The sequence below is a fragment of the Cyprinodon tularosa genome, unplaced genomic scaffold (genome assembly GCF_016077235.1).
Source record: "Cyprinodon tularosa strain WSP-4 unplaced genomic scaffold, ASM1607723v1 ctg105, whole genome shotgun sequence".
NCBI lineage: Eukaryota > Metazoa > Chordata > Actinopteri > Cyprinodontiformes > Cyprinodontidae > Cyprinodon > Cyprinodon tularosa.
In genome coordinates, this window is record NW_024037838.1 from 638,228 (window position 1) to 782,406 (window position 144,179).

General features: G+C 37.5%; 5 protein-coding genes and 1 non-coding gene across 6 annotated transcripts; 1 reads left to right on the forward strand and 5 right to left on the reverse strand.

The window, feature by feature from the left end:
• Window positions 1-12,276: 12,276 nt before the first annotated feature.
• Window positions 12,277-41,853, reverse strand: mrc2 (mannose receptor, C type 2). The gene is made up of 29 exons (XM_038284410.1): window positions 41,567-41,853; window positions 34,361-34,759; window positions 30,888-31,061; window positions 30,612-30,776; window positions 29,751-29,864; window positions 29,428-29,571; window positions 29,145-29,336; window positions 28,832-28,986; window positions 28,625-28,729; window positions 26,237-26,352; window positions 25,995-26,143; window positions 23,823-24,040; window positions 23,587-23,729; window positions 22,955-23,051; window positions 22,734-22,863; window positions 22,070-22,102; window positions 21,803-21,969; window positions 21,203-21,371; window positions 20,968-21,110; window positions 20,780-20,885; window positions 20,539-20,705; window positions 20,351-20,459; window positions 20,036-20,274; window positions 19,786-19,948; window positions 18,458-18,607; window positions 18,241-18,354; window positions 17,669-17,848; window positions 14,424-14,447; window positions 12,277-14,341 (listed from the first exon to the last, which is right to left on the reverse strand). The coding sequence occupies exons 1-29, from the start codon at window positions 41,694-41,696 to the stop codon at window positions 14,121-14,123; spliced, it is 4,416 nt and encodes a 1,471-aa protein (XP_038140338.1). The 5' UTR covers window positions 41,697-41,853; the 3' UTR covers window positions 12,277-14,120.
• A 5,193-nt stretch (window positions 41,854-47,046) lies between these two features.
• On the reverse strand, window positions 47,047-63,018 carry tlk2 (tousled-like kinase 2). Its single transcript, XM_038284434.1, has 20 exons — window positions 62,938-63,018; window positions 61,517-61,594; window positions 61,357-61,426; window positions 61,245-61,288; window positions 61,032-61,130; window positions 60,615-60,716; window positions 59,082-59,174; window positions 58,796-58,906; window positions 58,556-58,692; window positions 55,481-55,633; window positions 55,313-55,379; window positions 55,087-55,184; window positions 53,831-53,912; window positions 53,309-53,400; window positions 52,083-52,172; window positions 51,814-51,983; window positions 50,498-50,636; window positions 48,029-48,140; window positions 47,712-47,819; window positions 47,047-47,557 (listed from the first exon to the last, which is right to left on the reverse strand). Exons 1-20 carry the CDS (start codon window positions 63,016-63,018, stop codon window positions 47,384-47,386), a joined length of 2,100 nt encoding a protein of 699 aa, XP_038140362.1. The 3' UTR covers window positions 47,047-47,383.
• Window positions 63,019-64,809: 1,791 nt separating this feature from the next.
• Window positions 64,810-73,395, reverse strand: mettl2a (methyltransferase like 2A). The gene is made up of 9 exons (XM_038284422.1): window positions 73,206-73,395; window positions 71,726-71,814; window positions 71,256-71,524; window positions 68,948-68,997; window positions 68,789-68,849; window positions 68,562-68,701; window positions 68,348-68,454; window positions 65,354-65,419; window positions 64,810-65,261 (listed from the first exon to the last, which is right to left on the reverse strand). Exons 1-9 carry the CDS (start codon window positions 73,355-73,357, stop codon window positions 65,122-65,124), a joined length of 1,074 nt encoding a protein of 357 aa, XP_038140350.1. The 5' UTR covers window positions 73,358-73,395; the 3' UTR covers window positions 64,810-65,121.
• A 4,930-nt stretch (window positions 73,396-78,325) lies between these two features.
• Window positions 78,326-94,798, reverse strand: LOC119783107 (integrin beta-3-like). Its single transcript, XM_038284446.1, has 15 exons — window positions 94,637-94,798; window positions 93,891-93,976; window positions 91,977-92,178; window positions 91,612-91,864; window positions 91,320-91,482; window positions 91,066-91,227; window positions 90,888-90,983; window positions 90,721-90,810; window positions 88,829-88,963; window positions 88,317-88,746; window positions 81,288-81,510; window positions 80,495-80,619; window positions 79,884-80,003; window positions 79,427-79,593; window positions 78,326-79,329 (listed from the first exon to the last, which is right to left on the reverse strand). The coding sequence occupies exons 1-15, from the start codon at window positions 94,692-94,694 to the stop codon at window positions 79,264-79,266; spliced, it is 2,376 nt and encodes a 791-aa protein (XP_038140374.1). The 5' UTR covers window positions 94,695-94,798; the 3' UTR covers window positions 78,326-79,263.
• Window positions 94,799-105,064: 10,266 nt separating this feature from the next.
• On the forward strand, window positions 105,065-106,514 carry rprml (reprimo-like). Its single transcript, XM_038284458.1, has one exon. It carries the CDS (start codon window positions 105,505-105,507, stop codon window positions 105,838-105,840), a length of 336 nt encoding a protein of 111 aa, XP_038140386.1. The 5' UTR covers window positions 105,065-105,504; the 3' UTR covers window positions 105,841-106,514.
• A 35,131-nt stretch (window positions 106,515-141,645) lies between these two features.
• On the reverse strand, window positions 141,646-141,717 carry trnac-gca. The gene has a single exon. It is a non-coding gene; the product is annotated as a tRNA-Cys (tRNA).
• Window positions 141,718-144,179: the final 2,462 nt, after the last annotated feature.

Consider the following 144,179-nt stretch of genomic DNA (forward strand, 5'->3'; position numbering starts at 1 on the left):
TTGTCTGGTGCATCAGGATGACAGAATTTTGTCAGAGCTATTGTTTCTGATGGCTCAGTTTGGACAGCTTAGACAATAGCTAACACCAACCGTTTTATCCCAAAATTATAGCAACATTTTTAATTATAATCAGTAAAAAGAGATTCTTTCTCTGTCACTTAACATCTAAAAATACAGTGCTCTCAAAACTGAGCCGAGATAATTATACACAGTGACTGTTCTCACATCAGTGGTGCCCCAAAGCAAACCCCTGCACCAGCCAACCCATGACCAATTCTCAGCAGCAAGCCCAGTCAACACATCCATTCACCACTGACCCTGAGAAACACTGAGAAAAAAAGAGAAAACAAAAACAGATGCACCTAGCAGATAAATTCTGTTGTTTTCACTTCAAATGCTTCATCAACTGTCTATATAGACACTGTTTGTATACTTAAAAAGCATCCACCCATCGCTAATACATACTCATCCCTGAAGTGGTGTTGCGGTTACTGGCTCCTACGTCCAGTAGTCATTGGGTGAGAGGTAGCGTACATGCTGGACATTCTATCAGGGGCAACACAGAGACAAATAGGATGCAAAAAAAAAAAAAAACATGCACCGCACAATCATGCCTAAGGGTGATTCAGAGAGTTCACTTAACCTCACCAGCAAATCTTTAGTCTGCAGGAAGAAGCAAGTATGAATGAATAAAACCCATACATGCATCGGGAGAAGATGCAAATGGGATGCAAAAATCTCCAGGCCAGGTTTCATAGCCAGGACCATCCTGCTAAGAGGCAACAGTATTAAAAATTGCAGCACCATGCAGCTCAGAAAACAAGGAACAAATCAGACAATAATAGCATCATAAACATAAACTGAAAAGAAAGGAGTCCCAAGCGGAGCATTTTGTTCCTCTGCACTTCACCCATCCCTTAGGGAACATTAGCTGACAAATAACTGTTTTATTCAGACTGAATTTCATAACTCAGACTAACTGATTGTTACATGAAAAATTAAACAGCAGTCATGCTCAAGGAAACTTAGATTCATCTTAAATGAATACATAACTTTTCCGTTGTTTAGACAAATGCACATTGATTTTCACATTTACTAAAAATAATGGGAATTATCTCATCTAATAATGAGTGAGAGTACAGAGATAAAGAAGGAAATATATTGTTAGAATTTATTAAAATTATTTTCAGAGCAAATTCTGGGGTCTCTGAATGCTTTACTACAAAAGTTGCAATATAAGCAAATTTTTTTTGTTAAAATAAGCTTATTTTTCCTTGTTTTCAGGAGCTAAATAAGACAATTTTGCAAATGAAATCATATTAGTTACCTTTCAAATATTATAAAACAATTACATGGCCTAATTATAAGTTCATAAAATCTAATTCTCTTAAAGGACAAAATATTCAAATAACAGATCGTCTTATTTACCTTTTCAAAACTGGCATGCCAGAAACCACTTTTGGCTCTCACTGTCACTTACTGGTAATACACTTATATTAAAAAATGTTAACTTATTTTTAGATCTGTTTTTGCTGTGTCCTCTCTAGGCTGTGATAATAGGATGAAATAGTTACTGAAGAGGTACAAACCTTTAAGATAAGTGGAAACATTTTAAAATGGCATCCTTCAGTGCTTTATTGAAGAAATGGTGACCATGTTATGATCATTGTCAGGGTTGGTGGATGTTGTTGTGGATCCAAATGCAGAGTGGAGGAGGCAGAGATAGTTCTTGCAGTTTTAATCGTGAAGTAGATGGTCCAAGAACATGAATCCAGAAATAACAGACTGGGAACTCAGGAACCAAAACCTGCAGAAGCTCAAGAGAAACATACAAAAAGAAATGAAGAGAATCCAGCACTGAGGAAGGGCAGAGGAGGAGTATATATGGGAGACAGAACAAAGAGTGGAGTGATCAGTTAATTGGGAGCAGGTGTGGACAGAAACAGCTAGAAAGGAGCTAAGGGGGCAACGAAGAGTAACAAGGGAAAGCAGGGTTTAATTGTAACTAGGAAATAACTTAAATAAGGATAAAAGGGAATAAAACTAATGACTACAAAATAAGGTATAACCAGAATGGAAAACTATAGATTAAGAGACGAGACTGGAGATAACTGAAGCCATGGAAAACTTAACCTGAGGATAAGAGAATGAATAACTAACTAAAACAAGACCAAAGAATAAATAATAGCAAAAATGCTGAAAAGTAATAACAAGGAAGAAACTAGAAACTAGGAATTCAAAAATGATATAAATCTTGATAATACAGAATAACATAAAATAAAGCAAAACTGAGAACCCAAGATGGGAATTTACACAAAACCAAAAGGTTCACAATGGCAGATCATGACAGAGCATTCAGTCTTTTATTTAGCTTTATTCCAGGACTTGTAAACCTTTGTTTTTGTATATTAATTTATATTTATATATTTTATAGCTTAGTCTTTTTTTTCCAATCCATCCATCCATTTTCTTTCATGCTTAATCCCAGTTGGAGTCATGAGGGGTGCTGGTGCCATCTCCAGCTGTCTATGGAGGAGAGGCGGGGTCCACCTTGGACAGGTCACCAGTCCATGCAGGGAAACAAACAGGACTAACAACCATTCACACCTTATGAGAATTTAGAGAAGCCAGTCAACCTAACAGTCATGTTTTGGGACTTTGGGAGGAAGCCAAAGTACCCAGAGAGAACCCAGGCATGCTCAGGGAGAACATGCAAACCCCATGCAGAAAAACCCTGTGCCAGAAAACGAACCCGGAACCTCCTTGCTGCAAGGCAGCTATTCTACCCACTAGTCCACTGAGCAGCCCTTTTTTTTTCCACTTAAATTTTTCATGTGTTTCTATTTTTGATCAGGGTTACAGCATTTAGTTACATTTATAGATCCTTCCCGTTTCTTTGTTGGAGGGGTTTCACAATTTTGTGTTTCTGTGTATTCCGGGTTTGTATTTCTTGCAGTGTTTACTTCAGGTAGTATCTGTTTTTTCTAAACTACCGCGTAGCTCCATCATCGGATCAGCTCTGCTCTTCCAAGCTGTCTTTCATCTTTTTGTTATCTCTCCCTTTTTAAATAAAATTATGTCTTTTTACCTTCCGCCTTCTGCTTCCCTTTTTCCTTTGGGTCCATCTCTTCACCATCATGACAGTTCAACTTGATTCATATTTTCCTCTTAGCAAAATAAAAGAAAAAAAAAACATGATAAAAAATTTCCTTTATTAAAAAAAACAAAGAAAATATTTTGCACTAACAATTTTCAAACGAGAGTCTGCTCCCTCTTAACCTATTTCTTCTAAAAACTATTTGTCTTTCTGGATTTTATTTTGATTTGCCAGAAAAAAACCTGAATACTAAAGTCTTGCACCGTTTTCAAATTTGTGTTTCTAAAATTGTTTGGAAAGCCATTTATAATTTTCTTTCATTGTACCATGGTGTGTTATTTATGCTGCTTTATCGATCCTTAAAATACATGAAAGTTTGTAGGTTGTATTATTAATAAATTAGAAAAAGTTGTTTCAAAAATTCCAAAACTTACTACCAATACTACTACAAATTCACTGTAAGAATGAAGAAGAGAAGAGAAGAGAAGAGGAGAGTAATATCTTCGATCACTCCCTCCCTCCCTCCGTCCATCCGTCCATCCATCTGTGTTCTTTGGGTGAGAGGTTGTGTAAATCTGGACTTAACTCCAGGGCAACATAAAGAAAAACAACCATGCACATACAGGACATTTGCAAAGTCCATCTAACATGAATGTTCATAGACTGTGGGGAAAATGACAAAACCAAGAGAAAACCCACAGTATTGGAAAAAAACATGTGAAACCACATACAAAAAGACCCCAGTCATCTTTGGATTCAGCAGTTTTCTGCATCCAGCCAACTGTGCTAAAAACCTGGAAAATTTAGCTTTTGACTGACATCTCAAAATAATATTCTTTTAATTAAGATGAATTATTGTTGACAAATGATCTCATAAATACTTAAGATATTGGATGCAACATATCTGCTTTCATAGTTGACACATGAAAACACTAAACAGATTTAAAAGTGCTTAGTTTCAAACTAATGCTTTTCTAACTTCCTACAGAAATCGGCTGTGTTACAATGTTGATTTTAGTGTCTCAGTAACCAGAATTTTTTTTAAATTATTTCTAATTGTTGCAGAAGTATGTTTTGTGCCCCTTTTCTGCTAATTTTATTCATTAATTTATTTTAGATGGAAAAACACCATATTTCTTGTTAAAATCAAAGCTCTTTACATCTTCTGTCAGCATGCAATTATATACTATAATATACTGTAGTATAGTTTGATAGACCTATAGATAGACTGTATAGTTTGATTCATTTTACCTAAGTCTGAATGCTAATTTGAAGTGAGCAAGGGGGTATATCTTACAAGTTAGTAAAACTGAGAAAGTCTGTGCTTTTGAATTACAGGGTGAAAAATGCAGATAATTTGTGAGCACTGTGAGACTGTTGTTAGCCCCTAGTGACTAATAAAGTTGGCATCTGCTGCAGAGCCTCTTGTCGGTACAAAACTAAAGGGTTGTTTTATCCGTTTTAATACATCAAGGCCACATTTGATCATCTCTAAATGGGTCATTCTTTGACTGATCAAACATCTGCTGATTAGAGAACATGCACTTGTTGGAGTTACCTTTTAGTTCTACAGTATTGCCTAAATGGAAGAAATTGGCATTATGAGTCCTGAAAGACTAAATTCTGTTTATACTTGTCATGTCAATCTAAAATTGGTCAGTTTCTGTCACATGGTAAGTGATCTTTACATTCCTAAAATACTGGCAATAAATAATCGCCTCTAAATCTCAGGTCACTTACAATTTTATCATGAGTATATAAGAGGAGGTTGCTGCTAAAATCTGAGAAAACAATGTGAGACCTAATTAGGGCAATTTAGGACGCTAATTATGTACCTGAAAAATGGCCAACTTACAAAACAACCCTTATTTCCTATCCCCGAGGACATAAACCACAAACAATGTTCCCATAATCCTTTTTAGCAAATGGCTACTGTCCTTGTCCTGAGAAGGAGAAGCATCCCAAAGGCGAAAACATGTTCTCATCTGGACAGAGGAGATAACTGCACCACACAGCCCTGAGCCCCCAGCCCCTCCTTTACCCATTTTCTGTGCAGCACCATCTTTCCTCAAGGCCATGCAAGTTTTCAAAAACAACCGTCCATCAAAACGGAGCCCAAATGCAAAGCTAAATTGCAGCACAAGGCCACAAACTCCTGTATAAAAAAAGAGAGGATGGAGGTAAAGAGGCTTAAAACCAGTTTGGACAGCATAGTGAGAGCAAAGCTTTGTTTTTTTCTTTTGCTTGTTCCTCTGTTGGCACTTACCATGAGTCTCAGCTCATCTAGAAATGGTGAAGTGTGCATCCTTGGATTTGACAAACATCAGGGAATGTAATTCCCTCTAATTGGGGATGACACATAGGGCTTTTATTTGTGGACATAAAAACAAGTTTCATCTAAAATTAGTGCCTGATTGCTCCGTGAAGGGTTTCTAGTGCGAGTGACGGGTTACAGAGATTATTATGTTGACTCTGACATTGCGAACAAGTGGAAGAAGAGAAGCCATGCTGCATGATGACATAACACATGCAATTATACCTAAGAGCACTTAAAGTATAGATACCTGCAACATAAAGCAGGTGCAGCTCAAGTACTTTTTGACAGCCTCCCTCTAAAAATGGTCAAATTAAATCCATCAAGCTGAACAGTATCTGGTCTAAACATTTAAACATACATTTGTTGTGTATAAACTTTAAAATACTATTATATTTTACCTACCACTATAGGGACTTGAACTTCTGTCCTGTTTCTGTGTGCGATATGCAAATTTACCACAGCCTTCCTCCATCTGTTATACAAGTGGTATTTTCACATAACAACTAACATAGAATAAGGGATATTAGATGAATTAGATGAAGATGCAAATCTTGGAAACATTATTTTGCAGCTTAAACTAGTAGCATACATTGTATTCTACATTAAAGGCTAACTAAAAGTTGCATAATTATGAAGCAGAAGAATAGCTACACTTTTTAGATGGATCTAAATGTATTTCCCTTTAATATAAAACAGAGGTGTCAAGTAACAAAGTAAAAATACTTTGTCACCTTGCTTAAGTAGAAATTTTGACTATCTATACTTTACTGGAGTAATTATTTTTTTACGATGTTTTACTTCTACTCCTTACTTTTTTTTGCAGTTATCTCTATTTTCTACTCCTTATATTTTAAAAATAGACTTGTTATTTAATTTAAGCTTATTCTCGTTAAGGCCTGTTGGTTTAAAAAAACCCCAACAAAATAATGATAATTTGTTTCATCCATACAATTAATTTTCTTTGTGGTTGGACTTGGTACTATGCCAACTTTTTGTGCGCGGCAAACCAAAATAAATAGTTTCTCAAGGTGATACAAACTTTAATTTGGCACTGTTACCATTAGTTATAAATCTAAGAAAAGTAATTATAAGGAAGGTATCAACCAGAATTGTAGAAAAATGTTCCTTTAATTAGGTGGTGTAGTAACCAGTATGAGGTTTAAATCATCTGTCCTCAACATATTTTCCTGCAATACTTTTACTTTTATACTTTAAGTAATTTTAAAAATTTTACTTTTATAGTTTTACTGGAGTAAAAAGCTAAAGTTGATCCTCTAACTTCTATAAACGTGTTTTTAAACAGTTGGAATTATACTTTTTGGGTAATAAACATTTATACTTTTAACACCTCTGAAGTAAAATAGAATAAGCTCCTATGGTGGGAATTAAAATGACTTACAGCAATGCTTTCTTTGTAAAGATTTTGTCAAACTCTTTTTCATTTATTGGGTTTATTCAGAGATGGGAAGTAACGAAGTACAAATACTTTGTTACTGTACTCAACTAGATTTTTCTGTTATTTATTTACTTTACTACTTATTTTTATGGCAACTTTTTACTTCTACTCCTTACATTTTTACACAAATATCTGTACTTTCTACTCCTTACATTTTTAAAAATTGGCTCGTTACTTTAGTTTTGAATCATTTCAATGGAGTTACCGTTATTATTTTTCACGTCATCAATACCAAATTCAATCTAATTGGATGGGAATCTACGTTGCATTTGACGCACCACTACAAGATGAATCGACAGATTCGGCGGTATTCATTCGCGGCAAATCATTGCAGCTTGGTGGCGGTGGCGTTAGCATAGTAGCATGGACGACGAGATGATTGAAAATGAACACAATGGAGATCTAGTCCTATTGGCAGACATCCATTTAAAATGTAGGCAACGGCATGAAAAAAGTGGTTTCTACTTTTACTTTTATACTTTAAGTAAATTTACAAGCCTGTACTTTGTTACTTTTACTTGAGTAAAGAAGTTTAATCAGTACTTCCACTTTTACCAGAGTATTTTTTAACACAAGTATCTGTACTTTTACTCAAGTACGGAAAGTGAGTACTTTTGCCATATCTGGGTTTATTTAAGATGCTTGTCATGTGGCTTTAAGCGGGAGGATTCATTCAACATCAAGTCCTGCCCCAATTTTGAAATATTAGCAGTTTGGTATTCAAAGTGTTCCTCTTTGATAGAATAGGTATGATACTTTGCTTCTAACATCCACAACATTGGTTTTTATTTCTGTTTTATGACTAAGGATCATCTAAACATCTGCGATATGTAATTTTAATACCTATTAGAAGTAACTAATTACAAAGTGGTAGTATAGGTAAGTATAACTTTTAATTTTAAGCATGCAGGAGGGAATGAAACCTTAGGAGTAAAGACAGCATAGTATAGCATTAGTTCAAGTAATACTAATTGTGTAAAATGCATGTGCACTAAACCTGCAAGCTGTGGTTTTTCAGCAGTGTAATTTGCTGGTTTATCTGGAGATCAAATTGTGCATGTTAGAATGAAATGCCTGTCACAAAGCCTTATTTTTGGATGGCCATCGACAGGCAGATAAACAAAGATGTTACTGGGCTGTTCAATAGAAATCGGTTTTTGAATACATTAAATCAAAAACCAACACTTCCATCTGACTTACCTTGAGGGTGTTTCTCTTTTGCATTTTTTTCTCTGTGGATTTAACTGTGCATCATCAGGACATATAATTAATCAGAAATAATTACATGCAAAAGTGTTTTCTCTGCTATCACAAGATATGGAGAGGCAGCGCAGATTCATACAAGCAATAATTTCAAAACTTTTTGAATACCCATAATAAGCCCAAATTATCTGCCTGACTGGATACGTCTCCGGCAGCAAATTAGTTCTGTTGGTGAAACTAACCTCCTGAAAAGAAACGACATTGAACTCACTTTTCTTTCGTTTTGTTTTGACAAAATGCTTTTGAGTTACATCGTCAACATCTCAAGGCCTTCTTCCAATCATTTTCTCAAAAATGTGAGTGGAACTCGAGTGCTTCAGGTGATCCTAAATGTGGTGGAAAAAAAGGAGAGAAAATGCAGTGTGGAAAGAGTTACCAAAATCAATGGTGGAAAAAAAATAGTTTCTGTTTGGATTGGTCATTATCTTGACCGGTAAAATCAGATAATATATAGGCTTCCATACCTTAAACTAAAGAATTGATTTTAAGAGCTAAAAGCAGCTTTGAGAGAAGAAGAACACATCTTTTATCAGGTACCTTCTTTTGATGTAAGCCTTATCTCCTGCTGCTTTTCACACTGAGGGGAGCACAATTCTGGTTATTTCTGCTTCCCTCTTTTCATTTTCTCAGTATGCGTGTGTCTTTTCCACTGCCAGACCAACAGCTGCTTCTCCTTTGGCTGCATGGCCTCCGAAATGCGGATGACTAAGGAGAGTGAATGGGATTTTAATTTCACTTGTTAACGCTCCTTTTTCTGCAGTGCCAACAATACAAGCAGAAAAGTTTGGGAGGGAGGCAGAGGACGGGGGATAAACAGCAGCTTGTGAGGGACATAAGAGTACAATCTGAACATCAAGCTTGCAAATTAAGAGGATATTGATTAAGCCTGAGTGAAGAGTTTCACTCTCCTTCCTTGTCTCGGTTGTTGGTTAATTAAACATGAAGTGGCTCAGAGGGGGTGAGAAAAATGAAGCTGTAAGATTTTCCCAGACCTCTAGCACCATGAGATATATTTAAGCCAAAATACAACAACTATTTTCAGTGTAAAGATTTAAGTTGGAAAAACGCCAGAGAATGTGCTTAGAAAGTACATTAAAGCTACGTCAAATGTCTGAGGAGGGGCAGTTAGATCTTTGTTATGATGAATGACGACAACTTTAAGTCTCATTCAGCTGTTGCCAGGGAAACATGTCATCTAATTCTGTTTCTCAGATGATCTGCACATGTAATCTATGAAACACCTGGCAAGCAAAGATCAACAAAGTGCCCACTCATTGATGCGCAAGGCCGTCGAAAAAAGTAAAAAAAATAGAAGATCCTACTTGATTAAATGCCTGTTAAGGATGCAGCTTATCCTCAGCCAGAAATTCAGGGAGAAAATCAAACAAGCTCAAACTGTAAGAATACGTCTGAAATGTTCAAGATGATGAGTGTCAAGCTTGTGAAATGTGATAATCTCAGCAAAACCACAAAATCCTGCATTCCTGTGGTACACTCTGGCAGGAGGGGGGCGAATTGTGACATCCATCCTAAGTGAGATGGATTACACAGAGCCAAGTGGATTTGAATAACAAGCAATTTACTGGCTCAGATGTGATGCTGCAGAGGTGCAAGTCTCCTGCAAGAGGAGGTACTGAGCGCCAGTTTCACCAGGTGCTTCATTGAAACCATTCTCCTGCCTCCCGGTGAGCTGACCCGTTCCAACATGCTGCTGGATGACACAGAATGACACGTCGAAGCTCTGCTTTAATAGATGCTTTAAATATCAGTTTCAGCCTCAGGTAGTTATGAACAGAACAGGACAAAGAAAGTTTTAACAGGAGTATTTAACTAATAGATCAGCCAAATAGGTTCTTTATTTTCTTGATATATATATAAAATATAGTTTCATAGGAATCATAAAACAATCAATGACTATCCGCTGTGATTTTCCCCACACAGTCTTGGCATCTATGCAGCAACCAATAGGAGCAAGCGGCAGATGGCCTCTCTGGAGAATCCATTAACCTCAAAGGTTACCAGACTGTGACCTTGCAGGGTCATATCTAGCTCCAGAGAGTCAGTAATAGTTGTTGAGTCAACATGCAGGGCTTTAATCTAAAATGGCCTTTGCTTCTTGATAAACTGTATAGAAATGATGGATGCGGTTATCAGATGATGGAAGGAGGATTTAGGACTATTCTATTCTCCTGGGTTCCAATTATATATCTAAGTAAAAGGTTTCCAACTATGAACTCACATCGGCAGGTATGAGAATCATATGCTTGGTGCTTAAATGAAAAGGAGCCCTCAGAGATCCATGTTTTTGACCAGTCAAGCTATATGAATAAAATAACGCAAAGGAAAGAAAAGCAGGTGTAATGAATCATAAAATGATACAGACAGCTAATTAAAGGGACTCAATCCAGTTATCATTTATTTCCATAATAGTTTTTTATCTCAGTATAATGCTTTATCATGCAATAAAACGCTACCACTTGAAAAACAGTAGATAAATAATGGATGAGGTTATCAGATGATAAAATTATGATTAAGGACTATTCTAATCCTATAAAACAAGGGAAAATTATCTTATAAAATATTTAAGATAATTATTTTTACCTTAAATGGCTTGTTTCTTCTTGTTACTTTTATTTATAGAGTATCTAAAACAATAAATCAATAAGGGCACTATTTAAAACAGTACTAATTTATTTTTTTCTTAATAAAAATAATTAATATATGCATTTTTTACCATTTCAGTGTTTTGTTTTCCCATTTTCTTTCAAAAGTTTACATTGGAAAATGGAAATTGACGTTAGATAAGAGAACCATAACTGCAGCCTCTGCTCTAAATCTTGCCAAAGGTTCTATATAATGCTGACGTCAGGACTCAGTGCAGACCAGCCAAGCTTCACCACGTCAAATTTTTTACACATGAAGTTTTGGAAGTGAATAGAACATCCAAAATCAAAATCTGACCCAATTATTTTGGCAATATAGAGTAATTTCTCTATAAATATTGTAAATATCTGTTAATATCACAAAACACTTGTCTTTTTTAGAATATTATGAAATTAACATGATTATGAATAAGTTCTCAGCTAACCAACAGTTTTTCAAATATTGAGCCAAACATGGAAACTCTGTGCAGCGAGCTGTCCTTAAAAGTTTTTGGAAACATCCCTCTTTGGTGCAGGGTACTGTTGGCCTTCTTGCTTTAGATGTTTTCCTGTGGTACATCTGATCTCACTTACTGAATGACCTCAGCATGTCATTAAGTTATGTAAAGGCTTGTGAATGGGTAAATCGGAGATAATAAAAAATGCCAATATAACAGAAACTGGTGTCTGAACAATACATTTAGTGTTAAAAAACAAAAGCAAATATTCTTTTTTGAAACCTCCCCCACAGATATACATTATGTACCTGTCCAGATGTTTGGTATTGTCATTCAAGACATGTTCTTCAGGATTTTGCACCCAATGGCCCAACTGTAAAAGTAATGTAATTACCAACAAATTCCTCTACTCATCTATCAATCTATATAGATTGATGGTTCAAGCACTGAAAATTTAAATTTAACACTATAGTTATACTTGAGAAGTACATAATAGACTAGTTTAAAATCTTGGAAGTAGATTAATACACTGGGTGAGGTGTGCCCTCTTGTGGCAACTAACTGATTCTACAATGCATAGTACTTCATCTGTTCACTTTAAAATAGGATTATCTGAACACTTTTCATATGATAATTAGATCTGTGACTAACAATCATTTTGCTAATCAATTAATCAGTCAATGAATTAATAAATCAAAAATCTAATAGCAAATGCTTCCTTTAACAATTTCTTTTTACAGAATTATACCAAAGGAAACTAAAAGTTTTCGACTTAAGAAGTTCTAGATAGGGAATATTGACAGACTAAGAATTTTTTTTTTTTTTATGAAATTTTGGTATAATTACTGCTCTAAGCTGGTTGCTCTGTCAGAGAAAGGTGTGTCAAAGGCAAAAGAGGAGACTTAAGGCTCAAATAGTCTCTATTCTTCAGTTAAGAATTAATCGATTGCTAAAATAGTTGATGATTATTTCAATAATCGATTAATCATTATTAAGTGTTTCAGCCCTAATGATAATAAATAACAACCAATACATACTCAGAATCTGAGGAAATTAACTTTATTAATTTCATATAAAAATGTCACAAAAAATCCTTAGAAATTCCAACAGGTCCTTTAGGTTTATCCACAGGGAGACCAGACCTGTTTCACAGATGGAAGAAAGCGAACACTATTGAATCACTTAATCGCCCAAGTTTGATCGGCTGCTGTGACTTTTTCATGAATCCACCAGCAGAGGACATGCTGCCTCTGTTCAAATCCAACTTTCCTCTACCTACCTACATCTCTGACTCCTCCTTGCTCTCCCCCTTTTACTTCCTTTTCTCCCCCGTCCTCCTTTTCCCTTTTCTTTTATTCCCCCCCATTCTGACCCTTCGTGTCCCTAAGCTCTACTTCTCTGATTGGTTCCAGACGTGCCACTGAGCTCTTCTTGCCGACTCAACATTCCGCAGCTGGAGGATGCGTACGCACATCACACACACACCTCTCCTCCTCCTCCCTTCCCCCTCAGTTTTTTTTTTTTTTTTTTCACAGCAGCTTAGTAAAACACCAAAAGCCTCAGACTGAAATGGCTCCAAAGCATTCCTGCAAGCAGAGAGAGAGGAAGAGAAATGTACTCAGAGGCAGGAGCTGAAGGACGAAGGTTAAACGTTTGAAATCTTAAAGAGATATTAAGCACCCTGCACAGATGGTGGGTTGGACAGTCTTTGGCAATAAAATATGTAAAAACAACATTAAAGATGTTTTCCTTCACGGCGGTTCAAGTGATGATGCAGAAACAGAGCTGGTCCATACAAGAAAAATTACATCTTCAGGACAAAAAACCGAGCTGATGCAACATACAGTAACAAGAACCTCAGGTCATACAAACAAGATGCATCAGACAGTTTTTAAGAGAGCGTTCAAACAAAATGACTGCACTCAAAAAACTGCTGAATCAGCTCCAGATGGTGGTACAAAGAGCCAAGGCAAACAAAGTCAAGAATCGTAGATCAGAGACCGCACGCTAGTGATGAAGGCTAAGAGCAAAACCACCACAATATGGATTTCAGGCTTTGGTGACTCCAAAATCTGATGTAACAAAACAACCCCCCAGGTTGTGCTGCACTAAAAAAGACTGTAGTCCATTTAAGTCCAGCTTTTACTGCAAGGTCCTACTTATGTGCACAATTATAGTGTTCAACCTTACAGAAAGTTTGAGGTCAGCGAGCCCTTTCACACTTTTAACACGTTCACATCTGGACTTCTTTCTGCCCTCTCTGCCGCCAGCCTGACAGCCTTTGCTGACGTGTCAGGTCGCAGAGGAGGGAGAGAGGCAAGCTCATAAAAACCACAAACACACTTCACCGCTTAGGCTTCTCTACAGTTACACAGATAACCATAAAGTGAAAGAAACAAACGCAAAACAAAAAATGCATTCAAGTTTGGGTTAATACTGACAAGACAAAACAAATCTTACAAAGGAATGCAAGAAGAAAATCTGTCAACTTGGACAACGAAGAAGTGGATTTAAGTCAGAATAGGAAGAAGACTAGAGGACTCTGTGTGCTAAAACTGAAATTGGAAAAAGACGAGGAGATCTATTTCATAAGACGGTTTTTTGGGCTGAATATTTCTGAGCAGCAATAAAACTTTTCACAGTAGATCAATTGCATGCTGCCTACGCATTTTGGAAAAAGCAGATGGGTGTATCTGATTTGTTCAATTTCTTCCTTTTCTTTTCCAAAATGGAGATTCAATTAGAAAAAAAAAATAGCTGTGTTCTACACAGCTTTTCAGAATAATAAAAAAACAAACAAAAAAAATTAGTTAAAAAGGGTTAAAAAAAGCTGTTTCAGAATAAGAGTATCCATCTGGTCAGGTCAAGTCCACAGGTCAGTCCGGAGCTACTCCGGCTGCTCGTTCAGCTCCATGTCGGACACCAAGATGTTCTTTTCGGCCTCCTCGCCGTGGCCTGAGTTGGTGCGGCTATAGCGAGCGCCTTCATATGAACCGCGTGACCCCGCAGTTCGCCGCCGGTACAGGTAGATTACTGTGGCCATCGCCAGAACCAGAATCAAAGCCGTCACAATGACAACTATCAGAATGGGCACATGGTCCAATTTCACTGGGAAAAATTATAGAATAGTTAGTGCTATACAAAGTATGCACAAAAGATAAAATGAATGAATTGATAAGAAAATACATACATGTTACATCTGATGTTTCAGCACCTGGAGTGGAAAAAGGAAACAGTTAATAACATAATTATCTAATTATTCTTCAAAGATTTTCTTTAAAATAAAAGGTTTCCAAACTTAGGTGTCAAAAGTGGTTATGTTTATTACTCAAGTAGAAGTACTGTATAAATCCTACTGTTTAGAAACACTTTTGTGTGTCAAGTAAAAGTGTAAAAGTACAATTTTTTCAAACTACTTAAAGTAAAAAAGTAAAATAATGCATGAAAAAATGTTAAGAACAGATGCTTTAAACCTCATACTGGTTACTGCACTGCCTTATTAGAGGAACATTTCTCTACAATTCCGGATAATAACTTCCTTATACATAATTTTGTTAGTTTTAAAACTAATGACAACACTGTCAAATTTAACTTTTCATCATCTTGAAAAAAAAATTTATTTTGGTATGTGATGAACAGCAAATTCAAGACAAAACAAATTGTTTGGATAAAACAAATGATTTTGATGTTTTTTTTTGTTTTGTTTTTAAATACCAAAAGGCCATAAGGTGAATGAGCTTAAATGAAACAAGTCTATTTTTCAAAATGTAAGGAGAAGAAAGTAGAGATAAATGCAAAATATGAAAGGAGTAGAAGTAAGAAGTTGTCTAAAAACTTATAAAAAGTAAGAAGTAAAACCTATAGACAGCCAAAATTCCTACTTAAGTAACATAGTATAGTATTTTTACTTTGTTACTTGACATCTCTCTTTCTAACCCACTGGTAAGTTTAAAATCACAAACATCCAGGTATTTTATCACAGTGTTTAAGTGCTTCACCAATACACAGTGGAGCATAACAAGAAAGAAGTCAAACGATGATCTCATGTTAGCTCCTATTGAACTAACATGAGATGTTAGCTCTGTAGGAGCTGCAGGTATCCACAGCTCAGGTGTAAAACAACTGTTGACATGGAAACTGTTTGTTATGCACACCGCCAATCTGGCTTTAATGGAAGAGTGGAAAGAGGCAACTTATTGTTGAAAAAAACTAATAAGTGAACCTTTTGTTGTTTGTCTCAAGTCATCTAGACGACACAACAACTGCTGAATAAAGTACCCCGATTAGAGGAGTTTAGAAACTGAGCTTTCTGGCGTACAGTATGTCTGCGTGAGGCAGAAAACTGACACTACACATTACCCCCGAATGCATGATTCACAGAGAAAAACATGTTAAGGGCAGCATCAGTCAGCAGGTCAAGGTTAGTAGGAGAGCAAAATCTCTTAGAGATTGCATACGCTTCTGGATTTTGGTGGAGGTTTATAGTTCAGCTACGCAACAACTCTAAAAATACAATTAAAGCAAAAATGGGATTGATTTTTAGATCAAATCATAAGCATATGTTAGAATTTCTAGTCAACGCCAGTAGATCCAGTTGAGGCAAATGTAGAAGATCAGCTGTTCAGAGATACTGTCCATACAGTTTGGCTAAGGTTAAAAAAAATTATTAATGGTTAGAAGATATAAATGTACATCTTTTGATGTGAAAACTAAAAGGACTCTACGTAAAAGGTGCACTTTTAAAGCACTAGAGGGCTGAATACAAATGCATGCTAGACTTTCAAGATATTCACTGTTCTCAAAAGATACACAACATGTTTTCCTTTTAATTTACATCACTTTATTGTTAAATCAAATTTAACTTTAAAGGGGTCATAGAATTCAAAACCAAGTTTACATTGTCATAGGTGAATAACGATAGTTCAGTGGGTGAAATGGACGTAAAGACAAGTTCAAACCCCATTGATACCTCCTTTCTCTCCAAATCTTACAATTCTAAACTACCACCATAAAACAGGCAAATTCAGTCTGGTATTAAGTGTCAACTGCTGGGCCACTGGCTGGACTAGACCTCATCGGGAGCCATAAGCCGTCTGTCCTCAGCCGGAGAAGGGGGGCTAGGGGCCGGTAACAGACATCCCAAGTCTCCTGGGAGTTGTGGGGAGTCTCCTTGATATAGATAGTTGTTCACGGATGCCCGCGAGTCGGATAAATTATCCCAGACAGTAGATTAGAGTGCGCAGGCAATACAATAATTTCTGCACCATGTGCAGATTAGAACTACTTCGACTGCGTAGACAACAAGAGAGAGCGGGGTGTGGGGAGAAGAAACCAGTGCTGCGTATCTGTCCAAAACGATGAGCATAAGAGTGCGCACTGATTGGATTAGTCAGAAAAATAAACCAATAAGTTTCGGTTTACTCTCTTACAGTCACATAGTTACCACTCCAAGCTGTGCAGTCTGTGAACAGGGTTTATACAGCAATGAATAACTCTAACTTAATGCTTTTTAATGCTCTTTTAATGCTCTTAGGAATAATTTTAATGCCAACAACAGGTACCAGTCGACAGGCTGCAGGCCTCGTTTTCCAGCCACTTTTGTTGAAATTGGCATTTTTCCCCCATTCTCTAGCTTTTTCTGAACATACAGCTTTGCGATCAACCGGAAGCAGTTCCACACAAATATAACGTGATATAATGTTTGACAAAATTGTTTTAATAAACAATTTTTTTTTTAAAGAAAGCATTTAAAATGCCACAATAAACACATTTAATCAATTTTAATGCCAATTAAGGCCTTAATTTAAAAAATAATAATTTAAAGACATTTAATGATTTTTAATGACCCGCGGAAACCCTGGTGAAATAGCTTGAATCCTCCAGTAAAAAAAACGAAAATATAAGACACATTTTTTTGCTGCGCATGGCAGTTGCATTGCAGTCGACAATTTTGACATTCCCCCCAAAAAATTTTTCTGGTATGAAAAGTCGGACATGTCCGGGTAAAAGAGGATGTCTGGTCACCCTACCATATCAATTATTTGATGTTTCAGTGAGTGAGTGATTGCTTGTTGCTATGATGCGTCTTTGTTCTGCAGTTTCGCTCGTTGGAAACCAACCAATCAGCGCACAGCTCATGTAAGTATTCATGAGCATACCATAAGAGGAAGAATACCTGTCGTTTCATTCTAGGCTTGCATTAGTGCTCATAGTACAGCAACTATGCCATTTTCAGCTCGACCAATGTTACACACCCCATTCAAAGACCTTAAGGACTAGCACAGAATACCCTATATAATCATTCAATGACCCCCTTTAAGAAAATAAAAGGAAGCTTGTGTTTGTAATGCCAGGAATGTGAGAACCTTAGAGGGTCATAAATACTTTAGCAATGCACTGTATAAACCGTTTGACTTGTGTTTTTCATGTACGTACTGCGAGGCTTTTTGCAGATCACCCCGTGTGTGAGGTTTCTGCAGGAGCCAGGCTTCCACCGGCCGCTGTTGCTCTGGATCCAGAAGCAGGAATTGGCCGAAAGCACTGAGAAAGCGACGTTGCGGGATTCCCAGTTGGTAAATGACAGGTCTGTATCCTCGTTCCACACAAGGCGTCTCTCTGTGACACAAACATGAAGTATGATGAGAGGCTTGAAAAAACAAAACATATAAACTACCAAACCTGTCATACTTCTGCCTGAACTGTGCAGTTTCAATGGATTTAATCTCCTCATTATCCAAGCCAAGCACATTTCACAGCATTTAACCTGATTTGTTCTGATTGATAAAACAGGCAAAGAAATAAAGTTTTACAGGTTTTATAATAACAAAAAACAACCCTGCTAATCAGCATTCCTTAGTGAAATATTTTTAAATCAACTTAAAAAGCACAAAAATACATAATAAAGAAAATGATTTGGAAATATTTTGTTAAGTGAATTAACTATGTCTCTATTTGAAAATGTAAAAGTTAACTTCTGTGCAGAAGGAAGTAGGAATTTTCTGTCGGACCTTTAATGCTGATGCCCAGCCAAGCTCCATGCGCCTGTTCTGCATAACTCTGGATGTGCTCCCATATAAAGTTGTTCTCTACCTCATCCAGGACGGAGAGAAGTTCTGCTCCCACTAATGGAAACAAAAAGACAAAGATAGAATAAAACCAAAGTCCTGTGAAGAAGCATTCTGATCGTCGTGTTATATATTTTTTCTGTACAGCAGACTTTCTCACTTTTTTTGCAGGATGTGAGCGCGTCCTGTTGCAGTTTAAGTAGCTGCAGGTTAAAGGCATAGCAGTGGTTCCTGAAGGGGACCCAGGCCCACTCTCCAACAGAGTCGGGGCACAGTCCTGGGTAGATCCACTGATGAAACACAGGATCATCTGTAAGGATAACAACAGCTGCAGTGAAAAAGCAGCTCAGTCTGCAAATGCTTTAAACCCTCCTTATTTAAGTCTCCTTTGTTCATGTGTGCTTTGGCACGTAATCCTTAAAAGTGCCCCTGATCAATGGTTCTTCGGCTTATCTGAGGGTCTTTTGAAGGATTTCATGAGACGATAGCTGCTTTTTCAACACATCTCTCTTCAACCCTGGTAACAAACAAGGACATTATTTTGTGCAGCACTGGCACCTCAAGCAGTCCCCATCATAAAAATGTTGAATTTCTTTATTTTTACTCAAATTTTAAACACTATGTTGATCAGAGGTGTTTTAAACTTTTGATTATTACTCAGTTATTATGATGAAACACAGAGTTCTTTTTTTCTTCAAAATAGGACGAATAAAAGAACTCGTTACTCAGAAGGGGGTGTGTGCAAATTAACTTACCTCAGTCAACAGCTACAAGTAAGCCAGTTATATGACATTGTAACATAGTCAGAAGAAGTTTAAGCCAAGTGTGAATATCTGTAGATGACTAGACTTAGGCTAACTTTATTGTCATTTTGTATACACAGAGTGTATATAAAACAAGTTTTCAATGCATTAAGCTTTTCAACAGTGAATGAGCAGCTTAGCAGTGAAATGAACCTTCCCATTTAGAAAGTGCAGCAGTGATCAACATGTAAAAAGTGTAGGAGAGAAATGGTTCAAAGGCATTGATATGGAAGACTCAGAGCAGTGCAAAAATAAATAAATAAATATGGTGTGAAATGCAGTAGAAAACTGAGTTGAGTTCTATTTAAAGGAATTTGAAAATTCGCAATGTAGTGCAAATATGATGTTTACAGTGTGATTCAGAGTCTCGATTTGTGACTTGATTAGAGTTTCAACTGTTCAACAGTCTTATGGCAGTGGCGAAAAAGCTGTTGCAGAACCTGCTGGTCCTGCATCGAATGCAGACTAAGGATGTAGAGCTTATAGTTAGCGCCAGTGTTTAATACAGAAAGACAATAGGAGAAATTGAACAAAAAAGCAGCCAAAATCCAAACAAAGATCCTTAGAATGCTGCAGAAATATATCAAGACCACATTAGTCTGATTCTTTGAGGCTGGATATTAAAAGATTTCAGATTGAGTGAAAACACATTAACTTTACTCATTTTTTTTTATAAAATACATACCACTAATTTCACATATAGCTGCCTCCAATTTATAATCACAGGGAGTCGTAGTCCACTCTCCTGTAGTGGTCATGTGACCGCATCCAGCCATCAGTTTGGGCTCTCCATCCTTCCAGTTGGAGTATTTGACCTCTTCATTACCTAACCATGTAAAGATTCGTCCCTGTGCATTAATGATAAAGCAAATGCATTTGTTAGGTGACCTCAGAGACTGACTCATTAAAACGTAACGAGACGGTCGGTTACTTACTCCATAGTTATAGAGAGAAATCCAGGCTGACTGGTGCAGGCTGTTGATCAGCAGCGTCAGATAGGCCTGTTGGTATGGATCATTTACAGCTGCAAGTGTCCCGTTCAAAGATTCACAGATGTGGAGAGCACCAGTCCAGTCAAGGCGCTTCTTCACAATCCGATATGTCCTTCCGCCTAGCTCCACAGGCTTTAACAAGGAGTCAGGAATAAGGGCCGGAGCCGGAGGAAGAGCTTGATCTAAAGTCAGACATGACGAATATGTTTGCTAAGTTATCTACACAGTTTTTCTTCTGGTTTTTGATGATCATCATACCTGGCTGCTTTTGACAGATGTAGCCGAGGTTCTCCATCTCGCAGGCCCGGGAGGCCCACATCCCAGTTCTCCTATCGGGGTTCCCATAAATCATTGCTACACAGTTGCCCTGAGGCAGCATTGAAACAGTCAGAACAGCAACAAACTGAAGACAGAGGCAAAACATGAACAGATAGCACTGGGAATACCCGCGTCTTGTTGTGATGTGGGCCGCTGTTGTCAATGGGCTCTCCGGGGGCCCAATTGGTGTAGCTGAGAAGGCCGGTTCGGGCCCAGCGGAAGTGGCCCTCGGAGTCTGAGGTCAGACCCACCCAGAGGTCAGTGCTGACGTTCTTCAACAAGGGGTTGAGGAAAGCTGTGAGGCAGAGAAGCAGCTGTATCATGTCTGCTGATTAGACATTTATACCAACTGAAGCATCTATTAATTACCTTGATCTAAATGATTGGACACCAGAGCCAGCATGCCTCGCTTGCTTTCACATGTCAGCTTGGCTGCAGCCCATGTGACCACAGGCAACTCAAATACTTTGAAACACTTTAGACAGCAAATAACAGCACAGTTAAAGCTAAGGCGTCAAGGTTTTTTTAATCCATAAGTCAAATAGAAATCCGGGCACCTTATGCTGATAGAGTGACCATCCACTAGGACAGCCTGAAGGGGGATGAGGGGCTGATGGCGTCGGAGGAAAGGTCCCTGTAACGTTCACCCTCTTACAGATGTAGGGCAGATCAGAGTGGCATTTCTGATCCCTCCACTCTCCTATTTACATGCAGCACAAACAAGATCTCACCTGGTAAACGTCCATTTGTGTTTGGATTAGTCTGGCAGGATTCATTTCTGGACGATTTTACCTTTGCTCACTGACATGCTGATACAGCGGCGATCACGGCTCACCGTTAGTGGCCTGCCGAGCTCCCATGAAACATAATTGAGCACAGAGTTGTCAGACCAGCGGAAACGACCGTCATTTTCATAGGTGCGGAGCCCCAACCACCAACTATCCATATCAGACTTCAGTATCTATAGAGCAGATAAAAGAAAAAAAATGCAAAAACACTGGATATTAATATCATAAAACAAATAGGGCTGAAACAATTAATCAGATTAATTGTGATGAATCGATTATTGAAATAATCAACTAATTTTGAAATCGATTAATCGATTAATTGATTAATCGATCGTTAACTGGAGTATACAAACTTTAAAACATGCCTTTAGCTGACAGATCAACCCAATTAAAACAGTAATTATTTCATAATTGCCAAAAATATATATAAATATTTTGCATTTAAGATAAAGAAAACTATCCAGAACTCCTCAAGTTTTAGTGTAACCTGGTTTAGATTAATCGATTTGCAAAATAATCGTTAGTTGCAGCCCTAAAAACAAAAACACTATCATAAATTCAAACCTGTTCACATGTAAGACTTATTTCAAAAAAACTGCAGCACCTTGTTTAAACTGTTGGTCAGGAAAACCTTTTCCTCAGCTGAGTGGACGGAGGCCAGAGAGGAATGAAACCAGGAGCAGATCCTCTGGGCCTGGTCCCAAGTGGTGCGATGGTCGAAAAATTTATACTCAGCCTCATGGAAGGGAATCCACTCTGGAGAACTGGTGCCTTATTAATCAAAGGCAGGAGAAGGCAGACGTGATGCATTTAGGGATCTAATTTCAATGTACAAAAGAAAGATGGAAACTAAATGGAAAATGGAACAGACCTTCTGCTTCTTCTGGTACAATCTCAGAACTTCCTAAAAGCACAAATGAAAGAAAAACATACATTATTATATTTTATATGTTACACAGAAAATAAATTATAACCAAAAAAAAAATAAATTAAGAACATTTCTTGTAAAAAAATATATTTTCCTCATTGATGCAACACACATTCTCTGAAAAACAAATCATAAACAAATGAATCTAAGACTGGCATATATTACCTAAATAGTCGTGAGAGGATTGCTCTGCTAAATTGGCCCAAAAAACATCTAAAGAACACTAATGCCAAAGTAAAAAGTGATGGTAGCATCATTCTCTACAGTTACTTTCCTTCAGATGGAACAAGACTTTTCGGGACAGACAGAATTGATAGCAGGTCCACATTCAAGTCAGAAATAAAAAACGTTCAAGTGACCTGAGGAAAGTCTATAATAAGACCAAATGAATTTTAGGAATACAGAATGTCCAAGTGCACATGCTAATTCAAAAATAGAAAAGCTTCACCAAAATGAACATTACAGATAAATATTTTTTTTTAAATCAGTAAACCTTGAAAATACTTTTAATTAAAACAATGTTGCTGCAAGTGACTTCAGTATTTCTCCTACAGAAAAGCTCAATGTGAAATGAAGACTTTGTGTGATGATGCTTAAAACTGAAAACCTTTGGGAATCTTGCAGATCCAGTCTAACTGAGCATCACAGTGCATGGGCTGCCAGGTCACAGTGCCCAGGTCAGCTGCAGCGCACTGTCGGGTGCTGTAGTGGTAGCGGCCAAAGTTCTGGTATGTCAACTGAAATACAAGTAAAGCAAAAACAGGATGTGTTTATGTCACTTGCATCGGCTTCTTTTGGAGGTTATAGCTGGATACTCTTTGCACTCACAGGCAGTCCATCGCTCCACTTCCAGCTGCCGTTGTCTGTTGGATTCCTGCGGTTCAGACCGATCCAAAACCACCAATGCTCATGCTCCTCTAACTCTCTGTAGGCATTAATATCATGTTATTATTTTGAAGGTAGACGAGTAGATCATAGTAGACACTGTTTCCTCCACAGAGTTTAGCAACCCAGGTAAAAATCTGTTCAAAGTTATAAAATTAATCCATATTTTTCTGCAGCAGCATAAGTTGTGTCTATAGGATTTAGGACTGGGGACTAAAATGTTTATGGAAGAACGTTGAGTTAATGTCTGGTACATCTTTATGTTGATTCGGTCAGGTATTCTGGTTCAATATGTGCTGAAAGACCTGATTGAGATTCGTTATTATGGGCAGAAGCCTCCGGGTTTTTATTTTAAACATTCATATAGCTTGTAGAGTTCATGTCCAAAACAAATGGGCCCACAGCATCACAACCAACACTCTCCCACCATCATTAGGCGCTTGGTTAGTTTTTATAAAAGCTGCAACAACCATGTTGTAAACTGGAAGTGTGCACCTCCGTAACAAATATCTTGTAAACTTTCTGACCCTGACTGAGTATTTAGTGTTCTTGATAAACTCACAGTCAATACGCACCCAAAGATCCTTTGAAGGACCTCAAGGACAAACTGCTCCTCCTCAGGGCTGCCAATGCTCAGCAGATTCCCTCCGTGTTTCTGGCAGAACAGGTGAGCATCTCCCCATTTAAACTTCATCTCCTTGTTATCGTTGTGAAAGACCTGCACAAAGGCCTGGTGTCAGTCCTGCTTTAATGCTACAACAGCTGTTTCTCCAACTTACTGTGGAAGTTGTAAAAAGTGTGCAGGAGGAACCTTGTAACAGTAGCGTAGTTTGCTGTTGCTCTTCCAGCCATAAGGACAGGTGCCACTGAGGCTGGGAGTGGGGTGCGGAGCAGGGGGTTCGGGGTTCTGAGATGCATCCTGATTCTGACGGCAGATGAACTTCGCCTTTGCCGAGGCACACTCCTTCACCTCCCACAGCCCCGTGGCAGAGCCTGTTGCCATCACAACACAGCCCCCGCTGATGTTCTCTAAATCAGATGGAGAGCAGGGGGTTTACAAGTGGAAAATCTGGTTTCTCATTTCCTATGAGTGGAAAAGTGTTTGATCTCAAAATGCACAAAGAACAAGTAGCAAAGTCTGATCATGCTATATTGCTCTGCTTTAACATAAAAGAAAAAAAAGTGACATGCTCATTCATAGTTAGCAGCCTATGCATAATCAACCTGCTCTCTTATAAATATCAGACACCTACTGAGGAAAATGTGTACAAAGATCTGCCAGAGTCAGACCATATCATTTCACAGGTTTCTCTGAAAGCTTTAAAATGTGAAATAGTTAATGCCTCAATCTAAAGAAACAATAGCACCTGTTATATGAACACATCTTCGGATTTTGTTTTGAAATTATGCCCACTGTGAATTAAACTTCCATTACAGCACTGGGCAGACTAAAGAGTATCATGCCTCTATGGGTGCAATTACATTTTTTACTAAATAAATCAAAGTTGGGTCAGAGTGAGAAATTAGCCTTGAGTTTAAGCGAACTAAAACTCCCAGGAAGTTGATAGTAGATTAAACTCTAATTACCCTTTGAGAAAGAAAACAAATCAAATTGTGGTCACAGCTCTCAGGGGGGGAGAATGCATTGATCAAATTAGAGATTTTCATTGCAATAAAAGCCATTCTTTGTGATTGTGATATTGTGCACAGCAAAATCAGGATCACTTTTAGTTTAAAATACATTTTGCTGCACTAATCTATATGGTTACACTGATCGTTTAACCCCGATGTCTTTAGCTTTGTATAATGTGAACCTGATTTTTTCCATTGATTTGATCAAATACATCTATCAACACCATCAGAAAATCCGTTACTGTTCATACATTTATTTGTTTAAATTTTAGGTCTTTATTTTTGACAGGTTTTGTTTAATTTTTTAAATAAAATAAGATTGGATTAGATAAATTTGGAGAGTTGGACAAAGCAGAATAATGTTTTCAAATCTCTGCTATTTTTTTGAGTCTCTGATGCGACGCTTATGGCCCTGTGGAGGAATGCATCAGACCTCTTAAAAGCTTTCACCCCATTCCAGAAGACAATAACATCAGCAGTGTTTAAACCAATCTACTCTTCTGTTCACGTCACCTTCAGAAATGCATCGAAATGTGAATTTATACTTTGCACTGGTGAGTTTTTTTATCTTCCAAAAAGAGGACGTGCTTTTACCCAGAGACTGTTTGGCTTCTGCATGAAAAACGGACACATGGGCGCTCAATCAATTACCCAACATTTCACTTAGTCTTGTGTTGTTGATCCGTACATGTTTTTACAAAACGGCTAAAAGGTCACTATTGTAAAAATAAATGTATCAATAAGACTATCTATAGAAATAAAGGATTACCTTAAATGAACCTTTACATTAACTACTGGACACAAACACAGAGAACAAATTAGATATTAAAAGGCTTTTTTTTTAGCTTAGCTTACATTTATATCCCTGTTTTTCTGTTTCTGTGTCTGATCCTCTTCTTTTCAGGCAGGGGTGTGTTCGCTGTGTGCAGTAGATCAGCCACTTATGCTAAATTCTCATCCAAAGAGAGTTTGTCTCTGCCTGCATGGATTATCAACAGAGTTAACTAGGAGCGGCTGAATGGGGGAATTTCTCAAAGCAAGCTCCGACCTTTTCTGTTCTTTCAAATAAGACAATTGGTAAATATGCAAACATGTTTCATGGGGTTGTTGTTAAATAAAGGAAGTGACATCTACCATTGAAATTTTGATTTTATTTTATTTTTTAGTTAGAGCAGTTGGAACTATGCAATTTGTGTGAGAATAACTATTATGGAGGTGAAACTTATAATTTTGGAGATCAGAGCTTTCTTACATGTGCTGAGCTATATACCACACAAAGTTCAGAATGGATGATGTGACCTCTTCAGCAAATCACATAAAGATGTTATTAAGGATGACTTTTGTGATTTACCAGGCTGGTCTCGGTTCCAGTGGGTGTAGGAAACTTCATCTCCACTTAGCCAGCGGAATAAACCGTGAGTCACCTGGTCATTCAGCCCGATCCAAAACGAATCTCCAGAGCGGCCAAACACCAGGCTAGTGGTGAAAGCCTGCTCGAACCTTTACAATAACAAAATATATTCCCCATCAAGCATTATAATTAGCACAAAGAAACGTTCCTGTTTATTTGGTCTATGTGAGTTCTGGATGTACCTGTTTGTGATAGTAACAAGAGAGGCTCCCTGTTCTTCACATGATTTTCTGGCCTCATCAAAAGTGGACAAATCTTCTCCAACCCAATAACAAGCTGGACTGTGCCACTTCCAACCCTTAGAAGAGAGATATAAATGATACTACTCTTCAAAACAGTTAGGTGAAATAGCACTGCTGAATAAAATGTTCAAGTACAGACATGCAACATAACATTTTTCTGCCCTACATTTTTCCTGCTAGGTCATGCATGAAAGCTAAGGACCTTTCCAGACACAGAGCTCTGCCAGCAGGCAAAATGAGGTGAGATCTGCATAAAAATGACAACTTTCAACCTCCGAAACTTCCAATCTCCACGAAAAACTCAGCTAACATCTGTTTGAGAGAACAGATCCACTGAAACAAAACCTCTTCTTTGTTGTCTTGATTAAAAGATGTAAGCCTCATTTATCATCTCAAGTAACCAAAAACTTTAATATATTTTCATGTGCTTGATCAACACAGTAGTGGACAGCAAGGAAACTATTTACAAATGAGAATCATGTGTAACCTATCTGACCGTTAATTATCCAAAATTAAGTTTTGCTTTTATAAATACTTGTTCTTCCAAAGTCTAATAACATCCTGTTTAAATAAATTCTCATAGATATGAATTAAGAGTTCATAAATACGTATGTCTAGGTCCACACAATGGAGGGCGCCATATTGGGTCGTGTCTATTTGACTACAGTTACTGAAATAGGAAGAAGCATTTTTTTCTGATGCTCCACCGACCTGGAGGCTAAAAGGAGATTAAAAACATGTTTGTTTAGAGGGGTCCTTCTACTCTAACATTTAGACACTATTAGTTTATTTCTAGTCCAACTTTCTTGTTAACTTGCCTTGCTTTGCCTGACAGATTCACCAGCCTGAGCTGTTGATCTATTCAGCTCCTCTAGAGTTAAAATGGGATTTTTGGAAGCTCTTGAACTCGCCTTGCAGGTTATGTAGTATCTCTGGAAGTTTGCAGTTGCAGTGTAGTTTTTTTTTTTTTTTGATAGATTAACAGTGTTCCAGGAGATATTTAAAGCTAGGCATATTTTCTATAAGCTAATTCAGAATTAGACTCAATAAAAATGTATGCAACAAATTTCCGTTAACTCATTTGCCTTTCATGCCACTATTATGCACCACTTTGGTTTGGTCTATCACATAAAATCTTAATAAGATACTTTAAAAATAGTGTTTATAAAATGATATATCGAAATGTGTATATAAAGCTCTGAAAAACAATGTTATGGGATTTGTAAGTATAATGTAGATCAAAATCAGACCATAAAGTCCTTGACTGACCAAACAAACAATTTTGACAAAAACACAAAGCATTACATGGATTATTTTACTTCTATATCTTTCTTTCATCTAGTGATCAGGGGCAGATTTAGGAAATTTGGGGCCCTAGGCAAAGACAGGCATGGGAACATGTGAATTTAAAAGACAACACATAAAATAGACCCATTATCCAGATACAGAACATTTAACAGAACAGACGCACATTATTTGTTCTAGATTATGTCCCTCTCTACTTATCCCTTTGTTTGTTGTTTTCCTCTGTTTTCTTTTGTCCCCTTTTGTTCTTATATGGGCAATATTGGCACTCAGCTGACTTTTCATGCTGTCTTAGATTTTTCCAATCACTAAGCTCATTCTCACTTAGTTAATTGCTCCTTCCTGTGTTTCCAAAAAGGCGAAAACCTTCGTGCATGCACAGCAAATGAACTGATCCCATGTGGTGGACACTGAACGGGGGCCCCAGAAACACACTTAATATTATAAGCATTGTGATGGCATTTTAGTAAATGGTTTTCTATCAAAAACATAATTAATGTGCACAAATAAGTAATAGCTGTATTAAACATACATGCAAAATGAGTTTTATGGGGCCCCAACTGTCTAGTTTTGCCTAATGGGAATTCCGCCTCTGCTAGAGATCCAAAACCATGTACCTTGGACTACAATATTTTTTTCTACTTCTCCTTTATCTATTTACTCATGAAGCATATAAGTTATACTGTTAGAATAAAACAATTATCCCCAAAAGCAGCAGAAATTGACCACTTAGAACCAGAACAAAGGGAGACAGTAAGAATATTATAGTTAATCTATAAGCACTTTAAAGCTAAACATGATTAAGGGAAGCTACTAATCAGGTTTACAGATAACCTGAAGATAAAGATAATGGTTTATTTTACCCACAAGGTCCCTGTTTCATTTTAGTTTTTCAGAGATTTTAAAACTAAATGTAAAAATAACTGGTCCTCTTCACAGGAACAGGGAAAAAAAAAACTAAATAAACAGGATTCAAGACCAATAAATATTAGATCCAAGACCAAAGAAGGAAAAGTGTAACACCTGTTTGCACTCTTGGTTTTGTGGCTTCCCTTCACTCTTTGTTCCTGGTTTCTTGCAGATGAACGGCAGAGTCAGATTACAGGGACTGTCGTCCCAACGGCCTTCCTGCACAGAACAGTTGGTTCATGTATGCAAATGGACCACACTCACACCCAGCACGGATCATTCAGTGTCAGCAGATCATCTGAAGATGCAGAGGTTACTCACAGGGCCCCACATGGAAACACAATCTTCTTGGGTGTTGCGAAAGTTGTTGGGTTCAAACGGGTGCCAGGGGGTTAAGGTAACGGGTGTGTGGTCGGTCCACTGGAAGTCCATTTGCATGTCCAAGTCATGGAGCCCGATCCATAACTGCTCGAGGTCTGAAGACATAGAAAAATAAATATTAGGTCAAAATACAGTTAAAGAGTAAATGAATCCTGAATGGAAACAATATTACGTGTTAAAGGAACAAACCTTTTTTTAAATTTTGCACCAAATGCTAAAATAATTTTCCTGAGATTACATTAAAATAAATCACCTTTCTTCAGGTTGCGAATGATGAACTCCAGCTCAGGTAGAGTATGGATGCTAACCAGACTGGCGTCTGTCTTCTGGCATGTTTTCAGAGCTTCATTCCAACTCCTATTCTCTGAGAAAAGTTTGTAGCATCCAGCCTGGAAGGACTGCCAGCCCACATCACACTCATATTTGTAGTCATTCACCCATGAATCTATAGAAGAAAAAACATTAAAAAAATCACCAGTTACATTAATACCCAATTATAGCACATTTGCTTTCCTTCAGAAAGTTAAATAATGGACCTGTAGTGAAGGGATCCAGTGTGGCATTGGGCCTCTTCTTACAGGCGTAGGGTAAAGCATCGGAGCAATCTCGGTTCTGCCAACGACCCGATGACTCAGATCTGACCATGACGCAGTTCTCCTCCTCGACATGACTCGGCTGGTCTGTAGTTCGGTAAAACCAACAACAATATTTTTTTTAAATCACCAATTCACTGTGGGTGCTCAATAAAACTCACAAATAGATGTTAGTCAGCAAAATCTAAAACCAGACTGCATGTAGCCCCTAGTGGGAAACATAGTATGTTTGTAGAAAACCAAAAAGATTGCTTTTCTAGTCTGACCTGGATCCCAGTTTAGATATTTGACTGGTGAGGAGTCGGACCACTGCCAGCCTCCACTGAGCTCCAAGTCATTGAGTCCGATCCATAAAGCAGAGCTGTGAGAGTTTAGAATACCTACAAACAAAGGAAACTTTATTCTTTGCTGCAAATTCAAAATAAAACATTTCCTCAAACAATGGTAGAGAAAATGATGCTGGATCCTGAATAGGGAATGGAGGGGTCACAAGTTGATTAAACAGGAAACACGATTTGCTCTGGTGCCAAATAATACCAAATAACCCCATAATAACGATTTATAGAAAACAAACTGAATAATTTAGAAGAATTGTGCAAAACCACTCATAAGAGTTGCATCGGGGGTTAAACAGGTGAAAGTTCCTGCTGCAAAGTGCTAACAAACCTGACGAATGGGTGACATCCAGACATAAATACAACCATCAGCCCTACATGTTTGTGCTGTTATCATCCTATGGTCTCCATCAATATATCATTAAAAATAGTTACAGGCAGCGATGATACCTACATTTGCTTTAGAATAAATGAGATATTTGTGAATTTTATTTGAACTCAATCCATTTATCATCAAAAGTTTAGACAGTCCACTACTTTTTAATCAAACTTTAATGGATACTTTTAAAGCTTATTGTATTTATCCACACTAATACAAAAGAGGTTGAACTTTACTTTATTAAGATGGATCTGTTCCCTTTGTTGTTTAAGTAAATTAAATAATCAAACACTGTTCATATAAAGAGCAATGAGATTTATCTTTTCTTATTCTTTGTAGACATATATAAGGGTTGTTGTGAAGATAAGCATTTCAGGGTTAAAATACATGTTTTTAATGCAGAATCCATTCACCATTGATGTAGGTCTGCTCGTGTAGCTTGCCGATGCTTAACAGGTCTGCCCCCTGCTGTTGGCAGCTGATCCGAGCCTCGCTCCAAGACAAAGTAGCCTGGAAGTTAAACTGATAACAGCTGTCTGTCACAGGGTCAGTATACCAGAAGGCCTCACAGCTGCTGCCTGACGGCGACAAAAAGGGTTGAGATTTCAGTCAAAGAGCTCAAATTCTGAATATTTATTTTGGTTAGGAACTGAGGAACCTTGTTTTGAACGTATCAAGGGATGACTTACCCTTCATAGGACAGAATCCCCAGCTTTGGTCTGTATCGTAGTTATAGGTGGTGGCACACCAAAGGTAGCCATCTTCACGCCCGCTGGTTGTGCAGGTGTGAAACCACTGGCCGTGGTACATGAAGGGCAGGTGGCAGGGTCGGCCGTAGGAATTCCCCTGGATCGTGTAGATCTCTGGACAGAAAGCAGATGTGAGAAGTTTAACACTTCTGCTGACCTGAAATAATTCACTTGTTTTTTCAGGAGGCAAAAACAGACAATGATCTTACAATGAAAACAGGGAGTGAAACAGTGGTTTAGCAACTCCGGGTTTTTTTGGGGAACCAACTGTTCTGTGCAGGAAATCAACGTAGAAAAAGATTTTAGTCATCAATTGAGCAGCACTATGATTTACGGCTTTATTGTTTGGATTCTAATATAGAAAGCAGTAAAATGTGAGTAAAAAGGTAAAGGATGAGAATAAAAAGGAAGAAGAGTCTTTCTTTCAAGAACAGATCAGGCCAATGGAGGGAGAGCAACAAACCAAGGAGAGAAAACTTTCTCTCCCTGTCTTCCCTCCCCTGCTGGCTCTATTGGACATGACTCAACCTAGAGGCATTTTTCTTTCCTGCAGCAGAGAGACCATTTCACATGGAAACTTTACATGAAAAACTCCAATCAGACAATTACCCGGCCAAATGAAATCAAAAAGAGAGGAGAGATGATGAAATAAGTGAAGTTAGACTTTCTGGTTTTATGGATATTCAAGCTGAACCTGTTCACCACAGACTAGATTTCACTGAGGCCTGCAATAGTTTCTGAAGATTGTTTAATATGTGCAGGAATGGTGCAGAGAGCAAGAAAAAGGGCTTAGCTACAACCCACGATGGTTAACTTAAGTCTGAAATGAAAAAATCATACAAACATATCCTTAAAGCCAAGGAAAACGTTTTGTGTTTGATGGATTTTACAAACAGCGGTGAGGTTTTCAGTGGTGGGCCACATCTCCTCCCCTCAAAGCAACCTTCTCCTTTATCCGTGTGATCAAATACAGCTGTTTGGTTCACAAACAGTAAGTCCAGCTGCCACACAGAGGCGGAAATGCGCAGGAGGGAGCAGCTCACCGGGTGAGCGTGTGTTTGGGGAAATGTGGGAGATGCACAAGCGTCTGTTATCCTGGATTTACAAAAACACTTTTTAAAGAACAAAAGGAAAAAAATACAGACTGCCTTGTGGAATGGTCCAGTCATGAAGCCCACACCCAAAGCCAGACAAAACCCTCCTCATCATTGTGCATGTCTGATCCTCAGCTACTGCCTCAGCGGCTGCTCTACATTAAGCTATTATTGTCATGATGGATCCTTGCAAATATGCTTTGCACCCATAACCATTCATGTACATATGTGTATAGCAGGGATAGGAGAGCTAAAGCCCCCCTCCAGACGAATGTGGCATGTTGCTGCAGTTTTCCTTCTCTTCAGGAGCCCCACACCTCCAGAACCCAGAGGCAAACAGGTGAGATTAAACTTGACCCCTCCCATTCTCGACACAAACTGCTTCAAACTCTCCCCTCTGGCAGGAGGCTGCGGTCCATCAGGACCAAAACCTCCCACCTCAAAATGTTCTTTTTCCCCATCTGCTTCTTGCATCATTAAGAAGGTCAGGGTTCCCTATGGACACTTTCCCAATGGAGGGAAAAATTAAATAAAAAAATAAACATCTCAGCACATTTGTCTATTCATAGTTTTTATTCTAACTTCACTCTGCTGTTGTGGTTTATTCCTAATATCTGCCATAGTACCCTTCCTACACAATCTGCATGTTTATTCCAAATTCTATATACCTGCATTTATCAAGAGTAGCTCTAGCTCTGTTTTTATGTGTGTAGCACCTTATAACCTAAACATATTCCTTGTATATTTAAATCAGTATTTGTCAGTAAAGTTTTTTTGTTTGTTTTTTGGTGATTCTAAATGCACAGATCCTTTAGATCCAAACTGCTCGCCTCTCAGATGTGTTTTACTTTAGAGGCAAACTATTATAAATCATAGGACCCTATGTTTTCTACATAGCTTGTAGTAAAGTTTGATAATAAAAACATAAATTTCCTCTAAATAGCCTTAATCAATCTTGTTTTTTTGTAACTTTTCCAAGGGTTGTTTTTAACACGGCTAACAGTTTTTTAATGTAGACATATTCTCTCACTTAAGCTATGGTTGTCCGCAGCTCCTCCAGAGCAACCAAGGGCCTCTTGGCTGTTTTTCTAAATATCCCTATCCTTGTCTAAACGTCCTTTATAAGTGAACTACCAAGTTTTGGTATGTTTACAGTTGTGGAATGATTAAAATGTACTCCATGACACATCAAAATGGTATGATAATGTTTTCTAACCAAACCCTGACCGGCCTGCTTTGTTTCTTGGTCTTCATGGTGTTTGTTTACTGAGGTTCAAACAAACTCCCTATGCCTTAAAATGACAGATATATTTATACTGATACAATACTTTAATAGTAGCTAGGTAAGGAGTTTTGCAACATAGAGATGCACGCCACACATTTCAAATTTCTTTTGACCAATCGCTGACTTTCATTGATCAACTTCTACAAAAATCTCCACAATGTTTGATTGAGAGCTTTTTTATCTTGTAAACAACCATGCAAACAGACAATAGAATAAATAAAGCCGCTAATAAGAATTGGCCTCAACATGAAGATTGTATTAAACATGAGAACATACGTCAGAGAACATTCCTCCTCTGTATGAATGTCATACCAGGGTTGGGCTTTTATAGCTTGATAGGCACTTTTATTTATTCTGGAAGGGATCATTTTACAAGATACAGCTTCAACCTTTTCAAAAATTAACAAAACTGAAACATGCTGCACAAGACCTTTGGTATTTTCTCTGTTTGAAGATTAGAGGTCGCTGATGCTTGAGCTGTACATTTAAAATTCTGACCCAGAGAGTTGCTTCAAAAGGGCCATTATACAAAAACACACCTCAAAACTGGTTTCCAAAGATTAAAGTTAGATCTAAGCCAGAAAACCAACCAGCTCAGAAAACTGATCAAAGAATCATCAACCACTGAGCCAAAAATATTCAGCTGAAGCTTCCTGATGTCTAAAAAGCGATGAAGCAGATGCACAACTTTGGTAAGCGATATTTATCCAAATACTATAATAGCTATAATTATGAGGCTGTTTGTATTACAGTAAAAACAGAGGAAAGGAAAACAGAAATTAACATTTTTTTTTTGTGTCTGTAACTATTTATCACGAAACCTTAAAGGACATAAAACAATTTACAGCTGTTACACCAAACACGCTTTTTCTTACTAATTTTAGCAATAGCTTTGCGAAACAGTTTTATTATGGTTGTTTATAGTTGTTAGTAAAACTACAAATAATTCTAGATATCTATAACAAACAAAACTTGTATCATTCCTGCATCTGACAAACTCCAGGTGTGTAAAATTAAAGATTTGTCCCGCCTACCTTGATATGTTTTGGAGCACAGCTTCTGCTCTTTTCCATACAACGTCCATTTGGCTGCAGATGAGATGGTTGACCCGTTCCAGAACGTTTGGGAGTGAATGAGAACATTGAGCTTATCCAGCACCTCATTGCAGTTCCAGGTCCACTCCACTCTGGGGGGCGCTCGATCACACGTATACATGGCCATGGGAGGATCATTTGGATTATATGTGACGTTTCCTGTGTTTAAACCCAGACACAACGAGGTACCCAGGTTGAACAGGCGCCCCCGAGAAACCCACTTCCATCTCTGGTTGGGTTCCTCACACGACCTGCTCAGGCTCAGGGACTTCTCCAGAACTCCAAGGCACTTATTAGTGCCTTCAAGGAGGAAAGCAAAATCATCCGACTCCACTGGTGCTGTGTATAGAGAGAGAGAAAAAGTAGTCAATTCATCTGATGAAATGCAATTTTGTGTTAAGAGCTGAGAGGGAAAAGATCAATATTAAAGATTTTGGATGCTCAGCTGGGTTTGAACTAGTTTCAGTCAGAGGATTCAAAGTGTAGTGTTAGGGTTGTTAAGTTTCCCCAACTTTAACCTATAAAGAATGAAACAAAAACAGTGTAAGATTTTTCCTGACCGTGCTTTGCAAAGAGAAGAGCAGTATCTTTCTCTGCATCTATGTTTTGCTCCACACTTGCAAGCTTATTTATTGAGCAGTCAACACATTACAACAGCAGGCGTTAGTTTCGATTACGCAATCTCTTACACATAGCATGAACTTTTAAGATAGGGATCATGTCTGATTTCAGTATACGCTTTTAAAAAAGGTATCGGGGGTCTAACTTCTGTGTTTCTCAAATGAAAAACAGGAAAGCATTCTCGCAAAACATTTGACCTTCTTATGACCTGCATACATTATTTCCACTGATTACAATAACATAGAAAAACAAATGATTAAAAGCAATATAAAAGATATAAATGAATAAAATGATAAAAACAACAGAAAACATAATAACTCCAACATGTAGGTTTAATGTAGGCAGTCCTAAAGCTCTTTTATTGTAATTGCTGATGAAAAGAAAACACTGCTGGTTTTTTGGATTAATGTATTTTATTCACCATTATGACCAAAAACAATAACATGAAAACTGTGCAGGTCGTCGCTTCTACTGTCCTTCCCCAACTTATCTTATTTAATCATTATTTATAATATGTGTGCTTATATTCATACTGTTTCTCTTCTGTCTTATGTTTTGTTTTCATTTACAGGCTTGCAACATAATTTAGCTCAAGTGAAGACTGGAAATGTGCAGCTGGCTGAAAGTAAAGTCTGTTGATGTTTAAGTCTGAAAAAGATATATTTTTGCATACAGTATGGCTTAAAAAAGCACTGAGAAGAAAACTTATTGGGCTTCTAGAGGGAGGAGACACCAGCAACAAAGGCTTTTGAGAAAAAAAAATGAAAGATGTTTTTCCTTCAGCTTCTTGTGGTGTCATTTAGAGTTTCATTTATAGAGACTAGTAATCAACAAACCGAGACTGCTATGCAGATATGAGAGTAAGGCAAGGAGAGAGAGACACGGAAAGAGCTAAGCGTCTGAATTAAAGCTGTTTAAAAGAAAATTGCCAAAATAAACAGAACGCTTCCCTCACAATTGTTGATGTTGAGACGAAATAAAGAAGGACCCTCAGCATTCCTTCTCTGCAGGCCCAGGATGTGAGTTTGTGAATCATCTCTAAGCTTTTGGAGAAAACAACATCACTGACCGGTATCTCAGTCACAGCCCAAATACTTGGTTCCCTACCAACCAGACAAGAACAAATAACAACATCTTGTTATGTTCTTATGTACACAGAGAGACCGGATCATCAGGCTTTGTCCCTTGTTGTACATTTGATGGTAAAATGTGTGAAACTCTGAATTGTAAGTGATAAGTTTATAATATCATAAAATCCCTGCATTCTAACTTTGCTTTACAGTTGTCTCCCAACAAAGCATGTTAGAACAGGATTTAATAACAAAGCTTGATTGTTGAGACAAAGAGATGAGGAGCTTGTTTACTTTTATTTCCCTTTGATCATCCAACAAGACTATAATTAAATCAAATATGTTGCCTTTAAGGGGCAAAATATCATCCGAAATTTACAATGGGTGTCTGAAAATAAAAAGTATAAGCTGATTTTGATGTTTGAAATAAAATGCCCTGCTTTAGATAAAGTAACACAAACCACAAATGAGTCAAAGGGAGCAAAGAGAAGAGCATGTATTCACATGGATTACTTAAATAAAAGTTTAAAGGATTTTCTTGGAATTTTTCCTTGGTAAGATAAAAGCTATTCACAAAAAAAACCTTAAGCCTCCAGAGAGCTCCTAAACAGAAAAGTGTCGGGAATAATGAGGATGAGTATTAGCAAGCCTACAAGAGTCCTAAGAAGAGATAACAGAAGCAGAAACAAGTAGAGCTGTCTGAATAGGGAAATTAATGAGGAAGAACTTCTTTAACAATCATTTAATTAAATAGTATAGAGATAAGTTAAACTTAATCATCCCATAGGGGATAAGTACGAGTTGTTTTCTTAAAGACTTGAATCTGTCTCTCAATGGCCTAAAATAACATATATTCTCTTAATGTAGCAGCATTTGTTCATTTGAAGCAAAGAAAGTGGCTAAACTGCAAAATAAAAATAAAGTAAAATTGTAACATCGGAGGAGCGTGCCCTTTCTTTATTATTCCTTTTAAGGACTTAATGTTAAAGTTGCAACTATAGGTTAAAATGTTTCTATTCAGGATAAATAATAGAAAACTTATTGAATAATCATGAATAATATGTCAAAAATATATAAAACAGTGGAATTTGAATAATATTGATGACCATAAATGACTCCTGATGATAAGCATTTTTTAAAGAATTGGGAGAAGTTGCAAATACAAACACATATAAATACACACAAGCTAAAATATGGTAATATATATATTTTAGTCTACATAGAAGAAGAGGATAAAGTTGTAGTTTTTACAAAATTATGTCCGCGGCTATAACTTAAACGGTTATCTGGAAATACTTCTGCGAAAGGCCCTCTCCTCCCTCTCTGACTTTTTATTGCTGCAGGTAGAGCTTCTCAATTTTCAGAATAGTGTTGAAAGCAGAGAAACAGACACATCTGATTGGATACACACCTCAAAGTCTGCCTCTTTGTAAGATTCTGGGACCTATTTACCTTTAAACACTGATTTTTTTTCCATTACCGAAGATTTTCCACTTTTCAGTTGGGCTTCTCATACTTTTTTTCCTCCTTTTTTATTGGTTGTTTTGCCAAAAACAGCCAGGAAATAAGAGCAAAATGTTGACAAGTGACATTCATTCATGCATTCCAACACCATGCCTTCAGAACATGTAAGGTGCATGCACTGCAACTCCCTCCATTGTTAATTGTTTTTCCTGACTTTCTTTCTGTTCAAATTGAAACTTGTGTTACATTTGTTATTATTGTGTTGTTTTCAATCAGTAAATAGAGAAGGAGAAATCAATACTAGCCTTAAGAATCAGCCCCAAAAGTTGTCAGAAGATTTTCGGCAATCAAAAAGATTAATGTCAAAATAATCGGACTTTAAAAAAAATCTGCATTAGTCGATCACAAAAGGCGAGTAAATAAGCAGATCGAAATAATGATGAATATATAGATAAGGTGCATTCAATACGATATTTAACTTTTCTAGATTTTGACCTCACAAAACAAAATTCTTGATACATGACTAATTCTATTATTGGTGAATTTCTCTATTGATTACAGGGATGCATTTTTAGGTTGTTGTTTTTTGTTTTTTTGTTCAGTTATTGAATAAAAAATTCCCAGCTCTTAGAAGACAGTGTCCCAACTACTGTAGCTATTGGCTCTTCCTATATAGCTACAGTAGTTGGGACACTATCTACTAGGGGTGGAACGGTTCACAAAATCCACAGTTCGGTTCGGTTCACAGTTTCGTGGTCACGGTTTTCGGTTCGGTATATGTTGATTGTTAGCCTGACATGTTGGTCGTGTTGCTGTTGGGTTAAACAAAACGTGTTGCACAAGGCTTGCACACTGTTGCACTTTTATCCACAACTTTCTTTCCAACGTCATCGTAGGTCACTCTAAATGCAAAGTGGTCCCATACAGCAGACCTATAAAGTGCTGCAGGCGCGTCTTCCAACTCCTGTTCTTTCCCACTCGCCATACCCACACAATTCTCCACAACAACTGATTTTTTTTCTGCTATGCTGCTTCGCTTCTTCTTCTTCTTGTTTACTACTGGTGTTTGGCTTTGGTTGCAGTACCGCCCCCTTCTGCTCTGGAGTGTACACACTTCGCCTATGAGAAAAAGGAGCCGCGAATGAACCGAACGCAGCACACGCGAATCGAACCGAGACAGTTGAACCAAACGGTTCGGACGGTTTTCATAAACCGTTCCATCCCTACTATCTACCTCCTCTGGATGACAACCAGTCAGCGCTTCTAAAGATAGCCTAGGAGTACGGAATAAGACATTTGATGAAAGACTCATTTCCCGTGATGACATCATAAGGGGTTGGATTTTTCAACATTTGAGCATTTTGAGCACAAATTAGCAAAGAGGTGGAGAAAGAAAATGATAGAGGTGAATGTTTTTTTTTTTTTACCTCAAGCACAGGATTCAGGACACATGTGACAGTTACAAAATATTTATAAAGTGAATTTTGAATAATATAGGACCTCTAAAGCACTCAATAAAAGAAAAAACATGTTTAGGAATGAAAGGCAAAAATACTTTTAGCTTAGGCCATTGACGTTTCAGGATGTCACCATATATTCCCTCATTTTCGGTCTTTTCAACCACATTATAATAAAAAAAACTATTGTCTGGCTTTGCTTTTATTCACTATCTTTGCTCTGTAAAAACAAAGGTGATTATTGACTTATCAACTAAAGTTTATCTTGTATAATCTCCCTTAACGCATTAGTTATGAACTGAAAGAGAAAACATCAATAAACATTCCTATGTCTCCTGTAAGCATATACAGAGAGGTCAGCTTTCAAAACAGACAGCGGCATAAAGCCAAGGTTTAAGAAATCGAGACAAAATTCAAACTGAAACTTCAGTTTATCGTTTGATGTGAGGCAGCTCTTTAAGAATTAACTTCAAACCACCAAGGTCTGTGGAAGTGAAGCCACAACAGCTCCCCTGCTGTTCTTTCTCTCTCTTCTTTCTACATTCATTAACAGCAAGCAAAGTTTTTGCAAAAGCAGCAGATATACCCCCAAATCCCAGCCCCATTAGTCACTGAAGACATTATGGAAACCTGCTGGGTGACTAAGCAGTTTAATAAAAGTTCATATAAAGTCTTAACAATGCTCCCTTTAATAGCTGAACATGACCTAAGGCTATTCATCTTCTTTCCCCACTTTTATCATCTATTTTTTATTTCTTAAAATTATCATTCTCTAACATTATTTTTAGAAATGGATGATATAAAAGTAAAACCAGATCATTACTACAAAATGGGACCAAATGATTGGTCCCAGAAGTTGTACCTCATGAGAGAAAAAGTAAGAGTGAAAGGATTTTGTAAGAAGTGCAATACAGTAGAACATCAGCATAAGGGTTTTAGATTTAGAAACCAGAGCTCATAAATTTTCCCTCATGTATTCACAGAAATCTATCACAGCCTAAGTTTACATATTGGATTAAAGAGAACAGTTATTCCACTGATAAATTTCCTTGGGTTGATCAAATATGCTTTGTATATGTCAACATACAAAAAATCCCACCTTAAATCTTCCTGCATGTCACTATTGTGATGTAACTTTTCTCAGAAAATGAATTTTTTGTGAGATGGACAGACAGCAAAGCCCGAAAAATATCAAAGCTGATCTGTGTATCAATCCAGAAGCAGAGCAGAACCTAAAACCAATGAACTGGACAAAAACTCTCCTGTCAGATTATAAGTCAGTGAGGCTGAAATCAGTATATGCAATAAAACACATACTCATATTTAGATCATATAATATTTAAAACATCAATAAATCAACTGTTTACTTTTTTGGTTCACAAGAATTCTTAAATAAACGTTAAAATGTTTTGCTCAAAAGATGGGCTACAGGAGAGGATTGGGGCCACTGAAATAATGTTTAAAAATGTTACTGATTTTTACATTTATCTCATAATAATATGAGAAAAAAAAGTCAGAATTCTGACTTTATTCTCAGAATTCTGACTTTAATCTCAGAATTCTGACTTAACAAGCTACAAACATGTTAGCATCAGGTTGTAGCCATGTCTGTTTTAAAGACTAAACTAGCTGTCTTGCTTTAATTACCTTCTGCTCTTCCATAAATGAAATAGCATTACCGGGGACCCCTTTGAGCATGTAAAAAGTCACCAAATTCTGTCATTTTCCGCCAATGTGTAACTCACCCTCTCAAACAACTCACACCTTTGTAGGTGAAGCTGAGTGCTTCCACATTTCTTCCTTCATGATGACCATCTACTGTACATTAAGATCCAATATTCTCAGATTAAAGTCAGAATTCTAAGAAAAAAAGTCAGAATTCTGAGATTAAAGTCAGAATTCTGAGGAAAAAAGTATAAATTCTGAGATTAAAGTCAGAATTCTGACTTTTTCTCTCATATTATACTGAAAATGTATTCAAAAATTAGTTCACTTTTTATATTTTTTTTCAGTGCCCCTAATCCTCTTCCATAATGAGCAGATACAATTACAAATAAATAAGAACCCTGTTATGTTCTGGGTTGGCCTGATTGGATGGGACCATGTTAACTGCAGCCTGGATCAGGACCTAAAGGTCACATCTGGCCGCAGGGAGTTCAATGAAGCGTCAATTTATAGTCTGTGGCTTCAGCAATGCAACCTAAATACCCATCGGGGGGGGGGGAGCAGAATAAAAAAAATAAAACAATCGGATTTTCTCTTTAAATGAAACAGTAAAATATAGAAACCAGCCCCTTTCCTGCTCCCCTCATTTCTCTCCACATCTGGATCCACTCACTGCTCGGACTTTAAGTTCGCACCATTTCACAACACAAAAATCCAAAACCATTATCTTTTTTAAAAGCCGTTTTAAAATAAAAAGTGAAGTAAAAGCGCACATTTAGACTAAATGTCTTCAAAAATTAGCGAGTTTTTGTTTGCAAAATGAAATCATGCACGTAAGAGTTGCAAGTTTTTTTTTTTTTTTTCCTCACCCGTGTCGCTCCTCCTCAGCTCCAAACTAAAGATGAATAAATAAAATAAAGTGCATTTGTAAAATATAAGCGGCCTGTTCGTCCATGTCGGTGCGGGAATCTTGTTTCGGTGTCGCTCGTTGCTTTGCATGCTCACAGCCGCAGGATCACAGACCCAACAACAACAAGACAAACGGAGAGAGGAGAGAGGAGGGGGAGCAGAGAGGAGCAGAGGGAGGCTGCCTCCGCTTCTCCTTCAAAGCAATGAATGGAGCAGTCAGCTGCGTGGGGCTCCCAACATCAGCTCCGGGGTCCTTCAGTTAACTCAAGTGAAAAAAGTAAAGCTTGCAAACCAGCTTGTTTAGTTCATTTTATACAACCTGTTAGGTTTCAACTTGTTTTCTATATGAACTCAGGGGCGGGGCTAGATGGCAGCAGTAATACTCTGAAGTGGAATATTCAAAACATTTTTCATATATTAACAATTACTTTACAACAAAAACACTGGTTAATTATGAACATCAATATACTAACATTAAAGATTATAAATATAGAATGCATGCTCTTCAGAAATACATTTTGTTTTATGGGGTAAAGAGAAAATGTCTCTGCAAGTCACTTAGTCTTCAGTGAAATCATAGATATATAACTGTTTTAATAAAAAATTATTAAATAATCAATTTATGTAGATATTAGTACTTGTAAATATAATTTTTATTTAGAATGATTACTGATAAAAGATAAGTAATGACAATGGAAAAGATGTTCACTCAAAACTCAAACCTGAAAGGATTTTATCCACTATACCTTTTATTTAGAAAGCACGAATGTTTGAATATATGCGTCTATTTGTTAGCAAAGGTTGTGGGAAAGTATAGTTTTTCTTTATGTAGAAAATATGGATGTTTTGCTCGTTATTTTCTTGTTGGAACAGTTTAGATTGACTGTGAGACTTTGGTGCCTATCCACTTTCGGCCACCCCTCAGGGTACAATGGTTATTGCCTGGCCACCCTTATAAAAAAATTCTGGCTACGTCTCTGTATGAACTCACCACTGTTTGCTCTTGTTTGTGTTTGATTATTAAACCAATAAAGAGTATAGATCCAGAGGCATAGCCAGAAAATGTTTATAAAGGTGGCCAGGCAATAACCAATGTACACTAAGGGGTGGACAAAAGCAGATGGGCATCAGAACCTCACAGTCAGTCTACACTGTTCCAACATTAACGAGCAAAAAATCCATATTTTCTAAATAAAGACTAACTATACTTTCCTACAGCCTTTGCTAACAAATAGACGCAAAGGTATAGTGGATAAAACTCAGTTTTGAGTTCTGAGGAGTAAATCAATCATCATTGTCATTACTTACCTACTTGTATCAATAAACATTCTGAATAAAATGGATATTTACAAGCACTAATATCTGCACAAATTGATTATTTGATAATTTATTATTTATCTTTAATTTCACTGAAGACTCCTAGATGACTAGAAGAGACACATATTTTTCTCTTTACCCCATAAAAAACAAAATCTAGCTCTGAAAAGAGAATTAATTTTGTACTTATCATCTTTGATGTTAGTATAATGATGTGTATAATTAACCACAAAAAATAAAATGTTTTGAATATTCCACTTGAGAGAATTACTGTTGCCACCATCTGTATTAGAAGGAAATAATGGTAGCGGTGGCCACAAGGGTGGCTAATGGTGGCCATGGCCACCCCTGGTTGTAGGACCTGGGCAGCCAACCCATAGAATCAGTGACTATTCTCACTAAATTTACCAGGAGGGCCAGAATGGGGCCACAGAACAAAACCACGAAACAAAAAATATAATTTTTTTGATGCATTACATAAACCAGAGCTGATTGTAGCTCTGGAGACCCCAGATATAGCAGGATAGAAAATGGTGTTGTACCAATTTATTGGCCCTGATTTCCTGAATTTAAGGATATTAGCCTATCATACCCTAAATGCACCAGGGGGCATTATCACAGATCCTTCCTCCCAGCAGCTGCAAGACTTTATAACCACCACTGTTCCCAACAACGTAAATTGATGATTACATAATGTTGATTCTTGAGTTTCTACTTTAGTTAAATAACACGTTGCATGCTGTCATTTTGCACATCTCTGATGTTGCTGCTATTTTTAAATATCCATTACTGTAAAAACATAGATAGCTGTATATTGGTCATTTTATTTTCCAGGTGCAAAGTTGTTATATTGTTAAAACACTTTAAAGTATTATGTATTATCATGATAAAAGCATTTTATCATTTATCTTTTAACTATTCACTATTTTTCTTATACAGTTTTGTAAGGTCCACATTTGTGTGACAATTTTTTTTCTATGATCTTTCTGCTGCTGTAAACACCAGAATTTCCCCACCGATCTCAACCACCAACTCTATCTACTTCTGCAAAGGTCTAATATTTAGCCACTATCAACACAACATTTCATTTATATTTGAGAGCATTATTTTGTCCAATTAAAACAAGTTTCATTTCACAGATATTTAAAAAAAAAAAGATTGAAACATCAAAGGTGTATTATAATCCTATAACAGCTGCTAAAGAATATATCGGCTTGCCAACCTTTTTTGGGAGCTGTTATTGGTCAGAAATTTATTAACCTTTTACTTCTCCTTACTTTTTTTTTAACAACCATCTCAATTTTCTACTCCTTACATTAAAAAATGAACTTGTTAGGTTTGTTTCATTTTAGGTCCTTTTCAATATATCCTGTTGGCATTTAAATAAAAAAAAATCTGAATAATTTGTCATATCCAGAAAGTTTTTTGGAATTTATTGTTGGAGCATACTAAAACAGTTTTTCCAAGATGACGCAAAGTTAAATTTGACAGTGTTGTCATTTGTTACAAAACTGAGAAAATTAAGTATGAGGAAGTTATAATCCAGAATTGTAGAAAAATGTTCCTTTAATAGTAGTAACCAGTATGAGGTTTAAAGCATGTAAACTTTTTTTTCATGCTTTACTTTTAGTTTATGAAGCTTTAAAATGTTTCCTTTTGAGTGAAAAGATTAACACCATCTTCTACAAAAGTGTTTTTAAACAGTAGGATTTACAGGTCTACTTGAGTAATAGACATGAATACTTTTGACAACTCTGCAGGTGTGACTGATTCTTAACAGTTCTGCAGGAGAGCGCTACAGCAACAATCTTAATCTCAGATTAGAAGTTATCATAAAGACATGATGGTAGTTGTTGAGGCTGTGGGTACAACAGCCAGTTATTAGAATTTACCATATAGTTGGGATAGTAGGAATAGTCTTATTTCATCTTAAATTTATTAAGAATTTGAAAAACAATGTTTACTCCAGTTATCCTTCTCTGATTACAACGTGGTGATTTGAAATATTTGAATGGATCAGGACAAAATTCAAAAAAATCTAAATACTAAAGGGGGGAAATAGAGAAAACTGAATGTTAAAGTATTTTCGAAACTGCAATAAACCTTTACCTTAAAGACACCAAATTTGTGAACTATTGACTCTAATAACCATCTCTAAAGCATGGCAGGATTTTGTTATAGAATAAATCTGAGAGACACCAGATCCCCACCTACTGGACATGCATATAAACAGAAACAGATTTTAAAGTGTAACAGGAGTGAAATTATCCTTTATATTCCCTGGGTCACCCAACAGTTTTTAGATCCAAATTTTATTGCTTTGATATTTCAGCCATTTTGGGTGGCTGTGGTCCATCATGCTGGAAAACATAGAAATCTTTACCTAGTTGTGCCTAAACTGTTAGAAGCTGCTCAAAACATCTGTAAAGCTTCATAACATCAAGACTAAGCTTTAAGAATCTTTCGCTCAGTAGAAAAGCCAAAGGGATGCATTCACATGCTTGTTCTGAACATTCTCTGCATGAGTGGAATACAAGTCCCTGAGGAATACACAGGTCTGGAGGTTACAGTTATGGGTGTTAGGCCCTTTTCACAGCAATTTAACCTCTCCATGTTTTAAGGAAAGCTTCTCTTTAAGATGAAATAGTCTTCAGTGCTATCTCAATGCATATAAGGATGGAAAGTCAGGCCAGCTGCACTTTTTCCCCCCTGACATCGAGGGTTCAAACGCGAATGAAACATTGAACTTTTTCCTTAACCACAAAAACAATGAGAGTTCCTTCTGCCAACAAGCTTTTTTTTAACTAACATTTTAACAAACTGTAAACTGTTTCTAGAAAAACTGAAGCAACGACATTAGGATGTTCCCACCCTAAAAACTTTGAATAAAGAAACTAAACTCTTGTTCAGGACCTTCTCTATTGTCACCAAGCTTTGTATTTTTTTTTTAACTATGCATAGTGACCTTAAGTGAAGAGATAGGCATCTATACATAAAATCTATTATTCTATTAGGGAGTTACACCACAATTTTCTTTAATATTACACAGTATGAACATTACCGGAAACAAGAAATAGTATTTTTTCTATAAAAAGCTATATAAAAACAAATTGTATTGAAATTACAGCTCTAATTTGTGACCTCAGTTGTAAAGTAGTTCTAGTAATAATGCCTAGATAAAAGACAGATGAGAGTTAAGTGAATGTTAGCTTGTAATGATAGATTAATTAATGACATTATGTCAGAAGTGTAATTAAGGCTGACAATGGCGATTTATAAACCAGCTTTGGTCCAAAAGGATTAATTTATCAGACTAATGAATGAAGAAGAACAGAACAAGAAACAGTTTAACCAACAGTATTTAATGATTTATGCAACTGTTTGCTAAGGCCCAATCTCCCCCCAACAGTACTAGTAGGTAAACCAGTCCCTTGCATTTTATTGGCCAAAAAAAAAAAAAAATTCAAACATACCTAAATAAATATTTGTTTATGGAGGGAAAGAGGGAGCAGAGGCTGGGTGGGGGTGGGATACCCGCCAAAAATTGTAACAATTCAATAAAGGCAACAGGAAAACTGCAGTTTTCTTAATGAACTAAATAAAAAATTTTTTTCCCCATTTGTATAAAAAAAAAAAAAAAATGCTTCGGTGGGTCATGGGGGGGCAAACCTCAGGAGCTTCTGCTCTGTCAAGTAGCACAACTCTAAAACCATTCATTATAAAAACAGGTGAACACTGCCACCAACTGGAAGATAAAGGCTTTGGTCACAGGAGTTAGACTACCGTAGATATGAAGGAGAGGCTCGATGAGATCGACGGTTCTTTTATCCATCATCTCAAACTAAATGGGTCTGAACTCTTAAAATGGCAAAGTTTAAAAAGATTAAGATGACGACGCTGCGGGCTTTAAGGGATCCAGACAGTTGGAGCCCAGACTGGCTTACTTACTCATTTGTTTAGCTTCAGGGAGATAAGAGCAACCAAAATGTTCCAACTGGTGATGGTTTGACTACCTTGGACCAGAGAAGCTCATGCACGGGTGTATGTGTGAGAGAGCATGTCAATATGAGGCCTTTGGCAGTCCTGTCCCTCTCTCAAAGCTAAAGCAGTTGACCTTTTTTTCCCCCTCTTTTTAAGCTGAAAAGAAACACTGGAAACACCAAACCCAACCAACACAGTGCCGAAGCTCATCCCTTTGCTGTGTGAGTCATCCAGGGCTTTGACCCCCAGAACAATGTCGGCCCTCTGAGCATCAAGGCAGGTGGGCAGGGGTGGATGGACACCAGAGGGCTGTGGGGGAGAGCCAACGTTTCCATTCCCAACCGCTCCATGACTTCTCACCCACCCCACGCCGTCAGCTGAACAGTTTCCCTTCAACTCTCCATGGGCAGGCGAGATCGGACAGGGGAGGCCTCCCAGTCCCATCAGATGATCCAGTCAGTCATTTAAGAGGCATGAGCTCAGTTTGAGGAGCTGTTGTTAGAGGAGTTGGACGTAGACGCCACGGCCGTGCCGGAGGTGCCTGAGGAAGCCACTGATTTGCGGATGTGGGGCATTAGGAAGGGATCACTGGCCAGCTGGTGAACATCGATGCGGTCCTCCTTTCGGTAGACTAGACAGCGCCTTATAAAGGCCTGAGCAGTGACATCAGAAAATGGCGTCAAAAATCAGGTAAACAAATTAGAATAAATACTACCTTAAAATGTAAAAGATGTTTCAAACCCAAAGTTATTAAATGTGAGTTAACACCTCTTGGGTATGGCGGCAGTGTAGTAATGAGATAAATACCTTTGCTTCAGGGGAGACTACAGGTTTTGGGGGGAACTGAACTTCAGTAGCCTTCAGGATCGTGTTCTCCTGCAGGATATCCTGCTGAGACTGGTTATGACCAAAAGGCTAGGGAGAAAAAGGCAGAGAAAGGGTGTTAAAATATCTTCCTTCTGAAGCCTAGAGCCTAATCCAAAGAAGAGGATTTCACACACGCAAACACTTTTTTCACAAAAAAAGGTCCAAGTCTGTCAATTTTATTGGAAATAAAAACTCAACTCCAGAACTCAAAATCTATTTCAACATATGGCGACTTTTTATCTTGTTGTGACTCCTACCTTGCGGCCATATAAACACTGGTAGAAAATGACACCCACAGACCAAACATCAACCTTGTTGGAGATTTTTGGCGGCTCCTTGCCAACCACAAAACACTCAGGAGGCAGGTACCTTAAGAGGAAAGCAGAATTTGTTTTAATGCACATAAAAAAATAAATACTTTTTTTTTCCAAACCTGCAATCGCCTTGTGTCTCCAACTACTTGGACAATGTGAAAGATAATAGATGTTTCTCTGTGAAATTACAATAAGATGGAAAAGTTTATTCATATTTAGACATTAATAAAAACCTGACTGATAACCATTAACTTACAGCTTATGACAAAAAAAAAATGTTCTTTGTTTTTCCCTCTGATGATTTGAAAAATCATTGGGGAGATCACCAACTTCACAACCCCATAAGTAAGACAATCAAAAAAATTATTGCTGAAGTATTTTTTATATCTAGAAATAAAGTTTCATAGTTAAGTGGATTTAAAAAGGTTTAATAGCCATTACAGCGTTTGGGGGACTACAGTTCGAGTCAGACTTTTCAGGAAAACGACAGACTTTCCTTTTATTAAGAAGCCACTCCCAAACCAAACGTGATATCAGAAGCGAAAGAAGATAAATAAAGGGTTAATGTCTCGGCATTTAAAACTCCTCTTTTTAAATGTAACTACTTTTTGCAATTATTCGGCAATCAAGTCAGTTGATGTGGAGAGCAGTGCCCTCCTCTACTGTCTTTTTATTAAGTCCAGCTTAACTCAGCCAGCTATTAGAAAAGGTTTTTCTTGTTCTCCTCTCCTGACAAGCTTCTTGGGGCAACAGATCAGTTTCCAGCAGGAAACAATCGAAAAACATTCTTTACATCCGCTGATACGAAGGCTGATCGCCTCCACACCCCTCTACATTTACACAGTTATTCATACAAACAAAACTCACACAAAAATAATTTTATTTTGCATTGTAGAAGCTGGGTTCATGGAGTGTGCATGTTGTTTTTTTATATTTTCATGTGATAGTTTTGCAATATCAGTCTCAAAAACACCTCGGGCTGCCCTAGGTTGCTTTTACAGTTTCCTTTTCCAACTGGTTCAAATGGCACATGCTGGTACAAGCCTCCATCATCAAAGCCCTGGGTTTAGGTGTAAAAGCCATTCACTTAAACACAAACCTCCAGAGTTAGTTTTCTTTCTGTTCCCTCGGCAGCATTAACTTCAGGCATCATTAGACCGCGCCTTGGACAAAGTAGCTCAGGCATTGACCCTCAGAGGTTCATCAGTGGATTAACCTCTAGCACCGTGCTGTATCACTCTTCATGCTTCAGTATGGTTAAGCTAGCTTTTACGTCTAGACCACGCCCTGGCTAACCCCACTGGAAGGCAGGTTGATGTTATCAAATAGGGGTTAGTAACACATCAACCAGACAGTAGCTGCATTTCCATTAACCATCAAATTGGACAAATTCTAATTATGAAAATAAATTGCCTCAATGGAAACTCTGCAATTTTGAGAATAAAAATAAATAAATTTTTTCCTCGATAAAATGTGTTCAATACTACGATGAGTTGGTTTTTTCGTTTTTTTTCAAACAAACAGTTTCTACATCACACACGTCGTGTGATCTTCAGCTGGCCCTTTCTGCTTTATAAAAAGATTAAGAAAAAAGACAGAAGGTAATTAGAGGATAATGTCACCCACGGAAATGTGGATACATCTCATGCATTTGTATCTGCCGCCATTTTCCCTTCAGAGGTATCTCATCAACAAATGGATTTAACTGTATTTGGTATTCAATGCAAATACTACAATTGGGAAACCTTGCCTTTTCAGAATATCAATACATTTTTGGGCATATTTGTAACGGAAGCGAAGCAACTGGCTTTATGTTCTGTAAAATTCATTAATCTGCTTTCCAAGGAGTAACTATTTTTCTATATCAAAAAAAAATATTTTCTTAATTTATTATGTACAACCTTTATTCTGTGATAGCTTTAACACCTGGGGATTCATCAATTCTTTCTAACTTCATTCGTCGTAAGAGATGACTTGTATAAATTACAGCCCATAAAACTTACATTTGTAAATGCAATGTTTTTTCCTCTTTATGCCCTCGGTTTGCCTCATTAGCAAGGATGAAAAACTCAATTATCATCAGTAAAGAACAATCTTAATCTAAAACTAATTTACCAAGCACATTATGCAAACTGTCTAATTTTAGATGTACATGTTTTTGGTGACTAAATCAAGAGTTACCCTTGAATAATTTCCTAATGTCGCTTTCTTTATGCGCTATATGATTAAAAACGGAGAAGCATACATTTTTCACACACCAACTTTCAGCATTTCCTCAAAATCGTGCCCCTTAGTTTGATATTTGTATTTTCCAGGATCTTTTGAATGGCTTCCTAAATTGATTCCCCACAAAGCTGAATGAATTTCTGATCCAACTTTGGCGCAGTTTAGCGGTGTAGGAGCCAATCTTACCAGTATGTCCCCGCTCCCTGTGAAGTCAGCTCCATCCCATCCACTGGGTTGTAGCTGTCGTCATCCATTATCTTGGACAGGCCAAAATCTGTGATCTTAATCTCACCACAGGCAGTGCCGTTCACAAGCAGGATATTACCTAATGAGGGATAAGAAAAAAAAAAAAAAAAACGTGATCAGTGATAACATTTTTTTTATTGCTTTACGCCCTCTATAGACAATGCACCTGGTTTTGCCATGCCATTTAACCAAATCCTGAATATAAAGTAGCTTAATTACATTTTAAACACCAAATCTATATTCTCTGAAAGAAGGACTTGTCGTTCACTACCAATCCAATGAATGCCTGAAATCTCCCTTTTTACATGGTAGACAGACAATTTTTCAGGAGAGCCCACTCGTCATAAAAAAAAAAAAAAAAAAAAAAAAAAAAATTCTTCTCATTATCTTCCTCTGAACCACATAAAAGAAAAAGATTTTCTAGAAACTCCTCTATAGATTTTCTAGAAACTCCTCTATAGAGAAACACACTCATGGCTGCAGGTGACAGCATTCAGAGTGCTGTTAACAGACTGCATCATTTGGACCACATCAAATTGTACTTTCCTCCTGTTTTCACCCTTTTTCGGACAGAAAACTGCTACACACTGACCAGGTGGCAATAATGTTATGTTTCGATCATGAGATTCAACATGTTCCTGCATGTCATTGGGGGGATAGTGGCATAGGATGCAGCAGTTTGTCCTGCAAGCAGAGGGTCTATGACCTTGTGTAAGACATTTCATCTGTATTACTACTGATGGTTGTCAGAGGGCCTGAACACTTGCGCCACTACCTTTTGTGGTCTTTTATTCATAAGGGGGAATTGTTCCTCTTTACCATCACCTAAAGCTTAGAAGGAGGGACTGCTGCAAAATCAATGGCTTAAGAACCAAAGGAAGCTTTATAAACAATTTTTGCAAACAGATTTGTATGCTTGAGAGTAATATATATTTAATTTGACTTCTTATTTGGATTGGATTATATACATTTCTGTATGTTAATTTGAACTTAGTCTTGTCAAGGGTTACAAACATTACCATACATTTCTTAGACTATAATTAGACAGTGGTGAATTTTACCACACAAATTAACTTATTTTATTCACATGCCTCTGCTGTTAACTTGTGCCTACATGTATAGATCAGTAGAGCTTTGGGGATTATAAACCATGAATACAAATCAATACAACAAAGAACACAGAAGCAAAAAAAACCAAACAATTATATATATTTATTTTGTTAAATAAAGTAGGATAGAAAAGCCTGTGGACTGACCGGGTTTAAGGTCGTAGTGGATAATAGGCGGTCTGATTTCATTGAGGTACTTGAGGGCGTTGACGATCTGCATGATGATGGAGCGGCCCTCCTTCTCCGACATAAGCTTGTGCTGCTTCAGGTAGAAGTCCAAGTCGTTACCTTCACAGTACTCCAGCACTGTGCAAAACCTGATCCAACAAAACCAGAGGGCATTAAGCAGTTTTCAAACTGGTTGACGGAACTAATAATAATAAAAATACTGACTAATTCAACTATTGTTGACTTACGAGTCAGTGTCAAGTGAAAAGTAGTCATAGAGTTTAACTATCCGTGGGTGATCCAACTCTTTATGGATTCTATATTCTCGGCAGGCGTGTCTGAAAATAAAAAATAAAAACCCAAAACAAAACAATAAGAACGAACTTCTTCAACTCCAATTAGTAACCATTACAGTGTTTCTCTATAAATTTCAGGTAAATATAATGAACATATTTCCAGGGTCATTTTGAAAGCTAGATTGTCAATTTAAAAAAAAAAACTCAAAGAAGTATAAAAGAAAGAGGGAACAAAGGGGGTAGAATTTGTAGCCATGTTTCCCTCCAAATAAAATGCTAATTTTCAGCAAACTTTTAAAAGTTAGAAAAAAATTAAATGCCAATCTGCAGGGTTTTCATTTAGTTTAAAGCAAATTACAAGCACAGCAAAGCGTAATGCTCTCGTAAGTTGTTGTCCACATTACGTCGTCACGCGCGCCTATAATAAACAGAAGTAGAGGCTCCGATCTAGCATGAACCACAGGTCAGTAATGAAGGAAAGCTTTAATCTATGTGTTGTTATCGGGTAAGTTGTTCCTACATTACAATGTCAAGTAATTGGGATGTTGCCTCCAGCCATGTTTACGGGCATAACAGGAACATCCGGGAAAACGCAGACATCAGAAACGGATGATCAACAGATCTCACAAAAGCAAAAACCACATCAAGCCAGCATAAAATCTTTTTTTGTGAATTTAGGGGAGTTTTTTCCAAATTTGCCCGTTTCCATTAAACTTTGCTGATGTGATACTTAAAATGTGCATAAGAAAAAGTTGATGGAAACCCACCTGATTAAAAAGAGGACAAAGAAGGAAGAAAGGAGAGAGGGAAGGAAAGACATTTTAAAACATATGGAAAAAGGAAGAATATAAGGCAAGAAAAATGGATACAACAGAGGGGAGGAAGGACCCAGCAAAGGAATTAAACACAAAAAGCAAGAGAGAATGTATGAAAGTAGTCGGGGAAGGAAGAAAGGACAGAAGTAAGAAAAAAACAAAACAAAAAAACATTAAAGAAATCCAGGCAATGGGATAGAGTAAATTTTTTTATAAATGTTCATCTTTATTTTCCTTTTATTTATCTAGATTTCAGAATCATTCAAACATTTATACCTCAGGGTTTATTTAAAGACTGCATAGGGATCCTTGGTTCTAGACAGTCTATTGCTATAGAAAATGTAAGTTATTTAAAACACTCACTTGTGATAATTCTCCTTCTTCTCATCCCTCCAGTTCTTGTTTAACTGGTGGATTTTAACGGCCACGTACCTTTGCTCCGTTAAATCAAAGGCCTGAAAAAAAAAAAAAAAAAAAGGCTTTGGTTAAGTTAGACAGAAAGTACAGATGGCTTTGTTTTGCTTTAGCTGCACTGAGACCCTTTCCTCACATTAAAACGGCTGCGTTCATTAATCATAAATGTGCTGACAGCATATTCCTGGAACTCTGACATTTTGGCTCATGATTAACCACAAAATGTTAACTTCAACATATTGTAAAACCAGCAAAAGAATGCACAGCACAGCTCTGATATATAAAGAAGAAGAAAATGGGTGTTTTAAACAAAGAGAGAACATTTCTGATCGTTTTAAAGCCAGGGGAAAAAGCCACTTAAAAATAAATAAATAAATAAAAAAGGTGGAGGGGATTAAGAAAGACAGGAAGTCAATGCATCTTGAGTGACCTTTCCTTCTGAAGCTTAGGAAAGGAAATGCCTTCTCTCACCTTGTAAACTTCACTGAAACCTCCTCGCCCAAGCAAATGGAGTAGCAGGTATCTGTCATTTAGTGTAGGGTGATCTTTGAATCTAAAAAAAAAAAGGAGGAAAGGGTGAAAACACTGCAAGTAGGACACATTAAGGAAACTGAATAACAAAAACAGCAATGTTTGTGGAAAAATCCTTTTTTTTTTTTTTTTTTTTACATCACTGTAACAACAAATAAATAAAGCCCACATGAATGATGCGAGTACAGATTCAAAAACATGATTAAAATGGCAAATGGAAAAAGACTGATAGGCTATAAAAAAATCAGTCTTCAGTCAGAAGTGTTAATCCAAGTGAAAAGGAACATGGCTTGTCTGGGTTCATTTAATTGATTTTGATCTAATATATATATTTATTAGGGGTGGAACGGTTCACAAAATCCACGGTTCGGTTCGATTCACGGTTTCGTGGTCACGGTTTTCGGTTCGGTACATGATTGTTACTATGAAATCCCATAAAAATTTATGAAATTAATAAAAAAAAAACACCAAAAAATAATGGATTGTAATTATTTTAAATGATCCGCGGAAACCCTGGATAATTTCTGTATGTTTTGCTGCTTTGAATTTAATCATCTTGCGCATGCTCTCTACCATCTCCAAGGGACTCAGAGGGGAGCGGACGGGAGCCACAATGGAGGATGCAGGCTTTGCTTTGAGCAGCCGGTCTGGAGCGCAGCGGGGGTTGCTGGCGGAGTATGAGGGATTTCGGGGTTAGCATGACATGTTGCTGTTAGCATAAACAAAACGTGTTGCACTTTTATCCACAACTTTCTTTCCACCGTCATCGTAGGTCACTCTAAATGCAAAGTGGTCCCATACAGCAGACCTATAAAGTGCTGCTGGCGCGTCTTCCAACGCCTGTTCTTTCCCACTCGCCATACCCACACAATTCTCAACAACAACTGATTTTTTTTCTGCTACACCCGGCTATGCTGCTTCACTTCTTCTTCTTCTTGTTTACTACTGGTGGTTGGCTTTGGTCGCAGTACCGCCACCTTCTGCTCGGGAGTGTAAACGCTTCGCCTATGAGAAAAAGGAGCAGCGCATGAACCGAACGAAACACACACGAACGGAGACAGTCGAACCGAACGGTTCGGATGGTTTTCATAAATCGTCCCATCCCTAATATAATTAAAACGTATATAAAATAGAAAACGGTCAGTAAAAAGGAAACAGTATGATTTTGTTTTCAATGTTCGAATAAGAAATCTTACTGGGAATTGTCTTCATTGTGAATCCTTTTCAGCTCCCGTATATGAAGGTTTCTCACTCGCTCCAACCTTTCCAGCTCCGCCTGGATCTCAGCTTCCTCCTGCAAATACAAACAATAGATCAAGAAGTTAGATTGCAAGAGAACAAGTACTAAAAAGATGGTTTTCATAACTCTTGGCAGATAAAAAAATAAAAAATCTGCCAAAAAAAGGTACTTCATAAAATTACCTTTTTAAGATATCCTAATCTGAGTTTAAAAATTTCTTCCTGCTCATGGTACTCCGCTTGCGATAACCTGAGATAAGACAGAACAAATTGTGTCATAAATCAAACATGAAGATGTGTTTAAAACAAGAGAATATCGATGTCACTGCAGATAAAAAACATGTGTCGTACGTTTCGCTTTCTGCCCCGTTGGTCTTGCTTTTGCGTTTGTTCTGCTCCAGGCTGGGAGGCGGCGTCTGGGCCATGGAGGGCGGCTTGCGTTTGGCTAGCTGCTTTCTCTGCCTCTCGATGTCTTCCCGCTGAGAGTTAATCCTCTCTTGTTGTCTGAAATGCACAAAAATCAAAACAGATGCATCTTATGTTTTAAGACTAACAAAAAAAAAATTCAATACAAAGCAAAGTTTTTGTTTTTATATGAGATAAACTACTTTCTTAAGGCGAACTGGAATTATTTTGGCAGCCTCATTGATCTCAGATATGTGGTGGCCAAATAAATCTGATTTTGCTTTCTCTTTCTCCATTTAGATAATAAAACTGGCACAATGATTACAAAAAAAAATTTTGTTAAGTCTCCAGTGAAACAACAAAAACATTAACAAATTAAACAATGAATAGTAAATTGAGAAAGCAGCGATTAATGCATTAACTCAAGGCACCAATCCAAAACAATGGCCATCAGGATCAGCTGTAGCACGAAGCTGGTCATCAACTCTAACTCAATCCAGCTTAAACTGATCATGAATCTGTGAATGCTCACAGGGGTTTAAGTTAGCAGACCAATCAAAGCTTTGAATGCAAAAGAGAGAGCACCATATTTTTCCTGAGAGGCGAAAAAAGTCATCTTACAGAAATACAAAGAGAAAGAACAAGTCTCAATGAAAAGTCGAACATGGTAGCAAAATTAAAGAGACGCAAAATGACGTGACATTTTAATCATGAATACATGTTAATCACGTTCCCCTTAGGAGTGATGAGGACTTGGGATCAAATAAAAATAAACACTAAAACATTATTTCATCTGCTCAGTTGGACCCTTTAATATTTTTTGGGCTACAATAAAGCTGGAAGCTGATGCCACTACACATCATAAAAAAAAAAAAAAAAATTTCAGTCTGAGTGAAATCATCCTGCTTTTGAGCCATGTCAGAACTCAGTTGGACAAATGGTCAAATCTGCCTGCTTTGAAAATGGTGAAAGTTCTAAAAGTCCTAAATGTTCAGAAATACCTCAAAGATTTTTCAAAAAGCCAAATTGGAAATAATTCCTCACCCAACATTAAAAGGAGGGCAGACAACAGTATTGGCACCCTTTGGAAAAACATTTGGTGCTTCTCTAATTTGTTTAATTAACAGCACCTGTTGCTTTCCTGTAGCACACAAAAGGTGGTGGAAATAACTAAATCACACTTTCAGCCAGTTAAAAGGGATTCAAGTTGACTCAACATCAATCATGTGTCCTTGTATGTACCACATTAAGCATGGAAAAAAGAAAGAAGACCAAAGAGCTGTCCGATTAATTGAGAAGCAAAATTGCCATGAGAGATTGGCAATCTCAAGGCTACGAGTCCATCTCCAAAGACCTGAAGTTCCTGTGTGTACCCTGCTTAGTTTCATCAAACTTTAAAGAGAAAAATTGACCAGAGATTTCAACTAAAGATTCTATGGATGGTGGATAGATGACCTCTACTAACATCCAAACAGGTTTAAGCTATCCTGCAGTCCTAGGGTACAACAGTGTTAACCAGTACTATCAATCGGCGTCTGAATGAGAAAGGGACAACATGGAAGGGTACTCAGGAGGACCCAACTTCTGATCCAGAGACATAAAAATGCCAGGCTGGAGTTTGCCAAAATATACTTGAAAAAAACCCAAAAACATTTTGGAAGAACGTCCCCTGGTCAGATGAGAAAAGTAGAGCTTTTTGGGAAAAGGCATCAACATAGAGTTTCCCAATCAAAACCCGGCCTAAGCACTAACCCTGTATTTGCATGTTTCTGCAGAGGGTCTGCCGCATTAAGTGCCATCCCAAACCATATAGCGGGTAAGGCGAGTGGACCGTTCAGCCTTTAAATATCGATTCTGCCCCATTGCAGGCTCGCTGGAATTTGGCAGTGGGTGTCAAAGCGACCTAATGGTGGTTGAAATATGTTCTACCAAAAGCAAGTTCCGCTGGTTTGCTGCATCTTCATCACACTAGCAGAAAATCACAAGTTAGCGTATGAAAAAAAGTTAATTCCAAAAGGAAAGTTCTTCTGTGAAATTGTTTTATCTGACCGTATCCATTTGTGCTTAGAAAGGGAAAATGATTGATTTTATGTCACCCTGCGCCACAGAGCTACATTCACACACGTGGATAGTCACCGTTTTGCCATAGCAACAATTGCATTCCCTTTCCATTTAAGGGGAGGCAATCCCATTCTCGTTCAAATTTGTTTTTACACCTGTTCAAGTTTTAAGTACAAGTACACAAATTCTGTTCTACAAGTTGCACATCAAAAACCTTTTACATTCTCAGTTTTGATATAAATGGTCCAGAACTATTGTTGCAAAACTATTTGTGCACTGCAACATTTGTGTTTTGTAGTTGTAGATTTTTTTATCTGTTACAATTGCAAAAAAGCTACGCCTCTATAAATTCTTGAGTACAAGTACACAAATTGTGTTCTGTGAGTTGCACATCAAAAATTTCTTCCATTCAATTTTACTACAGCTGATCTAAAACAAATTCTGCAAAACGAGGATAGCTTCAGATAACAATCATAAAAGAATGCCAGCAGTGAATGAGGCCTGAAAAATATACAGAACGGTAGATGGCTGGTATGCCAAAAAGGAGGAAAAAGAAATAAATAAATTGAAAACTATTAAATTTGTCAAGAACATATTTTGTTTTAACTTATTTTTGCTTTTCTAGTTTCTTTATTGGGAAGTAGTTTTGTATAAGTTCTTCTTTCCCTCTGAAATAAATCAGGTCTTCAATCAGAGGGCACGTCATTGTTTCCCAAACAGCTGATTGGCTGCTGGGCGGAGCGTTTTCTGGTATTCAGATCAATCCTGAAAGCTAGCCTTCCTCAGAGCAGATTTGGCGTTCTGAGAGTACGTTACCATAGTAACAGGCTTTGCTAAGAGAGAATCCAGCTTCATGGTACCAGAAAGTCAGGGTTGAGGCTGAAGTTGTCTTGCTAACCCAGTAACCCTGCTTTGTTGTACAGGCCTCTGTATAGGTCTACCTCAAGTTTATTTACTCACTTTGTAAGGTTTTGGAACGCATAACCATCTGTCCACTGCTCAGTGAAGGATGCTCCATGTCTCACTGTAGTGAAATGGCCCAGTCGAAGCCGATCCTGCATACTTTTATCCCGGCAGGCCATTTTCTCCTGCTTGGACTGAGCAGCAGAGGAAAACATGAACCAAAACATTACAGATCGACTTTGCCTCAAACACAGCACACTAAACATAACAGTAACAGCTCTTGAAAGATAAACATACTTTTTCGATTAGCAGCTTCTTGGACATTGTCACACACTTATTAAGGCGTTCTTTGTATCGTTCCAGCATCCTCTGCTGCTCATCAATTTGCCTTCTGAGATCACAGTTTGTCTGGAACAGAATGCAAACAGACACATGAAATAAGCAACGTAAAAAGGATTATTCAATATCATCACATAAACACAGAATCAAAACATGTGAGTAGAAACCCTAAACATTGAATGTCACATTTGAAAAATAAAACTGTAAGCAAAGTGGCAGCGATGAAATGTGATGAGATTAGTACCCGCAGCAAATCGTCTATTCGGCCCTCCTTCTTCTCCAGGTCGGAGTTCTTGCTGTTCTCCAGTGCTGTTAGTTTCTCTAATGTAAGGTCGGACTAAGGAGTACAGTGAGCACAAGAGGGATCGTTAATGAGGGGTCCATTTTGAGCAATTGACATTCAGTGCAACAAGGAATTCCACATATACCAATTTGTAATTTTTAACATATTAACTATACAGGGATTCAACATTGTATTATGTTAAAACAACTAAATCCATTGCATTGAGTTGAAATCCAATCGATGGACCAAGAGCAAAGATTGTATAAAAAAAAAGAAAAAAAAATCCAGGAAAAACTTTTTCAAAGTTTTAAACAACTAAAACAAAAAAATAAACTAAAAAGCTCAATGTTCCAATCAAATGCCTCCAACTAAAATCCACTACAACCAATTGCCTTAAGAATTTAGCAGAAATATAGTCCACCTTTTCAAAAATGCAGCCGGTCTTTGAAGGCATCCACAGTTTAACAGTGAACAACATGATCCTAAAGCCCAAGGGTAGGGGACAGTGTTATGGAGAGGTTTCATTTTTAAAATATAATAACATTATCAACAGTTAATGGATATTATATCTAGTGCAAACCATCATCTGAAAATGGAACAAGTGGAAACCTGCAGCTCAGCAGCGACTCATGCCGTCTATGAATCCTCTATGCGACAATGACGAGAAATAAGCCCTTAAGAGTCAAACGTCTTGTGTGTAGTTTACCACAAGCCATACAGAGACACAGCAAACACGTAAAAGTGAGGCTCTCTGGTCAGAGGTGACCAAAATGTCACTATTTTAGCCTTCATGCAAAATGCTTTGTTTAAAAGGAGACCAACGCTTCATGTCCACATCAGCCTGCATACGTTCCCCACAGTGAACCGGGGGGGGGGGGGGGGGGGGGGGGGGGGGTGGTTGCATCAGGCAGAGGAGTTAGCCATGGGGGGCCAGTCCAGGAGGATAACCCATTACGGGTTGCGAAAGATGCAACAATGGGCTGTTTGGTCATCTTTTAAGCAGAGCCAAATTCAGGTTTGTAAAAATCTTCTATTTCAAAATAATTTAAAGATTTTTCCAAATAGATGGTCCAGTTTCAGAAAACCTCTAACAATATAAACACTTAAAGGCAACCAACTCAAACCCTGTCAAGAACCTTAGCCCCAATTCGAAAATGATAAGAATAAACTTCATACTTCCTCAGGCTTCTTAAGAACGAGTAGATGCAAGCAAAACCTTTAAAGAACAGCCAGAGTTAGGATGTATATTTTGAAACAAAAAATAAAGTCATTAAATCTAATTCAGGTCAAGTTATTTTGAACGGATGAATTGAGCACCCAAAATAATATAGTCTTCAAATTATTTGGGGTACCTTCTAAACTCATCTGCTTTGTCACAAAAAGAGGTAATTATTCCTTAAAGAAAATGCATACACCAACAACACTATTTCTCCCAAATCATAACCTAGTTAATTAGTAGAAAAGGCAGTCAACAAATCGTTCGGCGTCGTGTACCTGCGTAGCTTTGTGGAGCATGTGAAGAACGACAGGCTTCATTGCACACGTGGAGAGCTCTGCATTGACCGAGCTGATGGATGAAGGGCTTCCTTGCTGCACCTGAAAAACACAATATTCATCAATCTTCATCATATAATTTCAAATCATGATTAACAATAAAAGTAATCCGAGAGAACAATGAAACTTGCTGGGGTTTTTTGCCACCGACTTTGTTTGGATGAGTACATTTGCATCAAAAATATTATTCTGTTAAGATTTCAAATCAACCAAACATAAGATCAGTCCTAGAATGTGCACCAATCTCCTCAAACCTTCCAGTTGGTGTTAGTAACAAGTATGGAATAAATAGGATGACAAGGAGGAGTTTAGTGAAATGAAAAGGCGAGAAACACTGCAGAGCACAGCAGGGCTCACCGTGACGGGAGGGTTGGATAGGGAGTGTTGTGGGGAAGAGCGTACCACTGGGGGAATTCCCCTAGCAGGGCTGGTACCAGGACCGCTAACTCCCGCAAACTGACAGACGAGGGAGAGAGGAATGCAGATAAATGGAAAGACAAGTAAAGAAAGTGTTAGAAAGAAGGGATGAAAAGTTTAAGTGCTAGAAGTTAATGTGATGGGAGTACTCACCTCAAAATAATCGCTAATTTTAAGCCCCCTTGCTCCTGCTTTGCCTATAAAAGAGAAGGGGTTTAAAAATAAAAAAATAAATGATGAAAGGCTCAAAAGAGGATTAACTTACCTTGACTGCTGTCAAAGTAGTCTGCTTTACGTTTTCTAACTCTCTGCTCGTTTGCTTTTTTCTCTGGTGTCTGAAGAAAGTGGTATGAATCAAGTGAGTGGGAAGTGGACTAACTGGGAGGATGTGCACAAATAATCAATATGGAAGAGATAAGACTAACCTCCAGCTCTTTGTCACTAAGTGAACCCAAACTGCACAGACTCTGATTGGATGACTCATTCTGACTCTGACCTGAGCCCTGTTGACAAAAAAAATAAATAAATAAATAAAAAAATGAGGCTTAAATACACACAAAGAAATGTAAATGTTTTAAAACATCCAACAGGTAGGAAACAGTGGGTAAATAAGGACAAAAACATAAGCTTTAAAAGCTGAGAAACAGGAATGGAGATGGAGGGTTGGGCACACACCATCACCATAAAGCATAAGCGTGCAGAGAGACCTGCATCAGTACTAATGTTGGTTCCCTAGGTGATGCCTGTCAATCAAATGATTCACATCAAAATTCAGCAGGCACTGGCCAATCAGACAGAGCCACTTAGTCATTCTGAGCACACTAGAGCTCCCTCACTGAACCCTCCTAAAATGGAGGAATATCGGGCAGGCTGCTGGGGATCCATTCCTCTCTCCATCTGCCACCTTTTTCCGATAATGTCGTCCATTTTTCCTCCGTTCCACCGCAGTTTCAATCAGCCTTTTCCACTCTGCAGAAATCTACTCAGCAGGTGTTTCACTTTCAAACTAAAAGCTAACAAAAAAAAAGAAAACTACTCTGGATGCTTGGGGATGCAATAAGCAACTATTAAAGGCCACATCTGTCCATTTATCAAAAGGTGTTACATCCCTTTGTCCTTGAAGGATCTTTTACTTTTCTGCTGACTCTGTTTTACACAAAGTGCCGCAGTGCCAAAGAGGAATCAAAGGTGAACGAGGAAATATAACTGAAGAACCCGGTGAATCAATAAACCATACGACTTTACTCTCACCCATCTTTTAGGTACAAGCAAATTGTGGCATAGTGCCTTGACAAGTGTCGCCATTTTCTCTGCGACAGCAGCCATGCCATGCTCTTAGAGCAGCTTTGCCTATGGTTGGCACAGGGCCTGCTCTTGGCACCAACTCCAGCTCCCCAACTATTCCAAGAAGACTGACAGCTTCATCTATATTCCAAAGCTGTGAGTATAAAAACCACAAAAAAAGAACAAATTCTTAAGATACCTGGTCAAAAACTATTTCCACATTCTTGCTCTGTGCCCTACCAACCTCATCCTGTCTGCTGCCCATTTTGGCAGGAGCAGTTTGCTCAGATATACAGTCGCTACATCACGAGCCAGGGAGCGATGCCATGTCCTAGCAGCCAAAAAAACACAGACGTGGCTCACCCTTCTCCAGCGACAGACAAAGAAAAGGCAGGAGCCCAAACTTGCTCAGGCTGAAAGGCTGATTGATACTCGAGGTGAAAATGAAACAAAAAAAGGATAGTGATTCACAACCATCCACAATCATGTGCATCTGTGACTATTAGCACTCGCATTCCATATTCCCCCATCTCAACCCCTGTGACAAGTGGTGTATACAAACCTTACTCACTCCAACCCCAGTAAAGCGTGCCTCCAACAGCTCCTGTCTCCGGGGGTCCAGGCTGTGCAGTTCTTCCATCATAGCTGTGGAAATAGTGCGCAACTTAAGGAAAAGCATGATAGAGCCTGGAATACCCAGATAATAGAATGACTGGTGCAAAAGACACCAGTTGTGATGAGTCATGGCTGTTTTTAGCTATATGAATGTGGAAAATTCCTCCTCTGAGTCATCACTAAGTTTTACTATGTTTTCAATGTATATCTACAAATTAAAATTCACTAAAAATAACACAATAAGCAAAAAAACAAAAAAAACAAAAAAACAAAACAGTATGCATGTAGTGCTCAACTATAAGCACATACTGGTATTTAAAATGCATCATAAACGGAAGGCAGATGTGTAAAGTCATTGGCATGATTTGATAACGCCTTTACTTTACAAGACAGACCTAAGTTTAAAGGGGCTGTTGTTGCAAAGGGTCAATAATGGGGGGCTGCCCGTGGCAAAGGGTAAATAGCCACAATAAATGGTCAGTTTGCTGACCGGTAGGACGTTTTAAAATCAAACGCCCAACTGGCTAATATGCACGTTTATTACCAACGGCTTGCATTTATAACAAACTGACTTTAATGTATACATGTTGCAGAATTGAACACTAACGTTTTAAAACTTGCAACGAAATAAGTAGCGAACTAATTATGAACACAATTAGTAAGTTAGCCGTTAGCTAACTTTGAGTAAACGAGCTGAAAGCTACCGATGTTGGCCATCAGTTAGCAATTAAGCGGCTAACAGTTAGCTAATGTTATTCCATCTTTAAATGGATAGACCAAAACAATTAACGTTTTATTGAGAAGTATTAGAAATAATTAAGGTAATATATATAACACGAGACTTCATATTATTTTCTTGTCAGAAATGACTGTTAGGCTTTAGGTTTACCCTCAATTCAGCATCAACTGCCACGATACCTGGGCTGACTGAAGCAACATCCTTCAGACGAAATAGTTTTGTTCCACAAACCCCCTCCGGATACTTACTGCAGTCTCGATTTGCTCCGTTTTCTGGGGGAGTTGTCGCTGAAACCGTCTGTGTTTTCTCCCCGGTGTTAGGTAGACCCTCCCAGGCTAGGCCGCATCCAAAGCCTCGTCCCTCGCGTGCTGGTTGTTGACGATCGAAGCGCGGACGCCCGCTGCGCAGCTTGAGGTAGACCACGGAGGATTCCCTCAGAGGCCTCGACTGAACTCCGGGTCTCCCAAACCCGCCTTTATGCGCTTTTTTTTAAGCGGGGATCCCCATCATATCCCCCGCTCCGAGGGCCATACCGCACTGTGGTCTGGCGTATCTCGCTCCACACAATGGCGACCCTGGAGAATATGCGCTTTTCAGCAGGTATAAATAATGTCTTTGAGCTCGAGTAGTTTCCCCCCCACCCCCTGTATCTATCTCCCCCTGTGCTGCGGTGAATTTAGGGTCTTGGCTTTGCAGCTAAACCAAAACAAAGTTCCGACACCAATTTTCGTCTGAGGTGCAAAAAGGATCAAAAAGACATCCGATTTCGGAAGTGGTGCCTTTGGAATCGTTTCAGCTGAATCCGGATCATGTTTTTGCAATGTAAACAATAATCAGGAAAATCTCACATTTTCTCGTGAGATCTTTAAGTAGTTTCACCTTCCTTCAGTCCACGCCTGCCCCCCCAAATCTGTTGTCTGGACCAATAAAGAAAATCCTCTCCACACAATGAAATTTAACAGTGACCACCCCCATGAAGCCATAAATTCATCAGAAAGTTCTCATCCTGATCATATTGCAAAGACTTAATATCATTCCATTTTAATGTGCATGTTTTTTCAGAACTAATTGTACAAAAAGGTCATAAAAATCATTTATTTTGAAAACCTGTGGATTAAAACCCAATATCCTACAGAAAATAGTCATTTAAAGGGGCTATAAGTCCTTATTTCAGATTACACAATTCATTAGCAGAAAAGTCATATATATGGCCATTGAGACTTGTTCTCCAAATTAATGTGCAAAAAAAAAAAAAAAAAAAAAAGGTCCAAAAATATTATGGCACCCAGTAAGAAAAAATAAAAAAATCTTTCAACATCCGATTGCTCTTGTCTTGTCTTGTGGAAAAACCCCACAATCTTTGTCACTTTGGGTGGGAATCTTCCTCGTGTCTCATGAAGCCTTGCAGTACTTGCACTGGATCCAAACCCTGTACATGGTGAGCTGTTTCCCTCTGTTCACCTGGAGACGCCTGTCCACAAGGTTCTGCACTTTTTCAAGCCCAGCTGCGGTGAACAGCTCATGAAGCTCATCTGAAACAAAAACATTTGTTTATGTTTGTGAAGAAAGAATGAATCAGTACAGGAGAATATAAAAAAAGTAAAAAAAAAAAAATATTATTTACCCTGTGTAAAGAAATACACTCGTGTTCCATCCCCTCTGACATAAAAATTTTCTGAGAGACATCTACCTGAAAAAATATACAAACACACAAAATAAAACAGTTTGTCTATTATTCAAGACACTGAATGGCCAAATAAAATTCAAAGGTTTGGCTGCAATGATAAGCAGGTCTATGCAATAAATGGACGAATTCTATTAAATGTAGTCGTGGATATTTTGCTCAGAAATTTTAAGCAGACATTTTGATCTTTGTCCTTTAATGTTAACAAAATGAAATAGTAAACGGCCTGTACTTATATAGAGCTTTTTTCAAGTCAGGAGACTTGACCGAAGCACTTTACACTACATTCAGTCATTCACCGATTCTCACACGCTGATGGTGGCAAGCTACACTGTAGCCACAGCTGCTTCTCAGCTGCCGTGGGGCTCACTGACAGAAGCGGGGCTGCCGTACACTGGCAGACCGGGCCCTCTGATCACCATCAGTAGACAATGCAGGTGAAGTGTCTTGCTCAAGGACACAACGACACTGAAAGCTGGAGCCGGAACAAGTCTGTTAGGAGGCAATATTCTAAAAACTAATCTAAAATGAATGAAAGTTGTCAAACTGGACTGGACTAAAAACACAAATGCCCTCTAAAGGAAGGCCCAGAGCCATCTCTATTTTCTGAGGCAGCTGGAGTCCTTCAACATTTGCTGGACAATGCTGCGGATGTTTTATAAGTCTGTTGTTGCCGGTGCCATCCTTTATGCTGTTGCATGCTGGGGCATCAAACTGAAGGTGAAGGACGCCAACAGACTAACAAACTCATCCGCAAGAACAGTCAGTGTTATAGAGGAGCTGGACTCTCGAACTGCAGTATCAGATAGAAGAATGTTGGCCAGGGTAAAATCCATGCTAGACAATTCTGCAGATCCTCTTCATGTTGAGCTGGTCACCCACAGAAGCACCTTCAGTCAGAGACTCATTTCATCACGCTGCACCAGAGCGCCACAGGAACTCATTCCTGACTGTGGCCATTTATCTGTATAATTCATCTCTCTTCATTACTTCACTTTGCGCAATAACACGGTCATGTCCAATAATAGTAATTTAGTTACTGAGCAGCAGTGTAAATTGTAAATTCTGAGTGTATATACTGAGATCCTTATTTTATTTGTATCACTATTTATAGGGGAGGGGTGCAATTTTACTTTGTTGCAATTTAATTCTGTCCGATTATATTTTATTTTGCTCTATTTCACTTACAATTTTTCTCTCTTCTGTAAAAACTTTCACTGCTAGAAAATAATGTCCCGCAAGGGATTAATAAAGTAATCCGATTCTGAAACCAACAATAAAATAAAAATGTATATATATTAAAGTAAATGATTACCAATTGGTCTGTTAGTTTACGAAATAAACAACGAGCAAAAACAAAAAAGTTTTGAACTCCCAACGAAGCTATATCAAAACTGGACAGATTAAAAAACAAGCAAAAAAATAATTTAGTCCACCCTGCTAGATGAGACAATATGCTGGTTTTTTGTTATGTTTTTTGCTGCTCTTAAGTCAATTCTTAATCATATTGTGTACCGTAACCTCCATCTTCTTCTATGTATGCATGCTACTGGCTCAGGGATGCTAATTCTGTCAACAAGTTAACATCTCAGTGATCCACTTAGAGAATACAGACTAACTCATTTGAATAATAAATGTAACACTATAAACTGAAAGCTAAGAGCGTATATAACATCTCTGAGAAAATATTTTCTTGTTAGGCTATTCTTGCAGTTAAATACAATAACGGCAAAATAGAAAACATAAAAACTCGTTTTTTGACGTGCTTAGTGTCTGTTAATCATACTAGGGCAGCAACTCATGATTATTTCTTAAGGAAATTATTCCTTAAGAGAAGATTTTTTTTTTAGAGTATTTAAACCAGGTAAAACTAGAGCTATTCAACTTGAGGAGTTCTGGACAGAGCATAGTGATGGACAAATAAGGTTTTTCTATCTTAAATTCGACATGTTACTGCTGCTCTGAGTGGGTTGCTCTGTCAGCTAGTCTCTATACTCCAGTTAATTAAAATTAGTTGACAATTTTTTTCAAAAATGTAAAAATCACAATTAATCCAATTAATGCTTTTTAGGCTTACTTCATACATTCATGCATTTTTCAATCTGAAACCAGCAATGAAAATTCAAGAAATAGTTTAAAATTTCATTTTATAAAGTATAGAAAGATGGAGAACAGTTCCTCTTATGTTTTATGCAATTCTCACATGAAATATATAAAATAAATGTGGGATATATTAATTATAATGTTTTTTTATTTTGCACACTTATGGCATCTTGTCTTAATGAACACCATCATAAATTACATCAGCTGGACACCTGTAAGCCAACTATATTTAATAATGAAAGTCAGCTGTTATGGTGCATGATCTACTCTGCAATTCCAAATCCTCCCAGTTTAGAAATTTAAAAGACTAATTTGTTTGCTCGTTATCGGTTCACTTCATGTTTAAAGTACTTGGGAAATGTTGAATTAAAAAAGAACTGCTCTCCATTTTTTACCATATTATTTTATAGAATGAAAAAAAAAAAAAAAACAAGACAATGAAAAAAAAACCACAGTTGTTTCTCATATTTTCATTGTTAGTTTCAATTTGAAAAATAAATGACACAGAGATTTTGTAGAAATATAATCAACACTTTTAGTTTTTCTCCTCAGATGAGGCCCCAGGCCAGATCTACAGTACAGAATCCTTCTGGGAATTTGCAATGCCTTCATATCCCAAAAATGAGAAAATACACTGTTAGTTGGCAAAGGTTATGTTTAATGAAGAATGAACAGAAGCCATGAATGGATCGATAGTGGCATTCTAAAATATTGATCACTGAGAATTTGTTACATTAGTTCGAGAGATTTTAAAGCAAAGTCTTTACAGTAGTTTTAAGAAAAATATGCTGCAAGTAAGGATATGTTGAAGCCTGAAAAAGCTCCACTTACCCTTCTTGAAGCGCAGCTGTGCCATATCATAGCGCCCATAGTCCCTGAGCAGCATCACTCCACCTGGCTTCAGGAGACGTGCTAATCTACTGATGGAGGCCTGCATCCTGAGATGGAGGAAAAACTCTTACACAATGTCTAGAAAACATCAGATCTTACAATATGTGCGCATAAATGAAAGGACAAAAGGAGGCAAAGCAATATGCTTTCATACTTGTCTGGATGCAGGGCTGATAGCACAAAGATCAAGACGATAACATCAAGAGTTCCATCAGGGAAAGGGAAACTAGCCTCAGCATCGCTCAAGTCGTGAACAAAGGCAAAGCAGCGGTTCAGGTCATACTCTGGATTAGTCTGTTGATAAAGAAGAGAAAATTTCATTTATTTATTTATTAAGAGGTCAGAAAAAAGAAAATATTCTTTTGAATCCAAACTTCTAACCTTCACCAATTCCACAGCGGTGCTGGAGAAATCACAGCAGTAAACAAAAAGTCCAGAATCACTGCAACAAAAGGCCAAGTTGAGGTTAGATAAACTTCACAACAGGAGAAGGATGATTTTTTGAAAACATTTTCTCTTTTTTTTTTTGAATGAGCTTACTTGTTTGTCTTGAGTATTGGGAAAACAGTATTCCCCACACCACAACCAACCTAAACAGAAATTAGGTTAATGCTACATTTGAAAAAAAATGTTGCATTTTGTAAAATATATACACACAGAGAACAATAAATGAATGGTAAAAAAAAAAAAACTAACTTTCAGTTGGATTATAATTTTATTTATAGCTATATGATTTGGTCATTATGCTTTAGAGCAATATTAACCTTACCCTGCAGAAACATTTATTGTGAAAGCAGTTTTTAACTCCTTGGCAAAGTCCACTAGCCTGGGTGCCAGTCAGAACTTAGTCCCGCCCACAAGGTTTGAGTTCGGGGAAGTTCGGTCTGGCTCTGCTCCATAGTAGCGCGAGTGTTATCGCCCACTGTCAGGCGATCCAATCAAATTGTCAGGGCGGGCTTTATACGATGATGGACAGATGATCAAGTGTAACGTAATCAACCACGTGACCAAAGCGCGCTTGGGTGACAACAATAATGGCTGCCGCTGGAGAGTTTGGGTGAGTAGATTCTGCTATTAGGTCTGTTCTAGAAGATATCGACAGCAAATTAATTTTAAAAGAGGAACAGAGAAACGCGATCAAGTCTCATCTTCTTATTCTAGGCGTGATACTGCACGCTTTGATTTTTGTGGACAACAACTATGCGTCGCTTAACATACGTCACGCACTCCGTTGCTCTTATTGGTTGTAGGTCTATCCAATTGAGTGCAGAGGCCTTTTTTTTCCTGGTCCGTTCAAAACACGCCCCATAATCACAGCTCTATGGAGCAGTATCAGACTCATATTCTGACTAGAATTGAGTCGGACTACGTCAGGCTAAAAGTCCACCAGGTCTTTAGAAAAATTGAAAACACATTTGTAGTAATTGATGCCATGCATCTTTGTTCCCATGTAGAAAGAGAAGCAGAATATTACAATATTATTATATTTAAACAATAAAAATACACTAATAAGTAGGGCTGGGTATTTTTGCCAAAGTTCTGAAGCGATTCGATTTTGATTCATTCAGTTCTAAATCGATTAATTTCAAATTCAATCTTTTTTTACAGTTCTGAAAGTGGTTTAACTGTGTTTCAAAATCCTCATGTATCTTATCTTTTCCTGTCACATTAAACAAAGTGCAAACTTGAAAATCATATAGTTTAAACTTGAGATGTGAACAAAACTGTCTCAAAAATGCACACTTGTATGTGAAAAGAGAAAAAGCCTCACATGAGCAAGCAGATGTGACACAGTGGAGACACAGCAAACATGCATGAGCTGCATTATCTCCACTGCAAAAACCATATTTGCAGCATTGTCTGTAACAACTACAGCGTGTTTGCTGTTCAGCCCCCATTTGTTAATGTCTTCGGTCAACCTTTTGGCTATATTTGCAGCTGTCAGGCTTGAAGTCATCTTGACTGCATCTTTCGTGCTCATTTGAATGTGAACGTCACGCGCGGCACTATAAAACTAATCTATCTCATTCCCTAGACATAGATTTTGCAAAAATGTAAAGAATCATGCATGGAGATGCTGCAACTATCTCTTTTTTGCTTTTTTGCGGTGGCAAACCAGCTTTGAGCATTTTATCACCACCTAAAAGACTGGATGGAGAACTGTATTTGATTTATCTTTCTCTTGTTAAATTTAATATCACTAAAATTGGGTGCCTGTTTGGTTTGAAAACTGTATCTTGCTAAATTGAAATTATCTTGCAAATACAATTAATTGCCCAGCCCTACTTGTGAATTTCTTAAAATTGACTGCTGTTCATTCCTCTAGAAAAGAAAAAAAAGAGACTGGATTTTTGACAATTTTCAGTATGCAAAGCTGCTACCATGATAAAAGATGAATGTACAAGGCTGCAGATATGAATAGCTACATGCAAAATCAAAGCTTGCGCATATTATAGAGATTGTAGGTGATAGACCAACAAAAAGTAGTGCATAACTGTGACATGGAAAAAAATATGCATGGCTTTTTAAAAAAGTGCATAAATATCCCAGCCTCCTAAGTTCATCATCTGTAAGATTTGAATTTAAGCACATTTAGAGACTTACTCATTCTATACAGAAAATATCTAGTTTATTAAGATATGATAGATGGTGTCGGTGAACCAGAGGTGGGTGCTAACTAGTTACATTTAGTTAAGTAACGGTTACAAAAATTACTTTAGTTTTACTGCATCATGAGGTTTCCATTTAATTGAGTAATGATTATCATTAAGTATCCCTACTCCTACTTAAGTAAAATGTCATGATGTGGTAAAAACATCTCCATCTTGGTCCTAGAAGAATCTCTAACCTCTAGGATGCGATATGTAGCAGAGGAGCCTGGAAAGTCACAGTTGTCGCCAGACGAAGACGCAAAATCCCTGCTTTGTTTTTTATCGCATCCATTCTGCTGGTTGATGTCAGAACTCGAAGTGTCTGGATGAGATTCATGGTTTGTATTACACTGAGGGGCCAGCTCTGGAAACTCTGTGAAGAGCCAGTGACGGTCTTTGAAGAAACGATTCTCGTGTATCGTGTAGAATTCATTCCAGTATTCATTTGCCCGATTGTCGTATTCCTCTGGAAGTAAAATGAAAAAGAAATAGTACTGAAATAAAATAATAAACACACAACAAAATGCGTTAACTTCTCTTAGGCAAATATAACAATATTCAACAACTCTGATATAATTCTAGCACACTGATAGAGTGTCATAAAATGAATACATAACCAACACCTGTAGCGACTCGGTGTGAGATGTACTTAGGAATAAAACCCAACCTTGTTTCTCTGGAGGCAAAGGATGATTGTTTTCTGAAACTTTCTTCTTTGCAGCTTTTTCCTGTTCCTCGGTCCACTCCACATTGTCCCTGGAAAGTTCACAATATCATCAGAGTCGAACCGTTTGAAGGTGATTTTAATCCGGGTCGCTTGCCGACTGTTCCCGGGTTTAAACAGGTTTCTCAGCCAGTGTGAAATGGACACAAGTTACCACAGATTGAAGAAAATGTCATGTCATTTACCAATAAATTGAGTTAGGACCAATCTCATCCAGGATAGGTGAAGAGTAAGTTACGTAAAAGTTTTCTTTGTTTTCTAGATCTGACAGAATCTGGAAATAGCAGTGATAGCTTTTTTTCATTCAAAAGTAAAATTTAAGTTCTTAGTTTATACTTTTTAAATCCTAATTCACGGACTCCTGATTGCCAGAACTTCAAATAAGGAGAAAGATCTGATCTTTATTACCTGTTAAATTTCAATGAATGGCTCAATTTATATCTTTAAAATCAGGCTTATTGCCTATTTCAAATTTAAAGGAAAATGTAGCTAAAGCTGTTAACAACAAACCAGTGGCTGTAGACATGCTTACCAATATCAACAGTAAAGGAACAGAAAATGAAATGATTTGATGAATAAATATTTTATTGGACCTATCCTAATGATCCACTTCATTAGAAATAAACAAAGCACCCAAATATAACTGCAAGGCTGAACAGGGTTGAAACTATGGATTATTTTGCTGTTAATATTTTTTGTTCAATGAAAAAGCAGATAAAAAAAATCTGGGCTTTTCAGGATTTCAAGAAAATTGTGTTTTTAAATTTTTTTCAGAGAGAGGGCTTGGACCAGTTGAAAACTGCCTTTTAATGCTACAACAAGAGGCTCTGGATGGGTCACATCTACAGACACATATGCAAAATAAGGATGCAAAATAAACAAACAATTTATTAAGTTTTGCTGTTTGTTCTTTTGGCAAAAGTCAAGTTTTACAGTCAATTAATCGATGACTTAAACAGTTGACAAATATTATATTAAAAAACAGTTTAATAACAAAATTATGCTAATTGTTTAAACCCCAGTAAAAATAATTGAATGTTGTAGAATTACATTGATATCTAATAGCTAAGCTTTTGAAGTTACTTGCTAAACAGCATAATAATTACGATATTCTTTAACTGTGCTCATGTGGCTGCGCGGTTTAGAAATACGTTTTTTCTGTCTTTTAGCGGCACCCGTACCCCTTTACCGTAATGCACAAAATATGGACAAATCTATTATTCTTTTACCCGAGCCCAAACGTCGGCGTGATAATGCGTGTATTTCTGACTGACCTCCATATATTAAAATAACAAAAACACCGCTGCAATTATATAAGCAGAATAAATTCTAAATTAAACATTATAAATAATGAAATAATGTCTCATCCAAGTAACTGATGCTGATGAACCCTTTCCGTTCTGCTGGAACCTTTGGTACTGACCATGCGTTGTGTTGGAAAACCTGACGGGGGTCTGTTAGGAATCGTGTCCCGAATTGAGGTCTTTTGAAGTCTCCAGAGGAGGAATTTGGCTGTGTTGAGCCGGTTTCAGTGCTTTCAGCCTCCACTCCGTCAGTGATGCGGGGCGCCGCCATGATGAATCTGACGCAGAAGGTAATGACGCATTCAGGGACGGGCGGACAAAATAAAGAACGGTTTAAAATACATGTTTTATACCATAGATATCCATAATAAAGGCTAGATGTCTTACGGCGGAGTCTCAAACGTCATCACCGGGCGGCCATCTTACCACAGGCAGGCTTTCTGTTGTGCTCTGTGGTACTTAATGTAAGGTGAGTGATCAGCACGGACACAAATACTCTTATCTCATTGAATTCTTGACGGATTTACAAACAGTTTGGTTTCTTACAAACGTTATGAACGTGGCTATAATTCTTGATGCTTGAACATGTCGAAATTGCAGATTTTCTTGTCGAAAAATGACTTGATCGTGCAGCATAGTTGTGCATCACGGTTACTTGCGCAAGTTATCAATAACGATTGTATGACAATTAATCTTTAGTGTAAATTACAATCTTTGTGGATGTGGTTGTAGCTATTAGTTGGCTAATAACAATAATCTGAGTGTTGTTGGATTTTCATTATTAGCCTAACGTTAGCTGGCTAATAACAAGAAGCTGCGAAGTGAGACCTAAAGTTAGTAAGTTAGCAGCTAACGTTACAGTTTAGCTAGCTGCTAACGTTAACCAGCAACTTTGCATCAGTGGAAGAGGCAGAATTTATACATGATTAATGCATGATTTCCAATCGATTTGGTTTGTCAAAACATCTTACATTATGTTACAGGAATTTGCTGGGTCTATTAATAGGAAGATGCCAGACTTTTGTGCTGCCTACGGATGCTCCAATCGCCGTAGTGTCAAAACGAGTGCCAGTGGGATCACCTTTCACATGTAAGATATGAAATTATGATTGGTTTTTGGGATAATCGTTAGTTAATTAGTGGATGTATGTACAATACAGGCTCTGGTACACAGGAACAGCGGGGCTATGACTTAATAGTATTACAAGATTGCCAATAGTCAAAACCTGAGGGAAATCAATATCCCAATGGCCCAAAAAGATAAATGTTCCCTTAATTTCCCCATGGTTATTATAAATTATTTTAATAATACAACTCTTATTTCAGGATTTGTTGTGCGACGGGCTCTGAAAAAGCTGTCCTGTGATGTCTGCCGTGCCAGCTTGGTAACAGATGCTGCATCTGCCATCAAGGACCAGAACTACCACCTGCTGAAGTTAAAAAACAATGGAGGGTGATTCCATCAGAAGGCACAGTGATGGTAGTCAGGGCAGCAGAGTGGGTTCTTCGTCAGACCTCATGTACCAGACGATCACAGCCCATCAAAGTGCTAGAGGTCGTGTACATTGTACGGAAGAGGATAGGGTCAGAGGATGTGTTTGTGCTTGGAGAGCACATCGGAGAAACGCAGTATGGCATAGACAGCCACCACCATACGCTGTTAACATTGGTTGTGTCCTTGTTTTTTAAGTTAAGGCTGCACCACATTGCCAAAATAACCAACCTTGGCTTACAGAGCAACAACATGCGACAGAAACACAATAAAACCGTCCTTTTCAAAGGGCATTAACCAAGCTATGTTTTTTGGGTCATTTTTTCATCTCTGTCTTCCATGTGTATACCATCACAGTAGTGTAGGTGGGGATTTCAACATGCTACATCTATATATACTTGTGAAGGGGACTATTGTACCAATTTTAATAGCAAATAAATTTCACTTTTATAATGGTTTAAAAATAGGAACTTTTGTGTAATTACTGATATATAATCCGAATAGTCTACATGAAACTTCACAGTGCAACCTTTAATTTGAAACCTGGATTATGCTTCTACACCGAGAGGTTGCCACACAATAAGCCTTTTTTGTCAGTATTTCAAATTTATTATAACAGTAATATTTATATTATAAAAGTATTTATGTAAATATAAATAAATTAGGACTGTGAAATAATTAATCACACTCAAATAAAAGTGTTTATATATATATATATATATATGTATTATAATATATATATATATATATATATTTTATATAATAATAATAATAATACATTTTATTTGAAAGCGCCTTATCACAACACCCAAGGACACTGTACAGGCAGATAAAAACATTAAAAACAGGGAGCTAAAAAGTACAAGCATAAGATGCCACAGAAAACAAAACAGCAGAAAGTAAAATAAAACCAAAGGAAGAAAAGGAAGAGAACAATATTGAAGTGATGCGTAGGAACTAGATGTACAATATATAGATATACAATATATATATATATTATTTATATTATATATATATATATATTTTATATATATATACAATATATATATATATATATACACAATATATATATATATATATACACAATATATATATATATTATATATATATTGTATATATACATATATATATATTGTATATATATATATATATATATATATATATATATATATATATATATATATATATATTTCTGGGACCATATATATATGGTTGCCATTCTGTATTTTATATATATATACTATATATATATATATATATTATATATATATATATATACACAATATATATATTATATATATATATACACAATATATATATATATATTATATATATATATATATATATATATATATATATTGTATATATACATTATATATATATATATATTGTATATATACATTATATATATATATATTGTGTATATATATATTATATATATATATATATTGTATATATACATTATATATATATATATATTTCTGGGATCATATATATATGGTTGCCATTCTGTACACTGAGTTTTAATAGCATATATTGATTTAACATAAATACCTTGTGCATGTGTATATTTATTGCACCTGTATGTTCTATTCAGTGTTCTTTTCATATGAAATTCCATGGTTATAATTATTCCTAAGTGCGCAGTATCACAACTACATGTCTGACTTTTGTTTAACAAACCAAACAGTTTGAGAATAGTTAGACAATTGAGGAAGTTATGGTTAATTCAGTACATGCCCCATTGAAACACAATGCTACGAATGAGCGAGCTGCCTGTGGTAAGATGGCCGCCACGTGCGGACGTCGACCCCCATTGGCCAGCAGCGCGGACGAGACATCTAGCCTTTATTATGGATATCTATGTTTTATACCAGGTAAAATACAGGGATAGTTGCTTTCACTGCACAGCTTCATCGTAGGGATTATAACAGGAGATAATTAATGAAACCTAAAAAAAAAATATATATATATATATATATATATATATATATATATATATATATATATATATATATATATATATATATATATAGAAATATATATTAAAATCAATGTTACTTCATTTTAAACGTTATGGCTTACATTTGATAAAACTCCAAATATCGCATAAAAACTTCTTCTCTTATATACAATGAAAACTTTGTTAATAAAAAGGGGAATTTTGATAACTAACAAGGTCCTGTCCATGGAAAAAACAAAAAAACACTATGTTTTCATAAACTCAAATCTAATTTTTAACTAAGATGAAGACATCTCATAACATTGCTTATGCTTTTGTAGTTAGATTTTTGTGATGTTTTTTTATACAGGCCTCTGTAAAAAAGCAAAAGATCAACATCTCATTTTGATTCCTAATTTTATTTTCAATATTGACATCTTGAAATCTCTATGAATGCAAGTGTGATTAAAAAAGAAAGGCAATTGCCACTGGGGAATTGTGTTGTTTTAAGAAGATGCTGAGGGCACCTAGTGTGGTCCTAGAGGGGCCCCTTGGTGCCCATGGGCACCATGTCGGTAACCTCTTTTGTAGACCTTAGATACTGCCCTGTTATAAAATGTAAAACGTTACTGTTGGTCTATAAATCACTTAATGATGTTGAAACTTACATTTCTTAGTTATAGACTCCTCGGGTCATGAAACCTGGGCCTGCAGTGCTACTAAGAGAGCTACACAATGGAAAACTGTATTTTATGGCCTCTAGCTTTAATAGCAACAGCCTGTAACCCTGCAGTGTGCAGAAGCGGTTGGTTCCTTTCAACCAGGATTTTCTGATTTCTGTACTTCATATGTTGTTCAGTATCTTATTTCTACACCAATGCATTTTTATGCAATTGTTGTTATCTGTAATATTTTATTCTTTGATCCCTTTTATTTAACTTTTGTGAGAATGATTCTGCAACCAACAAAGATATATGACTTTCTTTATAACCTTTTCCAAGCTGTCGTAAATTATAATGTGTGCCTTACCATTTTTATTGCACTAGAGGGAGACATATACTGGCCTTATTTTTACATTGATTTACGAAGGTATATCAATGTGAAACAGAGAAAACTTCTGCAGAGCTTTTAGCCTGTGTAGACAAGTCTGTTGGATCTTTCTTCCAAGAAAAGCATCTTGTTTCTCTTCAGAGGCAATGTTCCTGCTCTTTGAAGCATTGGTACATTTTTGAATTACTAGTGACATTGAGTGGTAAAGGTGTTATTAGCACTAGTAAGGCTTTTCTTTTGCTGTTTTGCTCAGAGGAAAATTTTTTTATGTAATTGATTTTTGTTCTTTCTACATATTTTGTACTGGAGATGAAAACATCCACTAAAGGTTGCCATAAAATCTTCTTATATACTTATCTGTGAAACAGTATGTGCAGATGCATAGAAATAATCAGTAGTGCTGCCACATTTTTGTTTTAGCTGTAGCTTTCTTGAACTTGTTGTTGAGCTGAAAGGAAGGGACTTATGTTATTATATTTTTCAATGGAAATTTAACCCAAATCAATTTCTGATTTACCAGTTAAAACCATAAAGAATACATCTTTCTTATATATGCAGAAGCTGATTGCAACATAACTATGCAACATGATGGAACATCCTAGGAGTGTCAAACACAAGCAAGGAACACGGTTTTTTGTTCTTAACCCTTTTGAGGGTAACATATTTAAGCAGATTTTAAAATACTAGATATAGGTAAATTTCTGCCTCACTAAAGATTCTTACATGTTATGGAGTAAAGAAGACAAAAGACTTTCTTGCAGAATTCCCCATGTTTATTGTATCTTGGCAAGCAGACATATCTTTTTAGTCAAAAAATTGCTCTTTGCTTTGGCTTAGAAATAGGAATTAAACACAAGTGGCATTTGATCTAAAAATATGACTCTGACATTTTGGAAAGAAAACCTTTTGAGTCACAAGACTCAGGTGAAATAAGTTCCCTAAATATAACCAATAAACAACCACATGACAAAATAGTGAGATAGCCGATTGTATTGTGCAAAACATTCAGAGCTTTAAACCCAAAATGCACCACAGTTTGTAGTATAATATCACCAACATTCACTCCAAATGTAAACATTAAAGCTATAGAAAAATTCTCAAATACTCTATCATATGTAACTTTGTCATGCACCATTCAGATTATCAGTGCAAATGCAAAACATAGAATAAAACAGAGAAAAAAAGCCCAAAGCAAATACATTTTTATGCAAATTAACATACTGGTTTAATTTTTTTAATTCTATACAGACCAATTTAATCAGTATATCTGCAGCGTACACCATGTAGAACAGGGTTTCAATAATTAAATATAGCTGTTTCACATTCACTTTGCCTGACAAAGGTTTAACAATAGAAGTAAGGAATGATAAAAAAAAAAACAACAACAGTAGAGGTGGAAAGGTTTTCGAAAAAGTATGTGTAAAGTAAACATCAGCATTTAATCAAATCCACATAGACACCCCCCAGAGACACCGAAAGCCTTGGAACAAGCAACCTGTAACACATACAAACAGTTTGTAGTATTGGACATCATGTGCAAACACTTTATTGAACTGTTGACAGCAGTAACTACATCTCTGCATCAGTAGCCGCTCTAATGACAGTGTAAAGACCTTCCTCCGATCGTCTTAAGTGCTGCTACATTCTACCAGTGTCGCCAACCCCTGAGCTTTTTCCTCATTGGGTTTATTCGTTAGTTTCCTCTGTACGCCACGTTGGTAAAAGTGGAGGTGGCTCCTCTGTACAAAGGATTGTTACCCTAGAAAATGAATTAATTAATCATTTTAATTCAGAACATTGCATTCAGTATTCTGATTCTCAGATAAGAGGTTTGATACAGTATCTTTGGTGCTTACCGTATCCCATTTGGCTTTGGCTCTCTCCTCCTCAAACTTGGCAAACTCTCTGCGATCTTTTATTGTAACCAGCAGCTTCCAGATTAGCAGACCGACGAGACCCAGGAGTAGAATTGCTCCGGCCACCGACAAAAGCACCACTAGGATGTCAGGGCCCTGGGGACACTCTGAGAAGCAAACATTTACGAAGTTTAACAGCTTAAAACTTTCCGATTCCAATTTGTTCTCTCATTATATAAATCTGTATTTGACATTCTGTGGCGCTGAAAAGTGAAGCGGTGAAACCAAATTCGAGAGGTGTTCTTTAGATAATAACACATTTCTAGATGCACAGACTGTTCCTCACCTGAAATAGATGGGGACAAAACCTTCTGTCCTGATAATGTACCTAAATCATGTTTTTTTTTTTTTCCTGACAGTTTAAATTCCCAATAAAAGCTAAAAAGCTTCAGAGTACCTGGCTCTTTCACAACGTACAAGATGGATTTGCCAGTTTTATCTTCATAATACTGGAATTTCACAATGCAGTCATTTTCATCTTTGTAGGAGCAGTTCAGGGCATTGTGTTCTTGGAAATCTGACGGAAAAAGGAAAATTGACAAATAAAAACAATTTTAAACAGTTTTTCACTAACAGGAATGTTTTTTTTTATTTTACTTTTTTTAGGTAAGATTTTTAACCTTAATAGTGTGCAACACATACAAGGAGTGAAGGAATGCAACAATTCAACATGACCACAACAGCCAATGTTCACATAAACACAACAAAAATTGAAATCTAAGTAAGTAGATTTTTCTTAAAATAGAGCATTTTCTCTTCAATTAAGCAGTTAAGTGATACACTTTGCCAATGGAATAAGCCAATTTACATTTAAAATAAGCAAAAGCAACTGCAGTCTCTATTTCAAGTGCATAATATCTAATTATCTAATTTTATACTTAGAAATGCTCATTCCATTGGCAGATTATCTTATTTTCCTGCTCAAATGAAGGGAAAACACACTCAATTTAGGAGCTTTTTGCTCATGTTTAGATCGTTTTTGCAGTGAAGAAAGTTCTCAGTACTCACCAGAGTTCTCATCCATTTTCTTACTCAACTTGTCCACTATTACTATTTCATTATTGCAGATTCTGTTGCAGCTGTTGTCACTGATATACTGCCCCCTTTTGAAGTGCTGACACTCAACACACGTCCTGCACAAACAGAAACACCATCAGCTTTATACAATACAGCACTGCTTTATCTGCAGCAGGTGTAAGTTCTACATATAAACACATTTATTCTAAATATACCGTATTATATTTAAATATATTTTATATATAACATCAGGCTGTGTGTGGAGAAATAAGCAGAAAAGTATCAAATAAGTGAATTTATCCACAAGGCAACAAAGTAAGCACAAATCCCAAGTCTTCACCCTAAAGGTGGCCATATATGTCTGTCTGTCTTCCTGCATGCCAGTCTGTCTGTCTGATACTTTGTTGTTTCAACTTACTTAGACGATAAAAACATTTTTAGTGTCTAGATCATGTCTGATATGCACTATAGGGGTTGGGATTAAAGAATCCAGATATTAGTAGTTTACAGCAAGATCCATTAAGCTTTTGGATGTAAAGAGACAGAGATCATAGCAGCAAAAGAAAAAGACTTGAATAGCATTACTAAAAAATTATTCTTCTTTTTTATATTCTAATATCTTTTATAAAGCTGTTTTTGACATTTATGATTCAGGGAGATGGATATTATAACTTCCTACCTTAATGACTTTTTTGTTCCTAAAATATACGATTTAATAAAATGTTAAACCTGCAGTACCTGTTAAAACTGGTGCGAATATGAAAAGATTGATAGATGAACTTACTGCTTTATAGTGCAAGAATCAGGGCATGTGGGGCACTTCTCACAGGTGTCTCCGTAGGCGCCGGGTTGAGTGCACTGACAAACCCCGCACACACAGTTACCCCGGCCGCTGCACAGCAGCCCTATGCTGGACACGCAGGTGTCTGTGCGGGTGGTGCAGTTACAGTTGTCTCCTTTCCAACCTGCGTCACACTGGCAGAACCCACAGCTACACTTCCCATTGCCTGAAAGACACAGACACTGACGAATCAGCTGAAATGCTTCATGAGCTGCAAGAGTTTCCAACTAAGCTAACCTAACTATATACCAATGTTCTAAAATATTTTAGGCTTTATTTCAGGTTCCTTTAAAAGTTTGATATAAATCTTTTTTTTTTTTTTTTTTTTGCATGGAAACCACTTAAAATAAATAAGGATGTCTCCTTCTTCATTGCTTCCTCTAGTGATCAACTGTAAAAAAAACATTCAATTAAATGTAATTGTTTTTAAATATTGGTGACTTGACTCACAGGTTCTAAAGTTATCTGGCTTTTCTCCTATGGAAGCAGCTCCTAGTAGGGCTGCTTACATAGGAGAAATCGATGAATCTGTCAATTATTTTTTCGATTAATGGATTAATAATCGGATAGCAAAAGGATCCTAAAGAAAGTTTTTACGAAATTAAACCAGGTGAAACTAAAACTTTTCCACTTGAGGAGTTCTGGATAGAGCTTATTGACAGACAAAAAAGTTTTTTTTTTGTTCTTAAATGCAAAATGTTCATATATTTTTTAAATTTTTTCAACATAATTACTGCCCTTTGTGAGCTGCGCTGTCAGCTAAAAGCATGTTTTACACTCTCTATACTCCAGTTAAGGATTAATCGATTACTAAATTAGTTGACGATTTTTCCATAATTGATTCATCACAATTAATCCGATTAATTGTTTCTGCCCAAGCTCCTAGTTTTTGTTCCTGCGTGAAAGAGAGGTCTTTAAATACTTAAAGTAGTTTACATAGTGGCTGAGATGTTCCTCTCCATAGGTGATATTCTATTACAGACTTAGGGTGCTTTTAATTTATAATCCCCCTCATTTGTAAATAAGATTTGACACGAATGGTAATATTTAAAGCAGGAAAGACAGGGACATCTAAAATTGATTAACGACAAATGTATGTTTATCTCTGTAAGTCAGGAAAAGGCAAAACTAAAGTAACCATTTGCTAGGAGTGAATTTTGATAAAAATGAAACAATGATCAATATCTTTTTGTGACTCACAGCTGTATGGTAAGAGAGGTACCAAAAGGAAAGGTTAACTTCTTCCCTCACTCTATATATAATGCTTAAAAGTATGGATAAATTACTGTAATGTTTTTAATATATTCTGAATATAAAAAATGTAAAGAAAACATTATTTTTTAGAAAGCTTTGTAAATACAGGGTCTTTACAATGATTGAAGAGGTAGATAAGGACTTTTAAACTTGCACTGTGTGAGCTGCCTCTCTCACCACTCTATTTTAGTAGACAAAACAGTCAAAGTATCAGATGTGGTTACTGGTGTAATTGCACATTCTCTACTTCCTAAACAGTGCACAAATAACTCCGACTTGTATCTGTTTTCCTCTCAAAGTAGCACAAAGTAATTTATTTCCATTTTTAAAGACTCTACATACCAGAAAACCTCTAATTTCTTTTTATTTGCATCTCATTTCATGTCCTGGTTGTTTCTTAGTTTTAATCACATGGGTGAGGCAAGACAAACAAAACTATGAAACAGATATTGCTTAGCTGCAAACTCACCCACACTCCTAAGTAACCGATATTTCTTAATTAACATGTGCAGCGATTAGAGTTTGGTCACTGCAATGTTCTCAGTCTGTGTTTGTGGCTTTAATGTTTCTGAGTTAATCAGCTTGTTTCTTTGAAAACATGTTGCACGAACAAATATATATATATATATATATATATGTGTTTGTAGAATCTGTTTTACTATAATTACTAATTAGGCACCAAGCATTTACTTTAAAGTTGTTATTTGAGAACAGAACTTTTATTCTGACATAAAAAAAACAACTCAGATATAATTTCATAACTTTTTAATTAATAAGTCTATCAAAAATGGAAGAAAAGAGAAACTGCATTTTAGGGAGTTTCCTTTTTCTCTTTAAATGTTTGTGTCAGATTAGTTTTACATTGGAAACAAAAAATTTTTCAACTTTTTTTGTTGTTATTGTTTATGTTAATGGTTGATAATGTCATTATGGGCAGGCAGTCATGATAGACACACCCTCAGACTGCACAAACCTACAGACCACAAAGCCAGACAATTTCAGAGGTGTTGTTACGCTGTGGCAACTATTTGCTGTCAGAACCTCAGCCTAAGCTTTTTCGCTGTATTACAAGCAGACACTCATTGAGAAACCTATGAAAATACGGCAGAGTTTCGGAGACTGCAATGGTCTTATCAGAGAGAAAAATAGGATTCGACAACGGATCACTAACAGTAATGTGACTGAGTCAGAGCCCAGCTGGATCACAGCTGGGAAGTCACTGGTCCTGAAATATTAAACAAAGTCCAAATGTCCATCATTAAACCACTCAAAGTCAAAAACTCTGCTGTAAACTTAAGAAAACAATCCCTGTCCCACATATGTAATGTAGCTTCCTTTTTTTAAATGTTGTTTCTTTTAAGCTCATATCTACCTGTAGATAACAGTTTCACATAGCCCTTTCTGCCATGCTGTTTTCTTCAATAACATAAATTAAATAGCAATACAAGCATCACCCTAATAAGAATAAACATGACAAACTGTGTCACATATAGTAATTGATTATTTTTGTATTAAAATGCACTAAATTTACTTAAAAGCACATGTAAATGTTTTACATCACAAGTATCTGTTATTCAAAAAGCTGCAGTTTTGCAGAAGTTGATAGAAGTTGGTTGGCCCAATAAAAACAAAAGACAAGAACAGGAAAACATGCAGAACACTGAAACTGAGCTTCATCCTGCAGAAAGGAAGGAGAGCACAGGGCAAACAGGCAGTAGTGGAATGCAAACTTTCCTGCTCTCTCTTTCCTTGTATTTATGGGCCCCTTGGCAATGCGTGCTGTCGCCTGTCTTAGCTCCAGTGCCCTTAGCAATGGAAAGGATATATATCCACATAGAAAAAGAAAAAAAACAATGATGTTTTTTATCAGCCCTGAGCTATGGTTAGTGGTAAAATAATCTTATAACAAATACCTTTACCCAACGTTCATTGGACTGCGTGAATGAGCTGTAAAACAGTCAGTAAGGTTCCTGGAAAGAGGCTCTTTAAATGGGACCTATTACACTTCATTTTAAACAAGTTGGGCGTACTAAATGTTTTATTGCATTCTTGCAAAAAAGTTATTCTAAGTACATATTTGACTGTAAATAAGATATATAAGCTGAAGAATTGGAGACTCCTGAACACTCCATTTAAAGTCTTCTTAAATCTTCATCTGAAGATTTGCAACTGAAATCAGGGAGAGAATTTTCCCTCAGTCGAATTCTTTTAGAGAACAACAACACACTTGTCTTTTCCAGCTGCCGGTGTACAGTGCATACAGTGGTAAAAGCAGACGGCCAAACGTGCTCCTCTTCAAATAATGAAGTGGGCTGAGCTCAGCGTGGATTGCTACGAAAGTGGCAGTGCCTGCTGATTGTGACAAATTAATTAGCAGGAAATAACCAACTAACTGGCCCACATTAGAGCAGCAGTTAGAGGAAAACTCCAACTGTAGCACCAAGCTGGGCTGACAGCCAGAGCTGTCTGACAGCACAGTGCTCTGCCGCCCTCAAAGAGAGCAAGTAGAAACCAAAGTTGGCTTATTCTTTATACATTAACTGCACTGGTTAAGTTTGACATACATTTTCTCTTATAAAAACTTTGTAAAATTAATTTTAAAAGGGCTTTTCTACACTCGCCATCATCGGGTACTGTCACTGCAAGTTGTTCAAAGCACTGCAAGATAAGATGCCCCACTTTTTACCGCCCCGGGGAATGTTTTCTAGAGCAACCTTTCAGGAAAGACCAAAGCCCCAGCAAATTAAAGGCCTGTGAAAGGGGAAATTATCCCCATAAATATGTATCTAAATAAAAAGCCCCGGGCTTTTCAGGGCCAATGGAAAAGGGCCTAATGATATGTGCGGTAAGGTAAATATAAAATTAGATAAGAGGATTTCTTTGGGATGTTTTCAAGTCAAGATCTGGTGAAAGTGTGTGTGCGGTTGAAAACATGCCTGCAATAGATAACACTTTTGTTTTTCATTTTTCAAAAAATCTCTATAAATACATCCACTGGGTTAACGCTAACAGTTCAAGAAAAAAACAAAACAACACATTGCTATTGTTTTACTGTTAAATTGTTTTTGTAAATCAAGTAGTTAGTCTTTTCAAATATGAGTAACAAATAATATTCTTGGTATCTGTTTCACACACACACACAAAAAAAAAGTAGTGCCATGCAAACACTTGTTTATGGAAATGTTTGGTGATCGTAAAAAAATCCTTTTGGTCTTGACCTTAATTTAGCTTCTGAGACAAGCGAATCTCCATTTATATAGAAAGTGAGATTCATAGAGTCACCATTTTCTCATAAACTGCTATCTACAAACTCTATTAGATATTTTAACGCCTAGGGGGCACTGAGAGAAGGAAAAAAAATGCAATATTTTCACCTTAAAAATAGACACACTTTATTAAAAGTTATAGTAACACTGCTTCCATGGAAACTTAAAGAGGATTTTTCTTAAATGTGCAAATACATGGCCCATATATAGCTGAAGTATTATTTAAAAAAAAATCACCTCAAGAGAAGTTATATTTCCTAAGTTGAGTTACAAAACTTTGAGCTGTGCAGACTTGTTAGAAGTGAGCTAAAGAACAACATCTAGCTCTTAAATGAGAACACCAGTTACATTCTGACTACCCAAAGAAACCTTTTAGGTCCTAAACACTGCAAGTTTTCGAAAGAGTTTCATTGTTTACAGTTGGTAATTCAATTACTTTAGGTATGTAATTATTTACATGTATTTACAAACAAGGAACGACTGCATATATCTTTGAAATGTTTTAGAAGCTTTCTAAATTTTCCAGTTGCGTAAGAGAAACACAACATCTAAACCCACTCAGATGTTTACAGCTAAGTGAAAAAGCATAAAGAAGTCACTAAAATTTAAGAAGGAGGAAAACTGAGGGAAATAACTCACCATGGACAACAATGACTCCCTCAATGTATGATAGCCTGTTGACTTTAATGAGGAGTGTTGGAGAAATTCAGAAGGATCACAAAAAATCTTGGTTAACAAAGCTGGGAAGTCTAACTATCTCATATAGGATCTCTTTGGACTTAATAAAAGAGACAATGAGCAGAGGCTTTTTACTTTCAAAAGTTTTTGTTGTTGTGGCAGCATCGGCGGCAACACAACAAATTATTTTAATGATTTAGATTGTATCACCACGTGTTTGAGAGAGAACATGAGACAACAAACATAGAAAAAAACCAAGTCCTTCAGCAGCAAACTGTTCTGTGGTAGAATCATTTTATGCAGCGACTCCCCCCAACATTGGAGAGACACAAAAAGAGTCTTTTGCCCATTATCTGGCCAAAGGGGAAAGGTTCAGTTTAGGCAACTGCACTTCCCTAAACTGAACCTTTCAATCTTGACCATGACCTGGATGACTGAGAATCTTCATAGATATGTTACCTGGTCAAAGGCACATGCTCTATAAACACCACTGACAACCAAAGCTTTAGACAAGAATTAAACATATCAGATAATTTCCAGTCTTTTGTCTACAACTTGTTTTGGTCTAATGCAGCGTTGCACTTGTTTACAAAAGGGGAACAGCTTTTTTTTTTGCACATTGCACTTCATACATTTTTTGTGAACTAAATGCTACAGTTGTAGACTAATATATGTAGCATATTTTCCTTCTATTTATTTATTTACTAGTTCAATTGCAGTGCACAATTTTTTTCCAAACGAAACCTGTTTGAGCAATACAAGTGCGAAGCAATACTTTGCACTTGAATTGAAATATTTATTGTTTAAATTGTTTCATTCACGTTTAAAATAAGATTTTTATTCTATATTATTTTATCCTTTTTGCACAAAGGAATGAATTACTTCTGTGTTGACCAAGATACGTTTGAAGAATCTTGATTTCAATTCTGACAAAAAAATTTAATCAAAATGTTTTTTCTAGAATCGAGCAAGAAAAATGTCTATTCTTTTATAATTTAGGGTCAGTTAATGAAGAATTTATCTATAATTTTCTGATTAATTAACCCATCAGCAGACATTGCAGCTTAAAATAACTAATTAAAAAATCTTAGCTAATGCAAGGCAATTTGAATGGAAATTGATTGTGATTGTGAGGAAAACATATTTTAGTATATTGTATATTTGCTTTTATCCTTGCACCATGGGTATATCCCGAGACCATCAGTAGATGACAGAAACACAAAGGACAGACTGCTCTGCATGACAAAATAATACCTAAAGGAAATTAAGACTCACCAAAACATCTACCAAGTTATATTGAGAGACTAGGAACATAAGGAGGAAGACCCACCAACGGGTGGAGCTTCCTGCTGCAAGGCTACGGGCTTTTTTACCTCTTACCCATAATGCAGCACCTTGATGATCTTACCATACCCTTATGAGAGCACCATTTCCTAGGCCATGACCTGGTATGAGTCTCTACGACTATTTCAGGATGTAGAAATAGCTCAGAAAATGATCACACTTTATAATGGAAAATGAGGAGCATGTTGTCTTCTTAAGCCCTCTAGGCGCCCTTCCAAGGACCCAACAAAGACTCTTCATGTATAGCTGATACCTTTACCTTGGAGCTGACTTTCATTCCCAGTATTTGTCTCCAAGTAAATTAGACTGCATAGTTCTTCTCTAAAGAGTGTCTGATCCATAAAAGACCGTCTCATAAACTGTTCAAAAACTTCAAAGATAGCTCTTCCAATTTAGTAAAACAAAAGCAGAAAAACTGGAAACTACTCACCAGAGCAAAGAGCTCCTTTGAAGCGCAGGCAGTTGAAATCGTCACATTCGCAATATTTCCCCCAGATTTGACCGAACTCAGATGAGTGACAGGAGCATTGTCCACATAAGCAGTCTCCTCTACCGCTGCATATCAGGCTGTCTGATTTTGGGAGGCAGTTGGCATCGTCAGACGGACTATATTCATCCAGATGGCACTCACATCGGGGACCCAGTCGACCCGGGTGACACTGGCAAATCCCACACTCATAGGTCCCATTGCCATCACTGCACACTGGACTGTTAGGAACTGCTGTGGCCTCACAGTCACAATTACATGCAAAGTCTACTGTAACCTCCAGAGAATCCTTAAAGCCCAGAGGTTTGATGGTAAAAGTGCGGCTTTTTTCTTTAGGGCAGCTGCGCAGTTGAGCTTCCACACTGAAGGACACCTGTGGAGAGAAATGTATTTTGTAAAAGAAACACAAACACAGGGGAATAACTTTGTAAATACAATTTTTAAACAGTGCATACCATGTCCCCAACCTTCAAACCAGAGCAGGACTGAAGTCCCCGAATGACCTCTCCATTAAGGCAAGTAGCATTATATGAAAGATGCATCTCATCTGGGACTCCCAAATGTTCCAGCTCCACTTTAGAACGAATTTTCTGCCCATAGAAAAACTTCTATTAGTCTAACATTATATTATTGCTGTGAAAGTCATCAAACACATCGGTATTACTATTATTATTATTATTATTACTAAAAGGGTAACCATAGCAAATACTATACTTAAGGGGAAAATATCCTAACCAAACCAAGCCTAAGAAAAAGCAATTTTCCCTAAACATACGTTCTGCTACTCTTGGGCACTTCAGTAACAACCAATATTCCATTGCAACTAGCATCTTTTGCTTCAGTGTGCAAGAGTTTTGGCTCACACTTCTTTGCTTGATTGTTTAACCAAACTGACAGGTTTGCAAGTGTGAACAGCCAGGTTAGAGTAATGGAACATCATCTTAATGGGATTGATCTCAAAACTTTGGAGAGGGGTCTCGCTGCAGACCTGCACTGTCAGGACCCAGACCTGCAGTCAGGACCCTGACTGTGAGGTCTCCTGCACTGTTAGAACTGGAAGTTTATTAGAAAACTTTCAAAATAAATGCAAAGTTGAGTCAAAGCCTTTCTAAAGTAAAGCTAGTGTTGCGTTGATGCCATTTTTTAGCCCCGATACCTGGCTGTGCAGTATCGGCTGATACTGATACCATCTGTTTGAAATTGATGTGTGTGTATATGAAGAACTGCATACTACTTGGATGTAAAATAATTGCCATCATGGCTTTGTCAAGCTGCTGCCTACCTTTGTGAAGCAGGAAAAAGACTAATGCAAAGTGAATCCAGTAGAACTTTTTATTGCCTACCTGGAATGGGTGACAATAGTTGAATAAACTTTTGGCTCTCAAAATGGTATCGGTGCCATATTTGTCGTTACTCACTGATACCGATACCACCATTTTAGTGCTGAATCGGGCCCCGCCCGATACTGGTATTAGTGTAACACTAGTAAAAGCTAGTGTTGATAAAGTCCTTGTGAAGCTAGCTGCCTTTCACAAACAAGTGTTGTTATGCTGGAAACTTATGTACACACACAATTTTACTGCCCTCCAAACTCCTATCTGGAATAATAGATATGTGCTACGTAGAAATAAGTCTCTGTATTTGGATTGCTGGTTGGATAAGGGAATTTGGTCTATAAGACATTTTCTAAAAGACAATGGAGGTTGGCTGTCCTATGAGGATTTTTGATTATTGTATAATCAAACTCCTCCTATGCTCAGTTTAACATTGTCATAAACTCTAATCCGGCAGCAAACATGTGCTGTATGCTATTCCCGAAGGCTTCGAATAAAACTTCCGGAATAAACTTCCGGTCCTGACAATGCAGGATACCCCATTTAGCAGGGCTGCTACGAGGGGTCCTGACAGTGCAAGTCTGCAGCCAGACTCTTAAAACTTTGACTAAGCCACTCTCAAATTAAAATTCTGTTGTATTTCTTTAACCACTTTTATTTGACTTGTTTTGCGTAAGATCTGTCTCCTGATGAATAAGTCAGGTAAGCTTGAGCTTTAGGTCACAAACACATGAACTGACATATTATGAAGGAATTACAATTAAGATGCAGAATTTACATTTACAGTAAATCATCCTGATTCTGAAGAACAAAAGCAGCAGCTGACAGTAACTCTACCACAGTTGTGTTTGACTGTTAGGGATCATCACCATGTTTAATCATCTAAAACACCAAACAAGTGACAAATTAATTGCAATAGAAGAAATCTGTAAGTGGGTAAAGTATTATTTTCATAGAAATTTATTATTTTTAGTTTATCTAAGTAACACTCAGCAATGAAACTATATATTTACCGCATAGGCGTCCTGAATCAGCTGAATAACATTTCCAGAGTCTTGAGACAACCTTCCCACAGTTGTGCCTGGAATCACCTGACTATATTGCTGAAAAATATAACATATATTCCTGATGGTAATCTAGCATTTAACTTTAAATAACTCAGGTTTTCATATTATTTTACCTTGTAAAGGGGTTCAACATATTCCGTCACAGCAAAAATCAAATTAATGTTGTTTTTAGACATCTTTTCTATTAAGAGGCCCAAGGAAGGATAGTCCTGGAAAACACAGAGGTTAAAACAGCTCATGATATTATCTAACGTTTAACTATTCTTTGTCAATACAGTTATTGTAAAGTACCAGAACTGTTGATTTGTTGTAGCTATTGTCATTGTCGAGGTAACATTCTCCATCATGGGGCTGGACAATGCCAGCTATGCGTCCATCTAAGGCGAGGTGAGTTTTGGCATCAGTAGTCAGCACCAGAAGATGTGAGGCATCCGGGCGCCATCCAATCTTGTCCTAACATAAATGAAAACATTAATAACATAGAGGTAAAAATGACAACTCTATATATAAATCTTTCAAACAGATAATATATATGTCTTTTTTACCTTGCATACAATTGCTTGCATGATAGCATCAAATCCACCTTCGGGACCATCCCTATTTCTGGACACCTTCTGCTTTCTCACCTCTTCAGTGAAGCGAGAAACCTTTTCCGTCAGTGACAACACATTCTTAAAGCTAACCTGAGCCTGGCACTGATCCCCTATTCTGTTTGTAACGACACAGAACAGGAGTTAGTAACATTATCTTGAAGTTTTCAAACTGGACAGACTGGTAGAGAGTAAAGCTTGATAATTACAAGTCATCTCAGATGCAAACATTAAGGTACCTACTTACCCAATGCAAGGGTTTTCAACTGAACCTGGGGGGTAAGTAATCAGGTATGGGTAGGTGATCTTGTCCACAAATGCTCCAAAACCCATGCGAAGATTACTAGTGGTTTTGCCCATAGTTTCAGCTAACTTGTTGCCCAAAGTTTCTAAGCGTGAAAGATCATCTTTCATTGAATATGACAGATCCATCAAGTAGTAGAGATCCACAGGGTAATCCTCCACCTGTTTTAGACTGACTGTAAAACGTTTAGCATCACCTGGAAGGAAAAGAAACAGTTTTTTTAAAGAGTAGAGATAAAGCCTAAATGCAGCTAGGCTACATTTTGGAGCATTGTGATACTTTTTATGCAGCCTTTAAGACCAACATACCCGGTCTTAATGTCATGCGGAGTTTCTGAGGCCGAATTTGAGTTACATCTGCTGGATTAGAAACCTTGTCACTAAGAGGATCATCCTGTTGAATAGTCAAGGTGCTGGAAGGAAACTCTATAGCTGCTGCTTTGCACCCTTCTTTAATAAGGTTGTCTTTGAGGTCACATCGAGATAAGCTGGAACGTCCCATCCCAAACTCCTAAAAAAAAATCCATTCTAATATAAGGCAAAATCAAATGTATTCGTTTTATAATTACAGTATCTTCACACAAATGACTGGTAATATGTGTGGGCCCCTCTGTGTGGTATACAAGCTGAGTTATTTATTTAGTTATTTAATTTTCCTCCACAAAAAAGGCTACATTGCTTCATTGTTTCCAGGCAAAAGAGAGGAGACAAGAAGTCAGAGTAGCAGTGATTAAAACAGTGAATCACCAGACAAAACCAGAGACAAGATTGAGAGATTTTTTCTGGAGAAGCAACATTTGCCAGATAGGAGGATAGAAATAGAAGGGAGAGACCTTCCCAGCCTCTGATTCTATTTATGATTTTTTTTTTTTTTTTACTTTTTCTTATTGATACCAGGAGCCTAATCTTACCATGAGCTACACATAGCAGCCAGCAAATTTTCATATTTTCATATGAAATTTCTCACTTTATTCTAAATATCACAAGACATGCAGAATTCATACTAATTCTCTAAGTTTTTGTCTGTACAGCCATATGAGAGCTGATATGGACAAAAAGCTGATCCTTCCTGTGAACAGTATGTGAGACAGATGAGAAATCTGAAACAGATTGAATGATCTGGGGCCAACGGGCCTGAGGACAAAGCTCTTCTTTCTGCCTCGTTCAGACGACCAGCAGCAAGCAAAGTCTAACTGTAAGACAGTTTTAGAGACTCTGTCCATAAATTGTTTTTAATCAAAATTTCAGGCCACTGAATCTATTTAACCTAGGCCTGTTAGTTATAAACCTATTGGTTTATCACAAAAGGCTAAATTAATGTGAAGCTTAATAATAAAATTTTTTTTTTCTCCATTATTTTATGTCTTTTTATAACGAATTTTGTTTATCGAGACCTTTAAGTAAATCCTTTTCATTACAGCCAAATCTTTATTTGGAAATGTTTGCAAATGGCTGAACGAGTTCTCCAAAATCAAAACAGCTATTATTTTCAAACGATTTTGCTATTGCGATTTTATTGCGATTTTCCTTTCCACTAAGCACACGCATGTGGATGTTTTACTTCAGGGTTTCAGTTTTTTCATGACCTTGAAAGCCTGCCTGTCCAGAACCCAGTGTTACAAGACTTCACTGTAACATTTATATAAAATAGTTCTACTATAATGCATAGATCTAGGTGCTAGCTGCAACTCTCTGTTCCCTTCTGTGAAACAGCATGCACAATTTAAACGTATTACCGCCAACTAAAGGACTTGAGGGAGAAATTTAGTGTCTTACTCTTGTTAAAAGTATTGTGAAAAGAAATTGACCACCTCTGCGATTTAAAAATAGCATTTTATATTGTAAATGCAATTAATTGCCCAGCCCTAATGTAGATAGATAGACAGACAGACAGACAGACAGACAGACAGACAGACAGACAGACAGACAGACAGACAGACAGACAGACAGACAGACAGACAGATAGATAGATAGATAGATAGATGAAGTATAGTATCCCCACACCATAATCTTGCCACCCACAAGTTGCACACCTTGCATCATGGCAGCTCAAGTGTTTTTCGACCAAACAGAGGGTTTCTGCATTTTCAACAGAAATTTCAGGATTCATATCTTTTGACCAGACCACCTTATTTCATTTTTAACTGTGCTGCCACAATCACTTGGTTTGTTATATCACAGCATGGTATGAGTATAGTTGCAAGGTAATGTGTTCATTTTTACCTGCTGAGTGCACCATGCACAGCTAGGGTGAACGGCGAGGCATTCCTGACAAGTGGTGACTCCCCGAGATGTGCATATGTTGGAACCTGTGAAAAAAACACCAAAGACATATTGATGTAAAGAGATAACTGTTTATATTTTGCAACAAGTTGAGCAAATTTAAATTTGCTCACATTGGCAGGATTCAAAGTGCTTTATATGGTATCTAGTGTCTGGATCACCGGGTTTTTCAATCGCAGCTCAACTAACCGAACAATTTTTCCGCCACTAGGTTCGATCGTAATCACGGATGTTTCAGACATGCAGACTGGCAAGATTACAGTGAGGCAACATCATATGCAACATAGACATATACAACATCTATATAGACATATGCATCACAGACATATGCTGCAAATACATGTGCAACTTATACATATGCAGAAAACACATATGCAACAACAGCACAATATCTAGACATTTTACATCTGCTTATTTTTGATACAAACGGAGCCCCATACCTTATAAGGAAAGGTGGAGAGTTTAGGAGCATTGAATTCTGTTGTACAATTTAAACATCCAACAGATATTTTCCTTTAGTTAGTTTAGTTAATAAACTGTAATCAGCACCAACTGGCTTCTGTAATTTAAACATTATGAGAGATTTTGTGACTTTCCAAGTTGGAAAAGTGCAGAGTTTACCAAACAGCTGAACATTTAAGAAGTTGGAAAAGTAATAGAAAGTATTCAAAAGAAAAAGATCTTACCGAAAACGTTTGAGACAAAGAGAATCAGAGAGGCTAAACGGTGCATTAAAGTCCCCATGGTTGAGAAGCGATCAGATCTGTTGTTTCTTCTTATCTTTTCATATGGTGGAGGTGAAGATCTTCCCCCATCACACCGCAGACATGCTCAGACGCGCCTCGCATCACTCATTCATTTGGAAACGTGTGAAGAAATATTAATTCATTATCTCACAGTCTTAAGATTTCACAACCTTGTTTTCAATATATCTAAATGGACCAAATGCATGCGCATCTCTGTCAAAAAACCTCAAAAAACTCAAAAAGATGCCCAGGTGTTTAAGAAATTACCACTATTTTTTTTTCTTTTTCTTTTTTTTTAATGATGCTATTATTGCCAAAAGCCACGAAATCGTTGCAACATAGGAATAAACATGATTCATGGATCATTGCAAAAAATGCATAATGCAAACCAAGCGTCTCCTCTTGCAAGATTCGCTCTTAATGTAGGTTTATATTATTTTGAAATATCATTAAAAAAGCATTAGAAAAAGATACTTGGAAACTGAATTGATCTCATTTTATAAACTGAAATAAACTTTTAACTCTAATCTGCTTGAATTTGATTCGTAAACGCTGCTGTGTGTCTGCTCTGCCCCCTACTGGGCAGAATGGATATAACATGTGGCAATTAGGAAAAGTACAAAAAACAGAAACACTTTTCAGTGACTACAAAGTGGAATTTTTTAGTATCTATTTAGGTTTCTTTTCTTTTTTTTTTTTGTCAGACTCACATATGTTTCAGATGATGAAACAAATTTAATTAAATTTGAATTAAGCCATTCAGGACTTGCTGGTGTGCTTTAAGTCAATGTCTTGGTAACTATTAGACATTAATTTTTTAGGACTCTGGTAGAGAGCAGAACTCAATGTTTCATCAACTAAAGCAAGTGTTTTAAGTCCTAAAGCTGTAAATCAGCCTCCGATCATCACACTGATATGTCTGACTGCTTGTATGTTTCAAACTTGGAAACCAAGTCCAGTGGATTGTTTTTAATTTTTTTCTGAATGACTATGACCTGGATGACTGAGAACCTTCACCAGCATAGATATTTCATATTTTCAGTGCGCAATGGTTTTTAACATGTCCCATAGATTATGTTTTTTGTCCATTATTATTATTATATATATTTTTTTATGAAATTATTTACTGGGGACAATGCTTTTATACTTTGTACAAGAGTTGCACTTTGTGAGCTCCTGGTTGAGCTTTTTAATTGATGTGGTAAGTTCTATAGGTTAGCCATAGGTTAACCACCCTTTGGAAAGTTAAACGTATTGTGATTTGATCATTTTGATATAAATAATGATTACTAATATGCATAGTTGATTATAAAAGCTTATTTTAAAGATAAAAAGCATTTTGTATACACACTCAGCTTTACCTCAAGCCAATATTTGATGATTTGAAACTTTATACAGTGACAAAAAAGGATCTTGAGTCAATAAAAATAGTTTAAATAACCCTCATAAAGCCTAAAGAACTTCAAATCGCTTTGATAGATTACAGGGAATCTCCGTGAAAGGAAATAATAAAGAATATTGGAAGTGGTAAAATGCTTTTTTCATAACGATTGTAAAGATCAAAGATAAATTCAATTTTATTAATGTAGTGCCCCTTTACAGCATGCATCATCTCAAGACACTTTACAAAGACAATTCAATCAAATCATACAAACATAAGGGTTAAAGCTTTTCATCTTTGGTAAACTCACTATGTCCTTCAGCATCCTAAGCCTATAGCAGCGTAACTATAGAGATAGCTCAGGATAACCAAAAGTGTAACCAAAAGGAAAGTTTGAAGCCTAGCCTTAAAGGTTGACAGGGTGTCTGCCTGACCGATTAAAACTGGTAGTTGGTTCCACAAGAGATGAGCCTGATAACTAAAAGATCTGCCTCCCATTTTATTTTTAGAGATTCTAGGAACCACTAGTACTGTATATCTGCGGATTAAGAGTAAATTGCTCTTTTAGGAACATAAGGAACAGTCAGATATCTGATATAAAATGGAAATTGGCTATTTAGGGCTTTATATGCAAGAAGGATGATTCTAAATTCTATTCTATCTAAGATGAGATGGCATGTATGTCACAAGGATGCTCTGTGTAGAATAACTACTGCAAAATAAGAAATAACCAAAGGGGAGACTATGGGATAAGAGAAGAGACTGGAGATAACTGAACCATGGAAAACATAACCTAAGAGTAAGAGAATGAATAACTAACTAAAACTAGACCAAGGAATAAATAATAGCAAAAATGCTGAAAAGCAATAACAAGGAAGAGTGAAACTAGGAATTCAAAACTGCTATAAATCTTGACAACACAGAATAACATAAAGAAAAGCAAAACTCAGAACCCAAAATAAAAACTTACACAGAACCAAAAAAATCTAGAATGGCCGATCATGACAATCGTTCTTCCCATAAAATAGAATTTGACTTATGTTTGAATTATGAGAGGATTGAGATTGATTCTATCACTTTCTGAGCCAACTTTAAAGCCTCAGTTTGTAAATTTTATGAAGTAAAAAAGAATGATAAAAAACATGGATGAAACCTCAGATTGTTGAAGTCAAATCAGCTTAGAAGAAGGTTGTGTGGATGTGGCGGCATGTGCCGAGGCTCAAAGACACAGACAATGCTTCTTATCACTGCACTTGTCCATTTATTGAATCTTTATCCATGAGCCTGCCTGTATTCTCCAGTCTGTTGCTAAGTTACTGCCACCCTTGTCCAAGAACTACTGCAAAGAAGAAATGACAGAAATAAAGAAATAAGTAGGAAAGCTATAATGGTTATCTGTTCCGCTGGCATCAAGCTTTTGGTGTGGGTGGACTGGGATAATACACAGGTAGATAATACAGTGTGAGCAGTAAAAACCTATCTTCACTAATGACTGATTTGGATCTATTGGCTCCACAAACCACCTGTAGCGAACACCCCCTCACATCAATGGCATTTTGGAAAGAGGTACAGTATGCTCTGCTTGTCCTGAATAAAAAAAACCTACAGACTGGGTCAGATGGCGGCCAATTAAAAAATGAACAAGAAGGCAGTAGAGGGAGGCATGTGGGGGGGAAAGGAGGGGCCCTGACCTGTGTTATAGATCTATCTGGAGTCCTTTAAGCTTTTCACAGAGTCTGAAAAGCCAGTATTGAAACAGAATCACTCTCAGACAAAAATCAGCCTTTGATTAACCGGAGCCAGCTTATGCTTTTCTGCTTTAGCGGGTGCAAAGGTCAAATGCAGGGCGATATGAGGTTTTCCTCAGGTGATCCGTCTGCTGGGCTTATAAGAAGCGCCCAGCCGTCGCTGATCTGGGACATTGTGTATTTGTGTTGTGACGCACCGCAATCCGATCTGCCTCCTTCTGCAGCCCCGGTCTGTATCCGAGGCTTACGTTTCCAAATCCCTGGGGGTGAAAGTTTATAGGAGGAGAAAATAAATATTATTAACTAAACAGTCTGCTGGGAACACTTTGAGAGGGAGAAATTAAAAGGAAGGTTTTCTCTTCCCCAGTATTGTCTTCACATGCAAGAGTACAATGCAGATTCAAAGACGCGACTTCAGAGAAAAATTGATGAAAGAGGGAAAACAAAGAGAGAGAGGAGACAAATCTGCAATTGGAAGATGTGTCTAAATGGAAATGAGCTTAAATGGGCGCAGGCTCTGTGCGTGGTGTGTCTGTGCTGGAGCAACAAAGAGGAAGAAAAAAAACTCCTCAATTAGATTTTGTGAATTCTGTAATCTGTTTCTCAAACAAACAGATTTTAATTTGAGCCTTTCAAACTGGTAGACTGAAATAGAGGGCGCACATGCAGATCCCTCTGCAGTGAACTCATTATCTGCTTAAAGAAACTTTATGACTGATGCTTGTTTAGTCCACAGATAATCAGAGGCACAAATCTGCTGCTGTGCCAGAGCAGGTTAGATCAGAATAATTAAGAGCTGCATTACATATATCTCATTTCTGTCATGATGGGTTCACTGAAAGCGACCCAAGAATGCAGAACACCACTGACGGACACAAGGATGAAAGTTTAACAGTTTTATTTTGCACAAGCACACTGAATATTCTGGTTCAGGTTTGGGGCCTGAATTCTGGTTCACCGGAGTCTGCGTGAGAGACAGTTCAGTTAGCGTTGCCAACAGAGGTTTGATTTCCAGAAGTCTACTGATTGTACCTTGAGGGTTCTTGAGGTTAGTTTTGGGAGAGTCACTGTTGGTTCTGGAGAAGAGTTCATCAGCAGAGTCCGTAGCTGCTTCAGCGTCTCACGTCTACTTAGAACAGACCTTGGCTTTGGGTTACCCAGCTCAAGTCCAGAGCTGCTTGGAGGTTCTCTGTGAATCTTCAGGTTTGGCTCAGAGGGTCGGCTCGGCAGGTTAGCTCTTCCAGAGCTTTCACAGAGGAGGCACAGGTTTCCTGGAAAACAGACACAGGGGTTAGAATCCAAGCTGGATTCGAAAGTCATAGATTTACTCTGAGGATCTAGGCTTAAGCGCTGACCAACTGGAACAACACTGCGGCGTTGAGGCAAGGTCTGAAGATAGCTTAAGTAGTGGATCCTCTGATGATCTAGATGAGCTGCAGCTGTGCAGGAGGCTCCCTCAGAGGATCCACGGCGGACTCTGCTGGAGAAAGGTGGAACTTCTCCAGCTCCCAACAATTAGGACTCCCAGAGCTGGATAAATCCTTAAGATCAAAATGTGGCCTTTGACATTTTCTCTAATACCTTAAAAAAACAGATTAGTTCACTTTTCTCATTTGCCCTGGCATTTAATTGTCCTATACTCCTTCTTTAGAAGATTGGACAGGAGTTCAGAGTTTGATTTGATCAGCTAATGCAGAGCATCTGAGGAAGAAATGGAGATGTTTCGAAGAATGTCGCGTGAGCATTACAAAGGGCGTGCCTTTATGAAACATATTAGTGGGTTCGAAGTGAGATGAGAAGCGGGGGTGAGGTCAAACAGCATTTCCCTGTTGCTGCAAATGTTTCTGCTTAGGTTGTGTTGCTAGGCTGCCACTTCCCTCATGTTGAGTGGAAAATTTTCCCCTTCGTATCTACTTCAGAGGAAGGAAGAACTGCAGACACGGAGAGAGCTGTGAAATCTTATCGTCCGCCCCCATATCTACCCCAGATCTGACAGGAAGAGCTGGGGACTGGCAGTATGATGACACCTTCAGGGAGGACATTTAAGAAAAAGAAACTAATTTCTAGAAAAAAAAAATATCCTCACTTGTTTTTTTTTTTTTCTATTTCCCCAGATATAAGAGGACAAGTAAAAAAGCTATAACAATGTTAACATTTTGGCATATGAGAAAGTCATTCTTTTCTACCTTAATCACATCTAAGTTGTTGTTTAGGCAGGTAAATAAAATGATCTAAAATATTTCATAGAAGATACTTAACCCAGTTAACCGATTCCAGACTTTGTCATTCAGCTTAACTTTTTGCTTTCATAACAGCAGACTTGGTTATGCTTACAATACAGTTTAGATATAAAACATTTATACGTGTTGCTTTCTTTTAGTGATTTGAACTGTGCTTACTTTAAAAGAAAACAGGCAAATTTTTTTTTTGACTAATAGTTTCTTTCCAATGCCAATATTGGCAAACCTGGAAAAATATTAGTTGCTGTTTAGATTAAAGGTACTAAAATATGGCCAGACTGTCATTCTGTAAAAGAAAATTTAAAATGCAATTAGCTCCTGCAGTGAACTGGTGACTAATTTGTACATAGTTTTTAAACATTTTTTTAGAGATACTCCTCTTAACCAGTTTAGTTCAAATTTATTTCATTTCAGTTCCTTTCATTTCAACTCATGTATTTCATTTTTTTGATGCCAAAAGGAAATAAAAATTGTTGGGACACTCTGCTGCTGTTTAGAAGCTAAATGTAGATTTCCAGCCACCCAACACTCTGGAGCGCAATAATTACCTGATATTAAAAGTCAAAGCAGCCATAAGATAATTCTGGGTTATAGTTATCAAGTAGGCTACCCAGCATCACTCCTTAATTAGCATATTTCAGTCTGAATTTGAGAACATCACTGGCGGTAATTCCGATCATTCCAGGGTGAAGCAGAAATTATAAAAGTGATAAATATTTTTGTCTACAAAAGAATATCTGAGGATATTTATGCATATAGGATTAGTTTATTTTAAATGTATAAAAAATATTAAAAAATGAGATACTGAGGAGTTGTACTGTATCAGACTATCGTTCTCACAGCTAATTTCCAACATTAGTCCCTGAGACAGACAAAAGAATAAGATTGTCTATATACACAATATCATAATTACTTTCTATAAAATTTCTATAGAGAGAAATGTTATAGAAAAAGTAATCTCTGTCTATTTTGTTTCTGTTTATCAGTTAGAGTTTGAAGGAGGCATTGAAGGATACTAATATCACCGGTAAGATGGGATTTTTTCAAAAAAATTTTGCAAAAATCTATTCGTCAATGATTTAGTAATTTGACTTGACCCCAATTATATGTGCTCCTCTCAACTAGTCAATGTGTCTTGGAACCATCATCCCTCCAAAGTAAAGGCATGTCATTGCTCCCTCCCTGTCTTTCTCCATTAAACTAAAATAACTTCCCCAACCATCTGTCACTGAGCTCACAGGTCTTCTGTTGCTAAGGAACAAGTCAGACACCCATGTTCATGTTTGCAGCCTCATATGATTTTACAGTATCTACATATATATTTGCTTCAACAATCACAGGTAGTAATTTGCGTTATTGTCACATGTGCAGCAAGGAAAACGTACGTGAGAAGACCTGTTGCTCTGCAGATTATGAGGGTAAAATAACCAGTAGCTCTTATAATAAGAGATATACATATTGTTAGGGGTATAAATTGTAATTACAGACAATTCTCTGTCATTACTCTAGGTTGAATAAATGACCCAAGTTATTAACTGGATGCCAATCCTTCAAAGACATTTGCAATAATTAATTTAAAGGCTTTAATAATTGATTTATTTCTACCGCAAATAATGGCTGAGTTATGTGTCTCGGTTTGCAACCGTCAATAAATTTATCTGACAGCAAACCACACCCAGGCTTACGTTAGTTATTTGAGGAAGAAGCTAATCATTGTTTGTACACACGCTTGGCTGGAAGCTGCTTACTCAGAGCATCTCAAATTAAATTTCATGGCCTTTTGTTTTTTAGCAAACAGAAGATCAATCTGACGGAGCGTCAATCAGAGGTCGTAAAAGGCTGTTTCAGAATGATTGACGGAGACATTTCTTTAAATTTAGTAAACCTAAAGATCAGATGAGTTTATATCAATATAACATTTCGTTTGACTTCTAATCATGTCATAAATTTATTATTTTGCTCTTATTATTTTAAAAATAAAAAGAGAGGGGTTTAATTTAAGTAAAAAAATATTTTTAAAAATTAACAATTTGACACAATTATAATTTACAGCTTGACGTAAGGTTTTAAGCGGGAAATAAAATTTTTATTATTAATATACACATTTTACTGCCATTGTTCGCATTCAGTCCAGCAAAAATCCAAATATTATATCACAAAAAATGCTTAAGTAAAATATCATAGCTCACCCATTAAATGACCTACAAAGATTATTCATTTTAGACTGTGCAGACAGTGTATACAAAACAAACTTTCAATGCATACAGCTTTCAACAGTGAATGAGCAGCTTAGCAGTGAAATGAACATTTAAAGAAATATGATGCAAAATGCAGCAGAACCAGGAGTTTTGTTCTAGTTAAAATGATTATGGAGAAATCAACCATGTAGTGCAAAATTGATATTTACAAGTCCTGTGCTGAGATTAGGATTTATATAATTGAAATGTATTGATCTCTCATTGGAGAAATTTCCTCCATCCCTTTGGGGAGCAGTGGGCTGCCACTGTGGGGCACCAGGGGGAGCAATCAGGGGTTAAGGGTCTCTCTCAGAGACCCAGAGTGAAACTGAGTGAAACTGGTTGAAACTGAACCAGGCCACAATAATCTCAGGACAAAGTAGGAAAGGATATTGCTGCTGCAGGTTTGACCTTAAATAAGCAATTTCTCACATCACAAGAACTTTAAAGAGAGGAGCTCACTCCATTGACTGTTCATCAAATCCTAGATAAGACCAAAAATGGTAAAAAAAAAAGCATCTCCTGACAGGATTCAGCAAATCAATGGGATTCCATCAGTGTATAGTTTGCCCTTTTGCAGTACCTTCAAACGGGAAAAAAGTTTTTTGAATCAAGGAAATTATATGATAAAAATTGCTTTTCTTAAACACTATTATACTACAGAGAAATTCCAAAAAAATGGGAACAAAGTTTTTGCTAAGCCAAACTTCTGACTTTTTCCAAACTATTTAGTAGCTACAACTGAGGCACTGAAGCAGATAAAAGTTTTAATGCTAAGAATTAAAATACAGCTATGCTATTTTGCAGCAGCTGCGGTTTGCCAAAAACATGTCAACTAGAACTAACTCTTTTATTGGTTGGAGTGTTTCAGCAGCAAGCAGAATGAAACTTTTTCCACATAAAATGTTTGGCCTGATTTCAAATTGTTTGATATCAGCAGTTTAGTGAAGCTAGTTTGGATATGGATAAGTGTACTTTTAAATATAAAACATCACTAATTACCTACTAGGAGGCATGTTTTATTTTGCCCTTAATCACATGTTTAATGAGGCATTAGATTAAGAACAGAAATCACTATCCAAGGTGTTTTATTAGATAAACACAACATTGCACCTTGCTCATCTTTATTGCTCTAGTTGTTTGGTGGCATGCCGCGTTGTAGGAACATAAAGCAAGTATTTACAAAAATGTTTGGTAGCCCAGTGGTTCATTTTAGTTATAAGCATAAACAGGGAAGGAAGGGAAGCCTTTATTCATATCTGTTCCGGATTTTCTTATTTTTTAAACCTTAATTTGTAAGTCAAAGCTCGCACAGGCAATTTACCCAATATTTCAAAATAAGAGATTTTAAAAATAAGTTGTCTAACATCAGATCAGTCTATATTCTTTATGTCTAGGTTTATATTTCTCTTAAAACTTTATTGAAGAGACTTAAAAATTATTTTCCAAGATTGACCACAATGTTAAAGGATTTTTGGTCAAGGTTCAACATAGAGTAATGCACTATACAGTAGACCCAGGGAAAATGAGAGGAGATGCTAAATGTTTTTTTTTTTTTTTTTTTTACAAAAAATGCTGCATCTCTTATCAAGCCTTTGCTCACCATGGGTGTGAGTTTACACAAATGGTCATTGCTCTGTGTGAAGTTTTTACCTTTTTATTTTCAAATGGATTAATGAATTTAACAAAAAGATGTTCAGAGCTTGGAATGCTGTTTTATAAACCAAATATGTTTTAAACTTCTTGGTTGTTTTACCTCCAACCTGTCCACTGTGCCGTTTCTCAGTAATCAAAATAAAATTCCTAAACAGATTTAAGAGCTTGAACGAGCAGATTTTTTAAATATAATTTAAAGAAAAATCCCCTACACAGTATCTATTGGTAGTAGAACTATGATTTTTTTAAAGTATTATTCTGACAGATGGATTGATATAAGAGTATGCCATATTTTTTATTATTTTTTGCAAAATAAACATTAAACCATGAATGATTCCTGAAGTCTCTTTATAATTTTCTTCTATTTTTAGTAATGAAAGTGTATCGCATGCAGTCAGAATGAGTCATATTATAGTCTGAAGAAATGTAAAACACAATTGTCCAAGACATTTAATGCACATGCGCAATATGTTAAAGTCAATTAACATTATGCATTCAGTTGTGCAAATGAATGTAAGAAAGTTTGTAAGTTTTTATACACTTTGTCTTGAGTAAATGTGGGTTTCAATTACCTTTAAATATTACCAACATTTTTCTTTTAAACTGTTAGACAGGAAAAAACCCACAGCCCTGACTACTGAGAACAATATTTGGATTTAGACTTCAAAAATTTAAAGCTCAGCGAAAATATCAGCTTTCAAAATAACAGTTTAAATACACAAAATTCTGTACAATATTTATAAAAAGGCATTGATTGCGGATTGTCAAAAGGCAACAACACATTTCCTTATTTCAGCCATTACTTAATTATAATTTCCTTTTTAAATAGTGTCAAATAATTTCTGATATATAATTTCTTAATATATTGTAATAAAGGCAGATTACGCTTTTAATTGCTATTCCTTTTACACTCTTTCTTTCTTTCTTTCTTTCTTTCTTTCTTTCTTTCTTTCTTTCTTTCTTTCTTTCTTTCTTTCTTTCTTTCTTTCTTTCTTTCTTTCTTTCTTTCTTTCTTTCTTTCTTTCTTTCTTTCTTTCTTTCTTAACTTGCACACACACCCACATACATAGTATTCAGAGCCCACCTTTCTCTTCCTGCGGTGAGGGGTGTCGGTGCGCTCCGCGGGGAGCTCATCATCACCACTTTAAGACGCACCACAGAGGGAGCGCACACAGGGAGCACAGGGAGTACCTTGTTACCCCGAAGGGAAACACTGTGCCGATCTTTGCTTACTGTCTTAAAAAGACTCAACTGAATTTTGAGGGGGAAAAACGCCCTCTAAGTTGGAAAAAAGTTTATTTGAAGCTAATGCGACCTTATCCGACTGAGGTAATTTGCAAGATGGCTGTGGTCATTACGCACGAACGGAGCTACTCTCAATGTTTGTCAGGACAGTTGTAGATCAAAAGCGTGTAGTTTTGTCTTTCTTTTGACTTTTGTTTGAAGATTTACATAAAAATCCTCATTTGGATTCCAAGTTCTGCCTGAGACTGTGCGCCACTGAAGTGGAGTCCTGTATTTTGGAGCTGAAAACCCGCAAGGAAGTATGAATGCTTCTCTTTTCAACATGACCCATGGCGCGCTGTTTAACGGGAGCCAGACCCTCGCTGAGGCTTTGGATACGTATTCAAATAACAGCTCAGACATGGTGATGACCGGTGACGGCGGAGGGTCCCTGGTGCTGCTGCAGGATGAGCGCAAACTCTTTGTCATGCGGGTGGTCCAGATCGCGGTGCTGTGCGTCCTTTCCCTTACAGTGATGTTCGGCATTTTTTTCCTCGGATGCAACCTGATGATCAAATCAGAGAGCATGATTAACTTCCTGGTGAAGGACCGGAGACCGTCCAAAGACGTAGAAACTGTCATGATTGGTCTCGGCTAAAGGGCAGAACTCAGACACTGTGGGAGAACCAGAACGGGGATCCAGCGCGGATTTTAGGATCTGCATGTGCACGGAACAATCGAAGATGCTTGATTTGTGTCAAGATTGATGATATGCAAAAAAACTTTCCTTCCAAAAAAAAAGAAAAAAACAAAACAAAACAGGGAAGTATTCCTAAACGACCAATGTGTGTGCGTAAAGTTCGTGCGTAAACCCAATGGCAGTTGTTTACATGTTTAAAACGATGTATTACGTATATGGAGTGCTTTTAAAATTGCCAACTTAAACAAAGTAACAACAACGTTTACGAACTGTTACCTCATGTTTCTTCTTTCTTTTAAAACGATTGCGTTACAAATATCTCTAAGCATGGTTATTTCTTATCGCCCAACGCCTGCCAGTGTAATCCATGGACATGATGTAGGTATTTTCTTAAGACAAATTATTTTCTCGGTTTTAATCAATGAAAACACTTTTAAAGGCCGATTTTTGTAGATTATTTTAAAATATTAAAACTCCTTAACAGCTTGATGGAGTGATTGTATACTTGGCATGCTCGCGGACTCATCTAAAAAGAGTGATTTTTGACACGTTTTGCACTTTTAAGACTGCTGCATGATATATTTTGTACTAAACTGTTTAAACTGCAGCATGCAATTAAATATTGAAATTCACTTTCCTGCCTTGTCTTCTGTTACTGGATCTTGTTTCCAAACAGATTGTTCAAAAGCTTCACACAATATGGTAAATATATATATATATATATATATATATATATATATATATATATATATATATATATATATATATATATATATATATATATATATATATATATATATATATATATATATATATTATATATATATATATATATATATATATATTATAATTTATAATTTAAAAGTACATTTCTAATGTAAACTGTTGGATATTTATAATTTCATTCACAGTAATAAGGAAACTGTATACATTCATTTCAACAGGTGGACTTGCCTGCATACCTTCAAAAATAAAACATCTTTCAGGCTGCTTGAGAGTGGTGAAAAAAAGCCCCCCAAATATTGAGTGAGTAATAGTTTTGTTGGGGAAAAAAATTATTTTTAATGTCACAGGCTGGATAATTCACTCTGGCTCGCCAAAACAAGATAAATATATTTAGGAGAAAAGTTATCTCTTCTGCAAATTATTTGTTTTTGCAGCAACAAAATGAAACAATAGATCCATCCTGAATTGAATTGCCCATGTTTGGCTCATGTGTCATATAATGTGACAGAATGTGCTATCATGTTGTTCATTTATCATTTATAACAGTCCCAAATCTGCAGGGACAGTGTGATACTTGCATTTTGATATGGGCCAATTAGGCAATACTAGGCAGTTGCCTAGGGTCCCAAGTTCCTGGGGGCCCCATAAAACTCTGTTTACATGTATAGTTAATACAACTATTCCTTATTTGTGCACATTAATTATGTTTTTGATAAAAATCCTTTGGTTAAAATGCCATCAGAACGCTGAAAAATAGAGAGGAAAAAGGGACAAGAAAAGACGGACAAAACCTAGAACAAATAATGGATGTCTATTCTATTAACATTTCTCTATCTGTAGAATGGGTCTGTTTTATGGGTTTTCTTCTCAGGGAGCCCCCTGCCTGTCTTTGCCTAGGGCCCCAAATTTCCTAAATCCGCCCCTGGGCAAGGGTCTTGCAGGGGTCTCGCTCAGGGACCTAGAGTGTCGACCTCTGGATTCCAAGTGCAATGCCCTAACCACTAGGCCAAACTCCCCTAGAGTTAACCCATCTAAAAGTTCAATAGACTCTGACAACCTTATGTTTGAGCACATTGCCTTTTACTTGGCCAGACACCCTTTAGAAAGATAGTAAAGGCGAAGCAGTACTTAAAAATATAGGGAGAAAGGGACTCACGGTTGTAAATGTCAGCTCCAACTGCACACAGATCGTGTTGTGCTTTCACTCTTTTATGCTCCTACTTCTCCATCATACACACCATTGCTCTCATTATTATTTCAGCACTTGTCAGGAGAGCCTGGGTGCATGAATCCTTATGCATTTTCACACCTGCTCCTTCATGCCTGTGCAGGACACCGGTGCTGAACGGACTGACATACTCTTAGAAAAGTTCTCTGAAATAAACCTCCTCATCACATTATTAAACATAGAGAAGAGTAACTACTTGATCTCTGAAAAGTATACAAAGTTGAGAGCAATTGTTTTAGTGGAGAGAATTTCATTAAAAACACTTCATATCTGGCAGGTTTATGCTTCATCTTTTCTTCCAACTTCTAATATAACCCTTTGGGAAAGATTGAACAAAATTTTTTGTTTGTTTCTGATTCTCTGCCCAAGCACTAATGAATACTTCTTGGAAACAATAAAGCTTGCTGCCTTGAAGATAAATTGTTGGTTAACTGTAAAGCTTGGATACTGTTTCGGAGGGAGTATTTTTCATCACAGCTCAAACAACAGGCCAAGCACCACGACAATACAGTCCCAAGTGTGGGTTTACATTCACTCAGGCATGCAATCACAAAAGGATGAAGGATCTGGTGGACTGATTTACAATGCCTTGTAGGATGCACATTGTTTTAGTGTCGTCAGTCGGTTTAGATATCTTGTGTTCACACAAAATGAAATCAAACAAAATCATGACACACTGACACTCATGCTTGTCCTCTGGTTGGAGTGTGGACCGCTCCACGAGATATGATACATAAACATTATGTGTTAATGGAGATTTTGGGCAGCATTTTTTACTTTGTCAAAAAAAAAAAAAAAGCTTTGCATATATTGTATTGATTGTAACATTTCTAAACAAAAAAAATCTAAGAAAGGTGCAAAACATTGTCAGAATTAAACCAGAGAGTCTCCACTGAGACTCCTGCTCCATAAAACTATCAAAAAGATTGGCGGCCTACTGGTTAGGGCATAGAGCTTGGAATCCTGAGATTTTGAGTTTGAGCCCCACTCCCACAGACTGCCACTCTGGGTCCCTGAGCAAGACCCTTAACCCCGTACTGCTCCCCAGGTACTGCACAACGGTAGCCCGATGCTCACTAAGGGGATGGGTTAAATGCAGAGGTACATTTCTCCAATGTGAGATCTATAAAGTTCAGTTATTTTATTATTATTAAATCCAAGTGGTCCATGTAAAAAGAAAGAAAATCCCTGCTGATCCATGAAGAAAATGTGATTAACCAAATTTTTGTAAAGCTCGGATTCATTAGCCTTATCATATGCCTGAATATCACTAGATATACAGAATAACACCATCAATTAAACGGCACCTGACTCACTGTATGAAGTGGGCTAAAATATCTGCAATATCAGATCCTACCCTTCGCTAAAGATATTCAAAGACAGATGAGAATTTGGGCTATATGTCAGTTTGGATAGAAAGGCATTTCTAATTATTTGCATGATTTACAGAGAGAAAGATTATCCACAAATATAGAAAATGCAGCACAGTGGTGAACCTTCCCAGGATTGACAAGACTCTATGAACAGCTCATCAATGATTCACTGAGGAGGTCTCAAGCATAGCACGCATTTATTTCCCAAGTTAAGGTCAGTTTTCAAGTTTTAATAATAATAAAGGGACTAGACACAAACAGTAGTTATGAAGAGTTCAAAGACCAAAAGGAAAACTGATAAAAATAGGTAAATGCTTGTCTCCCATTTAACCAAAAACACCACACAAAACTTATTGAAAAAGTAACTGTTGACTGACAAAGCGGCCATTTTTGAAAGATTTCAATAATGTTACATTCAGCAGAGCACAGCATGGTATGATGGACTTGTGCCATTGTTTGCTAAAGAACAAATTAAACTTGCTCAATTTTTCCACATTATGGGAAATGGACTCAATGTAAATAGTTTTTTCTATTCATATTTTATACTGGAGCCTCTAAACCTAAACTCTTTCTCAAATGCACACACATTCATACACTGATATGTCAATTTGTAGGCAAATTGGAGCAAAGTGCCTTGCTTATTAGCACATGAACATGGGACACCTACACTCTCCAGATTGTCAGATGAATAATTGTCCCACAAAGGCACAGTCACATGGAAGTCTACCTCCAAAAGTCTGATGAAATATGAATAATGGTTTAAAATGGCCTAGTCAAAGTCAGGGCTTAGGTTTCAGAACTTTGTGCTAAAAAATCTTGTGTGTACCTGAAATAACATTTTCTCTATTGGTGGATATTTTCAAAAGAAGAGTTTTCTGGTTATTGTAAACACTTGGTTGCTGTTGTAGCTGCAAAGGCGGGATTACGGTTGTGGCTATCCCTTCTAGATATCTAAATCATTATTTAATTTTTTTTTTTCATATTGTCCAAGGTTATTTTTGTGTTTCATTAAAATGTGTTTGATGATCTTAAACTTTTAGGAGAGACTAAAAAGTATAATAATGAAGATATCTTCAATAACATTCCATCCATCTATGTGTCTTTCTAGGAGGTTCAGTATTTACTTATGAATACAAACAAACACTCTAGAAATATAAACTGATATATTATGGAAAATTCCATGGTTTATGCACTTTTTATTGCAGGAGATTTCCTTTAGAGAGATGCTGTCCTCTCAACAGGACTGATGAAGCATCTTAGGAAATATATTAAACAAAATTGCTAATCTGTGAATATTGTTTGAATAGACAATGGTTTATTCACAAAAGATCAAGTAGTTGAAAAAAAAGAATTGAAATGTTTTTATTTTGTGAAGGAATAAAATAATCAGTCACTGAGAAGGTTCATTTACGTAGCTGGATAAAACAGCTCAGGAGAATAACACACAAAAGTATTTAGCATAATTTCAAAGGATGCTTCAAAAAAGAAAACCAAAATAAAGAGATCAGGATATTTCCATTTATAGCTTGCTATCTTATTAGAGTGTTTAGGAATGTTTCACCCTTTTGTGCCAGAAAAAAAAAGTGTGATTTTTAGCGTGTTTATGTTGTTTGGTATTCATTGGTGTGATGTTGAAATGCATGTTTTTTATGTTCTGCAGAACAGGAGCCAGCTGTAAAACAGAATTGTGCTGAATCAGGCCCGATTTCTTTTAATCTTTTCCTGTTCTTAAAAGTTTAGAAAGATATTTAAAACACGAAGCATGTTTTTCTACTTACCTGTTTCGATTAGCTGGGATGATGTCAATATAAATGTTTATATTTTATTTGAATTTCCTGCAAAAGAAAGAAAAAATCAGAAATAGTTCAGCATTTATCATAAAAATGTAATAATTGTCTACTTTTGTTAGGCAACAAGTTTATAAATTCAGTACTCAGACTCGTTAATAAGTCATCCTTAAACACTAATGCTGAGTAGCCTAATGAGCTCCATAAAGCTAGAATGTTAATTTGGCGCTTCTCTGCATTAAGCGAAGATAAGGCCATCTACTGAGCCAATATTGTTCTAAATAAAGACCCCACACTTTACATAAATGCAGAACATTGACAAGCTTTTATTGCAATCTGCTGCATATTAATAAATCCATTAGTCTACAATGTTACCGAGGCCATTAGAGTGCAGCAGTTAGACTTAAGCACATGCCTATTGTAAAAATGCACACTATTTGCTAATGTTCTGTGCAGGCCTACATATTTCTTGATTAAGCTGCATGTCAGTTAAAATATTCAGTCTCTTTCTAAAACTTGAAAACCCAGCATGTTTTCATGCTGGGTTTTTCATGATAAGGAAAAAGAATGGAGCACAAGCCACATTCTCACTCAGTTTTGTTTTGATAGTTGTTTAGTTTTGTTAATGTCTAATGAAAGGAAAACAAATAATCTTAACTCTAGAGAGAGGGCTTGAACACTTCACAGAAAATAAACTCTAATCTGCTAAGATGTTCCTTTTGCAATGCTGAAACAGCACATTACCAACTTGTCTACATCAGACTTACATTACTTTTGCAGATATGCAGGTTTTCAGGATCTGACTCCATACTGTTATTGTGCATCTGTTTCAAAAGCAAATGTCACCAGTGACCTTTTCAGGGCAGATATCTTGCAGGAAATAATGAACAGCCATTAAATCATACGGAAAATGATGGTAATTAAATGGGCAGTAGTATTTAGAAAAAAAAAACCAAAAATTCGGTTTCCAATTAAAAAATGGACAACATCCTGTTCCTATGAATTAAGTTATCCCGGCTATCAAATCAAGAAAAACTTTGGACACCACTGTTTTTATTTCCATCAGTACTTTTGATCAGAGCACATGATGCACAAAAGATCTGCTGCCTATGCTTAGGCAGGTCCCAAAAGGATGAAATGGCCTCTCTCAGCCCCTTTCAATCTATTTCTAATGGGTTGTGCTGTATTCAAAGGAGGGAGCGATAACAATGCATGCAGGGAAGTTAGGGATTGGAAATGGTATCTCATTTCTCCCACAAGAGAATTTAAACATCCTTTTATTCCTTCTGTATGCTCACAAAGACACGTTAAAAAAAGAATATGACACGATAACAGGTGTCAGATGGATGAAATTTGAACTTCTGTTAAAATGAAGGATTTTTTTAACCCTGTGCGCCTGACTGCACAGATGCACACATCTTCATCTAATTCAACAGCAAGCTCATGAAATTTTAAACAAACCCATTATCTTCAGGCTAAGGAGAAAACAAACAATTTTTTTCTTATTCTTCTCACAACATGGTGGCTTTCGAATGTCTGAACTGACGTGCAAAAAAATCCTCACCCTAATTAATGTGTTTCCTCTAAAAAAAATTAAATCTACATAATTTTTCATTCACAAAATGTGTCACTGTGCCTCACTGCACCCCCCTTAAAGTTTTTTCTTTTTTTCTTTCAGTTTGGGGTAATGTGGTTATAGTTCTGAGCGTTTTTTTTCCCTTACTGCCCTGTCTCAAACTTCAGCTGTCAGTATGTCAGGGTGGTCTCGCTCTGGCAGTTCTGTCCCTTCCTCTCTTGGCATTTTTTATCTCTCTGCTTTTCCAGAAGTATTTTTCTTTGACAGTACAAAGCTTGCTGAGGCCGATAAATCCATGTTGCTATGTAATATGGGATTTAGTTAAGCTATAATAAAGCACAAAGTGAATGAATCAAATTGGACTTTGGGACACAAAACAAACTACAAATGCATTGTAGTTAAAAGGAAATAATTATTCTCCTCCTTATTAACTCCTGTTGTGCGTTCCTTTCAAATTGTGACGTTGATAGCAGCCATCATCTCCAGGAGGGCCTGGTTTTTATTCATTGTAATTCGTAAGTGACTATGAATTTTATTTTTAATTGCATTTAGAATCAATCAACGTACTGTGAAAATGTTATGTACAAAGTATAGTCTTTTGGAAATCATTGTTTCCATGTAATAAAAATTTTTACCAGCTGTGCCACTATTGACCAAAACTGTTGTCAAGGATAAATGACAAGAGATATGAGCCTTTTGTACTGCTGTGGAGTAGGACTTCTACAGTTCTCTGACATAGCTGATAATGACAATTAATAAAAAATGTAGAGACAAAATGTTATGCTTGGAAGCATCACTTAAAAAATGCTGTGTTTGTTTTGACAAAAATATTAGCTTTATTTGATCTGTTAAATAATTTTAAGATTGATTGATTGACTTTATTGATCTCACAGTGGATAAATTTACTCGTTATATCAGCTCAAATAGTCAAAGGAAAAGAAGAAGATGCCAAAGGAAGAAAAATGTGCATGATATATATATACAGTATACTGTATACAGTGCGTCCACACATAACAACATTTATTTATTTTTTTTTATAGTAGGATTATTATACAGGGTTATTTCACTGGGTGTCAAATATAGAGAAACAGGTCATTGCACAGGATATCAAATAGTAATTGCACATTATACAAGGCACAAGTTATTGCCATTGAAGTGTTGCATTGTAGAGTCTGGTTGCAGCAGGGATGAATGACCTGCGGTAGCGCTCCTCTTTACAAAGAGGGTGTAAAAGTCTTTTACTAAAGGAGCTGCTCAGCTTCTCTACAGTCTGGTGCAGAGGGTGGAAGGTGTTGTCCATGTTTACTCTTTCTTCGGTCAATAGAAAGTGTAAAATGCTGTTGTGCAAATGGAATAGACAACAGGTAGAAATGATTGGCAATTAGCAAGACACACCCAATAAAAGAGTGGTTCTGCTGGTGGGGACCACATACCAATTCTCTTTGCCTATGCTTTCTGGCTGATGTTTACGTCACTTTTTAATGCTGGTGGTGCTTTCACACTCGTGGTGTCATGAGATGAACTCTACAACCCACACTAGTGGCTCAGGCAGTGCAGCTCATCCAGAACGGCACATCAATGTGAGGTTTGGCAAGAAGGTTTGCTGTGTCACTCGATAGTGTCAATAGGCTACGAGGAGACAGGCCGGTACACCCGGAGACGTGGATAAGGCCGTAGGAGGGCAACAACCCAGCAGAATCACCACCTCCACCTCCATTCAAGGAGGAACAGGAGGAGCACTGCCAGAGCCCTGCAAATTTACCTCCAGCTGGCCACAAATGTGCTTGTGTTTGCAAAACCAATTAGAAACCAACTCTATGAGGAAGGTATGATGGGCTGCTGTCCACAGATGGGGGTTGTGCTTACAGCCAAACACCATGCAGGATGCTTGGCATTTGCTACAGAACACCAGGATTGGAAAATTCTGCCTGCAACATCCTTCAGCATGGCAATGGGTCAGTAATGTTGTGGGTTGGCATTGATTTGGAGGGCGGCACAGGCCTTCATGTGCTCACCAGAGGTAGCATGTCTGCTATTAGGTACCAAGATGAGACTGTCCCCTAGCGGAAGAAAGCAGAAAAGAGCAGTCAGGGCTGAAAAAAGGCTGGCATTGGTGAAAGAGCAATCAGTAATTGTTCATGCCCTTTGTTGGAATTTTAGTTTATAAAAAGCTGCTGAGTGGAAAAAAAACAAATGTTCCGATTTTATTTATAACCCAGGGCTGGCAACTCTCACCCATTGGGTGTGAGACTCACGCTTCTCAGTGTCTTTACAAGCTCACACTCCGTATCCCAAATTTTTCACGCTAAAATACGACAGACATTAAAACGTAACTCCATTCCACTTATTTATATTTTAAAATACCATGCTGATAAAATACCAGTCCGTGTTTTAAACACAACCTTAGTGCTAACACATAATGACATGCCAGGTTCATATTATGTCAATTTTTTTTGCAGCAGCCCATCTATTCAATGTGCTGACAGCAGCGATGGTGAGGGACTTGCGCCAGATATTGAAAAAATACCGGGATTTCTGAGCAGTTATTAGGACGTATGTCATTTTAACTTCTGTTCTTTTTTTGTTCTTTTTTTATCCGGACTATGATAATTCCCTTTGTAAATGAAATAGATTTTCACCAGTCTAGTACTTGAGTAAATATGAATAAAATATAAAGCATTTATCTTAAATTATTAATGTGGAGACTGAAGTGTAGGATCACATCAAAAGGTTTGTTTTTTCTATAACTAGTCCTTTTTTTTTTTTTACTGAGCTTTACTCCTTGTTTTAGTTTATGGTCCTGATTTAGTACTAGTTTTAGTGCATTTGTTTGCTCACATGTTAAATAATTATTGCTCAGTTTAGTTTGTTAATCTCCTGTTGGATTTTAGGACTAATTAAACCAACATTAAACTAAACAAAATTCTTAAAGCTTTCCTGTATTCCTCACAAATCCACAAATAAAAAAAGATCAGCCACCCAAAAAAAGACCAACCACATTCTGAGAGGATGTGCAGAACAACTCAGTTATCCAGGATTGATATAAGATGAACCAGAGGGTTATTCTCATTTTATTATTACTTATTTATTTATTTTTATTTTGGTCCATTAAATATGTTTTGATACTTAATTTCCATCACATCTACCAAAATCAAACATCCACAGAAGTGCTGTCTTGTGTCATGGACATTTTTTTTAATAGAATCTACAACCTCTTAGAAGGTCTGAATAGTTTAGCTGTTTTGTCTATTGTAAAGAAAAAACTAATAAGACAATAACTTAAGATTTTTAATCATTAGTGTTTTACCAAATATTCATACACAGTGTAGTTTGCACAGGATTCAATTTCAATCATAATAATAAGAACTTATTAGTTCCATATTGGTTATGTTACTTGAACTGCATAGAATAATTAATAAACACAGTTGTGGAATTCCTAGCTGACAGTGTATTTAAGATGCAAGTATTTTAGTAAGGCCCCTTCTTCTTTACTTCTGTTCTCTGAAAATCACCAAAATATAGAAAAATAATGTATATTGTTTGAAAAATGTTCCACATAACTACAAATCACTTATTGTTACTAAGTAACATTTACTCTGCTATTCAACAATCCTCTAAAATGCTACAACCTATAGCTGTGCCTGTCCTCATCTAACCCTGGAAAGAATTGCATGTCCAAATTTTTTCAAAATCTCACTCCAAGGTTTGGTGAAAAGTTGGCAGCCCTGTATAATCTATTTTAAAAATCTATTTAAAAAGCTTATAACTTCATAATCAAAAAGCCTGATGCAACAATCCATATGTATTGAAATCTGTGTCTGTTTATGTGTCTGTGGAGGTTCCGCCAGCTATTTCAGTGTTATTTGATTCTTTAATTCATTCAACATAGCTCTTTAATTGCACTTTTAATGTTTATTATTTTGGATACTTGCTAATATGGGTGCACACAGCTGTCAAACTCTTAAAGCTCCACTATTTAAAAAGAGATGTTGGTCTTAGGATGTCTTACATTTCACATTTGGGTTGTAATTAAATTTCTAGCTTTGAATTATCTTCTATTTATTGTTTGTAATGAGTTTTTCTCCCTCCCCTCTTTGTTGCTGATAGGCTAGTCCATATGTATAAATTCTCCCATGTTTATTTTGGGAGGTCAGTTCTTTTTTGTTATCCTTAATTGATGATAAATGGCCTGTTCTAACAAAGTTTAGTCTTAGTTAATATTTTCTTTAGGGGTAACTGTTTGGATTGTGAGTGTTTTTATGGATTTTCCTTCATATTTTTGAAAAAAAATTGCTTAGACCCTAACAGTGCCAATATGTTACTCCTTAACCATTAAATGGTAATATTTGTTTAACTGCAGGCCTTTGTGTTACACAGCTATTAAAACTATTAAAACAGACATTATAGATTTATTATGGCATAGGTGTTGTTTGCAGGCCTCCTGTTATTAGAATATAACCTTAATACTAGGTTTTCAGCTTATTTTTTTTACAGCTATGTAAGGCCCTTTTTCTCCTAGAAAAGCTAAAGGAATATATTGAAAAAGACACAAGACCTAATAGTGTTGAAAAGATAACATAATTTATTTTAGAAAGTTCCTGCCTAGCTGCAAATTCCTAAAAGGTTATAAGGTTATTTTAAAGAAGAAAAGCTCTTCAAATAGTAAATTTGACTCCTATAATTGGACATTCACCATTCTACAAATTAAGACACACACGATGATAATTACCTGCCGTTCCCTCTGTGAATCTGCCCAGGTGTAGCTGATAACCAGCGTTCTTCAAATCAATGGAGAAAGAGGAATAGTGAGCAGAGGCCTGAGCTCCCTCCCGGTCCTTCATGTCGATTCGAAGCTCATTCTCCTGCCTCATCTTTAACAGCAATATATTCTCTAGGCCTTGAAAGAAACTGCTAGATAATTAGCTTTCATTAAATCAACAGTTTTGGTTTATTTTTATTTTTTGAATGAATTTTATGATGATTAACACACAGTGCTATTCATCATAAAAGTTATCGGTCCCATCCATCTTCCTGAGAAATACTTTAATGCATTAGTTCAAAGTTTACTAGGATGCCGAATGGTGCTTTCATGAAGCAATATCTTTGGTTAACTTAAAATCAGGTAAACTTTTCAGATAATTACAGGAAATTTAGCCAAGTTTTTTTTCAGATGATAATGATAATAATATGGTTACATCTACACATCAGCATAGATGGACAGACACTTTATTACTAAGCTCTGATCTTTACTATTACAGCAATTAATGTTGGGTCTAAAACCAACAATATACAACATGAAAGAGGGGAAAAAAAGTCATACCTATGGAGCTTTTGGCATGCTGATGTGATGCTTGTGCTACTTGAACAGAATAGATTATCTTCTCTTATGCAAAAAACAATAACTTAAGAAGGATGGAGGTTCACCTAAGTTTCATTTTGCAGCATGGTACCTTGCCAATGCAAACTGGTCTATGTTAAACTACGACTCTTAAAACTTAAACTGTGAAATAATAAAGTACAGCTTCAGGGTCAAAGAAACAACTTTTCAGCAAAACGATTTTTTATAAACAATACATCCAAAGAACTTTTAGAGCGGTGCAAAAAAAGTATTAATATTAATGAGAACAAATACATAAATGTCTGTTTTCTAACTTTTGACAGTTCCAAAATATCTGAATATTAATTAGTTAATATATTAATTAATAAACATCAAGGTTGATATGGAAGGATTTTGCACCGATAGGAAAAGTAGGGTGAAGTCACTTGGGATGGAGCTCAGTTGCCAGATCAATGTAGCTCAATGATAGAGCTGAGAAATGGTTTTCTCTGCCCTTTACATTTCTCAGATTCAAACTGACCAAAAAAGAAGCAAGAAGAGAGTTAACGTCAATGAAGGTTTTGAGCGTTGGTGTCAAAGTCCGAGGTCTGACTTAAGGAACAACAGGGGCTTAGAAGCCACGTTGAGGATTTCCCTTTCCCTACGGACTTGGAAGTTAAAACTTTGCTAATGTTAACTAAAGGTCATTAGGTCAAATATAGCATAGGCGTATTGCTGCAGGTTTATCAGGCTATTCTGCAGGTGAGGTAATGATAATTGATTTAGTCCATCTTCGACATTTAAGTAGCTGCTCAGATGATAAAAGTGCTTTATTTTATTTTATTCTATTTTATAGATGTTTGTTACCTTGTAGTGTATAGATCTCATAAATTGTGTTGTAATATGACAAAAATGTGAAACTTTTCTATGGTATTTTACTTTTGTAAGACACTTGACCCTGTAATGCAGACATCCCCAACCTCGGTCCTAGAGGCCTGCTGTCCTGCAGGTTTTAGAGGTTTCCTTGCTCCAGCACAGCTGATTTTAATTAAAAGCTGATTAACAGGCTTTTGGTCTACTGCAATCATTATAATCAGCTGTGCTAAAGCAGGAAAACCTCTAAAACCTGCAGGACAGCGGGCCTTGAGGACCTAGTTGGGGATGCCTGCTGTAATGGACCACATATGATCCTTACAGTCCATCTCCCCCCAATCAGTTTCCCTTTCATAATAGACATATACTGGTGTGGTTGGACTTCCTGGGTAGATTGTGTAAACGCTACTGCTCTTGTTGTCATGTCGATAAATCTCATCACAGTCCAATGGCAGGTAAACCAGGAAGTGCGACTGGACTGAGTCCGCAAAAAGCAGCTGAACAAGGGGCAATGTCACCTGAAAAAAAAAAAAAAAAAAAAATCAGTATTTACACGATCTTTATGAACCTGTCAAATTTATCCCCAAACCTCAGCTTCCTCTCCAGCTAATAGCTTTAATTATTCCTTCTAAATATTCAGTAAAAACCTGCACAGCCCAAATAAAAGGTATAAAACACAAACCAACTCTACAAGCACATCAGCAAGTTAACTCAGTTATTGCAAAAACCAGGGCTTCCCAGGAGGGAAATCTCCTGCAACAAAAAAAAAATCTGTGGAGCCAAAAGGTAAGGCAGGCTTATTTAGAATAAACTATCTGACCTTCAACTCTAACATGTATCAATCCTAATTGATCCTCTCAGATTGTTTGCTTACAGTATCTTCCAGTCTGACAGATTATGACAGTTGTTTACAAGATATCCTAGGTAACTAGCTAAACCATAAACACACATTGTCAGATTACTTCAACATTACTTATAATGAACTGGGGAGGTCCACTTCAATATTTCATCAGTAAAATAATAATAAAGGTAGTGACTTGAATTTCAAATTCAATTGTCAGCTAATTTAAATTTAACATTTTAAAGTAATTTAGAAAAAAACATCATGGTAATTGTTCTTTGATTATAAACAGATCTTTTACAAGAGTAAATTATTACTTTGCTTTTATGCTGTATTGATTTAGCACCAGTGGAACAGGATAACTACATTGAAAAGCAATCCTTTATGTTTATGTGAGTGAAGTAAATATAATGTTCACAAATATTTTCAGAATATGAACCCAGTTTTAAAATGAAGCCTTATCCAGATCATAATTCTGGAGTGTCTGACAAACTGAAAGCTAGGTTTATTATTTTAATCTGGAAGACTCTGCCAAGCCTTTTTAAACTGCTGCCACGTTATCCAGATCCACTTATGCCAACCCTTTTCTGCTCTGTAGCTGCAACCCACCTCTGCCCCTTTTACTGCCCCAGTCTCCATCCTTCTTCAATCAGCTAATTTTCTCCTTCATTTCTAGTAAGCCACCAATATCCAAACCCCAGGGGTAAGACATCTTCATTCTCATAAATCTGCCCATTCTATCATTATCAGCAATGCTAAACTCTATGTCCTCTACTGGGGTCTGAGCGCCAAAAGATTTTAGTTAATTAATGTCCAAAACTCTCTCAATACAATTCAACCTGCTGATTTTGATAATGATCCTTACAAACATGTTTACTAAAGTATGTTAAAACACTAACTTAGTTATCAACCAAATATGCACTTGTTGTTTTTTCTTAGAAACTGTACATTATTGCTAACTTTATATGAACCATACAAAAGTGAAAATAGTAATTTCACAATGTGGCAATCATTCTTGGGCTTTAACAAATTACTAGTAATGCATTACTTTTGACAGTAACTGATATTATAACACCTTTCTCTTTACATAAAGTAACTCAGATGTATTTACCCTATAGTGTTGAGGTCTTTACAGGGGGTCCGCGACCCCTAAGGGGGTCCACGGAGTTACCGCATGGGGGTGACCAAAGTTTTATTGATTTGACTTTTTTTTTTTTTTATGTCCACCATGAAATTTTTTCCAGTAATTGAAATGTCTTTAAATACACATCAACATAAATTCAACACACTGTAGTAAACAGGTAAATGGAGGCAGAGGATGTCTTTCAGTCATCAATGCACACATTCAAGCTGGGCACCGTTTCATTCATAACACCTGTCCTACCGAGGAATCCGAATCAGAATAAGAAATCCCAGGGCGAAATTACTTTGCTTACATTGCTCCATATGTAATAGACTGACTATAGAACCATTTTGTTATAACACAATTTTATACAATATACATAGCCTAATTAGGGGGTCCTACATTGAAGACCCCTGCTACAGTGTGTTTGTTCATTACTCGTTACTGAATGATCGGAAAAGGGAGATTTTTTAAAAATAGTGTACAATTGATTGCATTGACAATTTCAATTACAAACCAGTCAACTTTTTTTCTTTTATTAAATTTAATCAGATCAACCAAACAAACTAACAACAACATACCGGTAAGCAGGGGAAATGTAAAAAAAATTGTATTCTCCCTGGTATATTACAGGTGCAATGGTACAGTCAATATAGTAATACAAGTACAAGTATAAATACCAGCATTACGAGAAATGCTTATATATACAAAGATACAAAGGTAAGCTGCAAATGGCATTTGCAGCTTGCAAAGAAAGCATAACATGATCTATTCCAGGAAATCCTTCCATTTCCATGTTAAAATATATTAGTAGTAATAGTAGTAGTAAGTGTTGGGGCCGGTATGATTGAAGGAGAGCCGGCCAACGCACGCTGAAAATTAGGACCGGCCCACCGGGCAAATGCACAGATTACCAGTCCGAGCCTGGGCTAACTGTAGAAGCAAACTTCAGAAGGATCGAAGGAGGGCGGTGGTAGATCGGATATGCATGCCAGGAAAATAGAGCATTGGAAACGTCGGAGAGGATGGGGTTGGCCAAGAAGAAGACAGCGGTAAATTGGAGAAGCCCACCAGAGAGACCAGCGAGCGCAAGGACAGGTGGGGGTTAGCCGGACTCGCCTCTGGAGGCTAAAGGGCTGGTCATACTCCCGCAGTAGTGTGTCGCAGTGAGCATGTCACAGATATGACGCAGACATTTTTGATTTATGCTCAATATTGAAGCAAGTTTGTGCGAGAATGGAGGGACAGGAGGGAGAAAATGTGTGGGGATCCAGGTGGAAAAAGGGTCCCAGCGTTCTCGCGCACCATGCTCTTCTAGCTGGTCCAACTTCCCGATTCGTTTTCCATAATCACGGTCAAGCTAACAAAACAAGTCGGTAAGGTACCAAACAGGAGATACGCATAGTGTATGTCCTTCGGATGTAGATTTGACCAATCAGAGGCCTCCTGTCTGGGGTCACTTACAATATGGGAGATGCGCAGCTGACAGACTGCGGAGGGGGCGGGGACGTCTCTGCGTACACCGCGACACCTATGCAGACGACCTAGTTTCAAAGTATAAATCAGCCTTAACTGTTGGAGATGGAAGGAGGACAGAGTTAGATCATGGATTGTCATGTTGATTTGTAACTTTCTGACCCACATGCAGAATCACATGGAGAACCAGTGAGTTTTAAAATTTTATTTACAAAAAAAGAACAAAAATCTGGAATATGTTCAGGGGTAATCATCTGCTGAAGAGGGAGCTTTGCCTCCTTATATACATGCTAGTCACCTTGATTTCAAACTGTTCTCAGGTGTGGAGCAAAACAGGTCAGCCCAGCCACCAGCAAAGATCCTCTGTGAAAAACAGCAAAACTCCAGAGGCCCTAACATGGAAACTTTTGAAGACAGAATCTTTCAGAAAAATTAAAGAGATTTGCAAGAACCTTACAGAACTTTATCAAGTACCATGTCCTTGCACATTTCATCTCTTTAAGACTTTTTAGCCTCCTTCATGCTATAAGGTTTGTATTATAAAAGTCTATCAGTAAACAGAGATATGACTAACTTCAACCTAAAACATGGGGGTAGGACCCGATCAAACCATTGAGCTTCATCATGCCTGGATGTGAAACAGTATTTACAATACTGATTATAACTAAGACAACAAGGAGTCACAAACTAAATTTCTCTATTTCAAGAGAGTTAAGAGTTTAATCTACATTAGATTGAATATTTTAGACTGCTGTACTTACGTGCAACATAATTAGCTGACGTGATTCCAACACAATTTGTTTTTTGCAAGTAGGGAACATGAGTAAAAATCAGTCAGATGTAAAATGTCAGTAAGATGTGTGACAAGAGTGGCACTAATTTAATTCTGAAGTGGATATTCATCCCTCTGACTGTTTACTTCGAGCATTCAAATGAGCATTGCTAATGGCTTGCAGATCGTCAGACATATTCTGACTCAAAGATTTATTTCTAAGGGAAAATATACTGTCAGATTTGAATGCAAAAGCTTTAAAATCTTTATTGTAGTTTGTTTGATATTCTCCTTTCTATAAAATAATCAATGTTTTTTTTTTAAAACCATTTAATCTTGCTTCTTTACATCAATCCAGGCATTTATTGTAATTGTTTCTGCAATTTATTTGTTTTATTGTATAATTATTAAAAAATGAATGCACCTGTCTATTTCATTTTTATTCCAAACAATATGTGAATTAATTCATGTCTACAGGCTTTGCTTGACAATTCACATCTTTGTGAAAAGACTCTGATCATATTTTGCCTGAACAGATGCCTGCAATGAAACAAACAAGAGAGAAAAGCATTGATAGTGTGATCTTTAGCTGCACAGGTGGCCAAACAATCCGATACTGCTGTCTTTGTGTATTGATAAAAAGGGGAGACAAAACAGCCACATCAAACTGATTGCTACAGAGAAAGACATCTTCTTTCCTTTGTGGCCCATTCCTAGCTGATGAAATCATAAACTATTCAGAATGAAATCATCATATGAGCCTCCAACCTGGAGGAAACTTTCAAATGAAGCCTAATAAAGTTATGGCTCTCTGTCTGTGCAGACCTTCTGCAGTCAGGTTAAATCTAATTCTCAAGAGGAAGTTGAACATTAAAGACCCTTCTCAGATCAGCCCTGCATCCTGTTACCAACTCAGATCCAGTTAAAGAGAGCTCGCATATCCGCTTGCCAGTGTGGGGATCGGATCAAAATAGAGAGCGTGGACTCAGAACAGGTTGTGTCTGATTAAGTCTGCCCCTAGAGAGAGGAGGAGCCAATAAGATTGATGGGAAAGACACCAGCTTGGTTGTTTTAGATGGAGAAGATCATCAAGGGACTAATCAAACCTACAATAAACACAAAGTAAACACCCAGAAGAACTGGAGCTCATTCCGTTTGTGGCGAATTGGATTAAAATGCTTTTCTGTAATGGCTGTGTCATCCCTCAGGGACAGTGGGTGTCTCATCTCATTGATTTCCAGTGAAAATCAGATGCTGCACTGTTTTACAGCATCATTACAAAGCCTTTCACTCACTATGAAAGCTCATCACCAATCACATACACTTAAATGGAAAAATAAAAGTTACTTGTTTGTGGCTGGCAGTATCAGCTTGCAAATAAATACATTTGGGTTGTGCCCTGGTGAGGCATGTTAATTAGTTCACTTGGTGGTAGCCATTATACAAAATAATCAATTGCCCACAGCAGTGGAAGCAGGTGGGTTCGTTAGTCTGTTCTGCTCCTACAGGAGATGAAGGGAAAGGAAAGTGTTAGAGGAGACATCTCAAAGCTTTATCGCCCATCATCTCTCTGACTCTGATTCATTTTTACATGGCAGACAGTCGACCACTAAAGGCAGAGTAACATTCAACCTCTCTACCCTGTCCTTCAGTCCATTTTACTTCTGTAGTGTCACTCTTGTCAGCTCATCTCTTTTGATCTTTTTTCTTTTTTTACATCCCGCATTATCGAACACTGCGTACAAGCAGGCTTCAGACTTCTGTCTCCAAAAAGGGGTTGTAGTGACATTAGATAGCTCCTGGTGAGAAAAATCACAGAGACCTTCCAACTATCTGCTAGTCCTAATAGGAGTATTTGCTGCAGAGATCAATCAGAGATTGCTCTGAAAGATGTTTGTAATCTTTACCAAAAACTTTTAGGATTCTCTATTCAACTGTGTGTGTCATTAGACAGGTGGTAGGGGGAGGAAGAACTGAAGCGAAGAACATTAAACCTTAAAGGCATGGTCCTAGTCTTCGGTGACATTATCTAAACAAACCCCAACTCTGCATGCACATGTACACACATGTGATTTGCAATGCACACACACACACACACACACACACTGGTCCCCCATATATGGGCTGCAGGGCTGTGTTGCCATAGGAACGGGAAAAGGTAATGGCCATGTTCTTGAGCTGATGCCGCAGGGGGTGAGGGGCAAAAGCGGGCTGTGTGGGGAGGGCTGGTACTGAGTCAGAGTTACATACGAAAGTGAGAGAATTTAACTTATAATTTGTCATTTGAGTCTGCTGAAAGACAGAAATGGTTATGAGGAAAAACAAAAGAAGTGCAACAAGTTGACATCAACTGTGACACCATGCTGTTTGCTTTTAAGCAAAACAAACAGCTAATGTGGTTAATGCCATTAGTTCTGACAATAAGGAGATCCAGAGTGCAGTTTTTATTTCAGCGCTCTGTTATGTATATAAATGAACCTATATGGAATGAGTTCATCTTGTGAGCAACACTTTATTTGCATGACATCACTGAACACCACTGTGAAGTCCAAATAACTGCACCATCAGCCTGATAGTAGACAGTTTAGGGCTTAGGGTTCAAAATTGATTTAGCAAAGTTCAAGAATCTTATGATTGATCTTCAGTTAGTTTTTAAGATTGTTATCTTAAAGATTATTAACTATCTGCTGTGAATAAAGGCACAAACTCCTTGTCTTCCTGCCATGCTGTCATTTTATTTTTTAAAGAATATTTTTTTAACCTGTGGTCCACCCTTTGGTTCTAGACGTGTCTTAAAATCTTGTTTTATGTTAAAACAAAGTTAGATGTACAACCTGAAATATTTTTCATGACATACACAAAATTTACAAAGTAGCTGTGGGATTCATTGAATGTTAAACTTCCTGTAAAACAGCCAAAATGACAATATATTAAATGTTGCTAGTTTTTAGATTTGCAAAAATTCCCTTTTTTTTGCTGTCATGATTAGTTAGGTAGTTTGAGGCTGTAGTTAAAATCAGAAAAAGCTTAATTTGTGGCCCAAAAACAATTGAGTCTGAAATTTAGACCATAAAGCAAAATAAGATGTTTGTGTTTCAATTGAATAAAAATGGATAAGAAATAAAAATTTAATTTGTTGGAGAATCTAATTCTTAGGGAATCACTTTAATTTGATCAATGGTCCTAATCTTATGTAATCAGAATTAACCAGCCATAACTGGGATCACAATCCAAATATATGGCAACATGGTATAATGCAGAGTTTTCATAAAATAAATCAACAGGTATATTTAATATATCAATATATCAACTAGTAATGTGATGAAGTAGTAATTGATGTTGGTACATTAGTAGTGTAACTTCCAGGTTAACAGTGAAATATGATCGCAAAGTCACAAAATCACGCATCAGTCTGAAGAGGATGGAGCCATTACATCATGGTAAAAAGTAAAGATATTATACATATTGGGAAACTCTCTGCTTGGCCCAACACTATGACAACAACATTATTGATTTTGGGATCCAATAAATATTAAAACTAGTAGCGAAACAGTGATTTTTACAACAAAATCTTAGAAATGTTTTGCAGATAAAATGTGCTGATGTATTGGTCTAAATATATTTTTTCCAATAGAAAAGTTGATCGTTGTGCAGAGGCTAAATAAAAACATTGTACTTGATCAAATTTCTGCTCTGAGATTAAAAGTTTTTAATTCATGTTTGTTTCCTGCTAACAGATAGTCCATTTGAATGCATGTTTGGGAGGCAACAACAATACTTATCTCAGCTGTTTTCAGAGACATCATTATAACTAAATACAATAGATTTATAAATACAAGGATTTATAATAAACTGGCATCCAGTGGTTTGGGTGTGTGGGTGGATACCTTTTCGTTTACAGGTCTGAAATACATGAGCCAAGAAATAGAATGATAATTTTTAAGTATAAAATTAGTGCATTAAAAGGGTTTGAAAAAGTTTTTTGGTTGCAAACTTGCAAAGCTATTTTAAAGATCTTCAAAAAGACTTCATGAACACCCTTTGTGGATGAGAATAGCAGAGAGTAAAGAAATATATCAATTTGTATTGATCTAAATATTTAAACATGTAAAGACAGTAATGGATGATAGGAGGACTTCATTTACAGGACATTCTGCCAATTAGTGCAGTTTATCAGTTTTCTTATCTCCCCACGCTGGTGATCACCTGCTGCTGTGATGCTACTATCTTCCTCCCTTTCCTCCTCCTTTCCACTGCTCGATGCTTCCTTTTGTGTCACGTTGCCCACACATTGACAGGGTGGGTTTTAAAAATAGAGACGATCCACCCAGATTACAGAGTTTTAATTACAGAGCTGGAGATAGCATGGGGGTGTCTCAGACCTCTTTCAATGACAGGGTGTTGGGGGAACTGAGATGGGTGTGGAAGTCTGGAAGAGAGGTATAGTGAATTTAAACTGTGAGCTAATTAGTGCCATTTTACATAGTGTTGTTCTCAGGCTGTAACCGTTTATTAGACATGTACCCCTGGCTGTGCTGTGAAAATGTACATCTTGGGTACATAAGTTATTTTTACTTCAGGAGCATGTGAGGGCAGCAGAAGAAAACAAGGCGAATAAGTCCATTAGGAAGGTAGAGTTAACTTAAATGAATCATTTACCTTCAAAATCCAGCGTTTCTGTTTCTTTTTAATTTTAGAGTGATCAGTGGGAAAAATAAAAAATATATTAATTGTAAATATACATATATTGATTTCAGAGATCTGTATCTTAATTGCAAAGAAAAAAACAGATTGAGGGATGTTTGCTCTGGCTGAATGACACAGACATTAAGAGAGACTATATAAGCAACGACAAAGGTTATTTCAATCTGAAAAACTCACAGAGAGAGAAAGATGCAATTAGAAGAGTTTATTGATACAATAGTTTGAACTTTGGCGCTCAGGCCTCGGCAGGAAACATAAACGCTGGTTTATACTTTAATGCAGATAAACTGATGTATGAGAATAAGGATATTCCCCCCGGGCCTGAAACTGGTGGTGGAGTTTAGATAGGTGAAGTTTGGTTAATCCATAGAGGCTGGTATACAGGGTGATGCTTGAGTTAGATGTCACTGAATGAACAAAGTTTGCATAAACTGTCCATGAAGAGCAAGCATGAAGCGACTGTGGAGAGAAAAAACTCCCCTTTGGGAAGAAATCTCTGGCAGAACCAGGCTCAACGTGGCGGTCTTCTGCCGGACCGTTTAAAGTGACAGGGAACTCCATGAAAGTCTGGAGGGAGTACACACTGGAGGTGAGGTTGAAGGAGCATCGAGGAGGAGTCGGATGAGCTTACTACAATGGTGGAGAAGGGGATTGGAGGTAAGTTGATTTGTCGAATCAAAGTCCGACATAGGAGCGATGGATCTTGCGCTTGTTGAAGAGCAGGCCTAGAGATGATTTGGAGTGGCTTTAAGTAGAGCGCTGGAAGATGATTGGGCATCAAGGAAAGTGGCTTGAAGCGGGTTGGCTGCGTCGGAGGCGGATCAGCCTCAGATTGAATGGAAGTAATCAGAGTTTCTTCAGTTGAATTTCCGCCTTAGCTTCATTTCAATCTGAAAAACTCACAGAGAGAGAAAGATGCAATTAGAAGAGTTTATTGATACAATAGTTTGAACTTTGGCGCTCAGGCCTCGGCAGGAAACATAAACGCTGGTTTATACTTGAATGCAGATAAACTGATGTATGAGAATAAGGATATTCCCCCCAAAAATTGCCGAGGTACAGGCCTGAGCGCCAGCATATGCAGAAAGCGGAGGGAGAAGGATGAGTACAGAAGGACTTCATATGCACAGGCTGATACACGTGATAAATGAATAATCATGACAGGGATCATAGCAGTGAGCATGGCAGAGAGAAAATAAAGGAGTTTTGCAGAATGCTTAGCAGGGTGCATTGCAGGAAGCATGGAAACATTGCAGGGAGCATTGCAGGAAGCATAGGAACATGCAGGGAGCATTGCAGGAAGCAAGGCAGGAAACGACAGGGGATGTGGCGAGGAAGCAGGTTGGAAACACACAGGGAGCAGGCAGGGAGCAAGGCCAGGGACCACAGGGAGCATGGCAGGGAACAAGGCCGGGGACCACAGGGAGCATGGCAGGGAACACACAGGGAGCATGACAGGGAACAAGGCCAGGGACCACAGGGAGCATGGCAGGGAACACACAGGGAGCATGGCAGGGAACACACAGGGAGCATGGCAGGGAACACACAGGGAGCATGGCAGGGAACACACAGGGAGCATGGCAGGGAACACACAGGGAGCATGGCAGGGAACGGCCAGGGAGCATGGCAGGGAACAAGGCCAGGGAGCAAGGCCAGGGAGCATGGCAGGGAACAAGGCCGGGGACCACAGGGAGCATGGCAGGGAACAAGGCAGGGGACCACAGGGAGCATGGCAGGGAACACACAGGGAGCATAGCAGGGAGCATGGCAGGGAACAAGGCCAGGGAGCACACAGGGAGCATGGCAGGGAGCATGGCAGGGAGCACACAGGGAGCATGGCAGGGAGCACACAGGGAGCATGGCAGGGAGCACACAGGGGGCATGGCAGGGAACAAGGCCAGGGACCACAGGGAGCATGGCAGGGAGCACACAGGGAGCATGGCAGGGAGCACACAGGGAGCATGGCAGGGAGCACACAGGGAGCATGGCAGGGAGCGCACAGGGAGCATGGCAGGGAGCGCACAGGGAGCATGGCAGGGAGCACACAGGGAGCATGGCAGGGAACACACAGGGAGCATGGCAGGCAGGTAAAGTGGCAGGGATCACACGGGGAGCGTGGCAGGGCGCATGGCAGGGAACATGACTCACGGGGAGCATAGCGGGAAGCATAGCAGGAAACACCCAGGGAGCATGGCAGAATGCAAGGCAGGGAATGAGGCAGGGAACACACAGGGAACATAGCAGGGTGCGTGGCAGGGAGCAATGATTTAGCAAAGATGAGAATATGTTTTAAACCACCACCAGTATTCGAAGTTAGCTTACCTTACAGACAGAGAGAGCGTTGAGCTGCTAAGATTGAAGAGTGTTCAGGGCGGATATAGGATTTATAGGCTGAAAAAGTCTATCGGCCCAACTGCTGGAGAGAAGCCACAGAGACACCACGAGCAGCTGTTTTGTGGCTGCCCCTATCCTAAATGAGTGGCTGGAATAATGACTGGATGAAAAGCCACAGATTCTAATAGTATTCTGAGATGGTCTTGGAACCAGCATGGTGACGCGGGAGAACCCTTGCGCGTGACGAAGTGGCTTGAAATGAGGGAAAAACTTTTGCCGCTTTGAACAGGTTAAACATGGTGATAAACGGGCAAAGGGGCCATCTGTACGTAAGATAGAAATAAAACAAGGGCCTTTCCTTTAGAATGATTCAAGATATTTGTAAGATCGATGTGGAAACGAAGATCCGAAAGAGACAAATGCCGGGAAGGATCGAAACGACTATTAGTTGAAGTGAAGCTAAACCTGATTTATGTAGAAACTGGAGGAAGTAAAGACGAACGAAGAGAGTGGGTTAGTTAAGGATGAGTTCTTCTAGCGGAGGAACGGGGGTCGGAAGGAGATCGGCAGAAGGACGAAGATGTGGAAGGTCTGAAATTTAAAACGAGAAAGAGCATCAGCAGCATGGTTAGAAAGACCAGGAACGTGTCGAGCAGAGATGATGGAGTTGTAAGAGACTGCTTGCCAAGTTATGCCTCTAATGAATGGCATGAGAGATTGAGAGGAGGAGCGACCTTAGAGATGGCGTCAACGACTGCCATGTTGTCGCAGAAGCGGATATGCGCATTCTCCTCCAAAGCGGGCCCCACAGACGGCAAGCTACGGCTAAAGGTAAACCTCGCATAGCGCAAATGACTGAGAACTAGTAAAAGAGGGAGGCCATGAACCAGCAAACACCTGTCCTGAAAGAAACCCCCCAAAACCTACGGATGGGGCAGCATCCGTGAAAAATTGGAGCGTGTCAGCGTTTGAATGATGCCATCTAAAATAATTGCCCTTCCATTTACAAGAAGTCTAGCCCAGAAGGAAGGATCGGAACGGCAACCTTCGTCCAGAGAAACCTAATCTAAGAGAGAGGGAACAGAGTTAGCTAGGTCAAGCAGTTGGGAAATGAAGGAACGACCATGATGCGCACAGCAAAATAAGGTGACCAAGCAAAGAAGCAACTGACGTTTGGAAATAATTGATGCAGAGCTATAAGACTGAGAAATCTCACGAATCTGAGACAGCTTGTCTGCGGGCAGGGATGCCATCATGGCCACTGAAACGAGAGCTATGCCTAGAAACATAATTTGTAACAGGGCCGATGGTTTTTCTTCGGACAGGGGAACACCAAGTGAAGTGAAGTGAGATGAAGAACGCATGGCAAATGAGTAACATTAAGGAGAATCTGACACAGAGCTTCTGAGATTATCAAACAGACAATGACTGCTCCTGCAGCGGAAGGTGAGACGGACAGCAAAGTAGAACAGAGACTTCCATTTAGCTCCGAACAGGAGCCAGGAGCAGACTCCGAAATGAAAACCTTGAGACAGACCGGTAAGAATGAAGTTGACGAAAGTGCGGTCGGATGATGGGTAAGATAAATTGCCAATTCAGAAATAATGATGGGCGTAGAAGATGACGGGCTATTAATGTTTGAAGGTAGATTTCTCATGAACAGAACACGACGGGGACGGACGGACTTGGATGCGCATCCTAGCAAAGCTGCAAATGTGGAGAAACTGCAATTAGGAAAGGTGCATGTACTTTCATTAAACTTATTACAGATGGGTCTGGAATAGAATATCTGGACGTATCTACCAGAGTCTGTGGGCTGGGCAAGTGTAGAAGAGAACGGAGGAGGAATAGATTGAATGCTAGACTTAAAGGGTATAGATGGGCAAAACGCGCTCGGATGATTTGAAACAGCTGTAATGTCACCTGCTGAGGCGACTTGATGTTCAACTTCACAGGAGGGGAGGGTGAGAGAAACTAAATTAATATATTTCCCTTATATAATATTGCAACAGGCAAGGAGATACGTTAGAATACATAGAAATATATAAACTGCCTGGATGGAAAGGGCGGGGGAAGCATAATGAGCAGAATGAAAAAAAAAAAAGAAAATTATAATAGAAACATGGTTAGATACGTCTTACCTAGAGCTGGCTCAGGGCGGGCGTAGGCGAGTGTGAATGTAGGAGGAGGAGGAAGGGGATCCCGCTGCGAAGCTGAAGGCAGTGATGACGTGGCAGTGTGGGGATTTCCCAAGGCTTGGACACGTGCAGACAGAGTCTGAACAGAGCGATTTAGAGAGTACAGGGTGGAGCATAGAGAAGCCGAAAACTGGTCAACTGCGGGAGGATTGTGGAAGGGTGGAGCCGCTATGGATTGAGAAACTGACATGGTGGGAACATCTGAAGAAGGACCTGGGTTTGCGTCGGAACGGAGAGAGGGACCGGGCGCTATGGCGGCTGGAGCTGGGACGTTCTCTGCTGCGTTTGCATGACCGCTTACGAACCCTGGAGCGGAGTGCGGAGGACGGAGATGAGAGAGCGGCTAGACGGGAACTCCTTCGAGCCGGAGGATTGGAGGTAAGTTGATTTGTCGAATCAAAGTCCGACATAGGAGCGATGGATCTTGCGCTTGTTGAAGAGCAGGCCTAGAGATGATTTGGAGTGGCTTTAAGTAGAGTGCTGGAAGATGATTGGGCATCAAGGAAAGTGGCTTGAAGCGGGTTGGCTGCGTCGGAGGCGGATCAGCTTGTTGAAGAGCAGGCCTAGAGATGATTTGGAGTGGCTTTAAGTAGAGTGCTGGAAGATGATTGGGCATCAAGGAAAGTGGCTTGAAGCGGGTTGGCTGCGTCGGAGGCGGATCAGCCTCAGATTGAATGGAAGTAATCAGAGTTTCTTCAGTTGAATTTCCGCCTTAGCTTCATTTTTTCCCGCTTAAAATTAATCGTTTTTTTTATGTTTTGTTTTGGAGTTTCAGGTGTAGCATAGATGGTTATATACTTTCACCCTCATCTCAAGAATTCAGGATTTAGATTCATTTCGGCATCAAATTAAATGGGCTACATTGATATTATAGTAGCTTTAACATAATGTGTACAAAAGATATGAAGAAGGGAAGAAATAATAACCAATGCAGTGTGAGAAATTTTGTAAAATTGACTCAAAAATACTTTGGATTATTTGTGATAATATACAAAGCTAGTTTGCTGCTTTTCTTAACTTTTTATTTTTTTGTTCTAGTTGCAGCAGTTTTCATTTGCATAGGTTTTGTGTGTTTGCAGGAAGTTTCCTCTTTGCTGCTCTCTATTTTTTGATTGGATTTTTGTGTGTATGTGTGTTAATTCATGTTTTGTATTTGCTCATTTAAATTTTGTGTTTGCTGGACCTTGGCAAGCATATAAAAGCACCTTGTTTTAAAAAAAAATAGAGCAAAAACAAGGAATAAACCCAAAGAAATAAAATGTAGTAAGGCAACAGGGCATGATAACTTAATCGTAAGACTTTTGTATGCAACTACTGCATAGAAATTCACAAGGTCATAGTACCTGATTTTGCCCCAGTTGTTCTGAAGAAAATTGAACCCTTCCCAAACCCCCACACACCAGCTCAACCAGCCTTTCAGTAGCTCAACATGATAAATGCAATAAATTACATATTGCAGTATATGAAACTATAATTTCCATTAGATCTCAAACCCTCCACCTTTGAAGTGTAAGTATTTTCAGTTGAAATGTTTAACTGACTGTGTAACAGAATTCAAAACTGCTCTCACTGCAAATATTAGAGCATAAATTTAGACTTGCAAAAACATTACTACTGACTTTTTGCCTATTCAAGTTTAAACCTAACGGCATAACTACAACCAACTTTTCCTGCTTTATTGATCTGAAAAATTAATATATTTATCAGAGCCAAGTCTGAGGATTATTAAGCTGTAAATAATTCCATGACCATAAAAACATATTGGCTGTATTAACTTTTCTACAAGGTAGCTAAAGACTGAAAATCAAAACCAAAAGATAATGGAAAACTTTGATTTCAGACTGTCTCTAAATGCAATTAATCTAAAATGTACAAAACTGATCCTCATTCTAAATTAGCTTTGTGTTACTTTATCTATTGAGACAACGTTTACAGGCTGCTTTTGGAAGCAAACGTATATAATTGTTGTAAGACAAACTTTTAAAAGGCCAAGAAAATTTCCCACTGCTAGTTTTACCCAGCAGGAGTTGGCATGCTGCAGAGATCACATTGAAAACACAACATACCAGCCTGAAAGAGGTGAAAATAATCAGAACGCCTCAGTAAAACACCTTCAGACTTCTCTGTAGTTCACCGCCTTCCTCTTCATATGTTTACTGCAATGATAAATCAACATTAAATAAAGAGGATCTCTTTCTAATAAAATTTTTAAATCCATTTCAACATATATATATATATATATTTTTTTTTTTACCTCTGAAGCAATCCTCCTGACGTTTGTCTTTATTATCTGTATCTTAAAAATCTAATTACAAGCAGTGCAAATCCCAAAGCTTAAAGAACATTGCAGACGGTTGATTTCTTCTTTAGACAGTGTTTATTTTTCCTTTACTCAGCTCATCCAGTTTTAGCTCTCAAAGTGAGTTTTTTAAACAAAGTAACAATTCTGCAGGTCAGTGTAGTGATCACAGATGGAGGAAGAGTGTTTCTGTTGTGTGGGTGAATGTGTGCCCATATGTGTGTGCAGACTGATTCTTGTGTTTTGGCACCTTGATTAGCAGAGCCTGTGTGTGTTGGTGCTTCAGTAAACAGCTTCAAATTTCATGCTGAGGATCCTGTTAATAAATTCAGCTGAAGTTGGTACATATGGTGAGGACGGAAGATATTTATCCACTTTTCAAAGTGTAAAACTGTTCTTGCTTTAAGACGCTTTATTCAAATTCAGATGGGTCTGTGACAGAATTAAAGCTCTCAATTCTTGTAACAGCTGTAAATGGACATTCCCATTAAATAGAGTTATGTTTTTAATACTCTTTATCTCTGTGATTGTTCAGTCATTCTTTTTTTTTTCAAGAGTGGAAATTTTCCTCTCATATTATAAATATTTTTTGTGCTTTTTTACTCTCTCTGTGCCTGCAGGCAGAGAGCCTAATTATCGTCCAATCGCATCTCTCCAGGTAGCCCATCACTGTCCTACAACATCTCCCAACCGTCATGATTCTCAGCTCTGCTACTTCAATTAGAGCCCGGTGGCCCCGTCAAGACGGGAATGGCAAACTGTCACTGTGCACAAACTAAACTCTAGATTTCACACTAACAGCACTTCCTGCCTGCCCGTCACACTGCCAGCATGTTTGCAAGCGCTCAGATATTTTATTAATGGTAAACTCAGAAGCAGAAGCATGTATGACAGTTGTATGGCTTATATATACACAAGTTTTGTTTGGGTGAGTGTTTAATAGATTCTTGTTTGAGTTGTTTCTTTCTCCTTTTAATGTAGCATATAAGAAAATATAGGGATTTACCGACTACTAATGAGAGGATAATACAATCTAAACGTTTTATGGATGTCACTAACAATTCATGCACCCTGTAGGATTTGTCAAAATGCCAAAGGCACATTCTGAGATTAAAAATTACATGAATATAAAAAAGTCTCTTCAATTGTTCCTATTTCTTACTGAAAGACTCATTTAAGAAACCAAATGTAATCTAATGACAAATATTGTTAGATTGTTTGAGAAATTGAATTATTCTTCTTTAGTTTTTCACTTTTTTCCCTCTCCTTTTCACAACTATCTTACTTCAACAATAGCTGAATTTATTTAGCTTTTTTTCTCTCCAGGAGAAATTTTGTATATTTAAACATAGCACTCTAATCATATGCTAAATGTCAACAGCAGGTTTATTTTTATATGTGTGAAAGCAAAACACTTTAGAATACTGTATCTATTGCAGTAATCTTATAAGGACGGAATAAATAAGGACAAATGTGACTGAAATAACTACATGTTTAAAATGAGTTTTAAAATGTCACAGTGAGTGCAGGGAGTGGCCCAGACTGACCTATATCTAAGGCACAAAGCCCATTTATATTGCTGGGAAGGAGTTAAATTATTTAGCGATGTGAGTCACAGCCAAACAAACACTGAGTGACAGGGCGGTGAGAAAATTGATCTCAGCACCTCACAATGTCGACCTCCAACGGATGCAATGTGGGTTAATTACCTGCAGCTGCCCACAGGGACGAGGTCAGCATAGAAAACTGACACGGAGAAGACAATCAGACCAGCCCCATATAGAGATAAATGAGGGTGTTTGTGTTCATGTGTGGTCCCTTTATGCTTTGACAAAGATTTATCTAATCTCTTTTAAAGAAGGCATTTATTTGTTAAATATTTCATTGGACAGTGCTGACGTTTTTTGTTGTTGTTGAGTGCAGGATGTTGAGGATGCTCATTAGAGGGAATTTGCATATTTTTGTGGAAAGAAACCAAATGATCCTCCTCAGTATCAGATCATTTTGAAACAAAAGCAGTTTGATTTTTTAAATAGTAAAATTGGGTTCATTTCGTCTTAACTTGCAAGCAAGTTCAATTATCGTGAGATTTGTGTATTCATGAACTCCAAAAAAACAAACAAACAAAAAAAACATCTTGCCCCTATATGGAACTGTTTAGGACCAATGAAATGCAGTGACGTGTGTGATGTCAACACGCCAACCAATCGTGAAAAGCTGAAGCAAAACAAAGATGGCTGCATCTGTTTCAATTAGAATACCCTCAATCTCTTTCTAGATAATAAGCAAAACAACGAATTTTGCCGTTTTGGATAGGTAAGTGTGTATCCCGACTGGATTTGGTAGGAGTTTGATTTCTCAGTTAACACCACTGGTTGTGAAACAAATCAAGAGTGTGGTATGGCACAGATGCCACTGCTGCTGTGACTGACTAAACGCTTAAGAAGGGAGGCCTGTGCCACCGTGTGTCCCATTTGATTTACCCCATCAACAGGTGGCATTTTAGCTGGATACAAGTAGTTCAATTTAAATACTACACATTTTGAGCTTAGCATTTTTTCTGCTTGTTTTGCTGAAAGAGTTTTATGAAGTGGAGTTTTACAATTTTGTTGCCATTGTTTGCACACAGCAGAAAGCTATCTGAAAGACTCAAATATTTAGAAACGCAAAGAAGTTTGGATGGTCCCACTATTGTATAGGCTGGCTAGCCAGACTGACTTACACAGGGCTTAAATAACAGAGTAACGTTTTATTGGTGCCTTTTTATTATGTACCAAAAGAGCTGTCTATATTGTACTAATTCCTACAGCTGGTTGCTATAACAGCTTTTCATTTTAAAATGTTTTTGTTTTTTACAAATATCATATACTGACATCACGTCATCTCACTGACTCTAATGTGACATTTTTTGTCCGGATTTTGAAATCAGGCTCTATCCACCCCTTGCTATACTAGTTCTTCCTTGTGTGCAAAGAAAAAAATAACAGTTTTAAGTCTAATATAAAAAATATTTTGAATATAGTTTATTTTGTTGACATATATATTACGCTAAGACATTGCATTTACAACGGAAAGACACTATCCATCCGTCCATCCATTTTCCATCACGCTTATCTCAAGCGGGGTCGACAGGGGTGCTGGTGTCTATCTACAGCTGTTTACAGGCGAGAGGCGGGGTACACCCTAGACAGGTAGCCAGTCCAACACAGGGCAACACGGGGAACAAACGGACAAACAACCATTCACATACTCACACCTAAGTAGAATTTAGAGAAGCTAATTTACCTAAAAGTCTTTTTTTTAAGAGCTTTTAGACTGTGGGAGGAAGCCGGAGTACCCGTAGAGAATCCACTCATGCTCAGGGAGAAGATGAAATTGAATCATCGTATGCAAGCATAATAAAAACATGAATGTCAAAAGTCATTTAGTATAATTTTATCTTCTCTTTCCAATTTAACAGATATAATGAATCTGTAGGTAAGAGGTCTTGAAGTACATTGAGTTGAGCATGTATTCATTAGCTTAGCTTTGTACATTTGTACATTCCTTCTTTAAAAAGAATAAATGGAACACGATTAAATTAATTCCACAAATATGTTCAAATCTTTAAAGGTTATAAACAGTTCAAACAGATAAAGTCTGCTGTACTAGTGCACAGTTGCCTGCAGAATGTAGCAGTACATTACTTTATTGCAAATAGAATCACATGTGTCTTTATGCATTGTTTAACACAGTATTATGATTGTATGCTTTTAAAAAATCTTATCTATTTCAAGAAGCGATATAAAAAAAATTAATGGGTCGTAGTTGTACCACAACTCTTTCATTATTGCCTTACGGCAACATGTGCAACACATGCAATTTCACTTAATGTTACACTGTCGGCTTCAGGCAACAATTGCATTTTAAAAGGTTTCCATTATTACCTGTCAAATAGATTGCAACAAACTAGGAAAGTTACTTTTTCTTCATTCTGTAAATTGATTTGATTTTTCCCAGGGGAAAAACTGTTGTTTTCAAACAATTTTTGAATAAAATTATTAAGAGAGTACATCTGGTCATGTGTATAAGTTTTATTGAGTGGATTTCTAGGTGCAGCCAATGGCCAGAGGGGTCTTGGAATCAGAGGATTCAACTGTGCTTTGTTTCAAAAGACATGACTCTTCTGGCTCCTGCATAGGAAGAACTACAGCCTGTACTGGGGTGCAAGTGTGAAGCAGCAGGGATGAAGATCAGCTCTTCCAAGTCAGGGGCCACGGTTCTCAAACATCAACAGGTGGCTTGTCTTCTTCAGGTCCAAACGGAGCTCCTACCTCCACTATAGGAGTTCCACTATACCTTAGTTTGAGTGAGTGGAGAATGCAGTGGGAGACTAACAGACAGCTTGATAATGTTTCAATTCAATTCTGTTTATTTATATAGCGCCAATTTACATATTTAATCTAATGGGACTTTACAGAGACAATTCAACCAGATCATACAGTTAGATTGGTTTAAAGTTTTCTATCTAGGGAGAACCAGCGGATTGCATTGATTCATTGTCTCAACAGCAATCCCTCACACCAAGCATGCATGCAGTGACAGTGGAGAGGAAAAGTTCCTTTAAACTGGAAGAAACCTCAAGCAGAACCAGGCTCAGTATTAGCGGCCAACTGCCAAAGCCGACTGGGATTTAAGGAGATAGAAGCATATATACAAAAAGGTAACTGTTAATTAGCTCCAAAGGTGGCCCTGTCCAGGAAAGACACAGCCACGTAGATAATCTCCCAACCAGTTCCCATGTCAGGGGATGAAAAGGAGCACTTACAGTTGGTCATAGTAAGAGAAACAGAACTACATTAAAAAACAGGCCAAGCTCCTGCATCTCCTGCATAAGATGGAACTTGGCGATTTAAGATTTTGTATGTGAGAGGGAGGTTTTTAAATTCCATTCTGGATTTGATTAGAAGTTAATGGGGACAAGGTAATTGGTAATTCTATTAATTAGGAGCACAAATATAGTAAAGAGAATTGTCCCTAGCACTGATACTACACAGGTAAGGATGGAGCCTGAGAAGGATTTATCATTAACAAGACCATACTGAAATCTGTCAGATAAATAAGATTTAAACAACAAAGTGCAGATCCCTTAATTCCTACAAAATGTTCAAGCTTTTCTAGTGGAATTTTAAGATCGACTGAATTAAATGAGGCACTGAGATCCAAAAGGACCAGTCGAAAGGTTTAGCAGTTGAAGCTGTATTTAAAAGTGCATCTGGACACTGGATCCAAGCACCGAATTATTGCTTGTTTCAGTTTTTAAAGCTAAGGATCTTTTTAAGCCAGTTACTTCAGGTATTTTGAATCAGAGAGATATCCAATACCACACAATACCAGTCCTAGAGGACTTAAGTTTGACATCCCTGAGTCTGTTAAGAATGTTGGACAAGACTCTGGAGATGAAATTTCAAATGATGTAGTGACCCCCTGATGTCAAATTCCTGTGACAGAGGTTACTTAAGCAGCCAACACTGTTGCTGTGTCCGAGGGTACACCCTAACCCCTAGATCCTTCAATCACTTGATAAAGCAGGGACTATATAGTGGACTTTATAGTGAACTCAGTCAACTGACCGTTCGGACAGATGATCATAGCGCTTCGCTCCCTGTTTGTCATGTGACTCCGCCTCCACCGCACGGTGCACGGCTCGCTGTGACAGCAATTTCCATAATGCTTTGCGAGGAGAACTTTCCTCGCAAAGCATTCCGGGATACATCTTCTCATCTAGTGACCATGGATGATCATTGATTTTTAAGGTGCATTGTGGGAAATTTCGAGTCCACTACTTTTTCATTCACTGGACATTTGGACACTCATTTCAAATGTTTTCTTCCTCTTTGTCATGTGGCCTCTGGGTCTGATAGGCGAGACACACTGGTCTTCAGCTGAAGCCACGTTACCAGACTACGAAACAAGACTGCATTCTGTCTACGATTCAGAGAGAACAAAATATATTGTATTTTTCATCACAATCCAGCCTGCTCTGAAGCAGATGAGAGAAACGATCCAGTTTTTCACCTGGTCGACCCTTGCTTGCTGCCTACTGAAGAGGTCTGGCACGACTGTGTTGCCGAGGTGCTGCGGTGAAGCACTGAACCGCACTGCTGTTTAGACGATGGGCCACTGCCTATCAATGCCGCTGCAACAAAGCTATCAGGAGGAGACATCCTCATATAGCTGCTATAAGTGATCAAATCAAGCCCTGTAGATCTTTCTCTTAGTTTGCATCAGAATAATTCAAGACTCTCCCAAAACGGCCTGTTGGATCAGTGGACTGGGTTCCTGAGCAAACTGACCCGAAACGGACATTGTTCCCTCCTTTCTACCTAGCCAGAAAACACAGTTAACCTTTTCCCCTCCTTTTATGTGATAATTACTGTTGTGCTCTAAGCTTGGGTGAGGTTAGGATAGATATTTTCGCAGGAATTTCAGCTGTTGATGGTTTTTATGTAAGAGTTCTGAACTTAATGCTAATTCTCACTGAGCCTGACTGAAGAATCGGCACTCTGTTTTTCATTCTCTGTTTATTTTCCCCAGTTTCTAAAGTGCCAGTTTCGAGCTACTCCATCTTTGGCCACACTTATATGTAGTGGCGGCCATCTTAGGACAAAGTTTTACAGCTCGTTGTCTCGGCTCTGCCTTGAAGCCTGGCGTCCTGGTGCTGAGCTAACCCATTTTGTTCCAGTTATGCTACATTTCATTGCATTCAATGTAAAACTGTACATTCTTTCACTGTTTTGATTGCCTTTAAAATCTGTGCATCAGCTGTTATTCACATTTATCTGCAGCTATTTTAAAGGATACCCCTAATTTCATACAATACCTGTTTGGACCATACAGTACATTCCATACCTCAAGACTTGAACATTGCCTGTGAACAGACTCTTAGCCAATTTTTTAAATTTCTTATTTATTTATTTTTACTTTATATACTCTAATGCCAGAGGGAAATTACTTCTCTGCATTTAGCTCATCCCCTTGGGGAGCAGCGCTGGGTTAAGGGTCTTGTGGGAGTGGGGGATCAAACTCACAACCACAGGATTCAACCTCAGACCATATGCCCTAACCACTAGAACATCACTCCCCACTAAAATGGAAGGGGGCACCAGGATTTGAACCTGGGACCTCTTGATCTGCAGTCAAATGCTCTACCACTGAGCTATACCCCCTGTTTAATTAGTGTGGCTAGCTGTAAGTATGGCAATGCGGTCATATAGAGTCAGGAACTCATTCAGAGAGGTCAACCGAGGTAGCTTGGGCATTTGTTTTTAATACCCCCTGGATAGCATCGCTCCGAAGGGGTTCTAAGCTATCCCAGAAGATAGCTGAGGACATGCTGGAGGAATTATGTCTGCCTGCAGGACCTGAAACGCCTTGGGCTTTCCACAGAGGAGCTGTAAAAGGTTTGTGGGGAGAGGGAAGTCTGGGCATCTCTGATGAATAGAAGATGACGAGTACACTCACAAAAATAGTTTAGGCCGTTTAGTGGTCAAAACATGTTTTAAAGTAACGGCAAGGCAAAAAGACAGCATTAAACTTCTAAAAGCTATTTTTGCTTCCAATCAGCTTTGCAGGGTGTTAGAGGATCCATTTATTTTACGGTGAGATGTTTTTGAACAAGTTCCAGGTGATAATCTTCCCATAAGTGGCTGTCCCACATAACACCCACACCCAAGTTAAAACTTTGTAGAAAATGTCTGGAACAATATCCTCAGGACTTATGAGACAAAAATAGATATTTACTGACAACCAAACATAGCATAATGACAGCCCAGAACAGCTGTCAGCCTCAGGGGTGGATGGAGAATTATTCGGTTTTTGTTTACAGCAGTATGTCCAGACTAACTTGGGGTCATTATGTCAATGTGTTTTGCCATGAAATTAATCAAACAGAGTCATCAAAGGTCCCAACATTACTGTGATGTTACAGAGAGACCATTGAAGAGCTACACACAGACACAGACAAAAGTCTACAAACATAAGCTTACACCAATGTGAGACTGAGAGAGTTAAAAGGAGAAAGAATTGTTTAAGACAGTATTGTTTAAGGCATTTCTAGATCCTCCCAAATCACTGAGTTAACCTAAAAGATAACTTACCTTTTTTTGCTGATAAACCTTATATGTATTTGTCTTATAGGTCTGTCTACATGTCCGATGTCATTCTGACAATCTACAGCACATTATTTAAAGGGGTCATATAATGTGTCGCAGGGGTTACAGGACCAGCCCCGGAGCTGTCGGCTTGGTTCTGCTGCACTGTAGTCGACAAAAATCCTGGACTATTTTGAAAGTCCCCCCAGACATTTTTTAGGTATGAAAAGTGGGGACATGTCCGGGAAAAAGAGGACATCTGGCCACCCTATCATATCAACAGTTTGATGTTTCAGTGATTGAGTGCTTGTTGCTATGATGCATCTTTGCTTAGCAGCTTTGCTTGTTGTAGACCAACCAATCAGCTTACAGTTCATCTAAATAATCATGAGCATACCATACAAGGAAGCAAACTTGGCGTTTCATTCTGGGGCTTGCATTAGGGCTCATAGAACAGCAAATATGTCATTTTCAGGCCAACCAATGTTTCACACCCTATTCAGAGACCTTAAGGACCAGCACCAAATACCCTATATAATCATTCTATGACCCCTTTAAATCCTACCTTTGTGTCTAAAACCACCTGGGTTTGGTGCCCTCCTTAACTTAAAAGGGGGTTACTGCTTCTGATTTTTTTTTTTTTTTTTTACAATTGGCTTGGGTCATGATGTAATTTAGAAAAACAGACATTGGCAGCTTTACCCTGGGCAGCTGTGGTTTACTTAAATTCTATGATTTTGCTATAAAGGGGAATTAAATCTGGCATAAGCCAGATTGATAGGAGTAGTTCAATTTGAATTCAACTAGTATCATTCTGGAAAGCCTCCTGTAGAAAGTGTTCACAAAAGGGAGGGACATTCAGTACAATTCTTCAAGCTGATTGGGTACATGCCTCCATGTCAAGTCTTTAGCCAATCACAGCAGCAGTGGCAGATGTGACATATCACTTTGTCGAATTTGTTTCACCTATAAGCAGATAAATCAAACTGTTAGCAAATCCGACCAAGGGGAACGAGCAAACATCTTCCCAGCCACATTCACTGCATTTCATTGGTCTTAAATATTTCTGTATTGAGGCTGACACATCTGTTGGCTTCTGGTAAGATGTATATTCAGGAATTTTTGAATTCATAAATCTTGCAAAAATTCATCTTGCTTGCAAAGTAACCTCCAGGAAGCATTTATCTTGACCGTGCCACTCCTACTTAGTATAAACACTCACACACTTTATCCAATCAACTGGTAGTAAGTGGAAAGGGTTTTTGAATGTTTTTTTTTTTTTCTTTTTTTTGCTTAAAGCCAAGATGAAGTGGATCCTGGTCTAATCTACACAGTGATGGCAACTGCTCTTTATTAAAGTCAATGTCTAGATCACACAAAATGCCTTCATTTGGCTGCAACAGGTCTCAGACTTTGTTTGGATTTTCTAAGAAAGATCCTGACCACCTAAAGTTGCATGACACCATGCTGCAGCAGCTCTACGACAAAGTCATTAAAAGGGCAGCACCCTGATATTAAGAGGCATTTATTGAAGATAA

Excerpts from the sequence above, each read along its gene's own strand:
- mrc2 (XM_038284410.1), bottom strand. The coding sequence starts at position 41,696 with ATGCAAAGCAACGAGCGACACCGAAACAAGATTCCCGCACCGACATGG. Across the intron at positions 28,987-29,144 it reads CATTCGCAACCTGAAGAAAG|ACCTCGAGCAGTTATGGATC; the intron begins GTGATTTATTTT and ends CTATGTCTTCAG. Across the intron at positions 26,144-26,236 it reads CTTGTTACTATCACAAACAG|GTTCGAGCAGGCTTTCACCA; the intron begins GTACATCCAGAA and ends GTTATTGTAAAG.
- tlk2 (XM_038284434.1), bottom strand. The coding sequence starts at position 63,018 with ATGATGGAAGAACTGCACAGCCTGGACCCCCGGAGACAGGAGCTGTTG. Across the intron at positions 61,289-61,356 it reads CTACTTTGACAGCAGTCAAG|GCAAAGCAGGAGCAAGGGGG; the intron begins GTAAGTTAATCC and ends TCTCTTTTATAG. Across the intron at positions 48,141-50,497 it reads CAGGGAGCGGGGACATACTG|GTACCTGCCTCCTGAGTGTT; the intron begins GTAAGATTGGCT and ends TTTCCTCTTAAG.
- mettl2a (XM_038284422.1), bottom strand. The coding sequence starts at position 73,357 with ATGGCGGCGCCCCGCATCACTGACGGAGTGGAGGCTGAAAGCACTGAA. Across the intron at positions 71,525-71,725 it reads TTTGCCTCCAGAGAAACAAG|AGGAATACGACAATCGGGCA; the intron begins GTTGGGTTTTAT and ends TTTTACTTCCAG. Across the intron at positions 68,850-68,947 it reads CCAATACTCAAGACAAACAA|TGATTCTGGACTTTTTGTTT; the intron begins GTAAGCTCATTC and ends CTTTTGTTGCAG.
- LOC119783107 (XM_038284446.1), bottom strand. The coding sequence starts at position 94,694 with ATGGGGACTTTAATGCACCGTTTAGCCTCTCTGATTCTCTTTGTCTCA. Across the intron at positions 88,747-88,828 it reads GTTTGAAGGTTGGGGACATG|GTGTCCTTCAGTGTGGAAGC; the intron begins GTATGCACTGTT and ends TTCTCTCCACAG. Across the intron at positions 79,330-79,426 it reads CCAAAGCCAAATGGGATACG|GGTAACAATCCTTTGTACAG; the intron begins GTAAGCACCAAA and ends TTCATTTTCTAG.
- rprml (XM_038284458.1), top strand. The coding sequence starts at position 105,505 with ATGAATGCTTCTCTTTTCAACATGACCCATGGCGCGCTGTTTAACGGG.